This window comes from Rhinopithecus roxellana, chromosome 4, assembly GCF_007565055.1.
Source record: "Rhinopithecus roxellana isolate Shanxi Qingling chromosome 4, ASM756505v1, whole genome shotgun sequence".
Classification (NCBI taxonomy): Eukaryota; Metazoa; Chordata; class Mammalia; order Primates; family Cercopithecidae; genus Rhinopithecus; species Rhinopithecus roxellana.
The window spans coordinates 151,732,393-151,876,219 of NC_044552.1; the positions used below are offsets into that span (position 1 = coordinate 151,732,393).

The window sequence follows — 143,827 nt, forward strand, 5'->3', positions numbered from 1 at the left end:
TACTTTCCAATCTTAATTTCTTAGTGTCTGGAGTCCTGGGTATTGATTTCCAAGTTCTTTTAACTTAGAATAGCTCATATAAGCTGAAAAACAATTTATTCCCTTATTAAGCTTCTTTCTTCAGAAAAGTACCCAATTTACGGTCTGCATTTTAAGAATTATTAACAAATATCCTAATGAAAATTTGGGAAAAGGAGTGTGGATAGATTTAAACATAAAAATTATGGAGAATAGTTCTAACAGGGTTTGAATTATAGCAACAATGAATTGTGTAAGAAGTTAATCTTATTTTTAAATTTTCTAAATGGGACAATCAGAGACAACTTGGTTGTAGTGTGGAAACCAGTAGGGACCTTGGGAAGCTGCCAAACCCTTTCTAGCTCTGGGCTCACCTGTAAGAACTGCTGATTCCTATGGGAACACTTGGACAATCCAATACCTGAATGTTAACCATCAATTAACCCAGTAAACCTGCAAAATGGAAACGAAGATTTGTTTTCACGAGTTTCACATGGTTATTTGAAGTAAGGAAAATTTCAGCTATTTATAGTTCTGTCTTAACTTTTTCCTCTCTTCATTCTTTTCCTCTCATTTTTTGTAGCACTTCTGGGGCCCGGTAGCCAACTGGGGTCTTCCCATTGCTGCCATCAATGACATGAAAAAGTCTCCAGAGATTATCAGTGGGCGGATGACATTCGGTAAGAATGCAGATTTGGATAATTGGGAGAACTTTCAACATAGTAGAGCTCCTGCTTGCATTTCAAGATTGTAGCACCAGATGTTACAGTCACTATCAGAAAGTCACATACAGAATGTGATGGCATGGAAGAGTGTTACTTCTCCATGTGAGTAAGAAACAAGATTAATTAGAAATATTTATCTAGGAAGTAATAACATCTTATTTGCCTTTCAGATTTAGCACAACCAACTGAAGAATGTGTCATCTGAATCATTCTAATAGTCACTCTAATGATTTATATTGTGAACTTTTTTGGGGGAAAGTGTTATTAAACTTACTTGAAACCCTGATATTTGAACATAAAACTGTTGTGGAGGGAATAAATAATTCTTTCATATAATGAATGGATTATAAGCAACTCTAGGAGATAAAAAAGAAGTGGCTAGAATGAATTTCAGCCTACTCTTGCTCTGAAATATGTTCCTTAAATGTTTAAATAATTAACAAAAATGCATAGCAGTACAGTAAAATTTTTTATGAGCTTCCTATTCATACAGGCATTTAAGTAACAACTTTTATCTGTCAAAGGCTTTCGCAGAAGAGGTTCTTTTTTATCAAGGCAATGGAACTGTTCATCTCTGTGGTCCTATCAACTCTCTCAGTTTTCTAAGTTATTGATTATCTTTGCTCTGCTATTTTTGGCAGCCCTCTGTTGCTATTCTTTGACATTCATGAGATTTGCCTACAAGGTACAGCCTCGGAACTGGCTTCTGTTTGCATGCCACGCAACAAATGAAGTAGCCCAGCTCATCCAGGGAGGGCGGCTTATCAAATACGAGTAAGCAGATTTCAATTTAGCTACTTTCTTTTCAGGAATTTGAGGAATTGGGGTGAATGAAACTAAACTCTTGTCTGAGGGAGTACTTGGGGACTGGAGTGTGTATAGATGTGCTTTAGCAGTTGGGGAAACCACTTAATAAAACATGCAAGTTAACATGAAGTAGGATACAGGCTGAGCATCCCAAATCCAGAAATCTGAAATGCTCCAAAATATGAAACTTTTGGAGTGCCAACATGACACTCAAAGGAAGTGCTCATTGGAGCATTTCAGATTTTGGATTTTCAGTTTAGGGATGCTCAACTGGTATAATCCAGTTATTCCAAAATCTGAAAAAATCTGAAATATGTCTGGGCCTAAGCATTTCAGATGAGGGATACCCAGCCTACATTACTGTTTTTTAAGTTGCAAGTTGAAATAAATGTTATGTAAAAGTGTCTTTTTAAAGCCATCCAAAGCCCTTGTGATTGGCATTGAAATGTTGTTTCTCATTGAATTTTTGTTTCTTTCCAGGATGACTAAAAAGGCATCTGCATAACAATGGAAAATGAAGAACAAGGTCTTGAAGGGACAGCATTGCCAGCTGCTGCTGAGTCACAGATTTCATTATAAATAGCCTCACTAAGGAAAATACACTGAATGCTATTTTTACTAACCATTCTATTTTTATAGACATAGCTGAGAGTCTCTAAACCAACTCTCTGCTGCCTTACAAGTACTAAATATTTTACTTCTTTCCATAAAGAGTAGCTCAAAATATGCAATTAATAATTTCTGATGATGGTTTTTTCTGCAGTAATATGTATATTATCTATTAGAATTTACTTAACGAAAAACTGAAGAGAACAAAATGTGTAACTACCAGCACTTAAGTACTCCTAATTCTTGACATTGTCTTTAATGACCACAAGACAACCAACAGCTGGCCATGTACCTAAAATCCTGTCCCCACTGTTTAAAAATGTTATCTGTGTATCTCCATGCAGTGTGTATATTGAGATGCTGTAACTTAATGGCAATAAATGATTTAAATATTTGCTAAATGAGTATGATTAAATATCTCGCTGCATTCCGTAGGAAACTGCAGAATAGTGTATATGAAAAGACAATTATAGGTGAAAATGGAGCTCCTTGAAAACTATGGAGACGGCTGGAGGAAATGCAGAGCTGGAAGACCAGTGTTTTCTGGAAATCATCGACAGTCCAGCTACGCAGAATGCATTCTTTCTCTTATGGGCAAGTGTTATTAATAGAAATGCCCCTCAGTCACTGAGACTCAGGCCAGTCACGTGAGTGTTCTGGGCTTCTCTTTCTCCATCTGTAAAAAGTTGCACAGGCGATTCCTGTGGTGATCTAAGAATAATGCTGCTTTCCCGAGAAAGCTGTTGAGATTGCAGTCCCACAGGAATGGGCTGATCCTGTGAGGAATCAACTTTCAGGGGAGGGATGGAACCGCTGACTAGGAGCTGCTCCGGAGAGGTCTGACCAAATGACTGAAAATATTCTAAGAGCATAGTCCTGACTTCTTATTTCACATTATACAGTTAAGTTAGGGTTTTTTAAAAAATCCAACTTGAATCTGATTACAGTTTCCCATTCTCTATGTAGTGGCAGATGAGGGCAGCAGAGAAGCCCATGCTGAGCAAAGGGGAAGTCCGTGAGGTGCAGTCTCCCTCAAGGGTCCATATTCTGTCACCTCTTTTTCTTTTTTTGAGACAGGGTCTCGCTCTGTGGCCCAGGCTGGAGTGCAGTGGCGTGATCACAGCTCACTGCAACCTCCACCTCCTGGGTTCAAGTGATTCTTCTGCCTCAGCCTCCCAAGTAGCTGGGACTACAGGCACATGTCACCACACCCGACTAATTTTTGTATTTTTAGTAGAGGCAGGGTTTTGCCATGTTGGCCAGGATGGTCCCGAACTCCTCGCCTCAAGTGATCTGCCTGCCTCCCAAAGTGCCAGGATTACAGGCGTGAGTGAGCCACTGCACCCAGCTTCATATTCTGTCACTTTTCTTTTCTTTTTAAGGTGCTATACAGTTCACAAAGCATTGTCATATGTGTTCTATCTGGGCCTCTCACAGCACTGTGGAGCAAGCTGGGCATTTATAGATGAGCGGACAGGCTGTGAAGCTGTGAAACACCTGTATTTGGCAAGGCCAGGGCGCACACCTGTCTGGGGATGCTGCTCCTGCCACACTGCAGCTGGGACCACGGCAGGACAGACTCTGCAGGAACCCTGCCACACCACAGCTCCGTCAGGCTCAGCTTCCACAGTTAAGTACAGCTGAGTGTGGTGAAAAAAACTAGCATGAAGTGCTATAGATTGGTTAAATTAAGTTAAAACCACTTGTTCTACTTTATCATACAAGTAATAATACTTGTGAGACATCTTAACTCCACAGAGACACAGGGCATACAGTGCAGCAGCTGAAGCCCTCATAGGTCTCCTCCACCTTTGGCCTATCCCTGTGGAGTCAGCCCCTGTCAAGGATTTTTGGCTTGAGGTCTTTCTCTTCATCACCTTGGAAAAACTCCCAACCTGCTAGGCTTTATTGCTGGGTAAGAAGCAAGGGGATTTTCCCACCTCCATTTCAGAGATTGGCCAGCTCCCTGAAGGCATGGCCTTGTCGGTCAGCCAGGTGGAAGCTTGCAGAGCACCAGGGACCAGGAGCAGATACTGCAGGGGATTCGAGCAGGAACAGGCCCTGATAGAAACCAAGGCAACAGTTTGGTTCCGTGGACTTTCCTGGTACTCCCGAGGAGAGAATATGGAGAGACAGAGGCCAGTAAGGTCATTCCTGCTGGCCAAAACCTGCCTCCGAGCTGAGGGAATCCTGCAAGTGTGCAGATGCAGTCAAAGCAGGCACAGGTGCAGGAGTGGCGTGGAGTCTGCTCCCTCAGGGCCACAGCTTCTGACTGGGCCTGAGAGAAAGTGACGAGGGACTCACTGGGGAAAGGACTGAACAGCACTAGGCCCACTTAAGGGTCACTGGAAGCTTTTAACTGTCGTACTTCCTCTTTCCGCACAGAGCCCTGAGCGCTTGCAAAGATGAAGGTAAGAATGCAAAAGGCACCTGAGTAGAAGCAGTAGGAAAGGATGTGAGACTTTTTCTGCTGTCAGAATTTGATTCCTAATTTCACACAGCATTGAGACCAGTCATGATAAACTATATTCCAGAACAAGAGTTTTTGGGGTTTTTTGCATTGTTTTGTTTGAGATGGAATCTTGCTGTGTTGCCCAGGCTGGAGTGCAGTGGCACCATCTTGGCTTGCTGCAACCTCTACCTCCCAGGTTCAAGCAATTCTCCTGCCTCAGCCTCCTGAGTAGCTAGGATTACAGGTGCACACCACCATGCCCAGCTAATTTTTGTATTTTTATTTAGTAGAGACAGGTTTTCACCATGGTGTCCAGGCTTGTCTCGAAGTCCTGACCTTGTGATCTGCCCACCTTGGCCTCCCAAAGTGCTGGGCTTATAGGCATGAGCCACCGCACCCAGCCCAGAACAAGAGTTTTTAATGGTTCTTGGTTGCTTTAAGTTTACCATATCCAATGTCTTTTGTTAGCAAAAAGCGCACTCAGAACACCTCGGAATTCAGCTTATAAGCAATAGCCTTATCAAAAGGAGACCGACCTGTTCTTTAAATTGTTTTTCTCTGGACTTTAGAGGTGGAAGACTTCCCAGGCAAGGCTGATTCCTAGGCCCCGGGCAAGCTCTTGCTGCTCTTTCATCCTGGGAATTTCCAGAGCTTGCCTTCCAGAGACAGGTGAAATACATTGTCACATTTGGTAAATGTTTGGTTTGTACTATGAGAGCAATATGTATGATAATGTTTCATCTTAAAGACTGGAAATCCGATCTGGTCTCTTTAGTATAGTTTCAGAAATCATTGCTTTAGTATTTTGATGTGTATTAGTGGAGAACACTGCTGGCAATGCAAATGCATTAACCATTAGAGAGTCAGCATTTAAAGTAATCATAGGTGATAAGTAAAATGTGAAAACTCAAAGATTGGGCTGACCAGAACTTGGTTACTTTAAAAGCCTAGCAATATATATTCAGAATTTAAACTGCCATATAACATTCTTTCTCAGAATAACTCTCAAGAACTCAAAATGCTTTTCATTTAAATGACAAAATATAAGGAAAGGAGACTCAAATGAGTCCTGACTCACTTCCAAGATGAAGTTCATACTAGTTGTGAACAGTAAAGTGTCATGTTGGTTTCAGCTCCAGAGGCAGTGCTTTTCTTTGTTACAATAAATTCATGGGGCAGAGCTAACAATTGGGAAATTCTTCCCGCACGAGCAAACATTCTCCACCTAGACAGTGGGAATCCTGGCACCAGGCAGCGTGACTGCAGGCTGCATGCTCAGTGAGAGTGGCCCATGTGTGGGGGTGGTGGAGAAATCAACGGCCTCTTGTTTCATCATTATCCTCTGACTGCACTTGGCTTACTATGACATAGCTCAGTTTTGTCAGCTCTCTTCCCCCACTCCACGTAGCAATGGTGAATTTCTGCCATTCCGAACTCCAAGTTGGGTTCAGTTACTCTTTTGCGTTTTTACATTTTTGGACTGGATTTCTCTGATGTTTTCTTAGATTAATTTGTATGGAGAATTTACAAGCCTTAACAAGAAAGCACAAGTTGTTGCAACATCTGAGGATACTCTGAAATTGCATCAGATTACTGAGAAGACACTAGATGGGCTCAAAAATAATCATTTCTCCTCTAAGGTCTAGAAGAGAAGTGCACTCTAGACTGCATTTAGACAGCAAAGCCTGAGCTGGCTCTGCCTGCAGCCCTGGCAGGTCAGTGTCCCCTGGGAATGTGGAGAGGGCACAGGCTGCAGATGTCTGTGGAGAGGAGCCACCCACAGTGAGAAAATTGCCGTCCTCCTGATCTTCCCTCAGACAGCTGCTGAGAACTGACCTAAACTGGGCTGGTCACATAGGACTCCCAGGGTTTTGCTGTTATTTTGTTTTTGGTGGATATAACAGAAATCATAGAAAAGTTGGTGAGGATTAGCTACTCCCTGACAACTTTATTATGAAAGTCACAGGTCAAAATCTGCCTTCCCTATAGACATGCGTTTAGCAAATGTTCATTAGCTAGTACATTAGCAGGAAGCACGACACCTTGCTGTTCTCCTATGTTCCTGATGAATCACAGCTCTTCTTCCTTTCAGGCTCTCTGAATGAGTCACCTGTCTGAGGCAGATAGGACAGTATTTCAGCCAAGACATAATTCCCACCTAAACTAACAATCCCATGGGGTAGCTTAATGGTGGTTTCCTACATCTAGTTATTAGATCATCTTCCATAGAGTAGACTCCATTAACTAAGTCTGTTCACTTATACACAAACATGGGTCCTAATGAAAAGGCAGGATAAATATTCAGTTCTTTCCTTCTATACCCAATTTTAAATATAAAGAATTGATGTGATTCATCACATAAACAGAATGAAGAACAAAAACCATATGATCATCCAATAGATGAAGAAAAAGCATTTGATAAAATCCAGTATTCCTTCATGATAAAAATCCTCAACAAACTAGACATCAAAGAAACATACCTCAGAATAATAAAAGCCATATATGACAGACCCACAGCCAACATCATAGTAAATGAGGAAGAGCTGAAAGCATTTCCCCTAAAAACTGTAAACTTTAAATATGCCCACTCTTCCCATGCCTATTCAACATAGTACTGCAGGTCCTAATCAAAGCAGTCAGGAAAGAGAAAGAAAGAAATGGCACCCAAATTGGAAAAAAGGAAGTCAAATTATCTCTGTTTGCTGATGACATGATCTTATACCTAGAAATCTCTAGAGACTCCTCCAAAAGATTCCCAGATTTGATAAATGACTTTGGTAAAGTTGCAGGATACAAAATCAACATGAAAAGATCAGTAGCATTTCTATATACCTACAACATTTAAGCTGAGAACAAAATCAAGAATGCAATCCCATTTACAATAGCCACACACATATACAAAATACCTAGGAATCCATTGAATCAAGGAGGTGAAAGATCTCTATAAAGAGAACTACAAAACACTGATGAAAGAAATTATAGATGAAACAAACAAATGGATAAACATCCCATGCTTGTAGCTGGAAGATGAATATTGTTAAAATGACCATACTGCCCAAAGCAAGATATAGATTCAATGCAATTCCTACCAAATTACCAATGTCATTTTTCACAGAATTAGAAAAAAAAATCTTAGAATTCATATGGAACCAAAAGAGTCTGAATAGCCAAAGCAATCTTAAGGAAAGAGAACAAAGCTAGAGGCATCATACTACCTGACTTCAAACTATACTACAACGCTAGAGTAACCAAAACAGCACAGTATTGGCACAAAAATAGACACATAAATCAATGGAACAAAATAGAGCACCCAGAAATAAAGCATCATACCTACAGCCAGCTGATCTTCAACCAAGTCAGCAAAAATATACACCAGGGAAAGGACACCCTATTTAATAAATAGTGCTGGAAAACTTGGAGAGCCATATGCAGAAGAATGAAACCAGACCCAAAGCTCTCACCATATACAAAACTTAAGATGAGTTAAAGACTTAAATGTAAGACCAGAAACTATAAAAAATCCTAGAAGAAAACCTAGGAAAAACTCTTCTGGACATTGGTCTAGGCAAAGAAGTTATCAGTAAGACTTCAAAAGCAAATGCAACTAACCAAAAATAGACATATGGGACTTAAATAATGTAAGAAGCATCTGTACAGCAAAAGAAATAGGCAACAGAGTAAACAGACAATGGGAAAAGGATACGAACAGACATTTTTCAAAAGAAGATACACAAGTGGTCAAAAAACGTGAAAAAATGTTCAACATCACTGATGAGAGAAATGCAAAGTAAAACCACAATGAGATACCATCTCACACCAGTCAGAATAGCTATTATTAAAAAGTCAAAAAACAACAGATGTTGGCGAGAATGCAGAGAAAAGAGGACACGTATACACTGTTGGTAGGAATGTAAATTAGCACAACATTCATAAAAACACGATAGAGATTGCTCAAGGACTAAAAATAGAGAAACCATTCAATCCAGCAATCCCATTACTAGGTATCTACCCAAGGGAAAAGAAATCATTAAAAAGATACCTGCTCTCATATGTTTATCACAGCATTATTTGCAATAACAAAGTCATGGAATCAACCTAAGTGTCCATCAACAGTTGACTGGATTCAGAAAATATAGCATATGTGACCCATGGAATACTATGCAGCCATGAAAAAAAAGAATGCAATGTCTTTTGCAGCAACATGGATAGAGCTGGAGGCCACTGTCATAATTAAAATGACTCCAAAACAGAAAATCAAATACCACATGTTCTCACTTCTATGTGGGAGCTAAATAATGGGTACACATGAACATACTGACACTGGGAACTCCATTTATAAAATCTGATGACTTTATCCTGCCACCTTGTGAAGAAGGTGCCTGCTTCCCTTTTGCCTTCTGCCATGATTGTAAGTTTCTTGAGGCCTCTGCAGCTATGCAGAACTGAGTCAATTAAACCTCTTTCCTTTAAAAATTACCCAGTCTCAGGTAGTATCTTCATAGCAGTGTGAGAACTGACTAATACATTCACTGAAAGCCCAGACTTCACCACTACCCAAAATATCCAAGTCACAAAACTGCACTTGTACCTCCTGAATCTATAAAAATAAAAATTAAAAGTTAAAAAGTAAGGAATTGGTGTAATAGCTATTTCAGTAGTGATAAATTATTTTGAATGTTTTCTGTTTTAAGCGTGATAACAGACTTCTGAATTTTCATAGATTTAATGGGTTTATATCAACTATGATACTATTCTCTTTGGCTCAAAGGTCCTACCTTTGGCCACTGGGAGCCCCTTAATGGTGTCCTTTTGATACGATCCCATCAATCTGAAAGCTTTCATGTTTGCTAGTACAAGATTCTCTTGCTCACCCAGTCCTTTCCTTGCCCCCAACATGAAAGGAAGAGACATTTCTCCAAGGAGCTCTGGCTGCGTTTATGAGGAGTGGTGTTTGTAGCCGGAAGGTGGACTCTTGGCACCCTTATGCTGCTAGGGGGACATTGCTTTTTGGCCATTTCAGTGGTCAGTGCTAGAAAGGTGTCTTTTTTAAAATCACAAGTTCATATTGATATTTACACTTCAACTCTAGTATTGTATTTCTACTTAATTTTAACTTGATTTTAGAATTGAATCTCTTTTCTCTTATACTGAATAGCATTATTTCTAATCACATAAACATTGTCTACTTACTTGCTTTAACAATATAATTTCACAATAACAATACCATTATTAACACAAACAGTGAAACTACTGAATACAATTTCAAAATTTTCTTTACAGTTTTTCTTTAGAATCTGTCCTAAGCATGTGTGGTTTAAGTGATAATAGTTCTAAATTCACTTGAAATTACCTTTTGCTGTGTGTTATGTAAGCACCTATCCAATGTAGACTTTAATGCAATTGTTAGTTTTATTTTCAGTGTACAGTTTCTGCATTCTAGCAGCTGCTAGTTCTTAGAAGGCTAGTCCTCTTCGCTACAGGAGGTGGGAGATCAGTCTACCATGAACTTCAAGACCATCTACCATCAGAGCAATTGGGCCTAAATGCTTCCATTCTTCATCATTTAGTCTGTCTACACCAATGAGTTCTGGATAAATAAACCAATTTCTGCCTTTTCCTTTTTCACTTTTTTTTTTTTTTTTTTTTTCCGCGATAAGGTCTTGCTCTGTGGCCCAGGCTGGAGTGAAGTGGCACAAACACAGCTTACTGCAGCCTCAACCTCCTGGGCTCAAGAATGTTCCCATCTCAGCTTCCCAAGTCACTGGGACTACAGATGCATGCCATCATGCCCAGCTCATTTTAAAATTTTTTGGAGAGATGGGTGTCTCACTATGTTGCCCAAGTTGGTCTTGAACTCCTGCGCTAGCTAAAGTAATTCTTCCACCATGGCCTCCCACAGTATTGGGATTACAGATGTGAGCCACCATGCCCGGTCTGCCTTTTACTGTTAATTTCAAGTGCTATTAGAACCTAGATATTTTAACTTTTTAATCTTGTCCTGAAAGATCATCCTGTGAAACTTTTATTTTGTGCCCTTTTTGAGTGATAACTTTTCTCTTTAAAAATAATCATATCCAACCTATCTAAATAGCATGCTATGTATTTTCTCATTATGGCTTATATTGTATAAATTCAAATAACTCTCAGTTAACATTCTCTTGACTTTATTTGAATCAGTGTTTAATTTTCCTATAGAGGGGCTTTAAGGAGATAGATGATGTTTTAAGATTCCACATGATGAGCAGAAGTGACAAATATAAACACAGCTTTTTAGGGTTTTGTCTGAAACCTCTTCACTTGTAAGTCAAAATACAGACTTTGCTTTTTGTGTATGTTTTCTAGTACAACTAAATACGTTTCAAATAGCTCACCTACCTCAACCCTTTTAGTGATCACAGTTATTTAGTTAAAAAGACAAAACAAAAAAAGCCTAGGAGGTGTGCATGACTAAATTTGCTTAGTTTGTAACAGCAACACCTTCACTGAAACATGAGTTTTGCAAACTGGGTGAGGGTTAACACAGACCAGCTGGATGCAATGTGTGTGGCAGAGGGTGCCATTGCAGTGCCTATGATTCTGGCTGGGAGAGATGAAGTGAGGGCACAGGGCAGGCCACTTTACAGGGTAGGACACGGGCTCTAGTGGGCTGCCCCAGGCACATGGTGTTTCTTGCTTCCCATGTGTCTAATGCACTTCTCACTCCAAAGAGAACACACAGGCATCCAGATGTAATAAGGACTCATCAGCAGATCCAGTTTTTGAGCTTACCTTCATTTAAAGTCAGCCACATTTATGCTTTCTTCTAAAAGTACTTCTAATCAAGAATTATAATGCCATAATTTTTTACTATAAATTAGCATAAATTTCAAGTAAGTTGCTACTTAGAGCAAAAAGTGGCTCCTTAAAAACAATTAGGGCACATTAGCCAATTGGGGGATGGGGAATGAATCAGGCAGTTATTTTTTCTAGACAAACGCTATGAAATCTCTCTAGGTCAACAAGATCAACTCTCAGTTGAACAAAGCAAGCTTACAGTGTTTTAAAAATAGTCTGAAAAATGTGTGAACATATGAGGGAGAACTCTGCAACTTGTGTTTAAAATTTAAAAGGCTTCCTTTCTATTTAGAAGGGAGAATTAGACAAGCCCTCAGAGAGAGGTGTATATTTTCTGATGTTGGCCAGAGCTGCCTGAGACCAGCTACAACTGTACAGGTGCATCTCCCATCAGCCCCCTGCACACTGAAAACCTATGTTTGTCTCCTCCACTGGACGGTAGGCTCTTTGGGAGCTCCTTAGTGAATGTTTGTCATAATCATGGACCATAATAATTTAAATTACCTTTATATGTTACTTTAGGATATTCTGAACTTCCTGTTAATCAGCCTGTCTCCCAACACACTTCCCTTGCAGCTAGAAAGGAGGGCATTGGCCTGGACTTGGCCAATAGGACACATCCAAATAAGACTTCAGTTTGGAAGTGTCACAAGGAAGTTTCTGTGGAACATCCCCTTTGTCAGTCTACCTGCAGCTTCTGTGATGGAGAAGTGGTAGTTCTTTCCAGTGGCAGACGTCCAGGCATTAACGGGGGGACAGCAGCAGTGAGGGCAGGTTCCTCATAGTTCAGTCCCACAGCATGGGGGTGGGGTTGGTCCTAGAAGTCATTCCCACTCTGCAGCATGACTTTGGAAGCAACCTCCGATCCTTTAATGAATCTCTTTGCTGCTCAAACTGGTCAGAGTAGATTGTTACTTGCAGTTAAGAACTCTAACCAACCTCAGACAGGTAGCATGACTTATCAGTCTTCATGTCCTCAATTCCCAGAAGGAAATCAGTACTGGACATGGGCATGTGGAAAGGCACAGTGCACTACCCTCAAAAAGGCTGAGGGATGGTGTTCCTGCCTTTGTGGGCCCAGAGACTTTTGTCAGTGCCAAAGGCTCTGCACATATTGAAAATGTGCTGCCGGTGGAAAGTCCTAGTCCATTTGGGCTGCCATAACAAATGCTACAGATTGAATGGCTTTGGCAGCAAATGCCTACTTCTCATAGTTCTGGAGGCTGGGAAATCCAAGACTGCCAGCAGATCTGGGGTCTGGTGAGGACTGCTTCCTGGTTTGCAGAAGGCTGTCTTTTCATGGTGGAAGGGTTAAGGGAGCTCTCCGGGGCCTCTTTTATAAGGGCACTAATCCCATTCACATCGGCTCTACCCTCATGACTTCATCACCTCCCAGAAGCCCCACCTCCTAATACTATCACATTGGAGATTAGTTTTCAAAATATGAATTTTGGAAGACACAGCATTTAGTTCTTAATATGAAAGAATAGAATAGAATTGCATTTAACATTTGCAATAATAAATAAAAGTTTCACATGAACTGGAAAGGCTCATGTTGGCAGGATAAGTGCACTCTCTATGTTCAACATAAATAAAAGAGCCTGAGAGTGAAATTAGAGTAGGAATTATTGGAACAAAGATGGAAGGAAGGAGGGAAAGAAGGAAGGAAGAAGAGAAGAGGCAGAAAGAGAGGAAGAAGGGAAGGAAGGAAGAAAGGAGGATAGGGAGGGAGGGAAGAAAGTGTGGAAGAAGGAAGGAAGAAAAGAAAAATATGGAAGGAAGGGAAGGAGGAAGGAAGACGGGAAGAAGGAAGAAAGAAAGGAAGGGAAGGAGGAGAGGAAGGGAGGGAGGAAGGAAGAGAGGAAGAAGGAAATAAGGAAGGGAGAGAAGAAGAAGGGAAAGGGGAGAAAAGGAGGGTGGGAGGAAGGAAAAGAGGAGGAAGGAAGGAAGGAAAGAAAGGGAAGAAGAAAGGGAGGAGAGTAGAAAAGAGGGGAGAAGAGAGGAGAAGAGGAAAGGAGATAGAAACAGAGAAAGAGGGGGAAGAAAGAAGGAAAGAAAGAAAAGAAGGGGAGGGAGGGAGGGAAGGAGGAAGAAAGAGTGGAAGAATCAAGGAAGAAGGAAAAGATGGAAAAAAGGGAAGGATGAAGGAAGAGGGGAAAAGGAATAAAGGGAACAAAGAAGAGGAGGGGAGAAAGGGAGAGAAAGACAAAGGAAGGAAGAAAGGAAGGAAGGAAAGGAGGAGAGGGAGGGAGGAAGGAAGACAGAGGAAGGAAACGGGGAGGAAAGGCGGGAGGGAGAAAGGAAAAGAAGAGACAAGAAGGAAGGAAAGAAGGAGGGAGAGAAAGGATGAAATTTAAAGGTTCTATATGATTCCAAGGCACTTAGCACAAATGGCTCCATTCTGGTTTGGTCTGCTTTACTGGGGCCTAGTGAAGAGGGCTGTCCAAAACAGTGGCCTCTCATAACCTGTGTTTAACATTTATCAGTGCCTGTTTGTTACAAAGGATATTTTAAAGAATACAAATGCACAGCCAGATGAATGGATACATAGAGTGAGGTTTGGAAATTCCTGAGCAGAAAAGTTTGTCCTCATAGAGTTGGGTTGTGCTACTATCCTGGCACATTGATATGTTCTTGTTGATCAACCCATAAGCTCTCTGATTCAGCTTTTTTGTTTTTGTATGGAGGTTTCATTACCTAGACATGATTGAGTCAATCACTGGCCATTGTGATTGACTCAACCTACAGCCCTTCTCCCCTCCAAGGTTGAGGGTAGCTTAAAGCTGAAAGTTACAACCCTCTAATCACACAAGGGTTACCCTGGCAACCCCCTCTCATGCTGAGGCTATCCAGGAGCCCCCAGCCCACATTCATCTCACTGGCATACAAATAGATGCATCACTTTGGAGATTCTGTGGGGTTTTTGGAGCTACATGCCAGGAAAAAGGAGAAAGACCAAATATATGTTTCGTATTATAAATCACAGTATCACAGAAGGCCAAGTAGAGAAAAACAAAGAAGCCCATGCCTAGAAGTATTATAGCAACACCTAAAAATATCAAACACAAAGAATAAAATTCTAAAAGCTTCTAGAGATAAAGAACTAATCACTTATAAATAGGGTGACTGAACACCTATAAATAAGTGGACCACATGTCTTGACATACACTGGACAGTCCTGGGTTACACCCACTGACAAGCGCAATTATTACTAGTATCCCCTTCATGCTCCAGTGTCCTAGTTGAATGATAAGTTATATCATCATCCTGCCTACAAAGGAATAAGAGTCAGATTGATTGTGGACTCCTCAATAGCAAAATGATACAAGAGAAAAATGGTAGAATGTTTTTAAAATGTTAAAAGAAAAGAACTTTGAATACTAAAAGTTTTATCCAATCAAATTGTCATTAAATGTGAAAGTATAATAAAAATATTCTCATTCATGTATTTCCAAAATTTTGCCACATGTTGAAAACACTCTTAAAGGAAGGTTTAAATGAGAAAACAGCAAATCCAGCATATTTCTACAAAAGACATAAAAATTAAGGGTAACTGAATACCTAGGTAAAGTTTATTATAGGACCTGTCAAAAGAAGAAGTTTTTAGACAAATTAAACAGTTTAATTGAGCAAATGACGATTCATGAATCAGCAGCACTAAACCAGTAGCAGTTCAGAAAGCTCTGCTCCTCAGAGTGGGCAGGGAGAGTTTATAGGCAGAGAAGGAAAGTGAGGTGCAGAACGGGTGTGACTGGTTTCAGCTTTGTGTTTGCGGTATTTGGATGTGGACTGATCAGCAGGAAGCCTGTGACTGGCTGAAGGCCACTGCTCAGATTGGCTGACACTCAGCTGTTTGTTACCAAGAATACTCCTTAATTAAGCTTTCAATTTGTTTACCTACTAAACCAGTTTATACTTCCTTACTCAGGGATTTAAGCTATGGCAGCCTCAGGCCAAGTTTTAATTTAACAGATCAAAAAAGGAAAACGACTGTATTCATAACAGCCCAGAATTAAAATATCAACATGATGGGGGCTGAGGGAAGAGGGAGATTAAGGGACATAATCATGTGCAAAAATTCTTGACTTTAAAGCACTGTAGATGTTGCTAAGTTTATTACTATGGATAAATACACATAATTACAGGCTTCAAATTAACTGTAACCACTATGAGAACAGAAGTGTAATGTTTAACTTTTAAACTGGCAGAATACTCAAAATTACCAAAAAGAAAGAAGGAAAAGAGACTTTAAATAAACAAAACAAAAATTCAATGAAAGTAAGATATGAAATAAATAGCGAAAATACATCCTGTTTATGGTCATTGTGATAATTATAAATGATTTTTTAAAAACTCACAAAAACAAAAGATAAAGATTCTCAGATTGAATACTAAAAATTCAATGATATGATGTCCAGGAAGATTGAAAATAAAAGATGGAAAAAATAGCAAATAGAATTCAGCACCACATAATTTATCATGATCAAGTGAGATTTATTCCAGGAATGCAAAGTTGGTTCAATATTTGAAAATTCATTAATATCCTCTATGTATTTATAGATCCAGGGAGACATTACAGTTATCCCACAGATGCTGTAAAAGCCTTGAACAAAATTCAAAACCCATTCCTGATAAAAATTACTCAACTGAAATTGACAGGTGCTTTATTAATAAAATGAACTATGTCTTACTAGTATATATGGGCACACTTCGTTTTATTGCTTTTTGCTTTACTGTCTTTTACAGATACTGCTCTTTTTACAAGTTGAAAGTTTGTGGCAACTCTGCATTGAGCAAATCTATCAGTGCCATTCTTCCAACAGCATTTGTTCATGTTGTATCTCTGTCACATTTTGGTAATTCTCACAATATTTCAAAATTTTCCATTATTATTATATCAGTTATGGTGATCTATGATCAGTGATCTTTGATGTTACCACTGTAATTGTTTTGGAGTGCCAAGAACTGTGCTCATATAAGATAGCAAAGTTAATCAATATATGTTGTGTGTATTCTGACCGCTCCACTGACCAGGCATTCCCCTGTCTCTCTCCCTCTCCTCAAGCCTCTCCATAACTTAAGAAATAACAATATTGAAATTAGACTAATAACCCTGCATGGCCTCTCAGCAATCAACTGAAAGGAAGAGTCACACGTGTCTCACTTTAAATCAAAAGCTAGAAATTATTAAGCATATTGAGGAAGGCATGTCAAAAACTAGGCCTCTTCCACTGAATAATTAGCTACATTGTAAATGCAAAGGAAATTTTTCAGGAAATTAAAAGTAAGTGTCACTCCGGTGAACAAATGATCAAAAAATGAAAGTGAATTATTTTTGATATGGGGAAAGTTGTAGTAGTCTGGATAGAAGATTAAACCAGCCACAATCCTCCCATAAGCAAAAACCGAATCCATAGCAAAGCCCTAACTCTTAAATTCTATGAAGCCTGAGGGAGGTGAGGAGGCTGCAGAAGAATGGTTTGAAGCTCGTTGGTTCATGAGATTTAAGGAATGAAGCCATCTCCATAACATAAAAGTGCGAGGTGAAGTAGTAAGTGCTGATGTAGAAGCTGAAGCAAGTTATCCAGAAGATCTTATGAAGATAATTGATGAAGGTGGCTACACTAAATAACGGACTTTCAATGTAGACAAAACAGCCTTAAATCATAAGATGTCATCTAGGACTTCCATAGCTAGAGAGAAGTCAATGCCTAGCTTCAAGCTTCAAAGGACAGGCTGACTCTCTTGTTAGGGGCTAATGCAGCTGGTGACCTTAAGTTCACACCAATGTTCACTTACCATTCTGAAAATCCAAGGGCCCTTAAGAATTACACTAAATCTACTCTGCCTGTGCCTGCACTCCGTATAAGGAACATCAAAGCCTGGATGACAGCACATCTGTTTACAGCATGGTTTAATGGATATTTTAAGCCCATTGTTGAGACCCACTGCTCAGGAAAAAAGATCTCTTTCAAAATATTACTGCTCATCGACAAGGTACCTGGTCACCGAAGAGCTTGGATGGAGATGCACAAGATGAATGTTGTTTTCATGCTTGCTGACACAACACCCATTCTGCAGCTTATGGATCAAGGAGTCATTTAGACTTTCAAGTCATATTATTTAAGAAATACCTTTTATAAGCCTACAGTTGCCATAGACAGTGATTCCTCTGATGGATTGGGGCAAAGTAAATTGGAAACCTTCTGTAAAGGACTGAACATTTTAGATGTCATTAAAAACATTCATGATTCATGAGAGGAGGTCAAAATATCAACATTAACAGGAATTTGGAAGAAGGTGCTTCCAACCCTCATGGGCGACTTTGAGGGGTTCAAGGCTTCAGTGGAGGAAGTAACTGCAGATGTGGTAGAAACAGCAAGAGAAATAGAATTAAAAATGGAGCCTGAAAATGTGACTGAATTGCTGCAATCTCATGAGAAAACTTGAACAGATGAGGGGTTGTTTCTTATGAATGAACAAAGAAAGTGATTTCTTGAGACAGAATCTATTCCTGGTGAAGATGCTGTGAACATTGTTGAAATGACAACAAAGGATTTAGAACACTGCATGATGAACTTAGTTATAAAGAAGTGACAGGGTTTAAGAGGACTGACTTCAATTTTGAAATAAATTCTACTGTGGGTAAAATGCTATCAAACAGCATTACATGCTATACAGAAATATTTCATGAAAGGAAGAGCCAATCAATGCAGGAAACTTCACTGTTGTCTTATGTTAAGAAATTGCCACAGCCACCCCAACCTTCAGCAACCACCATCCTGATCAGTTAGCAGCCATCAACATCGAGGCAAGGCCCTCCGCTAGCAAAAATATTATGACTCACTGAAGGTTCAGATGATTGCTAGCATTTTTTAGTAATAAAGTATTTTTAAATTAAGGCATGACCATTTTTTTTTTCAGACATAATGCTATTGCACCCTTAATAGACTATAGTATAGTGTAAATATAACTTTTACATGTACTGGGAAACCAAAAAATTTATAATTGCAATTTTTGCTCTATTGTGGTGATCTGAAATTGAACGAAGGTCACTTTGGTGAAGTTCTCCTGGGCACTTTTCTACTAAAGGTTTGGCCAACTTTCTCAAAACATAATAAACAGACATCACTGCACTTTGGCCCTCCAGAAAGTCAACGAGCAAAATGTCTTGGCATCCCAAAACACTGTTGCCATGACCTTTGCTCTTGACTGGTCCACTTTCGCCTTAATGGGACCACTTCGGCCTCTTGGTAGCCATTGCTTTGATTGTGCTTGGTCTTCAGTATTGTACTGCTGAAGCCATGGTTTATCTCCTGTCACAATTCTTTGAAGAAATGCTTCAGGATCTTAATCCCACTTGTTTAAAATTTCCATAGAAACCTCTGCTCTTGTCTGCAGCTGATCTGGGCATGATGGTTTTGACACTCATCAAGTGGAAAGTTTGCTCAACTTGAACTTTCAGTCAGAATGGGGTAAGCTGAACCAGTTGAGATGTCTATGATGTTGGCTCTTGTTTGTGCTGCTGTCAGTCCTCTTCAGTTAGGGTATGAACAGAATGAATTTTTTCCTCATAAATTGATGTGGATGGTCTGCCCCTGCTTTGTATTCAAATTAATCTTGTCCCTTCTGAAATCAGGTTATATGCATTTTTTAACTGCTGATTCCTTTGGGGGCACTGTCCTTACAAGTGTCTTGTAAAGTATCAGTGATTTCACCATTCTTGCAGGCAAACATCAGCATAAATTTGATGTTTGTTCTTCATTTTTCTTTCCTTCTTGCTTTCAAGTCATGTTGCTCTGACAGGGACTCTGTTCAATTTGATGTCTTATCCTTAATGCCTCAAACTTGAACCCGTTCAGACATGTTATAAAAAGTTAGTATAGGTTTATTTTGGTGCAAAAACGTTTAAAATTCATGCATAGTTTTTTCATAATACATATTTCCCATAAACTTTTTGAAGATCTCTCATAAACATATATATTACGCATTATTTATTGCAATATTGTTTCTTATTGAAAAATATTAGAAACAATCTAATAGTCATTGAGAAAACTACAGAACAACGCAGTATTATGCTGCTGTGCCATAAAAGGGGCAAAATCTCTGAAAACTGATATGAACTGATTTCCAGGGTACACTGTTAAATGAAAAAAGCAAAATGAAAAGAATATACTATACTATCCTTCACGTAAGAAAGAAGGGAGATGTAGGAAAGTATGCATGTATCAGCTCTCTTGTGCAAAAGAAACAAAGGAAGTAGAAACCAGAAATTAATGAGATTATTTACCTACAGGGGATGGGTGGGAATGGGGTGGAAATAATGAGAGGAGAGAATGAGAAGAGACAAGGGGAAACTGGTATCTCTGGGTGTAGCTTTTGATATAGTTAGGCTGTTAGAACAATGCTTTTCCATACTCCCCCAACAAATTAATATTTAAAATAAACTGGGATGGGGGAGCCCAAAATAGAATTGTCATTCTGTGTTAATCACTCACTGTAGACACTTAGGAGGGAGGCTGTTGGCCTTCAACCAGAGATGACCTTCAGTGTTTATGCCAGTCCTGTGGGATGGGCTTCTCCCCATAGGATCAGCTCCTTCAGTTCAGGCACCACTTCTTTTCCATTCTCTCTCTCTCTCTCTCTCTCACACACACACACACACACACACACTCTTTGCATGAACCAATGGGCAAAGTGTTGTAATTTCAGAAGTTCACTAGAGATTATCTCATCTTTCCGTCTTCTTCTTTTTTAAAAATAAGGAACCAAAGATCCAAGGACTTTCTTGCAAGTGACTTTCTTGCCGTTTTATAGCTGTTTAGGAGCTGAGCAAATGGCAACAAATTAACAAACCCTTTATGACCAGAACCCTCCTCTTCTCCATGGACATGGAAGGGAGAGAGTTGAGGACATTCCCAAGCACCCTTTTGTGACATCAAGAGTCCCCTCTCACTACCCACATTTCCCATCTAGGCCTGTTCACGGAGGCAGAAGGTGGTTAAGGGGTAGATGTTCTTTCTTTGCATCGAGGCCATTTGTTAATCACTTGCAGAAGGATTGTTACAAACAAAAAATGGAAGCTTTATACTTTTTCCAGTCTATGCCCCTGCCTTACCTAGCCCAGACACTACATCTGAGGAGTTGAGATTTACAAACATTGGGGAAGTTTTTGTCCTAGAGTTTTCTGTACATTTTAGTAGATAAAGGGATGTTCCAATAAGGAGAAGGTATGTGTTTCGGAAAGTACTTTTCTATTCCTAACAACAAACGCCTCAGAATTTGAATTTTGTGATGTCACAAGGTGGCAAAATTTTGCCACAGATAGTCTCAGACCTCAGGCAAAAACACATGACGTTGACATCATAAATATATTGAGTCCAGCGGAGGCTGGGAGGAAGAGCAGAAGTTCGGAGTTCCCAGGCTCTCGCTGCAGTGTTCCCTGCTCCTGGGCGTCCGTAGGAGTCTTTTCTACCACAGCCCAATTACCATGTCCCTAAGTCACCTCAACCCACAGATGGGAAGAGCAGTCAGCCCTGCAGATATTTCAATGACATACGAGATTTGATTAAGTTTATTTTATTGCACAAAGTATTTAACCAGTTGCTAAAGCTGACAGATACAAGCCAACACATTTCTTCTCTCTTTTTTTTTTAAACGTCTATCCAGGAGCCTCCATCTGCATTGCTGCTTTTGTCCTTGGCCTTGCAGTGCTGTCTACAGCCCAATGCACAGATGCAGACGTCAAAAGGAGAAAGCACACAGCCTCTGGGGGACCACGCCCAGGGAGCGACTTTGTGCCGCAGGCTTTCTGGAAGGACATGTTCTCACTCAGGTTTCATCTGAGATGTGGTTAGGAAAACTCCAAGGAATGAGCTGAAACTCAGGTAAATCAAGACAAACATTTTACCTAGAATGGCGATTTGTAATAAAAATGTCGTAACTTGCTGTCTCAGAGGAAGATTCAACTGCTGAAATTCAACAAAATGATCACTGGAAGCTGTAATTTACGGCATTGCTTAGTGGTTAGGTGAGTGAATTCTGGTCTTGAAGAGCTGGGTTCAAATTTTGAACTTACCTTACTGTGTGATCAACCTCAGACAAGTTATTTAACCTCTTTGTAGTCGATCTGTAAAAGGCAAATGTGGTGGTGTGCGAAGTGCCTAGAATATCTTATGTGTATAATACACACTAGTTATTATAAAGTCATCATTTTTATAGTACTCATCTTTGTCTCTGTGATGTCTCCTTGCCAAATCATTGTATTTATTTATTTATTTATTTTTATTTTTGAGACGAAGTGTTGCTGTTGCCCAGGCTGGACTGCAGTGGCACAATCTCAACTCACTGCAATCTCCATCTCCCAGATTCTCGCGATTCTCCTGCCTCAGCCTCCCAAGTCGTTGGGATTACAGGCTCGGGCAGGCCTCTGCCTCCCTGACCAGGGCTCTCATCTCTGAATGTCTCCTTGCCTCCCACGTGTATGCTTCTCTGCAGGTCAGGTAAAGAGAAGGAGCTTGGAGGGTTGACGTCAGATGTGGAGACCATGGTCCGTTCCTGTCCTCCCCTTGGCAGGCCTGGAGGAAGGCAGAAGGGGAGAGATGCTCGGCACAGTGCATGGGAGAAACAGGCTTTGTCTCTCTCCACTTGGAGCCTCCTTTTATTCTGTGTTGGGAAAAAGCTGAGTGTTCGGAGGGAAACTGAGGCAGGACTTGCATAATGCCCTCTGGAATGTGTCTAGACTTGCTGGCTCCTTGCTTCTAGCCTTCCTGGGCTCCTATTCCCATTATCTCCAGTAGCAGAACATGTTCCATATAAATGCTAAACTGTCACAGCTGTAGATCATGAGATTAATACAGCGTGTCCTTCTGACCTCCACATTCTCACCACCAGTTTCTTAGTTGGATTACCAATAAATACCGTGGGCTCCTAGAGCTCGGGGTCTTTGCAACCTCCGCGATGGCGATGACCCTCTGGTGTCTCACCTTTCTCTCTCAAACTGTCTTTTTCTCAACCCTTTGACTCCGCTGGACTTTGTCACCCCCACGACCCGGTGTTGGATCTGATCACCCCAACATTCCTGGCCGCCCAATGTGGGGCGACAAAGACCCTGGTGAAGGTAACGCTAGAGGACGTGAAAGCGGAGGATACATCGTCAAAGGACACCCAAGGACATCTAAAAGAAGCTTGGCGGGAAAGCTGAGCACTCAGAAGAACCAGAGTAACATGGGACAAGGTGAAAGCAGACATTCTGCTTATACTAAATTTCTTAAAGCATTTATTTTGAAGACGGGGAGTGAAATTAGTACTCAAAATTTGTTATCACTCATCCTAGCCCATGGTTCCTGGACGAAAGGTCTATAGAGTTGGATGAATGGGAGAGAACTGGCAGATTTTTTAAAAAGCATATAAAGATAGAGCAAAAATTCCAGTTTGGTTTAGTCTATGTGGGTGCTAATAAAAGCCCTTGAGTAGTTTCAAACAGATGAAGATTCAGATGAAGAGGAGGACGAGTGTAAGAAACTTCAGATTCTGAATGTGAGGAACAGGAAACATAGGAAATTAAAGGGAAACTGAAGAAAGTATATTTTACCAGCCCATCGGCTCCACCTGCTGAACTAAGTGAAAGGTCACCTCCTCTTTCGCCTCTTAATAGGCAAGAAGATTAGCTACAAAACTTCTCCTGTAGTTGCAACATTAAAACCTGGAGCAATTGGTGGTGCAGTACAAAATTCTATTCAAAAGGCTAGAGCTGAGGGAGACCTTGAAGCAGGGCAACTTCCCCTAACTATAATCCAGCAGGGAGGACAGCAAACGCCCCTCTGCTGTTTCCAAAATCCATCTACAAAGGATAAAGATATACAAGTAGTTAAAAAGTGTACCCTATTCCTTTAAAAGCCAGGGTAAATTTAAAAACCTATAATTGATAATTGAAGGTCTTCTGACCCTATATTACTCCAATGCTACCTTTTTGTCAGTGTAAACAAGGGCGTAGCCCGAAAGCACAGAGACCAGTGACAACCACTAGCCTTCCTATCAAAAATCCTTAACCCAGTAACCCGCGGATGGCCCACATACATTCAATTAGCGGCAACTGCTTTGCTAGCAGAAGAAAGTAGAAAAATAACTTTTAGAGGAAACCTCATTGTAAGCACACCTCACCAGTTCAGCACTATACTAAGTAAAACAAAAAGCAAAAAGGTAGCTTACTAACTCAAAAATCTAAAAGTATAGGGCTATTCTGTAAGAAAAAGGTGATTTAACATTAACCACTAAAAATTCCCTTAACCAAGCAGGTTTCCTAACAAGGAATTTAAATCTTAATTACCATACAAAAGTCTGACCAGACGTAGGAGGAACTCCCTTCAGGACAGGACCACAGATGGTTCCTCCCGGGTGATTGAGGGAAAGGAAAAAAAAAAAAAAAAAGCCCATGAGGGGTATTCAGTAATTTATAGGGAAACTCTTGCAGAAGCAGAGTTAGGAAAACTGCCTAATAATTGGTCTGCTCAAACGTGGGAGCTCTTTGAACTCAGCCAAGCCTTAAAGTACTCACAGAATCAAAAAACTCTATTTCAATCCTGACTCAAAAGGTTACCTACACCCTCTCTGAAATGAATTTGCATAAGAACTTTTGTTTTTGGGAGTGCATCTTGATGGGGAGGGGCGGGGCGGGGTTGTTATGAAATACTCAGGAACCCAGCCCAGCTCTAGAACTCACCCCTGAGCGCAAAGGCAATGGTGGTCACGCTGGTAAAGAACCACTAGAATCCAGCTGCCCGGACCCCTTTCTTTGTGGTCAAGAAAGGTGGAAAAGGTGCAGGACTGCGACATTGGTAAGTGTAACGAATCCGATAGGCAGAGGTCCATGGGCGGTTACTCACCCTGAAAAGGAATAAGCATTAGGACCATAGAGGATGCTCCAGGACTAACGCTCATTGGAAAATTACTAGAGGTGCTGGCATCCCTTTTTTTTTTTTTTTTTTTTTTTTTTTTTGAGATGGGAAATGTTCCCCTCAAGGCAAAAACGCCCCTAAGATGTATTCTGGAGAATTCGGCCCAGAGTATATGTACCTTTTTCCTTCTCAGACTTGAAACAAATTAAAATAGACCTAGGTAAATCCTCAGATAACCATGATGGCTATATTGATGTTTCACGAGGGTTAGGGCAATCCTTTGATCTGACATGGAGAGATAAAACGTTACCGCTAGATCAGACACTAACCCCAAATGAGAGAAGTGCCGCCATAACTGCAGCCTGAGAGTTTGGCGATTTCTGGTATCTCAGGTCAATGACAGGATGACAACAGAGGAAAGAGAATGATTCCCCGTAGGCCAGCAGGGAGTTCCCAGTGTAGACCCTCACTGGGACACAGAATCAGAACATGGAGATTGGTGCCACAGACATTTGCTAACTTGTGTGCTAGAAGGACTAAAGAAAACCAGGAAGAAGCCTACGAATTATTCAGTGATGTCCACTGTAACACAGGGAAAGGAAGAAAATCCTACTGCCTTTCTGGAGAGACAAAGGGAGGCATTGAGGAAACATACCTCTCTGTCAGCTGACTCTACTGAAGGTCAACTAACCTTAAAGGATAGGTTTATCACTCAGTCAGCTGCAGACATTAGAAAAAACTTCCAAAGTCTGCCTTAGGCCTGGAGCAAAACTTAAAAACCCTATTGAACTTGGCAATCTTGGTATTTTTATACTAGAGATCAGGAGGAGCCGGTGGAACGGGACAAACAGGATTAAAAAAAAAAAGGGCCACCCCTTTAGTCATGGCCCTCAGGCAAGCGGACTTTGGATGCTCTGGAAAAGGGAAAGGCTGGGAAAATCAAATGCCTGATAGGGCTTGCTTCCAGTGCGGTCTACAAGGACACTGAAAAGACTGTCCGAATAGAAATTAGCTGCCCCCTCGTCCATGCCCCTATGTCAAGGGAATCACTGGAAGGCCCACTGCCCTGGGGGACAAAGGTCCTCTGAGTCAGAAGCCACTAACCAGATGACCCAGCAGCAGGACTGAGGGTGCCTAGGGCAAGCGCCAGCCCATGCCATCACCCTCACAGAGCCCCGGGTATGCTTGATCATTGAGGGCCAGGAGGTTAACTGTCTCCTGGACACTGGCACAGCCTTCTCAGTCTTACTCTCCTGTCCCGGACAACTGTCCTCCAGATCTGTCACTCTCCGAGGGGTCCTGGGACAGGCGTTCACTAGATACTTCTCCCAGCCACTGAGTTGTGACTGGGGAACTTGACTCTTCTCACATGCCTTTCTAATTATGCCTGAAAGCCCCACTCCTTTGTTAGGGAGAGACATCCTAGCAAAAGCAGGGGCCATTGCACACTAGAATTACAAGGAAAAGAGGTGAATACATATACAGCCACTAAGTATGCTTACCTAGTCCTCCATGCCCACGCAGCAATACGGAGAGAAAGAGAATTCCTAACTTCTGAGGGAACATGTATCAAACATCAGGAAGTCATTAGGCCCCCAAATTCTCCTTACCTCTGAATCTACTTCCTCCCATGCCTAAAATCCCTGCCTAAAGATAATTTTATGGGGAAGACGATTTGCTTGTGTCTCTCCAGCTGACAATCAGGTGCCTATGTGGGTGCCCACCAAACATCTGAAGATGTATCAGCCATAGCATCTAGTGGACCCCCCTCCCCTGTACAGCGCGAATTGAAGGTTTGAAAAGCCTCGATTTGCTTTCTCTATGCCTTCTGTTAATCAGAAAAGGCCTGTTTCTCATTATTGATGGCCTCCCAGCTACAGCCACAAAAGTTTTTGCTTCTGTTTCAGTAGATTTACTAACGTGGGGGTGGGGGGTGAGGTATGCTTGTGATTTTGCAGATGAACGAACCGTGTGGATGCCCTCAAGATGTGTACGGCCATGGAACGGGAGACTGGAGGGACTCATGGATCCCAACCATGGACCAGGTTTCCCCAGTACAAGCCATGAGCCAGTTGAATTTGAATGCGAAGATGGAACGAGGACCGACGGGAGTCACGATGCTTAACGGACCAATGCTTTCTGACTCAACTACTCTCTACCCTGAATACGAGAGACCCTAATAGTTAAGGCAGGAGTATCATCGCCCTTATTCAGCATGAAGAAGTTACGGAAGATGGACCTTCATCCTTCTGCTACCCCTAGGATTAAGGGTCCTCTTGTAAAAGGGAAAGGGGAGATATGTTGGAAGCGTTCAAACCAGAGTGACTCTAGTAATAATGACAGCTAGCAATAATGATACCTTCTCTTTTACAATAAAGAGAAGGGGGGGCATGTTGGGAAAAAGCAGAGTTTTGGGAGGGAAACCGAGGCAGAACTTGCATAAGGTCCTCTAGAATGTGTCTAGCCTTCCTAGGCTCCTAGGCCGCTATTCCCATTATCTCAAGTAGCAGAACATGTTCCATAAAAAGGTAACCCATCACAGCTCTAAATCAGGTGCTTAATGCAACATGTCCTTTTGCCCGCCACATTCTCACCACCTGTTTCTTTATTGGATTACCAATAAATACTGTGGGTCCTAGAGCTCGGCGTCTTCGCAGCCTCCACGGTAGTGATGGTCCTCATCGTCCCACATTTCTCTCTCAAACTTTTTCTCAGTCCTTTGAGTCCACCGGACTTTGTCACCCCCATGACCTAGTGTTGGGTCTGATCACCCCAACAATTGTGTGCCTGGGCTGCCTTGTGTTCAGGAGCGTCATTGGCTCTTGAAAAAACTGTGGCCAGGAAGCAGGAAAAGCTAGCAAGTAAGGTTTTTTGTTTGTTTTTTGAGACGGAGTCTCACTCTGTCGCCCAGGATGGAGTGCAATGGAGCAATCTCGGCTCACTGCAACCTCCACCTCCCGGGTTCTAAGCGATTCTGTCTCAGCTTCCCGCGTAGCTGGGACTACAGGCACCCACCACCACAACCATCTAATTTTTGTATTTTTGGTAGAGGTGGGATTTCACCATATTGGCCAGGCTGGTCTCAAACTCCTGACCTTGTGATCCACCCATCTTTGCCTCCCAAAGTGCTGGGATTACAGGAGTGAGCCACTGTGCCTGGCCTATACTTGAAAATCTTGAAAGCAGTTATGTCAGACGTGCTAACCAGAGCACCCCATCCTGAATAGCGGCTGGGTAAAATGAGGTTGAGACCTACTGAGCTGCATTCCCAGACAGTTAAGGCATTCTCAGACACAGGATAAGATAGGAGGTCAGCACAAGCTACAGCTCATCAAGACCTTGCTGATGGAACAGGTTGCAGTAAAGAAACCGGCCAAATTCCACCAAAACCAAGATAACAAGAGAGACCTCTGGTCGTTCTCACTGCTACACGCCCACTAGCGCCATGGCAGTTTACAAATGCCATGGCAACATCAAAAAGTTACCCTATAGGGTCTAAAAAGGGGAGGTATGAATAATCCGCCCCTTGTTTAGCATATCATCAAGAAATAACCATAAAAATAGGCAACCAGCAGCCCTGGTAATAGACAGCCCTGCTCTGCCTGTGGAGTAGCTATTTTGTTCCTCTTTTTTTTTTTTGAGACGGAGTCTCGCTCTGTCTCCCAGGTTGGAGTGCAGTGGCGTGATCTCGGCTCAATGCAAGCTCTGCCTCAGCCTCCCGATGTTCCTCTACTTTCTTAATAAACTTGCTTTCACTTGCCCTGAATATTTTCTTGTTTAAGATCCAAGAACCCTCTTTTGGGGTATGGATCCGGACCCCTTTCCTGTAACACAGATATACTCTATGACTTATTCAATAGAAACAGAGTTTTCTATAGATTTTACAATCTACTTTGACCTTTTAAAGTTAAGGACATAAGGATAAGACTTGACATTTTAGTATGAATACGCCACATAGAAATATCTTATGCCTAAAGGACAAGGATGCTGAGCATTAGACTGTTTTATCACAAGGTGCGACTTGCTTTCCTAAGGTTCCTGTGGTATTTGTTTTCATCTAATTGAGTTTAGATAAAATCTCTACTGAGGCAGTAGGATGGACAATAAACCTTTTTGAGGATCCACCTTTTAACTGAAAGATTTTAGGGAGGAAATAGAGTGGGCAAAGTAGTTAAACAAAATAATAGACATTCTCATTACCATCTTACCAAGCCCAGAAGCAAACAGAGCAAAACCTATCACTTAATGACTTCTAGAGCCCATATTAGGCAGCCCTGATTTTTAATCTCCTTTTTTTTTTTTTTTTTTTTTTTGAGACGGAGTCTCGCTCTGTCGCCCAGGCTGGAGTGCAGTGGCCGGATCTCAGCTCACTGCAAGCTCTGCCTCCCGGGTTTATGCCATTCTCCTGCCTCAGCCTCCCGAGTAGCTGGGACTACAGGCGCCCGCCACCTCGCCCGGCTTGTTTTTTGTATTTTTTAGTAGAGACGGGGTTTCACCATGTTAGCCAGGATGGTCTCGATCTCCTGACCTCGTGATCCGCCCGTCTCGGCCTCCCAAAGTGCTGGGATTACAGGCTTGAGCCACCGCACCCAGCCTAATCTCCTTTCTTAGCATGGTGGAAAATGAGAGAAAAAATGCCACTTCCCCCTCTGTTAGTGTTTGTTCATCCAGCACGAGCCGGAGAACAGTGAACGCTTGTTCAATGGTCTGTTTACGCAGAACTAGAAAAATGGGTTGCATTAGCTATTCCTTTAATAAGATTTCACTCTTTCAAACTCCTAGCTGACCAAGGAACTGAGTAAAGAAATAGCTCTCACAAGGCAAAGGAGCGAGGCAGCCTCCTGCTACTTCTCCTGAGACGGTCTGAAATACAGTTCCTCGCTTTAATCCTGAGGCAGGTGTTTGTGTCTCCGAATGAGGAGACCCAGCTGTGAGGGCTGGCGCCGCCCCCAGGGCTCCCTCGTGGGTGGCAGGGCGCTCATCGGAGCACTGCCACCTGCCCCCAGAAGCCCTCCGCTCCCGGATTCCAGGCGAGGGAAGGGGCATTCCGGGCCGCGGACCCGCCCAGCAGGGCCCCTCGCGGGGTCCGCAGGACGCCGGGTCTGCAGGGTTCAGTGGTCGTGCCCCGGTCAGGTCTACCTTCATGGCTGTGCGCCAGCTGTGGGCGGGAGGCCCATACCCACGCTGTGTCCCCGCGCGTTGCCACTCTGCACCTCGAGGACAGTGGGAAGCGACAGCCCCACCATCAGCGGCCACTACGCAGACTTCACGGACCACGTCCAGGCCAGAGAGAAACGCTGGTGAGCATGCACCCATTGCTACGGCGGCCGCCCTGGCAGCGCTGACGAGCCGGAAGTGTGCGGGACCGGACTTCCGGCTGCTCTGTGGGATTCGGGTTCCGGGTTTCCTGGTGGGCGTCAGGGGCCGGCAACAGAGTGGCGGGCGCTACGGCCCTGGAACGGGGCCATGGAGAAGCTGCGGCGGGTCCTGAGCGGCCAGGACGACGAGGAGCAGGGCCTAACCGCGCAGGTAGGAAACCCGCGCCCTCGTCCAGTCCCGGGGCTGCCCGCCGGCCCCGGCCGCAGTGAGGACCGGCCGAGCGGGTGGGGTGGGTGCGAGGCCGGGGGTCTGGGCCTCCTCTGCTCTGCCGGTTGATTTAAGAGGGCTCCGTCTGCTTCCTGGGGAGAATTTGAGAACCTTCCTGTTTCCATGGGGTCTACTTAAACCCCCTTTGAGACCCACCCTCCAACTCTTCAATCTGGTCTTCTAACTCTCAGGAACCCACCAACGCCTGCCTTCGCGGTCCCAAATAATCCATCGCTCCCACACCCTATTTGGTTTTCTGAGCCTAGTGCGGGGTTTGGCCTCCGGCTATGCAGCGTAAGTAGCTATGCAGGGCATTTATCCTGAGAGCTGCAGTGAGCCGAGACCCTAAAGCTTGTTGCATCTGTTTGTCTCTAGAGGTAAAGGAGGTACTATGTGTGTGGGGGAGGTTGGTCTTTTGGAAATAGGGAGACTGGAGGAAAAATAAACAGGACATTGATAAGTGAAATTATATTGAATTAAAAATTTTCTGTTAAGGCAGTGAGCCCTGGTAAGATAATTTTTTTTCCCTTTCTTAATAAAAGCCCTTGTGTCTGCGCCTTACCAGCGAGACTTGATAAGGGTTACTTTCTTCAGCAAGAAGGTTCAAAGTAGCAGTGGAGCAGGAACTGCGGTATAAGTGTTTTTGTTATTGCTTGAGATTATATTGCATGTTATTGTGCGCTGTCGCAGAAGTTGGACATTTAAAATTGTATTTCATAAGGATCTTCTGTTTGTCTCTTCCTGACTTCCTTGTCATTATACTTACTCAGCACTTCTTGTGGGCAGAGTTCTGGGCTAGAGTTTTGGGTTCAGAGAGTGTAAGACAAGTATCTGTTCTCATTGCGCTCTGTAACTCTACATTACCACAGCCACATGTGGCCAATTAATTTTTTTTTTTTTTTTTTTGAGATGGAGTTTTGCTTTGTCGCTCAGGCTGGAGTGCAGTGGTGCGATCTCGACTCACTGCAACCTCTGCCTCCCAGGTTCAAGCAATTCTCCTGCCTCAGCCTCCTGAGTAGCTGGGATTACAGGCACCTGCCGCCATACCCTGCTAATTATTTTGTATTTTTAGTAGAGATGGGGATTTCACCATGTTGGTCCGGCTAGTCTCGGACTCCTGACCTCAAGTGATCCGCCCACCTTGACCTCCCAAAGTGTTGGAATGACAGGCTTGAGCCACAGCGCCTGGAGCAATTAAATTTAAATTAATTAAAATTAAATAAAATTTAACATTCAGTTCCTTAGTCACAGCAACCACATTTCACGTGTTCAGTAGACACATGTGGTTAAAGGCTAGTGTATTGAACAGTGCAGATATAGAACATTTGCATTGCAGAAAATTCTATTGGACAGTGCTACTCTAAACTTTGGAGATGCGAAGGTAATATCACTTATCTTGAGCCCACTGTCTAGAGGGGAGAAAAGATATGTGGAGAAGTAATCAAAGACTAGAATGACTGGCTTGTATAGACAAGTGCTGCGAGTTCAGAGGAGGTGATCGTTCATTAACAAATATTCAAGTTCCTGCATATGTTTGACATTGTTCAAGATGCAGGTGTTAATAACAAGTGACCAGTGCAAATACCTCTTTCACATGGAACTTTAATTTTAATTGGAGGAAACAATGAATAAACAAGTAAGTGTATAATGTGTCAGACAACCACAGAAGTAGTCAGAGCAGATTGAGGAGGTTGGGGTTGCCATATTACTTAGATAAGGCCTTCCTGCCAGGGAATCATGTGTGCACAGCTCAGAAGAGCTGCTGGGATGTCTGAGCGTCCTGTGAATAAGAGCCTCCAAGGCAGAGGGCCCAGCAGATACAGAGTCCCGAGTGGAGTGTAGTCAGCATGTTCAGGGCCAGTAAGGAGGCCAGAGGGGCTCTAGCAGCGGGGCAGAGAAGGGGGACAATTGTAAGAGAGAAGGTGAGGCAGGAAGGGGGATTCTCAATTGTGGGGGTTCTCATAGGCCATAGAAAGGATTTTAGCTTTACTCTGAGGGTGATAGGAAGCCTTGGGGTTTTGAGCAGAGTGGTGGTGTGACCGACTTGGGTTTTAAAGGATCACTCTGGCTGCTCTGTGGAGAACAAACTGTAGAGGCAAGGTTAGAAGCCCAGAGACTGGGCTGGAAATAAGTACAGTTGTCCTGGCAAGAGATGACTGTGGCTCGAATCAGTGATACAAGTCGTTTAAAAAGCAAAAAAGCCTGTTTAAAAAACAAACAAGTGGTCAGATTCTGTAAATAGTCCGAGTGTGCAGCCAGCAGGCCTCACTGTTGACGGATTGGATGTGTGAGTGAGAGGAGGCAAGGATGCCTCATGCATGCGACCTAAGCGTCTGGAGAGGTGGAGTTGCCATTAAGTGAATGTGGGAGGAGCAGGTTCAGGGAGGAAAATTATTTCAGTGTGGATGTGAGGTCTGAGATCCAGGTAGCATCCAAGTGGAGATGTCAGGAAAGCAGTTGAACATAAGACTGTAGAGTTTGTGGGAGGAAATAGGAGAGAGATGAGATCGTCAAGTAGAAAACAGATGAGATCCAAGGTTGGACCTCTGGTTTTCTCTGGTGTGTAGAGGTTTAGAGGATGAGCAGCAGCCAGCAAAGACAGCTGAGAGGATTGGCGAGAGGAGGAGGAGGAGAACCCAGAGAGAAGGATGTCCCAGAAAGTGAGGGAAGAGAGTGCTTTAGGAAGGGGAGGGGACCCAGTATTGTTAATGGTTTCAGAAGTTAAGAGCAGGTTACCTGTGGAGGTTATCAGTTGTCATTCCATGAGAGCAGTCTTGGTGGCTGGATGGGGACAGAGGCCTGATTGAAGTCAGGGGAGAATAGGAAGAAGATGGAGACAGTATGGCTATCTCAGTGATTTTTCCTGTGGAGCAAAGAAGTGGATGGTAGTTGAAGGATGCAGTGAGGTTGGGGAACATGTCATTTTCCCAAGGAAAATGCTGGATGTTTCTGTGCATTGGGAATGGTCCAGGAAAGGGGAAAATTATGGTGCAGGCAAGAGGGGATTGTTGCTAGGGGGCTGTTGAGGAGTGACTTGGAAAGCAGGTGTCTCTAGGGAGGAGGAAGGGGCAGGAAGTGGCAGTGAGGAGGGAAGACACCTGGCTCACTGCCTGTCCAAGTGGTGCAGGATTCGTAGGGGAGAGCGCTGTCCCTAGAGACTAAATTTCAAACCTAGCAGGAAGGCGAGAGGATCCTCAGAGGAGAGAGTGAGGACATAGGGAGGTTTGCTGTTGGTTTTTGGAGATAGGTAGGAGATAAGATGGGATTAAAGGTGCACAGACCTGAATGGGGTGAGGGATGACCTGAGAGTGTTGCACTTCTTGTGCAGCAAGACGTAACCAGGATGGTGGGCACGTTGGAATTGGGTCTTGACAGGGATAGTTCTAGGCCAGTTGAGGAGTTGGGTGAGGCAGTGAAGGTCATAGGGGAGCATGCTGACATCCAGGCTGCGTTGCCCTCCTGTGGAGGTGCTTTGAGCCCAGGGGAGAGGCACGGTAGCCAGAGTTCTGGGACCCCTCCTTTGAGATGTCTGGGAAGAAGTCAAGGAGGGAGAGATGTTGAGCCAGATCTTAGAGAGTTGATCATATTCTTCCCTTGATCACATCCTTCAGTGACTTCCTGCAGCACCTGAATAAAATCCAGATCCCTCCCTTGGCCTCTCAGCCCTTCACTGCTTGTTGGCCCGCTTCCCCACCATCTCCCCAGTGCTTGCCTTGCCCATCCCTCTTTCTCCTCCTCGGTTGGAGCCATTTTCTTCTGCCTGGGAGACTTGACAGTTGCATTTCCTTTTTCTGGAATGCCCCTCCCTGGCTCTTTTCAGAGTTGGATTGGTCACTTCCTGATGTCTTTACTTGGTCACCTCTTTAGAGAGGCCTTTCTAACCCAGTTACTCTGCCCCTGTTTATGTCCTTAGTAAAACCTGCCTCATGAGTTTATTGCCCATTTCCCCCCATCTGAATGTAAGTGCGCTAGGTTCTGTCTTATTCCCTTCTGTGTATGTAGAACCTACCAAGTACCTGACATCTAATAGCTGTTCATAACTACTTGTTGAACAAACAGAGGAGTGAGTTGTTTGGATTTGGGTAACTACCAAGGAGAGGTGAGGGCGTTGGCATAAGGTACTTGTTGGGAGTTAGATGACAAGAATGGCAGGAACATTCTACAGAGTTCTCTTGTGGGAGCCCCTACTGACCCCTGCTGACAGTTTGCGAGATGTCTTAGTCCATTCAGCCTGCTTTAACAAAATACCTTAGACTTGGTGATTTGTAAGCAACAGAAATGTATTTCTTATTGGAGGCCGGAAGTCAGAGATCAAGGTGCGCTCATGGGTTCTTGGTGAGCCCTCCCTCTGCTTCCTGGTGTCACACTGTTGCCTCTGTTTACATCTTGACATGACAGAGAACAGGCAGCTTTAGTCTCTTTCTCATCTTATTAGGGCACGGATCCCATTCATGAGGACTCCACCCCCATGACCTGATCATCTCCTGAAGGGCCGTCTTCCACCGTCACCATGGGGCTGAGGATTTCAGCAAACACTCGGACCATAGCACACGGGTTGAGACAAGTCCATTTGCTTGTTGACTGAGTATTTCATATTTACAAATGGCATTAATTTATCATGTTTCACTTCAAACATCACCGCGTGGAGGATGATAATAAGAGAAAATTGCCTAATATACAATTTAAGCTCTCTCTGCCTCTCCCACTTAGAAGATTGTAAATATATCTACCTTATCTACTTCCCTCACTGTTCCCATGGTGGGTGTGGGTGAGGTGGGTAGTGGGAGAGTGTAGAGAAGCACAAGGAGGAAGCTGTCTTTCCAGGTGGAGGGAGCTCAGGTGGCAGAGGAGACCCCTAGCAGGAGCAGCTGGTGAGGCGGGAGGACAGTCAGGAGAGCCTGTGGGATGTGGGAGTTGAAGAGAACATTGCAAGCAGGAGGGAGTGCCAAAGTGTCCTGTGCTGTTGAATTGGAAAGGATACTGATGTCTCGAAAATGTCCCTTGGAATTAAGGACAGGGAAGTGACTTGTGTCTGCAGGGTTTCAGCCAGGTGAGGCATGTGAAGCTAGAATGGTCAAGGTGAACTTCCCAACCACTGCCAGGCGTGTGCCAGCTGGGGGTCCTGTCCACTCCCATGGCCTCAGATAAGGACTCCTCGGAAAGAAGGCACTGGGCTAGGAAGGGAACTACATGAAAAAGCTTGGGGGCCGAAGGGCCTGGGACCTTGACTGCACCTCCCCAGGGGCTGCACTGCTCCAAGTCTGCACTGTGCTCCGAGTCCGGTGTGCAGAGGGAGCTTTCCTCGGGAGGCCTGCCAGGTAGAGCCTGTGTAATTGCCTGTGGCCAGCCCCAGAATCACTCACAGTGCTGTGGTCTGAATGTCTGTCCTCCTGGAATTCCTATGTTGAGACTTAATCCCCAGTGTGATGGTATGAAGAGGAGGGGCCTTTGGGGTGTGATTAGGAATGGGTTTCATGCCCTAATAAAGAGACCCCAGGCCACATGCAGTGGCTCATGACTATAATCCCAGCACTTTGGAAGCCTGAGGCAGGAGGATTGCTTGGGCCAAGGAGTTCAAGACCAGTCTGGGCATCATGGCGAGACCCCGTCTCTACAAAAAATTTAAAAATTAGTTGAGCCTGATGGTGTGTGCCTGTGGTCCCAGCTACATGGGAGGCTGCGGTGGGAGCCTGGGAAATTGAGGAAACAAAGGACCCATTGCCCTTTCTGCTGTGTGAGGACTCAGAAGGTGTCATCTGGGAACCAGAGATGCCTCACCAGATGCTGAATCTGCTGGTGCCTTGATCATGGACTTCCAGTCTCTAGAACTGTGAGAAATAAGTGTCTGTTGTTTATAAGCTGCCCAGTCCACAGTGTTTTTTTTTTTTTTTTTTTTAAGAGAATTAAATAGTTTTATTAGCTACATACAATTATGGATGATATACAAGCTTCATTCCCATCTATAATGTTATCTGGTACCATTATTCAGTTTAGATGTATTGCATAGGATGTGCCAACAATCTTTTTTTTTTTTCTGAGACCGAGTCTCGCTCTGTTGCCCAGGCTGGAGTGCAGTGGTGTGATCTTGGCTCACTGCAAGCTCTGCCCGCCGGGTTCACGCCATTCTCCTGCCTCAGCCTCCCGAGTAGCTGGGACTACAGTCGCCCGCCACCGCACCGGGCTAATTTTTTTGTTTTTTTTTAGTAGAGACGGGGTTTCACCGTGTTAGCCAGGATGGTCTCGATCTCATGACCTCGTGATCTACATGCCTCGGCCTCCCAAAGTGCTGGGATTACAGGTGTGAGCCACCGCGCCCGGCCAACAATCATTTTTATAACTGATAATTCTGTGATTTTGCTTGGGTGATCCCCTTTAGTGGTGAGCTTCAGGTCACAGCAGTAACTGTGAGTTCAGCTACACCGAGCTTACTGAAGACAATGGCTTCCCCACCCAAGCAGACTGTGAATAATTTCCAAGTAGAACCTGGCATCACCCTGAAGGAATTCTGACTTCACACAAGATCTTGGGGCAGTTTACCAAGATGGCTTCAGAGGAGACTAACTTTACATAGCACGTTTTTAAAAAAGACACATTTATTCAGTGTTGTGATCAGACTGTTACATTTAGCAATCAACAGCATGAGTGCAAAAAAAAATTAAAAATTACATTAAAACCCTTTGTTGGAATGCTTGGTACTTTCCACAGAACAGAAACTAAAATAACCTGTTAATAAAATTAGTCACAAATACAGTCCTGGAGTTTTTTGCTCTACATGAGTATTGTCTAAAACGTATCTTCTTTGTAGCAGCTGGGCTCTGCCACCACTGTGCTTGGCTGACTGAGTTCACAAATCTCTTGTAACCTGTAGCTTCCGTGTCGCGTCTCTGGCTCTCCTCTCCTACTAAGCTTTGTTTCCTGGCAGTGATTAAAATCTTCTGCCAGTGCCATGGCTACTGCTGCTATTGGAACCACCATAGCCACCTTGGTTTTGTGAACCCATTTATGCCTGATGTTCCATTATTGGAACGCTAAGCATGTGGGAGATATTTATATTCTCCTGTTCAATGTCATCGCCAAGGTCTGATTTTTCAAATTCAGAAAAATGCAACCTCAGGCCTAAATGGGTTAAAATCTTCTGCCAGTGCATGGCTGCTGCTGCTACTGGAACCACTCTAGCCACCTTGGTTTTGTAAAGTATTGTAAAGTAAAGTTTGGCAAAGTATTGTTCTCCACCACCATAGGGGCCAGAGCTTCTGCCTCCAAAGTTTCCTCCCTTTATGGGTCCAAAATTTGAAGACTATAATTGCCAAATCATTGGAGCTTCTGCCACCTCCAGAAATGATTCCATCATTACGAAATCCATTACAGCCATCCCTGCTGTCACTGTATCCACCACCACCACTGTGGACAGCTGCCACCAAAGCCATGACCACTGAAGGTCGCTCCATGACTGAAGTTGTCATTCCCACCAAAACCACCTCCACAACCATCACCAAAGTTTCCAGAAGCCCTTCGACCTCTTTGGCTGGATGACGCACTAGCCGTCTCTCGCTTTCACAGGACTTCCCTAACTTCACAGTTGTGGCCAGACACAGTATGGTATTTCTGGGTGACAGTCTTGTCCACAGTCCTGGTTGTCAAAGGCTTCGCAGGCATAGCCCCTTTTCTTGGCACTCCCTCTGTCAGTCGTGATTTCAGTCACTTCAGTTTTTCCATACTGTTCAAGATCTCTTAGGCTATGTTCTTCAGTGTCTTCTTTAATGCCACCAACAAATATCTTTTTCACAGTTCGTGGGGCACCTGGTCTTTGAGAATCTTCTCTTGAGACAGCTCTTTGGTTCCACAGCTCTTCATCCACCTCGTGTGGCCTTGCATTCATGGCACATCCACCTCCTTCACAGTGGCATACAGGACAAAGCCAAAGCCCCCAGAGCGCTAGGTGCTTGGATCTCATGACCACACAATCCATGAGCGTTCCCCATTGCTCAGATTGGCTTCTCAAGTTCTCATCAGTTGTTTCAAAGCTCAGCCCTCCAATGACGAGCTTCCACAGCTGTTTGGGCTCTTTGGGAGACTGACCTAGACTGGAGTGCAGTGGTGTGATCTCGGCTCACTGCAACCTCTGACTCCCGGGCTCAGGTGATCCTCCCACCTCGGTCTCCCAAGTAGCTGGCACCACAGGTGTGTGCCCCCATACCTGGCTAATTTTTGTATTTTTTGTAGAGATGGGAGTCTTGCCATGTTGCCCAGGCTGTTCTTGAACTGGGTTCAAGCGATCCGCCTGCCTCAGCCTCCCAAAGTGCCAGGATTACAGGCATGAGCCACAGTGCCTGGCCTATGGTATTTTTGTTGTAGCAGCCAGCACATAGATTTTTAACCAGGAGCTAGATCCCTTACCCAGCACTTAGAACAGGCACATAGCGGCGCTCAATACTTAGAACAGGCACATAGCGGCACTCAGTAAGTATTGAGCCAGTTAGTGGATGGATGAATGAAGGTGTGAGTGTACAGAGGCTGGAAGGTGAAGTCAAGTAAGCTTTCTGTTTAAGATGGAAGGGGTTTCAGCTTATTTAAAAGTTGATGGACGCAGTTTCAGAGAGTGAGAACACTTTCACTAGAGGAAAAAGCCCAATAGCATAAATTCCCTGAGCAGGTCAGGGGTTGGCTGTAAAGCAGGGTGGACAGGTGGATCTCAGCTCTGTGGGAACCAGGAAAGGATGAGAGCATGGGTGTTCTTACTGGGTGGGTTTTGTGGTTTGGTAGCAGCAGGAAGGTGAGGGAGTTCTCACTGATGACTTTGGGTTTCTGTGTGTGAAGTAGGGGAAGTTGTCTGCTAAGAATGGAAGCGTGGGGCAGGAAGTGGAGGTTCGAAGTGGGTTAGAGTAAAATGCACGTTGAGATAAAGCAAGAAGCCTTAGATTGCCAGGTAGCAGTGTGCAGGCCGTGGGGTGCTGATGAGGACTGGCTCAGGACCCCCCTGCCCTGTGCCTGACTTCACCCAGCAGAGCTCAGCTCAGCACCTCCTGGAGCAGGAGGAGGGAAAGCTGCATTCCGGTGGGATTTTACCAGGTGGAGGCAGCGGAAAGGGAATTGGAATGTTCTGTCGAAGCCACTGAAAAGAAGGAAAAGGGCCGGATGAGGTGTTCAGGAGGCCAAGGAGTCAGCACAGTGGGAGCCAAGGAACCAACCTGCTGTGGTCGGAGAGCGGCAGCCGGAATTTTGGCGATGGTGTAATTTCGGGTAGAAAGACGGCCCTGGGCTGGGTCACGGACTGGAGGGGAAATGCCAGTGGAGATTAGGGAATGAGAAACAGAAAGGCCAGGCTGCCCATGTGGATGTGGAAACCGTGCCAGATGCTGCAAGGATCTGGGTCAGCCCCCTGATCAAGAGTCCTGAATGAGGAGGAGGAAGAGGGTGGCTCTCTAAAGTGTGGACCACAGCAGCCGGTGTGGGGAACAGGCGACTAGGGGAGCGGTCAGTTCTGTCTGGAATGGGCCTGAGGGTCTGGGGATGCCTGTTTATTTTTCTCACTTGTCTGTGCAAGTTTGTCTTTTTATACCCACTGGTATTTTGAAAAAGGAGTGGGAGGAATACTGGGTTCAGTGTCATCATTAGTGGAAAGCCACAAGTGTTTTCTGTGTTTAGATGGCAGAAGCCCACGGGCAAGGCTCAGGTCCTTCCAGCTGTGCTGTTTCCTGGCCCTCCATGGATTAGAGCTGTTCCTCCGCTTCTCCGTCACCTGAAGGGGGTGGGTTTCGGCTGTGCTGTGGGAGCCACTCATTCAGCCTTTGTGGTGTTGCTGCTAGGACTACATTTTCTTGTTATGTTTCTCACCTGCTTTTTAAAAAAATTAATGAAGTTCTAGTTGCCAGCAGTGCTGTGTTTACTGTGGCGGGAATAGGGAGAGCAGTCCCTGCTGAGGGGCCTGTATGCTCTTGGCTTCCCCTTTCTGTGGTAACAGGTAAGTAAAATGATTGACAGTGGTTTTGGAAGAGAAAGAGGTGGCAATTTTATTTCTTTTCTAAGACTAAGAGATTAACAAAGTTGCTGGTTTTGGTGGGATTGCTCCTGATTGTTGGTAAAATACAGCAGCACATAAATGCTTATGGTAAGCAGGCTGGGTGCTATGGCTCATGCCTGTAATCCCAGCACTTTGGGAGACTGAGGTGGGTGATCACATGAGGTCAGGAGTTTGAGACCAGCCTGGCCAATACAGTGAAACCCCGTCTCTACTAAAAATACAAAGAATTAGGCATGGTGGCGTGGACCTGTAGTCCCAGCTAATTGGGAGGCGGAGGTAGGAGAATCACTTGACTGTGGGAGGCCGAGGTTGCTTTGAGCTGAGATCGCGCCTGAGCAACAGGGTGAGACTCCGTCTCAAAAAAAATGCTTGTGATAAGCAGATGTGAGGGTTCCTTCTGTTTCCTAGTTGGAAGATGCACTGCCAGGTTTTCTTTCATGTTGAAGCATTTCGCAGTTTTCCCAGTTAGCAGTTAGGAACTCTGTATTTGTTTCTGTATCCTGGACAATTTGCAAGACTTGAGACAAATCATTTGCTTGTGGATTGAATATTCCATGTTTACAAATGGAAATAATTTGTCATGCTGTTTCGTTTTAAAGATCAGTACATGGAAGATGGCAATAAGAGGAAAAAATACCTACTTTTATACAAATAACCATGCTGTTTCATTGCTGAGAGAAGAACTGGCTATTGAAAACCAGCGTTGAACTTGTGAACAATGGGGTGATTTGAACTTGTAAAAGAAGGAAAAATGGATGCTTTTTCCTGTCACTAAATCCTCACATCATTGTGGACTCACCCTAACCTTTAGAAATCATTAGTTTATTCTTTCCATTTTTAATTGACAAATAAAAATTGTATACATTTATTGTGTACAGCGTGATGTTTTGACATGTATACTTTGTGGGATGGTTAAATCAAGCTAATGAACATATCTCTATTTTTTTTTTTTTTTAACAGATCATTACTATGTAGTTCAGTCTTTCCAGTTTATTCTGGCCTGCGTAGTTAAAATATACTTAGTGTGTATTCATATTCTTCCTGATCAGTAAGAATGAAATTTAGATGTTTTTATAGGCAAGTTCACTCTTTGTTTAAAATCAAGTGTTTAGTTTTGCTGTAAACAGATGACATTGCTGGAAACAAGAATGTCTGTGAATTAAAACAAAATGTAAAAAACATTTAAAATGTGTTAAAGAGTGATATATGTTTCATTACAGAATACTTAGTTATTTTTATCTGCTTTTCATGCTACATAAGGATTCACAGATTAATCTCTTGAGGTAAGGAATGTAACCAAAATGTATTTTGAGCTGTTGCATATGGAACTTCGTCTTATTTTTCATTATTCTTGAAAATATAAGCATGTAGTCTTATTTTTAAGTGGATGTGGTAGTATAAATTAGAAATTTAAATTTTGGAATATAAATCCTTACTGTGTGTGTCTAGTTTCTTGCACAACTGTTGTCGATATACTTTTTTTAGCCTTATTGGGAAAGTATGTTTTAATAGTATAATTAGTAATCTGAGTGTGTTTATTGCACCCACTGTTTCTGGGTTATCATACTGTAGGAAGTAGACACAGTAATTTCTACTCTTTTCCCCGCATAATTTGGCTAGAATTTGCATGCTGTGTAGGAATGCTGTTGCTCTAGAATAAATGATCATTTCAAAGTATGTTTTTACAGTGGTGGAGGAGGGGCCCAAAGCTTTCATGGCTTGGATTGAAAGAGCTTAGAATGGGCACCGTCTGGTGTGTGCTGTGGTGGTCTCTGCTGGGGCTGCTCAGGCTGCCTCCTGTAGGTGGCCAGCGTCCTCTACCCTCTATGGGGTGCAGTCACCCCACTCCACCCCCGGCCTGCAGCCAATGACCGGCCGAAGGGAGGTGGCGTCTAGAAGGCCAGCCTCTGCCTCATGGCAGGACTTGGCAGTGCAGTGCGTTTACTCTTTCCCAGCCTCAACAGTTTCAGTGTTTGGCCTGGCCTGTTTATCTGCCCGCTGTATTTTTTTAATCTTTGTATATTTTATAATATATCTCCCATGTCATTTTATCCATATCAGTGTATATTGGCTGTCCCTAACAGATAAGGACTTTTGCGAAACATATTATCAGACTTAGCAAAATTAATGGTTATTCCTCAGCATCATGTGCTACCCAGACCATGGTCATATTACTCATAACAACCGTGGAATCTTAGTATTCTTAAATGACACTGTGATATGCAAAATAAATTATTTAGACTGTGTGTTAAAACTTTGCTTAAATTTAGTTAAAAGAATCAGATTGGTAGTGAATTAAGACTATATTCTCAATTTTCCTATTTTTTATTAAGGTCCTGGATGCCTCATCCCTTAGTTTCAACACCAGATTGAAATGGTTTGCCATCTGCTTCGTATGTGGCATTTTCTTTTCCATTCTTGTGAGTTAAGGCTTTATATTGTTTAATAATTTTTATTTTGTGTTAGACTAATAATTCCATTTAGTACCAAAAACGAATGTCCTTTACTGAATCCCTGTTAGACTATTTTGGTGGAACGTATTTATTGAACTGAAATAAAGGGGTAGAGATCAATGAAAATACGTAGAAATTAATATTTTGGGGAGTTTTGTTGAAGTAATTTAAGAAAAATTTATCAGTGTGTTAAAAGATCTGGAAAATCAGTAATCTAGATGTTTATTACCTTTTCATACTTGACATTTAGCATGAATATTTAACTTAAATAGACTGAGATTTACTGATAAGCACAAAAAAAGTTTTGTTATGGCTCATTTATATATGCTAGTGCAAATAGGAAGATTCAAGTTAGTGTATAACATTGAAAAATAACTGTTTTTTCTGTGTAATCAGACTAGACTGTCTACAAGCAGATTTGTATTTAAACATTTGTATTTGCATAATATTGGTATTGTATTACTGCAGTAGCACATTTATATTTTAACCATTAAAATCATAAAATTATTTTTAAATAACTATAATATCTTAACTTAGGGAACTGGATTGCTGTGGCTTCCGGGCGGCATAAAGCTTTTTGCAGTGTTTTATACCCTCGGCAATCTTGCTGCGTTAGCCAGGTACGTTTGGCTTCTCAAAATATCTGGTTTGCTCTTGCTACCAAATTCACCTTTCTAATAAGCACTTTCCCAGTAGGATGTTTATGTAGCTCTGTGCATATTGTGAATTCAGCCACAGGATTTGCGTTTATTAAATAAATATGTATTGACTGCTGCTACATACCGTCTCCCATAACAGACGGTATTAGTGCTAGGAATAGCCAGCCTTTGTGGGGCACTTACTGTGCGGGACTGTTCTAAGTGTTTTATATGTATTACAACGAGCTTGTGAGGTAGGCAGTGTTATCATCCCCGTTTATAGCTGGAGATAATAGCACAGAGCAGGGGAGTCAGTGCTGCCCGTGGCAATGAACCTAAATTGTGGCTGAGGTGGGAATCCTGCAGACGGTGGGCTCCGGAGCCCAGGCTTGGAGCTGCTGCACTCTAGGCCTTGCTCTTGTGGAGCTTACATTTTAATGAAGATGTTCACATCATAAGCCAGAGAAAGATCGAATGGCATTGGTGCTGTGCAGAGAATTAAACTAGGGTGCGGCAGTAGTGACTGAGGGCTACTTTAGGTTGGGAGTATGAGAATCCCTCTTGGAGAACCTTTGACACATCCTTGGGTTGTTATGTGTCTTAGTCCCTTTTGTGCTGCAGTAACAGAATACTGTAGACTGGGTGACTTAGGAAGAATAGAAATTTTTCTCACAGTTGGAGGCCTGAAGTCCAAGGTTAAGGCACTGGCAGACTCAGTTTCCTGCTGATGGATGCATCCCCCAAGGAGAAGATCCCTGTGTCCTCCCAGGGCAGCCTCTCCTCCAAGTGCCTTTGATCCCTGTCAGAGGAGTTCTCACAGCCTAATCCGGTCTTCATATACCACACTGAGGACACCTACGTTTTGAAGAGGATGCCTTCACACCATAGCATGTTTATTGGAATAGTTGTGACGTTTCTTTATAAAGTTAAGGAAAAAATAAAACAGATTTAGCGAGAGATTTTTAACTAAATAAACCAACAGGGTTTCTTTTTTAAAACAGTTTATTTTTGCATAGCCAGATACATTAGTAGACCTGTACCTCAGTTAAACTTTATTTGTTTCAAATAGTACATGCTTTTTAATGGGACCTGTGAAGCAACTGAAGAAAATGTTTGAAACAACAAGATTGCTTGCAACAATTATTATGCTCGTAAGTAAATAGTGCATTTTTAAAACTTTTATGGAAGTATTTGCACTGTTATTTTATGAATAATTGCCTGTTCTTAGGTATGTATACTTGTTGTGCTGAATATAATAATTATATCTGGCCAGGCCTGGTGGCTCACGCCTGTAACCCCAGCACTTTAGGAGGCCGGATCACCTGAGGGCAGGAGGTCAAGACCAACCTGACCAATATGATGAAACCCCGTCTCTACTAAAAATACAAAAATTAGCCCGGCATGGTGGCATGTGCCTGTAATCCCAGCTACTTGTGAGGCTGAGATAGGAGAATTGCTTGAACGTGGGAGGCGGAGGTTGCAGTGAGCCAAGATCGTGCCATTGCACTCCAGTCTGGCCAACAAGAGTGAAGCTCCGTCTAAAAAAGAAAAAATAAAAATAAAAAATTATGTCCTGTGTGTTACAGCGTTCAGATGGTACAGTATTGTCTAAGACTACTGGCTGGGTAAAGCCCGCTTCTGTTGCGTATATGGAATGGTGTAGCTGTGTATTTAAATGAACCCTAGAGCTGAGTTTGCTTTCATTTTTAAGCCCTGCCGATGGTTTCATAACGGATTGTTAGTTTGTACCCTTTGGAGGGTGGGCGTAGACACCCTCCAGAACACCCTCCATAGACACCATACTTCTGTGTCCTTAGAATATTCTTAGGGAGATTCAGCGTCCTTTGTCATCTGACTTTTGTCCCTTTCCTGTGTGCTGACTTGACACATTCTAACAATATGGCTCCCGTAACAGTATCTTTAAATGTGCTTTCATTACGTTGTGGGTTCTCTCTACAACTCTCAGGTCATCGTTCTTGTTTTCTTGAGCCTGGGTGGTGGGTAGATTAGAGTTTACGCTTTGGCTGGAAAGGTTGTTTCCATTCTCACACAGGTGCCAGGTGTTCAGCTGTTCGTTTCGTGTATTGTGGGCAGGAGGGGGACCCAAATCTCTTCTCCATCCTGCCTCTGTCTCCTAACTCACCTGGTCTGTGTCTCTTGTGGATTTCTTTTGCCTTCAAGCATTTATGATATTTAAAGGATTTAAATATCACCATTATAACTATTAACATGAGCTTTCCAAACACAGCTAACCTATGTTAATTTACAAGGAAATGTTTGTTAACTCTAATCTGCCTGGCAGTCTTCTCCCATCCCCTCACTAGAGGAAAAACTCATTTTTAGCTTTATTTATTATGTCTTTATTCAGCTTAGTATTTTCTTACTTTTGTAATCTCCAGTTATTTTGAATTTCCTATAACAGCATATGTATCAACATATATATAAACATTTAACTTTAGCTTACGAAGAAATTATATTTCACTGTTAGAATATAAGTAGTTTATATTCCACGAAGATTTTAGTTAGATTAGTTTTATTTAAGAAATCCTGGCACTTATCCCTCAACCTTTTCAGTAACATACTGTACCTTACAAAAACACACATCAAATTGAGAGAATGTGGGAGCGTTTGAACATATAAGATGTTTCCCAAGGTGGAGCACTTTGATTGGTTTGATTTGCTGCCCACATAAGATCATGCCTAGTAATGGCGGTGAAGAGGCTCTGTCACGTAGAGCCTTGCACGTGCCAGCTTCTAGCTCAGGCCCATCATGGATGCACTCTACCTTATTCATTACAACAGCCCTTTAAAGCATGTGGGTAGGAACTCTCCTCATTTTAAAGAGAAGAAAACAGGTTTAGACAAGTCCACTGACTTCACCAAGGACCCTCAGATAGCAGGCGTCAGAGCTGGAATCTCTTTAGGTCTTTCCAACACCACACCGCCCACCTCTCACGTTCACTCCTGTGCCTACTTGCTTTCACAGGGATGAGGAATGATCATTTTTCAATTTACTTAACAGAGTAAATTATTAGTTGCTTCCAATTTGCCAAGGAATATTGCAGTCGTAGACTTTAAAGTAAAATAATACTTACAGAAAATGTAAGTAAAACTAGTCAGCTGTATTCTTACTTTTGTTCTATAGTATATTACCTATGCAAATGAATGCAGAATAGTTTATGCATTTCTATCAGGCTTTTGAAAGGGTCTCAAATTTATAATCTACTCTTTCTTCCCTTGTAGTTGTGTTTCATATTTACCCTGTGTGCTGCTCTTTGGGTAAGTTATGCCAGCCCTGCTGGCTTTCAGTTAACTCTGTGCCCCCTCCCCAGCTGAAGTGTCATCACACCGTTATGTTAAAATAGCTCATCTGGTTTTTAAAAACTCTCTAAAGATTAGGTATTCCTAAAATTTGAGATGTTAACGTCCAGCTAGTGGCTAAAAATACCATAGATTCTACTGTCCACAGCATAGAGGTAGTCAGTAAACCCACATGTACACACATGCTCACCCATCCAGCTAGTGGCTAAATGTGCCATAGATTCTGCTGTCTACAGCATAGAGGTCGTTAATAAACACACACGTGTGCCCGAGAGCTCACCTGCTTGTGGGCCCGGTTGGCTCCTCTGACAGTGCCCTGTGTGGTGAGAGGCCCTGGCTCAGGGGCTGTGCTCTCTCCCTCATGCTGCCGCAGGGGTGCCCTGTGACTCTGCAGTGGTGAGGCAAGTACGCTCCAAGTAGCAAGGTGTAAAACCAATGGAGAAGGCCAGAAAACGCAGATAGTAACAACAGAGAGACAGAGGAACTGAAATCCTCCTCCTACCCCGTGGAGAAGGTTAACAGCTCTTCACTAGCCTTTAAAGAAGTCATAATGTTACAATTCCGTTTACTTTTTGATCTTCCTGATTCTACATCATATTTTTCTATTGTACTCAACCTATTTTCCCAAAAGGGTTTGAAGCAGTTCTTGAACTATCAACAAGAAAAGTCCCATTTTAAAGAAGAAAGGGTAGTTTAGACATATTCTAACAGAAATATTCCAGATTTTTTTTATTTTGGTGATGTAAGGACAGAACTTTAGTTATATGAGATTGATTTACGTGTCATTTATTAATGATAAAAGAATATTCTTGCACATCTCTATAGAACATTGATTTTTGGTTTTGGAATTGTCTGTTTACTATAAACAGTAGACTGAAGATAAATAAGTAAAACACTGATGGACAAGGAATTCTCAAAATAGATCTTTTAAAACAACCATGGAAACTGATTATATTATTCCAGAAGATCACAATAAAATACAATTTTCCTTCAAAATGTCACTCAAGGAGCAAATAGGCATGAGTAAAATAAGTAAATTTCACATGGGGCATACAGATCTCAGTGGGATTTTAAATGTTGAATCTAGATAAGTTAACATTGACTTTAAAGACCTGACCACCTTTAAAAGTTTAATGTTTTCAGCCTATGCACGATTGTTTCAGTAACATTTATTTAAAGTCACATATTTTGCAATATTTAAATTAATGGATATAGTTTTATAAAGGAAATTATTTTGTGGATTCTAAAGTTTCAGACCAACTGTATCTTAAATTTATCACACTAAAATTTAGTAAAGAAAATAAATGAAGCCATCTTCATTTTTGAAAGAGAAGAATTAAGTTTGATTGAGAAAGCTGTTTTAAAACTTTGAAACTCATAATTCCTCTGTTTTTGCTACTGTTAGTGGCATAAGAAGGGACTGGCCGTGTTATTCTGCATATTGCAGTTCTTGTCAATGACCTGGTAAGTCTTTCCTCATCCTGGTAAAATGTTAAAATTGCCTGAGATGTGACAAGCATTTCGTCTGGTGTTTCGGAGCCAGACAGGCCCTGCAGGCTCAGAGGAGGGGAGGTCTGGGATGAGTCCTGTTGGAGTTGACAGCGTGGCTCAGTGGTACTGTTAGGGAGAAGTATGGGGTGCTGTACTCGTGTAGTTACGTAGTGATGTGTTCTGCTTTTTTCTAATGTGAGAAAGAAATAAGAAAAGTAGGTGATGCCATGTGAAAACATGAAAGTGAGACCAAATCACAGGGTGAGACCAAGGGAAGATGAGTTTCCCTGCATTATCCACTCTATTGCTGGATAAATACAAGGTGGAATTTATCTTAATGTTGACTCTGTGGCCCTGTGATATCTGGAGATGTCTTCTGAATTGGCAGTGATTAAATACTTCTTAAGTTACTGGTTGAGCAGCCCAAATCCAAAATGCTTCAGGATCCAAACTTCTTTCTTTTTTTTTTTGAGACAGTCTCACTCTGTCACCCAGGCTGGAGTACAGTGGCATTATCTTGGCCCACTGCAACCTCTGCCTCCTGGATTCAAGTGATTCTTGTGCCTCAGCCCCTCAGGTAGCTGGGATTACAAGTGTGAGGCACCATGCCCAGCCCAAAATCCAAAACTTCTTGAACGCTGACATGATGCTCAAATTTGGTTGATAACCAGTAAATGTAATGCAGATATTCCAAAAATCCAGAAAAATCCAGTATCCAACACATTTCTAGTCTCAAGCATTTCAGATCAGAGATGCTTCACCTGCACTGCCTTTCCCACTCCAGTTTTGTGAATATTCAGTCATGCTCTGGTTCCTACTCAGACTCTCCTCCTCTTAGCCTTTTTGTGTCTTGTACTCTAAGAATTCATCAGCATAGAGGCCATAAATATCCGGGCGGTTGATTAAACGTGCCCTACAACTCCTGTGCCCCTCCGTGTTAGTGAAGAGTGCTTTTCCTTTTCCTTTTCCCTTTCCTTTAGAGCAGCTCTTGCTTGCTTCCTAATTTTTGCTTCCTGGTTTTGCCATTTTACATTCCTCTTACTCGATGTTACCCAGTTTGGGATCACCTTTCTTTTGGCCCTCTTTTCACTGACAGGTGAAACATCAATGAATGTTAAATGCAATTCTCTGTATATCTCAACCATATAATGTTCCTTACTCTTTTTCATTGATTTAGTGAAGAAACCTAAATTTAAATCTCTTGGTTATTTTCTCTAGTATTTTGCCTTTTATTGCCTAATTTGTACCTAATAATTGATTTATCCCAAAGGAGACTATAAATATCAGTTTTGGTACAGTTTCTATTTTATTATAAGAAGCTCAAACTTCAGCATGCACCAGAATCACCTAGAGAGCTTGTTTAAAGGGCAGGTTGCTTGTTAAAGCAAGCTTGTGATTTAGGAGGTTTAGGGTAGGGCCTAATAATTTACATTTTTAACAAGTTCCCACATGATACTCTCACTGCTGGTCGGGGTCACACTTTGAGAACCACTGTACAGTCTCATGGTGCTGTGTTTATTATAAGGTTAGACATGGCCTTTTGGCATAAAGAAAAACCATGATTCAGATGAAGATTCAACATGCTTGAATATTTCTTGCAGGTATAGCCTGTCGTACATCCCATATGCAAGGTGAGCTTGTTTGAATTCTGTCTTGTTTCTGGTTCTTATCTTCACACAAATAAATGAATTTAAGTAATTTTTACATAAAAATACTATTTAAACACTTTTTTGGGTTGATCTTAATTTCCTGAAAGGAAATAAACTTTTTTTTTTTTTTTGAGATGGAGTCTCGCTCTGTCGCCAGGCTGGAGTGCAGTGGTGCGATTTCGGCTCACATTGAAATCTCTGCCTTTCAGGTTCAAGATTCGCACGCCTCAGCCTCCTAAGTAGCTGGGACTACAGGCGCGTACTACCATGCCTAGCTAATTTTTTTTTTGTATTTTAGTAGAGACGGGGTTTCACCATGTTGTCCAGGATGGTCTCAGTCTCCTGACTTTGTGATCCGACTGCCTTGGCCTCCCAAAGTTCTGGGATTACAACCGTGGGGCCACCGCACCCGGCAATAGACATATTTTCAATGAGATGAATAGAAGCTTGCCATGATAATGTCTGTGTGGAAACATTTTGGTGACATGGAGCAACTGTGTGGGGAGTATCCTCCCGCCCTGCTGCCTGGCATGCAGTAGGGAATGTGGATGAGATTCTGGACCCTTCCGTGGCTTCAGGAGTTCAGAAAATAGGACACAGAGACTCCAGGAAAACAAATTCTACTTAAAAAAAGGAAGTTATGGCTGAGTGCGGTGGCTTATGCCTATAATCCTAGCACTTTGGGAGGATCACTTGAGGTCAGGAGTTCAAGACCAGCCTGGCCAACATGGCAAAACCTCATTTCTACTAAAAAATACAGAATTAGCTGGGCATGGTGTGCGTGCCTGTAATCCCAGCTACTCAGGAGGCTGAGGTGGGAGAGTCACTTAAACCCAGGAGGCAGAGGTTGCAGTTAGCCAAGTTCGTGCCCTTGCACTCCAGCCAGGATGAGAGCCAGACTCCATCTCAATAAAAAAGGAAGTTACTGGGAAAATGAGGGCTTGCACATAAATGCTTATTTTTAGTCAGCAAAAACAGTTGTATGTCAAGAGGTAACTGGCATTTTAAAATATTTTTCCAGAGAAATGTATTTAGCCGTGGAGGAGAAAACAAAACGAGTTCCAATTTTCAATCTGATAGATTTAGAAAAAGATTCTGGTGAGGCACAGCTTTGCCTGTTTGTGAAATTCAAAGATATGTTTTATATTTAAAAACAGCAAAATTGTCTGATTAAGACGAACAATGAAGCAAATTGGTAGAAATTTTATTTTTATTCCGTTTCAAATGTATGATTCTTTCTGATAGATACTTATAAGGAGAAAAAGCAAAACAGAGTCAGCTACAGGTGAGAAAACTGCTTAACCAAGAGTGTGCAAGGGTAATTTACCATGCCTAGGAGCTTTAGGGCAAGGAGACCTCCAGTACTTCTTGGTGCCGAGGAAAGGACCTCTAGACATGATGCCCCGTACAAGAGGCTCTGAAGAGATGGCAGGACTTCGAGAAAATGACCAGCCTCTCCAGACACTTAGTAGGATCCTGCACTTGAGAGCAATAAGCAATGTACAGATTTTGCCTATAAGAATTTTATTAGTGGATGTTTTTAATGGCCTAGGTGAAAGCTTTTTTAATGAAAGTATCAAGTAATAACAGTTTTGGAAAAAAATATGAAAGGTCACACTTTAATCTTTTTTTAATTCTGAGGATTCAGTTATAAACATTACACTTTTAAAACTCAGTTCATTAGTCTTTTTTTTTTTTTTTTGAGATGGAGTCTCATTTTGTCACCCAGGCTGGAGTGCAATGGCGTGATCTCCGCTCACTGCAACCTCTGCCTCCCGGGTTCAAGAGATTCTCCTGGCTCAGCCTCCTGAGTAGCTGGGATTACAGGCACATGCAGCCATGCCCAGCTGATTTTTGTATTTTTTAGTAGAGATGGGGTTTCACCACATTGGCAGGCTGGTCTCGAACTCCTGACCTCAAGTGATCTACCTGCCTTACAGGCATGAGCCACCTTGCCTGGCCTAGTTGTTTTAAAACATTAAATCTTTGTGCCGGGTGTGGTGGCTCATGCCTGTAATCCCAGCATTTTGCGAGGCTGAGACGGGTGGATGGCTTGAGCCCAGGAGTTTGAGACCAGTCTGGGCATCAGAGCCAAGACCCTGTCTCTACCAAAAAAAAAAAAAAAAAAATTAGCACGGTGGTATGCCCTATACAGTCCCAGTTCCTTGGGAGGCTGAGGTAGGAGGATCTGTTCACACCACTGCACTTAGCCTGGAAGACAGAGCAAGAACCTATCTCAAGAAGAAAAAAGTTAGATCTTCTGTTAGGTTATTTTTGGTATTTAAACTTATTTCTTTGTATTGAGATCAGTGTATATGGCAGTAAAAATTTCTTAAGATAAATACCATGTCAAAAGTTAGCAAAATGTTTTCACGTCTCAGCTCTTAATCTTAAATGATACTGAACAAAGTTTTTGTTAATCAGAAAGTGTGCTGGAGCATCCCCTGAGTTCTGTTAAAAACGGTGATTTAGCAGGAACATTTTCTGCAGCTTTGCTCTTGAGGAATATTATATTCTGTTTTTTTCCCTCTTTTTTCTACCAGGGATGCAGTTATTAAATGCTGTTCTTCTCTCCTAAGTTGAAAATCAGAAACTCATGGAAAAGAGCACTCGAATGTTGGTACTCTGTGTTTGGTGAAGTTTGCTTTTCCCCATAAAATATTCCAGAAACAACTGAAGTGACAGTTGAAGACCGTTTTGTACTAAGTCTCATTTTGTATACTGGTAAAAACTACATGCTTGATTAAACCGTTAAATGCTTGTAACTTTAAATTCATTATGTGTCATTAATATGCTTTTCCAAAGGAGATTTTTAATCACTGCCAGTCGTCAATTATTTTTAGCCGATTTTGAAAGCTTTTCGAAACAGCTTTGAAATGTGAATATTTAAGGGTAGACCTGTGCTGCAAGATAATTCAGCTTTTTTGGCTTTTAAAAAATGTCTGCATTTTTAAGACTTTTTTTTTTTTTTTTTTACTTTAAATGTGAAACTTCTTATTTTAAGCTAAAAATTGCTTGCTATATGTAATAAAAATAATATATAAATCTTTACAATTTTGAAATAAACCCATCCTTGGAAAAACATTTTCTGAATCAAATTTATAATATTTTAAGTGACTCAATCCAATATTTAGGCACTATACAGTCTTTCTGTAGAAAAATGAGTAAGATACAGTCTCCCCTAAATAATACTGCTAAGTATAAATTGTGAGAGAGAATGGGACTGACAGCAGAGCCCATTCCAGGAAGTGCAGGGGGAGGAGGTGAGGTGGCATTGGCTGTGCAGGTGTCAGGAGAAGTCAGGCCACCGGACAGTAATGGCAGCAGGAAGCTACCTTCACCTCAGGCTGGAGGAGAAGCAGAGAGGGAGGAGAACTAGCCAGCGCCCTCCTCCTTCCCGCAGGTCTCCCACTGGCTGTCCTGGTCTCCTCAGTTGCCAGGGAGAGGCAGATAGGCGGGTGCCAGCATGATGTGGTGGTGCCAGCAGGAGGGAAGGCAGCCCTATGTCTGTCCAGGGTAGGGAGAGTTAATAAAGAGCGCACAGCAAGGTAATGGGAGCATCACTTTCTGCACAGTCAGCTTAGAGGAGAACTGGGGGGGGTGTCCTTGAGGGGCAGCAGGCAGATGGGCAGAAGGGAGCCTATGTGCCTCAGGTTGGTGGTGGCCGGACCTTGTAGTTGTTATTCCAGTCATTAGGTGTGGCTCAAGTCCAGGAGTAGCATTGTGGGGAGAGAGACGAAGCTGGCAGGGAGCCAGGATCAGGCCTTAGGAACCTGGAAGTCAGGCATATGCTTGGGAAAGAAGGTACAGGAAAAGAGTGAGTTCTGGTGAGTGGGCGGACACTGTGCTTGGTGCTCAAGGAAGATGCAACAGACGTCCTTGTCCTCAAAGACTTTACGATTACGGGGACAGACGTGTTCCCAGTTGTTACAGTGAGGTGTGGGGACTGGCTTCAGAGATGTCCACAGGGCCCGGCGGACGTGTGGAGGACAGCTCACCCAGCTGCAGGGAGGGTGATGAGCAGAGGGGCAGAAGAAGAGGGTGGTGTGGAGGGGCACAGCGTGGCCTGTGTGGAGCACCACGGAGGACGCAGGGCTCCAGAAAATGTGACGGAGCTGGAGTTTGAGAATAGCAGCAGCCTGAAGAAGAATCTTATTTTAGACAGTAGGTGACAATGGGAGTAAAGAAAAGACATGTCAGTCTGCAGAAGAGACTAGGAAGATCTGAAGTCATGTGCTGAGCTCTGGCTGGGGCCTGGTTAGTCCGTGGGCTGGCCCACAGCCCTGCGGCGTGGCCGAGTCTCCATGCCATACAGAGGCGCAGCTGCCGTGGTGACTCAGCCTGCGTGGCAGGGGCAGGTGTGGCCAGCTTGTGGGCTGTGGAGGCTGTGCCCCCTGTTGTGCTCTGCTGCCTCCCCAGAGTCATTTTTCTGCATCCGCGTTTGTCAGCCACAGAAATGTTCCTCTAGGAACATTTCCCCCCGGCATTGGGACTCTTCCTGAGAATTGTCTGTTGAGCTTCATTTCTGCCCAGGTAGACTTAAGCATGGAAACGGCTCTTTGCTTCCCATTTGCTCTGTATTGGTGGCAGATTTGATCTGATCAAAGTATGGGGTCTTCTAGGAGTCTGTGTGAGATAAGTCAGGGGTGAGCTTGACAAGTGTCACATCCGGGCAGCCTGAGAGCTTAGAGCAGGGACTGGTGGCACAGGCGGTAAGCTCGCGCCTAGCTCTAGAGGAATGAATCCCAGTCTTCCAGAACTGAGGGATAAACTGGAGGCCACACTTAGAGTAACCGTTTGGAGCAATGTGGGTTCAGAAACTACCTCTGATTGATGCAGGGGTCGGGGGGTGAGGGGTAGTTCTAGGACAGGATATGGAGTAGCTTTGGGTCCACCATGGGGTGTGAAGCGTGGCCTCAGGATAGAGAAGGGTGTCATTCAGTCTGCCCAGGTGGTAGAGAGAGACACCTGAGTTCAGACAAGGGTGTTGCCTTGCTCAGAGCTCTCAGGCTTCCTGGATGGATAGGATGGATGCCCTCGGTCTCAGTCCAGACACCGGCAGCAGGGCAGGCATGCCTTGGGCTCCAGAAGGCCTGGGTTGGTGCTGGAAAGGACTAAAATTGGTGAGCACAGGCTCTGTTGGGGTGATCAGACCCAACACCAGGTCATGGGGGTGACAAAGTCCGGTGGAGTCGAAGGACTGAGAAAAAGTTTGAGAGAGAAGGGTGGGACACCAGGGGGGCCATTGCCATCGGGGAGGTTGCGAAGGCCCGAGCTCTGGGAGCCCACAGTATTTACTGGTAATCCAACAAAGAAACAGGTAGTGAGAACGTGGATGTCAAAAGGGCAGGCACATGATCTACAGCTGTGACAGTTTAGCATTTATATGGAACACATTCTGCTACTTGAGATAATGGGAATAGGGGCCTAGGAAGGCTAGAAGCAAGGAGCCAGCAAGTCTGGACACATTCCAGAGGACATTATGCAAGCCCTGCCTCAGTTTCCCCCAACACTCAGCTTTTTCCCAACATGCCCCCCTTTTTTGTAAAAGAGAAGGTATCATTACTATCATTATTAATAGCTATCATTAGCAAGGTGATTGCAGGCTGTGCAGCCCTTAACTGCTGGTATGTGACCCAGCTTCTCCTAGCCCTTATTCAAACTGGAGTCACTCTGGTTTGAACGCTTCCAACATATCTCCCCTTTCCCTTTTACAAGAGGACCCTTAATCCTAGGGGTTGCAGAAGGATGAAGGTCCATCTTCCATAACTTCTTCATGCTGAATAAGGGCGATGATACTTCTGCCTAACTATTAGGGTCTCTCGTACTCAGGGTAGAGAGTAGTTGAGTCAGAAAGCATTGGTCCGTTAAGCATCGTGACTCCGGTCGGTCCTCTTTCCATCTTTGCATTCAGATTCAACTGGCTCATGGCTCGTACTGGGGAAACCCGGTCCATGGTTGGGATTCATGGGTCCCTCCAGTCTCCGGTTCCATGGTTGTACACATCTTGAGGGTATCCACACAGTTCGTTCATCTCCTGCAAAATCACAAGCATACCTCACCCCCACGTTAGTAAATCTACTGAAACAGAAGTAAAAACTTTTGTGGCTGTAGCCGGGAGGCCACCGATAATGAGAAACAGGCCTTTTCTGATTAACAGAAGGCATAGAGAAAGCAAATCGAGGCTTTTCAAACCTTCAATTCGCGCTGTATGGGGGGGGGGTCCACTAGATGCTATGGCTGATAAATCTTCAGATGTTTGGTGGGCACCCACATAGGCACCTGATTGTCAGCTGGAGAGACACAAGCAAATCGTCTTCCCCATAAAATTATCTTTAGGCAGGGATCGGAGAAAGTAGATTCAGAGGTAAGGAGAATTTGGGGGCCTAATGACTTCCTGATGTTTGATACGTGTTCCCTCGGAAGTGAGGAATTCCCTTTCTCTCCATATTGCTGCGTGGGCATGGAGGACTAGGTAAGCATACTTAGTGTCTGTATATATATTTACCTTTTTTCCTTCTAATTCTAGTGTGCAATGGCCCCTGCTTTTGCTAGGATGTCTCTCCCTAACAAAGGAGTGGGGCTTTCAGGCATAATTAGAAAGGCATGTGAGAAGAGTCAAGTTCCCCAGTCACAACTCAGTGGCTGGGAGAAGTATCTAGTGACCGCCTGTCCCAGGACCCCTCGGAGAGTGACAGATCTGGAGGACAGTTGTCCGGGACAGGAAAGTAAGACTGAGAAGGCTGTGCCAGTGTCCAGGAGACAGTTAACTTCCTGGCCTTCAATGGTCAAGCATACCCGGGGCTCTTGTGAGGGTGATGGCATGGGCTGGCACTTGCCCCAGGCACCCTCAGTCCTGCTGCTGGATCATCTGGTTAGTGGCTTCTGACTCAGAGGACCTTTGTCCCCCAGGGCAGTGGGCCTTCCAGTGATTCCCTTGACATAGGGGCATGGACGAGGGGGCGGCTAATTTCTATTCGGACAATCTTTTGAAAGTGTCCTTGTAGACCGCACTGGAAGCAAGCCCTATCAGGCATTTGATTTTCCCAGTCTTCCCCTCTTCCAGAACCTCCAAAATCCGCTTGCCTGAGGGCCATGACTAAAGCAGTGGGGTGGCCTTTTTGTTTTTAATCCTGTTTGTCCCATTCCACCTGCTCCTCCTGATCTCTAGTATTAAAAAAACCGAGGTTGCCAAGTTCAATAGGGTTTTTCCTAAGTTTTGCTCCGGGCCTAAGGCAGACTTTGGAAGTTTTTTCTAACATCTGCAGCTGACTGAGTGACAAACTTATCCTTTAAGATTAGTTGGCCTTCAGTAGAGTCAGGTGACAGAGAGGTATGTTTCCTCAGTGTCTCCCTTTGTCTCTCCAGAAAGGCAGTAGGATTTTCTTCCTTTCCCTGTGTTACAGTGGACATCACTGAATAATTCGTAGGCTTCTTCCTGGTTTTTCCTTTGTCCTTCTAGCATGCAAGTTAGCAAATGTCTGCAGCACCAATCTCCATGTTCTGATTCTGTGTCCCAGTGAGGGTCTACACTGGGAACTGCCTGCTGGCCTGTGGCGAATTGTTCTCTTTCCTCTGTTGTCATCCTTTAATTGACCTGACTGAGATACCAGAGATCGCCAAACTCTCAGGCTGCAGTTATGGCGGCACTTCTCTCATTTGGGGTTAGTGTCTGATCTAGCAGTAACGTTTTATCTCTCCATGTCAGATCAAAGGATTGTCCTAACCCTCGTGAAACATCAATATAGCCATCATGGTTATCTGAGGATTTACCTAGGTCTATTTTAATTTGTTTCAAGTCTGAGAAGGAAAAAGGTACATATACCCTGACTGGGCCGAATTCTCCAGAATACATCCTAGGGGCGTTTTTTTGTCTTGGGGGGAACATTTCCCATCTGAAAAAAAACAGGGATGCCAGCACCCCTGGTCATTTTTCGATGAGCATTAGTCCTAGAGCATCCTCTCTGGTCCTAATGCTTATTCCTTTCCAGGGTGCGTAACCGCCCTTGGACCTCTGCCTATCAGATTTGTTACGCTTACCAATGTCGCAGTCCTACTCCCCTTTTCCCACCTTTCTTGACTACAAAGAAAGGGGTCTGGGCTGCTGGATTCTAGTTGTTCTTTACCAGCGTGGCCACCATCGTCTTTGCGCTCAGGGGTGAGTTCTAGAGCTGGGCTGGGTTCCTGAGTATTTCATAACAACCCCGCCCCACCCCATCAAGATGCACTCCCATAAATAACAGTGCTTATGCAAATTCATTTCAGAGAGGGTGTAGGTAACCTTTTGAGTCAGGATTGAGATAGAGTTTTTTGATTCCGTGAGTACTTTAAAGCTTGGCTGAGTACAAAGAGCTCCCACGTTTGAGCAGACCAATTATTAGGCAGTTTTCCTAACTCTGCTTCTACAAGAGTTTCCTTATCAATTACTGAATACCCATCCTGGGCTTTTTTTTTTCCCCCTGCTCAATCACCCGGGAGGAACCATCTATGGTCCTGTCCTGAAGGGAGTTCCTCCTAGGTCTAGTTGGACCTTTGTATGGTAATTAAGATTTAAATTCCTTGTTAGGAAACCTGCTTGGTTAAGGGAATTTTTAGTGGTTAATGTTAAATCACCTTTTTCTTACACCTATACTTTTAGAATCACCTATACTTTTAGAATGTTGAGTTAGTAAGCTACTTTTTTGCTTATGTTTACTTAGGATAGTGCTGAATTGGTGAGGTGTGCTTACAATGAGGTTTCCTCTAAAAGTTATTTTTCTACTTTCTTCTAGCAAAGCAGTTGATGGAATGCATTTGGGCCATCCATGGGTTACTGGGTTAAGGATTTTTGATAGGAAGGCTGCTGGTTGTCAGCGGTCTCAGTGCAGCACTTCTCACAGTGCGTTCCCGGCACGCCTGGGGGCCCGGAGGCCTGTTAGGGTCTGTTTTCATAGTGATACTGAGCCAGCATCACTCTTTTCCCCTCTCCTGCTATCCCCAGTACACAGTGGCATTACTGAGGTCCCATGGTGCGTGATGACACAGGACAGAACACAGTGGATACGAGATCCCATGGCTTCTACTGAGCCCACCACTCATGTCTCATTTGATTGTTTTAGAAAATAGTTTTAAAAAATATATTAAAAATACGTTAACATAATGGGTTTATTGCTAACATGTATGTATTTAAAGCTATTTAAATTTTTAATAAGGTTAACATAATGGGTAAAATCCACAGAACAGAAGCTCTTTGGGGTTCTTGGCCATCTGGTCTGGAGACCAAAGAAATTGCGATCCCCTGTCCCTCGCATGGAGGGAAGAGTGTGCTCTGGCGCCCCCTGCCTAGACAGGCTGCTCTTGGCCACATGCTAGTTGTGTGGCTACTTGGGTAAGCCTTGGTTTGTCATCTGTAAAATGCAAGTATTGCTAGTACTGCTCTCATAGGGCTTTCATGAGCTTTCAGTGATATAACTAATCCAGATAAAGTGGATTATTTAGTGCGGAATAGACATTGCCTATTATCTTAATAATGGGGAAAAAGAAATACTTTAAAATTATTAGCATCCAACACATTTCCTAAGTGTTTTTTAATTCCCAAAGCCTTTCACAGTAACAGACCAGTGTTAGAAGAAATTTAGACATTTTTAAGTTATTCAAGTGTTCCAAGTAATAAAATTGGTTTTAAACTGGAATAAGATTTTCCTGTGTTAAAATTCGGGTTTAGTTTTAGTTCTAGATGTTTGACTGCTTACTGTTATATCATGTAAAAATGATTTGAATGAAAATATAGAAAGAAATAGACCATAGGGAATAATGAGAAACAATGTACTGAAATAGCTCCCATTTTGAAATTTTTCTGAATGTACATTTAAATATTATATGACTTAGTAAAAAAGAAGAAATTAAGTTAATGAGCAAAATGAAACTTTTTTTCAAATAATTGCTAATTTCCTGGTGGTGTGATGTGATTACTGGCTCTAATTTTATTCACTGGTAACGACGCAGGAATGCCCAGTTGAGCAGTCAGCAGCCAGCGTGCATTGTGTGGGAGCACAGAATCCTTGGGATCGTTTCTGTAGGGTCTGGGCAGTAGGGATGATCAGATCTGAGGCCCTTTACACGGCAGGGTCACTGAGCTGCAGCCTTGACAGTTCTTCAGTTCACACAGTTCAAATCTGTGGAACAGTTGCCTCTATAATTTTAGTTGGGCCTGAATGTAATCTTCCTGATGTTTTATTTTAGTGACTGAAATATTCTCTGTGCACATATTATTCACTGGGAATGTCTTAAAGGATTGTGGTAATGGAAATTCTTTACTCTGATACACACTTTACTCTGACAGAATAGTGGGGCAGGTGGATAATCACCATTCCCATATGTGGGCAATATCGTGTTATTGTTATATTTGAAATCTGAAAATCAAATTTAAAACATAAATGATGTAAAACATAAGTCAAAAATATGGACAGTTCTAAATACATATGACCGTTGAGCAATGTGGGGGTTAGGGGTGCCAGCCTCCCATAGGGTCAGAAATCCTTGTATAAATTTTGACTCTGCAAAGTGTAACTACTAATAGCCTACTGTTGACCGGAAGTCTTAACAATATCATAGTTCATTAACATATTTTCTATGTTATATGTATTATATATATATAATACAGTATTCTTACAGTAAAGTAAGCTGAAGAAAATGTTAAGACAATCATAAAGAAGAGAAAATATATTTACTATTCTTAAGCATAGAAGTGGATCATCATGAAGGTCTTCATCCTCATCACCATTACCTTGAGTAGGCTGAGGAGGAGGAAGGGGAGGGGTTGGTCTTGCTGTCTCAGGAGTGGCAGAGGCAGAGGAAAATCCTCCTGTAAGTGGACCCTCATGGTTCAAACCCGTGGGATTCAAGGGTCAACTGTATTTGGTTTTGCTTAGTTGACCTTTTAAATCAACCAACTTATTTGAGACAGTAAATTTAGATAAGATGTAATCATGCAAGATAAGATGTAATTATGCATTTTAGAGATCAGCTCTTGTTCAGGTGAACCCCAAAATATAGTTCTGAGACAGATTAGCTGATCTCAGTATTCTAGTACCCAAGCTTTACTATTTAATGTTATATATGAATAGTTATTATTATTGTGTTCTGGGCAAGCTATGAGAAATCCCTTGTAAACTGTAAGCTAAATTTTACTATTTTTATTTTTTTTGAGATGGAGTCTTGCTCTGTCGCCCAGGCTGGAGTGCAATGGCATAATCTCGGCTCACTGCAACCTCCATCTCCTGGGTTCGAATGATTCTCCTGCCTCAGCCTCCCGAGTAGCTGATATTACAAGCGCATGCCACCACTCCCAGCTAATTTTTGTGTTTTTAGTAGAGACAGAGTTTCACCATGTTGGTCAGGCTGGTCTCGAACTCATGACCTCAGGTGATTCACCTGCCTTGGCCTCCCAAAGTGCTGGGATTACAGGCGTGAGCTACTGCAACCAGCTACTATATTTCTTTAATCGCTTTTCAGTTATACCTGCTGTTCTGAAGTTAAACGTAGCCGTCTCTTTGGGGTGGCTTTCCTTGCTGGGAACTGCTGCCGGCTGCTTGCATCAACCGAAGGGTATTTGTAACGGATTCTTTAACAGCCACAGCGCCAGTGAGGGCCAGTGACAGAGGCTGCTTTCACACATTCTATTCCAGGCCCAAGCCAATCTTTCTAACTTCTAATTTACAAGGAGCTGAAGGTTTCAAGTAGCAGAAGTAGCTGGGCAGGGGACATGTGATGCTGTCATTTGGGTGCTTTTATCAGAGTCTGAAGAGGGGAGAGTCCGTCGGCAATGCTAACTCCTCCGTCACTCCTGGGGCAGCAGCCTGCCATGAGAACCCGAGCTCAGAACCCCTCATAGGGACATGCTTTCCTCTGGGGGTTCTGGGTAGACAGGGAAGAGGCACTGCCCCTCCTACCTGGCCTGGTGATGAGGTAGCGGACACTCAGAATGTACTTTTCTGCCTCTTAAGGGTCACACAAACTTACAGCTTTCCACGTCTCCAAGCTTCTGGGCTGGGATGAGTTGTCTGGGAGGACTTGGAGAATCCCAGTTCCTTGTCTGGTCAGACATGTGCATTAATCTGACAAACTATCACTTTTCTTGGCTTAGAAAGGCCCAAATCGCTACTAGTTTGTGGGTGAGGGGTCACTTAATCCAGTCATCCTGATCTACCAATACTTTTTCCCTCTCAGCTTTAGTGTAAAAGTTGCAATCTGGTCTTGGATTCGCACTCCTGGGGTGGAGTCTTATCTCCTCCGTCCCGTTAGAGCCGTGTGATGGCAGGTGCGTAGTTACCTCGCTTCTGTACGCCCAGTGTCCCAGCAGAATGGAGATAGCAGTGGAAGTTGGAAGCATTATGAGGCCACTATCCCACTCTCACCCCCAAACTGTCATTCATTCTGAAGTATCCTAAGAGTAAGGAGACAGGAAGGAAAGAACACCCCACCAGCCCACCAATTTTGCACATTGTCACCAGCACTGTCACCGCTTTTGAACTGCAGGGCTCCAAACTCAGAAGTCTGAGTGTCCAAGTGTTCGCTGATTTTTCTCCATAGCCTGCCTCTCCAGCTGTGTGACCCCCATAAATGATATTTGATACCTCCTCTCGCCCCACCCCCGTCCTCTCCTTCCTTACACTCCCTTCCAATCCTCCACTTTCCAGGCACAGAACTGTGGACCTCCTGCCGCCACTGACGTGCCTCTTCCCACAACCACCCAGAGATTCTAAAACCTGGAATAAAACACATTGTGGGGGAGCTTTCAGTATCTTAGGACCTCATCTGTCAAGCCGATTAACAGCCTGAGCCCATGGGCAGAGACAGGCTGGCAGGGATGGAGGGAAGGTGCCTGTGAACTGGGAGGTTTGTTTCAAAGCTGTATTGGGGTGGTTTGGGAGGTGCTGGTAGAGATGATGGAGCCCAAACCTGTCACCCCAACCCAAGCTCTGGTGAGAAGCGTTTCCCACCACCTACCAGGTTTCCTTGATTCTCCCCTGTATCCACAGTGCAGTTCTCTGAGGCCACCAACAGTCAACAGGGGGAGGCGTTGCTGCTGCCTGGGAGACTGAGGCAGCAGGGGGGAGGGCGATGCTATCCTGCTGTGACTGTTGGCACAGGGCACATTTGTGTTTACCCACATTTGAATGTGCTTTGGAGCTAACCTGGGGCCATAACCATCACACATGTGGTTTCCATCAGAAAAGCGTATCTGATGGAAAGTACTTTGTGGAGATATAAGCAGTTGATGATTATCCTGAAGTAATGCAGGGACTGCACACATGAAACGTTGACTTTTTGATCCATCACTTTGCAATTGTTCAATTATTTATTAAACAAACATTTGAATATCGTAGGATGTCTTCATGTGTCTACAACCAGAATGTAAATTGACAGTGAAGATTTATCTCATTAATTCTGAATCTCTGCTACAGTGATAAATATATTGCTTTGCTCACAGGAATCATTAAAGGGACTTAATATCTAATACTTGCTATGTAATCAGCACTATATAGCTGAAACTGAACTATTTTGCCTGTTCATAGATACTTAGATAGAATTAAATTCAAATAGAATTTGAAAGTGACTCCTCAAGGGGTGGCCATGAACACTAAGATTCATTGAAGGTTTTTTCTCCCCTCTCAGCTCCAGCCCGCTTTTCTCTGTGAAGTGGGATGTGTGGGGCAGCAGAGCTGTATTTACGCGCGGTGCCTTTCCCGCTGTCTCGAAGGCACCGGGAAGGCTACAAGGGATTTTCTCTCAAATGTGCAGGGCCTCCACCTATGACTCCGGAAGGCTGCCGGCTCCCCCAGGGGGCTGCTCCTGGCTTTCGATGGACTAACTTAACCTCGGGCCACCGGAGCGCCAGCTGGGGGAGCCCCGGGATGCCTGGCGCGCGCTCCGCCCTCCGCTGTCCTGGCACTTTGCTCCCATTCAACAGTCGGTGGTGACACCAGCTGGGCACAGCCCGGGGCATGGCAGGGCCGCGTCCTTAGCGAGCGCGCTGGGCTCCTCCTCCTGCTGGCCCGGCCCGCGTCTCAGCCGTGGGGACCCGGGGGCGCCGCGACTCGCCCACAGTCGGACGGCGGGAGGCGGTTTCCGCAGGGTCCAGTCCCGGAAGCACCGAGTTAGAGGGGAGCCCCTGGCCCCAGGAGGAGGGGAGGGTGGGAGCTCCTCTCTTGGAGTCCCCGGGTTTGGTCGCCGGGATGTGAGCAAGCCGAAGAGGCCGCGGCTGGTCGCAGGTGGGTGTGGTGGGGCCGCCCGAACTGCAGGGACCCGCTCCGCGCACAGTGGCTGAGAGCCCGCCTCTTCTTCTAGGGGCTGAGGATCCGGCCTCTCGGCAGCACCATGCCCTTCCCTCCGGTGCCGCCGCAGACCGCCCAAGCCGCGCGCCACTTACCCCGGAGGCCCTGCGCCGCGGGGGACAAGAAGAGGCCCCCACAGCGGCCCGAGGGGCCCCTCTCCAGCTCCTGGCCCTCCGCCACCCTCAAGAGGCCGCCGGCCCGGCGCGGCCCCGGCCGGGACAGGACGCAGCTGCCGGCCCCTCTGGGCGTCTCCCCCCAGGCCTCGCCCTGCCGCGCGCTGGCCCCAGCCACGTGCGCCCCGCCCCGGCTGGCCGGCTCCGGCCACAGCCCGGCGAGGACCACCTACGCGGCGACCTCGGCAGGGACGGGGACCACCGCCGCAGGGACCTCCTCGGGGACTGGGGCCGGTCTCGACACCGCTGCGCTCTTCTCCCTGAACCTCACCCCCGAGGCCGTCCTGGTCATCCAGAGGCGTCATCTGGAGAAGCAGCTGCTGGCGCGGCCTCGCAGGCCCTTCCCCTCACCCTCGGCCGAACCCAGGCGCCTACTCACTCCCTGTCCCCGGGCCAGGGCCGCGGGCCTGCGGAGGGGCGGCCCCGCCAGCGACCCCGACGCGTCCCCAGCCGCTGGCCTGGGCCGCCGCGACCCTCCGCCCCGCGCCCAGCTGCTGTCCGGCGGCCTGCAGGTTCCCCAGCTCAGCCCGCGGTCCGGGGCCCTGCGCCCGATGCTCAAGGTGTCGCTGCTCAACGAGCGGCACAGGTACGACGACGTGGAGTACGAGGAGGAGCCGGAGGCGGTGGACGAGGGCCTGGTGCGCAAGTGCACGGAGTGGCTGCGCGGCGTGGAGTCGGCGGCCGCCGCGCGGGGCCGGGCCGGGGCCCTGGACTCACGGCGGCACCTGAGCACACTGTGAGCCCAGCGGTCCTGCGGGGACAGGCCAGACCTGACCCCACATCACCTGCACGCACCACTCCGCCTGGGGACCCTCGGGGGAGACCGCAGGCTCCTCTGGCCGCCAGCGCCCACTTCCAGGACACCCGTGAGCAAGCTGGCCCGCGTGGGGTGCAGCCAGACTCGCCCGACGGCCACCCCCCTCCTGCCCTCACCAGCAGGCAGCCCCGGCCTTTCTCGTTCATACTGGTGGTATCTACCCCGGAAGCTCGCCTATGCCCCACTCTGGCCTCCTTTTGGCGTCCCCGAGTGTCCATGCAGTTCGTGGGGAATTAAGCAACTGAGAAAATGCCTCTCGACGCCCCCAGCCCCAGGGTTCGTCTCGGTCCCAGAGACCCTCTGCCTGGAGGTGGGCCTTCCCCAGGGCGACATCTGCACCCCCTGCGGTGTCACCCTCAGCCGTTGCCGGGCACCCTGGACAGTGCGGTGGGCGATGGCCCAGGGTAGGTGGCCGCGACGGTGGCCTCCTGCAGAGCTGGGACCCGGTGCTACATTGGTGATTTTGTTTTCTCCCAAGTCGGAAAAATGTTGAGGGTATTAGAAATCCCTGAAACTCAGTTAACCGAATTTCCAGTCGCCAAAGCGGAAGGGTAGGCATCGCCAGGCGCTGGTGAACCCTGGTCAGTGAGCGCTTCCGTGGAAACCGCTTGGCTGATTACATGTTTTCTGTGTATTATTTGAATAGAGAGTAAAGCTCCTCTGCTGTTTCCTAACCATACCCTTTCCCCCGCTCACTGGAGGCTGATTTCTACATATTTCTTCCATGTATCTGAGAATATCTAACTCGAAGGATGAGAAGGAAATAAAATGTTATAATCAGATAAGGCTGGTTATAGAAGAGTAATGTATTACCTCAAGTTTTGACTTACTTTGTAAAAGCCAATAACTGGTTTAATGTTTATCTTGACAGACTTTAAATGTATCAAGTCCTAATTGTATTTTAAATTGAAGCCTTACGTTTTTAAAAACAGACTTTGTATTTTTCTCGTGGAGGTCTTTGCTCTAATCTCTCTCTCTCTCTCTCTCTCTCTCTCTCTCTCTCTCTCTCTCCCTCTCTCCCCCTCCCTCCCTCCCTCCCTCCCTCCCTCTCTCTCTCTCCGCCTCCTCTCTCTCTCTCTTTCTCATTCTAGGCACACATTTAGTTAGATGTGAAGCATTTAATTCATTGGGAGCTAGGTCAGCTGCCAGATAAGTTGCAAAAACAAAAACAAAAACAACCTACCCATTGAATAACTTCTTTGAATTTGGAGATAAGTTTTCTTTTACTTGAAATGAATATATTAATACTAGAGGGGCAAAACTAGCAATGCTTGCTGAAGTGACGGTGCTGCTGTTGTTCCACCCGCACCCAGATGGTCTCTGAGTGCTCCATCCTGGGCAGGGCACACAGTCTGGAGCTGAGAGGGTGGGGCAAGAGTGCATTGACTCCAAGCCGAAGGCAAGAGTGGCTCAACTTGGTCTCATCTTGCACTTAGTGCAAATACCAATAACTAAAATGCCTAGACTTCTGCCCTTGGTCACAGTAACAACAACGTTTTGAAGACTTTTCCCTGGTGGCATCCTAGAGGGACTGACTTTCTGCAGCCTCTGTCTTCCAAGCTGAGCTTCTGCTGCAGTGTGCCTGTCACTGCACCTGTGTGTCTCCCTGATGTCCCTGTCAGCTGCTTCATTTTGATTTCCTTTCTTTTCCTGCTCTTTCTCCAGTCTCCATCCCAGCATCTCCTGTTCTTAACTGGCCACAATACAACACTAAGCACACTTTTCGTAATTTGCATTTATTAAATAGAGTTTGTAGGCCTTGTTCTCTACTTTAAAAGCAGATGAGTGGAATATTTATGTTTCTCTAGTCAATGAGCCTCAATAAAAAAAAAAAACAGAAAAAAGGTTTGACATGTGACACATGATATCTTTTCATTGCTGTTAAGGACATTTTGAGAAAGTTTTCTAAGTTGCTATGCTTCAATTTCTTAATGCTTAAATAAAAGAGAAATTCAGTGACTTGTGCTTCTTTTTGAGGAGGACACTGAAAACTGGTCAGGAAGAGACAACTGAGGGATTTACAATTCACATGACATGGTTTTCAATGTGGCGCTCAACCTAAGGTTCTGGAATTTCCAAGAGTTGACAAAGGTTTGATGGTTTTTTTTTTTTTTTTTTTTTTTTTTTGAGACGGAGTCTCGCTCTGTCGCCCAGGCTGGAGTACAGTGGCCGGATCTCAGCTCACTGCAAGCTCCGCCTCCCGGGTTTACGCCATTCTCCTGCCTCAGCCTCCCGAGTAGCTGGGACTACAGGCGCCCGCCACCTCGCCCGGCTAGTTTTTTATATTTTTTAGTAGAGACGGGGTTTCACTGTGTTAGCCAGGATGGTCTCGATCTCCTGACCTCGTGATCCACCCATCTCGGCCTCCCAAAGTGCTGGGATTACAGGCTTGAGCCACCGCGCCCGGCCGGTTTGATGGTTTTAATCACTACTAGAATTTTTAAGCATCACTACCAGGATTTTTAAGATAGTCAAATACTGTAAGGTTATTTGGCAATGACACTGGACCTTTTATGGGGTCACAAATCTCCATGAAAGCTATATTCCAGAAGGACTCCTAAAACCATGGACCACATAGCAACAAAACATTGCATATAATTTGCATATATTTTAGGAAGCTCATGGGTCCCAGGTTAGGGACTCCTCCTATATACACTCACTAAAATATTTTTTTCTTTTGCCTAAAGTAATTTCAAACTGGTAGGTCATACCAATCGGAAATTGAAGGGTTAATTTGAATAATGGCTAGGCTATTAGATTACTATTAGGTTATTGTCAAATTCTCCCGTCACTGTACTGGCTCATAGCAGGGACTGAGGGGGACTTCCACCCCAGGAGAGAAAATTGGGTGCCACTATGTAAGTAAAAGTGTTGCCAGTTGTAAAGGCTGGGCATGTATGTGACTTAATTCCATCTGTTTAGAGAATAGCTGGCACTTTAAGATAGGTTTTTATGTTGATCTGCCTTATTTCTAGAAAAGTGGATGCCAAGTTTTCAGAACCATTAATTTTGAGGTTTCCCTAGAAATTATGCAATTCAGATTAGGGTGGGTGATCTGTGGGATCTTTGCTTTTCAGCATGGTAATTTCAACCAACCATTGTATATCATTCAAAGAAAGTCGAAAAATAACCGTCTCTCTAGTAAGCAAGGACACTTTTGCATCCACAGAAATGCACATGCAGGCCTTTGTGACCTGAGGGAAACCTGGATTGATGTGGTTCCCCAGCATGGCCTCTGTCCAGATGCTGTCTGGGTAAGGACACAGCTGCTCCCACAGCCTGTAGTGGTGGCCCCATGGCCCGGCTTGGAGACGGAGCACCCCTCAGCATTGTGCGGGAGAACTGCACCATGGTTCAAGGTGGATTTTGGTGCCCTGGAGGCTGGAGCTCCCACACTGATGCTGTCATTTATCCATGTCTTTCATTAAACTTCCATGTCTGTTTCATCTTCTGTCTGTGGGGATAGTTGAACATAGGTGACCCTGGTGAGGATTATGAGGCAATATGCAAAGCGTTCCCCCAGCTCAAGGTTAACTGTAATTTTTACTATTTCAAAAAAGTCTTTACTCAAAAAACATCCTTCTCTGGCACTCATGTGCACATTGGAAACCCTACCTGGTTACAGCATTCTGAGATTTTTATCTTTAACCATTTAATGCACACCTACACTTTTATTTCCCTGAGGAATTAAAATATTACAATGTCTATTGTGTTTTGCTTTCTTATCTCACACTTAATTATTATGTTACGAGCACAAAATTTAGCTCTGAGCTTCCTGGTAGCAGAGACAAAGTTTAAAGTAATGAGTCATATAATCTCAATATCTAATAACAAGAAACACTTTTTGGAGAGAATTGTTATGTGTGTATTTGAATTATATACAACATAATGGATAATATCCTTAAATGCAGCTTCTCGAAGATGTCTAAATGTTCTTGTTGTTTTTTTATTTTTTGAGATGGAGTCTCACTCTGTCGCCCAGGCTGGAGTGCAGTGGTGCGATCCCAGCTCACTGCAAGCTCCGCCTCCCGGGTTTACACCATTCTCCTGCCTCAGCCCACACAGGCGCCTGCCACCGGGTCCGGCTAATTTTTTTGTATTTTTAGTAGAGACAGGGTTTCACCGTGTTAGCCAGGATGGTCTCGATCTCCTGACCTCGTGATCCACCCACCTCGGCCTCCCAAAGTGCTGGGATTACAGGTGTGAGCCACTGCGCCCGGCTGAAGATGCCTAAATGTTCTTTACATCAGCTCTTGATGATTAAAGAGCTCTTGATGAAAGCCAGTGGGGTCATCATTAGCGACATCCTTCCTGGAACTGGCCCATCCCACCTTATGGAGGTGGCATAGATGGAAACCTGCAAAATACAGTAGGGAATCTTCAGGAAGCGTTTTAGATCGGCTCAAATATTTAGCAATTACTGCCCTAGAACCTCAGACAATTCTACATCAGTCCTTAAATGTTTGGTCTCATGACCACTTTCTAATCTCAAAAATTATTGAGGGGAAAAAAAGTATTGAGGGAAGCCAAAGAACCTTCTTCAGTGCGAGTTTATCAATCAGGACTTCCTGTATCAGAACTTAAAGCAGAGACCCCAGAACAGTCAAACTGCTGGTTTCATCCATATCATGTCAGCTCCTAATGCCTGCTGTAAGAACTGGCTTAGCTGCATCTGAAATGGACGGGAAGTGTTTTAAGAAACATATTTTCCAGACCTCAGACCTAAGGATACTAATTCAGTAGATCTGGGAAAGGGCTGATGTGCCCCCAGGTTGGGAGCCATTGCTATATGGCAAGACATACAAGACCAGGCTCAGGAAATACTTCAGGCAGATTTTATTGAAGGTGGATTTAACCAACTATGTCCTCTCAGAATAGACACTGCAATGCTACCCTGTCAATATCAGAGTCTCCTTTTCAAGGTAGTTATGTCTCCCTTCCTGGCCATGTGTTTTCACGGCAGGGAGGGTAGGATGCAATGACCAAAAATAACTAAAGTGACCCCATGTCATCAGCCTAGGCACCGTCCACCTCATAGAATTGGGAGTGCTGGCCACTCCACTTCTGGGGGGCCTTGCCCCAGATCTCATTCATCCCAAGTCCTCTCCCTTGATGACTGATGTCCTAGGTCTTCCCTCATCTACCTCTGTCAGCATAATTATGAGTGCCTCCCAGATACAAGCTTCCACAACACACACACGCCACTCCTGATGCCATCGTGTCACCAGAGTGGGAGGGCAGACTCTGAGAACTGCAGATGCATGGCCATGTCCTGAAAAGCCAACCCCAGACAGTGCACAGAGCTCAACACCTGATTTTATGAGGAAATTATAACAAGTATCTATTGAATATTTCACTTTGAGCAGCTTAGTATGCCAGCAGGCCCAGAACAGTTCAGTTACTCATTCAAAAATATTTACCCTGCCTCTACAGGATGAAGGGTATCTGAGATACAAAACTAACTGGAACTGTTCCCTACATAATCGAATGGGTCGGCCTGTTCAAAGGTGTATCCAGGTCTGCCAAGAGCAATGACTTTGGTTTGAGGACAGTCAATATTGAGTGGTTCTTTTTTTTTTTTTTTGAGACAGAGTCTCACTCTGTCCCCGGGGCTGGAGTGCAGTGGCGCGATCTCTACTCACTGCAAGCCCCGCCTCCCGGGTTCATGCCATTCTCCTGCCTCAGCCTCCCGAGTAGCTGGGACTACAGGCGCCTGCCACCATGCCCAGCTAATTTTTGTATTTTTAGTAGAGATGGGGTTTCACCGTGTTCGCCAGGATGGTCTCGATCTCCTGACCTCGTGATCCGCCCATCTTGACCTCCCAAAGTGCCGGGATTACAGGCTTGAGCCACCATGCCCAGCCTGTTGAGTGGTTCTTTAGGACAGCCATTGATCTGTATTTGTTTACTTGGGCCAACTTAACAGAATACCAACACTGGGTGGCTTAAAAAACAGATATTTATTTTCTTATAGTTCTAAGGCTGGATGTTCAAGATCAAGATGCCGGCAAGGCTGGTCCCTGGTGAGGCCTCTTTCCTGGCTTGCAGACAGCCGCCTCCGGCACTGTGTCCTCACAGAGTCTTGGTATTGCTTCCTTTTCCTACAGGGACACCAGTTCTGTTGGATCACAGTCCACACGTATGTGCCCGTTCAACCTTTACCTCCTTAAAGGCACTCTCTGCAAATACAGTCGCAGTGCATTTAGAGCTTTGATATATTAATATTAATTTGGAGGTGCTGGGGACAAGATTCAACGCAGAACGTGGTCTACGGTTTCAGTTGCTTTTTAAGGCCACTTATGGAATATGATAGCAAGAGAAGATCCTCAGCTTCTTCCCACCTCTTAGGTGCACACACAGCACACACACACAAATACATGCATGTACACAAACATACATGTGCACAAACACACTCATGCACACATACGCAAGCATGCACACAAACACATAACTTTTGGAAGCATAAAAATAGAAGAGTTTTTATTGAAATTTGAAAAATTAATTAGTTCAACCTTTTTATTTCTATCTCCAAGTATGTGGCGATGAAAGAATTTGCCCAACTAGTCAGAAAAGTTCAAGCCAGGTCTAAAGTCTGTAACCTAAAATTGCAAAGATTTTATTTGCTCTCTACGATCTCTTATTTTTGCCTTTGTATCTGCTCTGAAATTTTGTTTGTTTTTGAGACAGAGTCCCACTCTGTCACCCGGGCTGGAGTGCAATGGCGCGATCTTGGCTCACTGCAACCTCCGCCTCATGAATTCAAGAGATTCTCCTGCGTCAGCCCCCCAAGTAGCTGGGATTACAAGTGCCCACAACCACGTCTGGCTAATTTTTGTATTTTTAGTAGAAATGGGGTTTCACCATGTTGGCCAGGCTGGTCTTGAACTCCTGACCTCAGGTAATCCACCCGCCTCAGCCTCCTAAAGTGCGGGGATTATAGGCGTGAGCCACCTCGTCCAGCCTGCTCGAAATTTTTGGCCGAATCTGCGGTGCCAGGCAGAAAATCTAAGGCACAGTCCCTTAATGAACCTGTGCAGGGCGCAGGCCCGGCCGGGCCGTTCTCCGCTGCCTGCTGGCCCACAGCCCTGCAGCTCCAGCCGTCTGTCTACATTCTTGCATGATGCACGTGTACAGAGAAACACTCTGTCTTGCTTTCTCTTCTTAACAAATTTTCTTTTCTTTTTCCCACCTTCTCTCTTTTTCCTTCTTCTGATCACTTCTTGGCAATTTTCTTTTGCTCCTAATTTTCTCTTCTTTTTGCTAAAGCCATGACCATATGCTGTCTCTAGCTGACTCAGCAGTTATCTTCCTTTTCCTTCTAGGTGGAGGCCACCGAATTAAGAGGACACAGACTGTACATTTCCATATCACTAAGAGAGAAAATCTCAAACGTTCTCATCACAAAAATGTCAAACTTCTGAGGTGATGGATAGATTAATCAGCTTGTATTATGCATCATATTCAAAATTCATAACATCTGCATAAGTCCTGGAGGTGGCTTCTCACATATCCTCCAACAGGTAGAGTGTCAAGATGCTGGTGCTGACTGCTTTGCACACATGGGCAAGCTTGAGCCTCACAGCAACCTTCTTTCTCTTTATAGGTGTAGAAAATGAATCTCTGGCTGGGCACGTTGGCTCACACCTGTAATCCCAGCACTTTGGGAAGCCAAGGCGGGCAGATCGCCTGAGGTCAGGAGTTTGAGACCAGCCTGGCCAACATGGTGAAACCCCGTCTCTACTAAAAATACAAAAATTATCCGGGCATAGTGGCAGGCACCTGTAATCCCAGCTACTTGGGAGGCTGAGTCAGGAGAATCACTTGAACCCCAGAGGTGGAGGTTGCAGTGAGCCGAGATAGCGTCACTGCACTCCAGCCTGGGTGACAAGAGTAAGACTTCATCTCAACAAAAAAGAAAAGAAAAGAAAAGAAAATGAGTCTCTGAGGGTAAAGCAACTGGCACATTCACCTCACACCTATTTACTTTAGTTTTACAGCTGAGCTCATGCCCAGGTTCACCTGAGTTCAAGTTCTTAACCAGTATGCAAAGGGCCTGTCCCAGTGCTGTGGGGCCAAGTGGGAGACCAGGTAGGACTTACACCAGTGCCACATCCAGGAGCCTCCCAGGAAGTGGATTTAGAACCCTTGAGGGTTCCATGGACCATAGATTTAAAACCTCTGGTGAATAATGACCACGGCAGAAATCAGCAAAGTAGGACTATAGGGAAGATAAACAAGGTCCAAAGTTGGTTCTTTGAAAAAAAATTAGATTAAGCAACCCTTAGCAAGTTTGATCAAGGAAAAAAAAATTATCAAGACCAGGAATGAAAGAAGAGATATAACTACAGACCCTACAGATGTGAAAAGGATCCACAGACACACCATGAGCAGAAAGAGGCCCAGGCTGCAGCCCCTCCACCTCACTGCCCACAGCATCATGCAGAGGGAGAACTCAACCTCATTTCCCACCGTTATTTTAGAAAGATTTTTTCTGTGGTCAATACCTTCTTTGCCATAATTAAAAACAGCCAATATACACATGACTGAGGCTGAAATTCTGTGATTTATGATGTTCTTTGTAGGAGTGGAGGCAAGGAGGATTTTGCTTTTATTTCCTTCATCAAAATAACAGATACACAGAACTCCCCCAGCACACATCATCTCAAATGTTTTGGAAAACATCTTTCCCTTTTGCAAACAAGAGCCTAATTTGCATGGCCACAGCATTCATGGAGAGGGGGATGCCCGGTCCCTGGAGCGTGAGAGCCCCAGTCCCCCACCAACACCCACTGCCCTCTCTGAGCAAGCACTGGACTTTAGCTCACCTCTCTGCCCCTGTAGATCTATGCCAGAGATCGGCTCCCCACAGCCTTTCCCACCTTCTAGTAACATCGATAAGAAGACTCACCTTAATTTTCGAGGTCTCACATTCATCACTGACTGGACGCAACTGCTTGGTCAATCTTGCAGATATAGGTGGGGAAACTCTTTGGGAGGGGTCCCCCATCACTCAGGTAGGAGTGGCAACAACTAACTCACAGCCAGTTTAAGGCAGACATGGCTCCCTTCTGGGCAGTGCCTGCCTCAGGGCCTGGGGTCAGCGGAGAGAGCTGGGCTGGGCGTGCTGCTCTCTGTACCTCACTCCACAGGGATGTGCTTCTGTTGAAGCAGGGAGGGAAACATCCCTGCAAATGTACTTTGGACAACCTCCCGACATGTACTTGCCACTGTAACTTCACGGTCGAGAGGCCACATTCGAGTTAAGACTGTCCGGGGATTAGAGAAAGCGGCCTGTTTCCTTACTATATCTCACAATGGAGGGGTCGGCGTGGGGTTCCTGAGTTAGTATCATAAAAGTAGGAAATCTTTACTCCAGGAAGTTGTTTAAAAAACACTTATATGAGCCAGGCACAGTGGCTCATGCCTGTAATCCCAGCACTTTGGGAGGCTGAGGCAGGCTGATCACCTGAGGTTGGGAGTTTGAGACCAGCCTGGCCAATATGGTAAAACCCTGTCCTACTAAAAATACAAAATTAACCAGGCAGGATGGCAGTGCACGCCTGTAATTCCAGCTACTCAGGATGCTGAGGCAGGAGAATCGCTTGAACACAGGAGGCAGAGGTTGCAGTGACTCGAGATCGTGCCATTGCACTCCAACCTGGGCAACAAGAGCAAAACTCCATCTCAAAACAAGCAAAGAAACAAATAAAAAACAAACAAAAACACTTATACGAAACCAGCTATCTGGGAAAACGAGAAGGAGGACAGGCGCTGAGGGGCACCAGACGGCTCCGACGGGGACCATGCGTCCCCTGTGCTGGCTCCGGCCCCAGGTCCACCCCTATCTTGGGGAGGGACCGCCATGGGGCCGCTTCATCTCTGTGCCCACTTTATCTCTGTGCCTGCTTCCCCGGACAGAGCACAGCAGGTGCCGAGGCCTGTGCCTGGCACTCAGTAAGATGGTCTTGGCCATCCTCTGTCACTGTCACATCTCATCCCTTGGTGCAGTCCTGCAAGGGTGAGCGTGGCTTGACTGCAGCCCAGCACTGTGGAGACAATGGAGCCACAGAGTTCCGAGACACTCACTGCCCATTGTGGCTCTCCTCATCTGCAGTGTCGTCATGCTGCAGAAAAAGAGCACAGGCAGCACACAGGAGACAGAGACTTCAAACAAAGGGCCTCGTTCATCCACTTAAAGGACAACGAGCGCCCGCTTCTGTGTCATCCCAGGGTCTGCGGAGAGACATCGAGAGGAGTGGAAGTGTCAATTAAAGAAAACTGAAGAATAAATGAGCTCACATAGTTTCATATTTGTTACAAATCATGATGCTCTCAGGCCAACTGGATTCAGGGGTCAGCCAGGGCTATAGTCAAAACCGCACTAAAGAGATGACTTTATCTCCCTACTCTCAACAGCAGGCATATATTTTGTGGAGATAAAAAGTTATGGGCACCTTTTCTAGGGATACCTATCTGGGCTTGCAGCCCAGCAACTTCCAGAAGAAACTCACACGTCCACAAGAAAATATTTAACAGAATTTTAGAAAAATGCGTTCTCAATATTTTCAATGTAGCACCTCGTGCCAACAGCACGGGAGAATATTGTCATCACACCAATGATATTTTGCTGTGTGTAGTTTTTAGGTTATACTTACCTTTGTTTGAAAATAGATCTGGTGGGGCCGGGCGCGGTGGCTCAAGCCTGTAATCCCAGCACTTTGGGAGGCCGAGACGGGCGGATCACGAGGTCAGGAGATCGAGACCATCTTGGCAAACACGGTGAAACCCCGTCTCTACTAAAAAAATACGAAAAACCAGCCGGGCGAGGTGGCGGGCGCTTGTGGTCCCAGCTACTCGGGAGGCTGAGGCAGGAGAATGGCGTAAACCCGGGAGGCGGAGCTTGCAGTGAGCTGAGATCCGGCCACTGCACTCCAGCCTGGGCGGCAGAGCGAGACTCCGTCTCAAAAAAAAAAAAAAAAAAGAAAAGAAAAAAAGAAAAGAAAAAAGAAAATGGATCTGGTTAGGATGATGAATGAGGAGCTGGGAAATGAAGGGACAGAGCGAGTTCTAATTACGCGAAGATCTCTGACTAAGAAATGGTCCTGTGCTTTCTGAACCCAGGGGAGCCTGTTTCCAGTGGTACTGGAGGCCTGGGAATACGCTGGCAGGAATCGCCTGATGTCTCGATTTTCTGTAGCCTCTCCAGGCACTGAACCCCATGTGTCCGTACTTAGTGATGTTGGCTGAAGATTTTACTTTTGCTGTAAAACACAGTCAGTACCATTAGGGTGAGCGTGGCAAGGCAACTGGAGATGGCTCATTTGCTCCATCGTAAGCTACTGGGATTTTTTAACGAGGAGAATGGAGGGCATGAAGTGTTTGAAGAGGTGGGAGAGGGGTGGGCAGGGTACCCAGAACGAGGGAAGACTTGGGCATGGAAGGAACAGGGTCAGCTGACACCCACTGGTGTCACCTCTGCCCTGCCAGCCCTGGAGGAAGAGGAAGGAGAGAACTGGTGAGCGGGAGGGAAGAGAAGGAAACCCACTTACCCTGGGCTTTGCAAAGTGCCAGAGGGCCCCCTGCTCACTGCCCTCTCTCTCAAGCCAGCCCCTCCTCCAGGGCCAAGCAAATTCTCCAAAGCTCAAAATGGTTCTGATCTTTCTCTATGAGAAACTCCTTCAGGGTCAGTTTTTAATGAAACAGACTCCAATCAGTACCATTTGTCTTTTTGGGACCACATTCATGGGATGCATAAACAGAAGCATCCTGTGTGGTTTGGTGGGGCTGTGCTGGGCTTGCTGGCATGAACATCCCTGGGTACTTAGATTGCTTCATGTTGATTGGGTTGATCAAAACATCCTGAGTCACTCTTTCATTCTACAGACCAGTGTTTCAGATTCTTAACTGTTCTGCAATGCATGGATTTCTTTAACTGTAATAGCACCAATAACATCCCCAGATGGGATTGCAGAGACTGAAAGACTTGTTCCTTCAGCTGAGACTAAAGAGCCTGCTATTGTTTCCAGAGCATTGCTAGCCTACTCTGGTATGTACAGCTTGTTAGTGTTGTTGATTTGTTCAGGAAATTGAGAGAGAAAAAATTTCAAGTACTTGGTATTGTGGACAAATTATAAATCCCCCTCTCAGGACACTTGGCAGCTGGGTAATGCACCAGGGATGGTAGACTGGTGCACATCTAGGTGGCTTTCATGTAGCTTAAAGGGGATTCATCCTGCAGACTGGTTCTTTAATATGGTTAGACTACGAACTATACATTTCCAACAGGCTATGTTGACATGGCATGTGTTTGTTTACCAGTAGTGTTGGAAGGACCCAGAGCTGTCTCACATTTAGTTGACTTTATGCTGTTCCTGCCACCCCAATACACACATACACACACACACACACACACACACACACACACACACACACACACACTTCTGCTACTGCAGACCTGACAGAAGGGCATGGAAAATTCCACCTTGTGCAACTGACCTTCTTCAGGCATCACAGAAAAGAACAATTTTCACTTAAAGCTTTCTCTGATTTTTTAAATTATAAAATTTTACATACTTATTGTGCCCAAGGATAGAAATATATAAAGACAAAGTTAAAAGTCCCAATGCTCCAAAGTTCTCCTTACTGTAAGAATTAAAGAAAGAGGAAAGAAACACGAAAAGTGGCTTGACAGTCAAAGACAGGTTTATTTTAGAGAATAAACCTGAGAGGGGCTTCTGGCCAAGTGAGGTCAGAGGCACTTTCTCTTACAGACTACGGGTTTTTAAGGATTCAGGGAGGGAAAGTTTATTAGAGGCTTGGACTGCTTCTGTGTCTTTTTGTTGTGCTTATCCGGGAGGGAGAGTTGTGTGTCTGTTCCCATATGTCTTTCTGTGGCTGCAGGCATACACCTCCCCCCACCCCACCCCGGAGTTCTGCTTTTAGCTTCCCTATCTTAGTGCACCTGAAGAGAAAAGAATGTTCTTATTAAGGCCCACTGTTTTACTGGGGCCCACTCTGTGAGGGTGAAGTTTGGGAGTTACCCAAGAGACTTTCCCCCACCTGCCTCTGTGCCTGAGCTGTCTTATCTGTATTTTACTGTCTGCTCTTTCCGACTGCTTGTTGTTAGAAGAGAAGTGGTTTCCTTGAAATGCATGAGGCTAGAAAGGGAGTTAGAACTTAAAGTGGCGGTGTTTGTCCAAGATGACGGTGCTCCAGCTCTGTCATTTACTAAGATGGCCAAGTCAGCGTAAAGTGGATTCTTCTGAAATTTTTCTTTCAGCCTTTGATTTACTATTTTCCTCAATTGTTATGATTCTGTTCTATGCATTTGCAATTTAAAAAATCTGAGGACTAATACAATTATGTTTTTAAAAAAACTTTTAGTTTTGGCTGGACACAAAGACTCATGCCTATAATCCCAGCACTTTGGGAGGCCAAGCTGGGAGGACTGCTTGAATCCAGGAGTTTGAGACCAGCCTATGCAATGTAGCAAATCCCTATCTGTACAAAAAAAACTTAATTAGCTGGGTGTGCTGTACACCTGCAGTCCCAGCTACTTGGGGTGCTGAGGTGGGAGGATTGCTTGAATTCAGGAAGTTGAGGCTGTAGTGAGCCTGATCACACCACTGCACTCCAGCCCAGGAGACAGAATAAGACCCTGTCTCAAATACATACACACACACACACACACACACACACACACACACATATGTATGTATGTGTATATATATGATATTAGAAAAAAGACTTGCCTATTTGGACACAAAAAGACTTTAGTAGTGCCTCAAAGGGGTCTGCCTGCCTGTCACCGGCACAGTGGCTCAGGCAATTGTGGCTGTTGGCTGTCAAGCTCCCACCCTGGGAAGACTTGTCCGCTGTTCCTGAGGACAGACTGTCAGGACAGCAGGCTGTCAGAGCAACCAGTTGGGGTTTGGTTTTCCCAGCAATTGCAGGCGTGTGTCTTCTTCCGTTTCCTCTTGCAGTGAGGAAGACTCCACCTCCCACATTGCCCCTGCCGGCCCCGCTGCACCAGGAAACACCGTTGGGTCAGGGATACCTGAGCTACACATTCACAGTAGCCGCTGAGTCTGAATTTCTTAGAAACATTCTGGTTCACTAAGATTCTTCTCCCACGTCAATTTTAATTTCATTTTGGAAAAAAACAGTCATCTCACAGATTTAGCAGTGTGGGGTGGGTGTCTTCCCCTTTTTGTCTTCTCCTCGCTTCCTCTACCAGTTGTAAGGACTTCTTGGGTGTCCTCTGCTGGTGGCCTCTTTTCAGCTCATCTGAAATAAATAAGGGCACAATAAATCCAAAGTGAGAAAAGTCATCGCCCTGATTCAGAATTGATGCTTCTTGGTCAAATAATGTCTTAAAAATAACAAAAGCCACAACAAAAAATGAACCTCTGGCAAGGTCCATACCTGTGCTGCTCTCCAGCCCCAATCTGCCATGAAGAGGAACGCACAAGAAGAAACCATTAGATAAATATAAACGCCTCTCACACAGCTTCTGCAAGGCTCCTCAGATGCCTCACGAAACCCATTGTATTTCTACATCAAATAATTTGACTGACTGTAGGATATTATTCATTTGGTTTTTCTATTCTCAAAAAATTTAATATCCTACAAAAACTTATAATCAAGTACAAATTTCATTTTACAATTTGCAATAAATGAAAATACTAGATCACTGATGTCCTTTAAAAAAGATTTCATGGCCGGCATAGTGGCTCCTGCCTGTAATCCTGGCACTTTGGGAGGCCAAAGTGGGTGGAGTGGATCACTTGATTTCAGGAGTTCGAGATCAGCCTGGCCAACCTGATGAAACCATGTCTCTACTAAAAAGACAAAACTTATCCAGGTGTGGTGACCCACGCCTGTAGTCCCAGCTACACTGGAGGCTGAGGCAGGAGAATTGCTTGGACACAGGAGGAGGAGGTTGCAGTGAGCCAAGATTGCACCACTGCACTCCCGCCTGGGCAACAGAACAAGACTCCATCTAAAAAACAAAACAAAACAAAACAAAAAACTCATGACTATCCAATAGTGAAACTGAAAAAATAAAAGACCACTTAGGAGAAAGTGAAATGGGCAAACTACCTGTGATCATTGTAATCTCAGCAGACATGATTAATTTTCAATTGCCTTCCCTTGTATGGGTTTCTTTAAGCTAACAAAGAAATAAGATTTAAACAAAAGTACTTCATGCATTATGTGCTTGGAATTAGAGATCAATTCAGATTTGAACATGGATGTGGTTCAGAATGTAATTGGTGTGTAACTCTCAGAATGAGACAGCTTGGCTTAGCTCTTTGCTAAATGTTTCATTGCTTTGAGAGAGTAGAGGAATCACTTATTGACTGTTTTCCTTCAATTTTGATTTGAAATCCTTGTTTGGCCCTTTTTGCTCTTGTGAACTCGTTGACTCACACATTTACCTATATTTAACTCATGCTTTAAAATGCTGCCGGTCTTGGAAATTGCAAAGAAAAGGTGGTAGTGGAGTGGGACTGTCGAGGCCAGGGCTCCCCTGCCCACGGACAAGGCCGGGGCCCACGAGGCAGCTGTGCCCTCCTCTTTCAGCTGGTGTCCTCTCCAGCTACTTCTGCAGCAGCTGATGCTATCCGTGTTTGTGCTTTTGTTTTAGAGAATTAACTGCCTCTGTGCCTGGCCCTTGGCTTCTGCCTGTGGAAGGCATTGCTGGACGTTAAAGCTCAAATATCACCTCTTGGTGGGAACCATTCCTTGCCCAGAGGAACCACTCTTTCTTTTTTTAACTTTTATTTTAGGTTCAGGGGTACCTGTGCACGTTTGTTATATAGGTAAACTCAGGTTCCAAGGGTTTGTTATACAGATTATTTCATCATCCATGCATTAAGTTCAGTACCCAATAGTTATCTGTTCTGCTTCTCTCCATCCTCCCACCCTCTCCCTTCAAGTAGACCCCAGGGGTCTATTGTTCCTTCTTTGTGGTCATGAGTTATCTTTATCTCCCACTTATAAGTGAGAACATGCAGTATTTGGTTTTCTGTTCCTGTGTAATTTTGCTAAGGATAATACCCTCCAGCTTCATCCATGTTCCCACAAAAGACATAATCTCATTCTTTTTAAGGGCTGCCTAGTATTCCATGGTGTATATGTACCACATTGTCTTTATCCAGTCTGTCATTGATGGGCATCTAGGTTGATATGGAATCAACCTACACACCCTAACTTTCTAACTCTCCTCTGATGCTGACCATGCTCTGCCCTGAGCATGGCTAGTTTTGTGCTCACCTCTTTTCTCCTCCTAGAGTGCATCCTCCCAGCAGCCGGAACTGAGGAGCTGTCATTTACCTTCATGCTCCAGGTGCACTTGCTCGCACATTGTAAATGTGCACAAATATCTCTTGCACCAATGAGCAAGTGACAATGCATTTTACTAAATGAACAACTCATCTCATTTAGTTAATTGATCAGAAATGATCAATACAGCTCCCGTAAAAGGGAACTTACTTTCTAGGCACATGGAGAAATCTAAAAGCAGGGGGAATGACTAAGTAAAGGCTTCAGTTGAATCAGAAGTGGAACTGGCATACTGGTGACCACCTCAGTTTTCTCCACACTCATTCAAACTGTCCCTCTTCTTGGTTAGAGTTTTAAACAGATGGGATTCTCCATTCCTGTTAGATTTTAGTGCTCCAGTTTATACTAGAAAAGCTTGCCTTGTTTACTCTTCTATTACCTTTTATATCCATCTTTACCTAAAGTAGATACACACCCAAGTACATTTATAATCTGATGATGTCTCAACATAGCAGCCAGAAAGCTGGTAACACAAACATCAATTCTCCAGGCGCACCAGTAGCAACCAGAAATGGGTAAACAAATGGATGTCCTTTTGCTAATAGGGTGTCCATGAAAGCTAGAGGCCATGGGTGCTGGGAAGGATGAGGGGATTTTTAAACATTATTTTTTCAGTATCAGATTCTGCTGGTAATTAACACATATTTCATGACTGCCAGTAGGATTCACCTGCAGCTTTGTTTGTGACTTGACAGCTCCTATAGTTTGCAGAATGTGACGACACTGGGCAGTTTTTTGGTTTGTGAAAGTGACGATTTGGGGGTAATTTGGGCAGGAACTGTACATGAACACATTTAAGGCTTAGTCCAGTTATCAATGTTTTTAAAAAATGTTTTAAAAAATTAATGTTTTAAAAAAATTAATGTTTCTAACCTTGGTTTTACTGTCCATAAAAGCATTTAAATAGATAAATTAAGAAAGCAAAATCTATCTTTATGATTCTTTGGTTTCTAGTGAAGGGGATCAGGAAATGCCACCTCAAAATATGCTACTTTGGTATAAGGATTATCGTAACTATTGAGTTGAAGGCACTTGAGTTCCTGAAATCCCTTACCTGCCTAAAAGAGGAGCCTACCAAAATAACTCAGTTATTATAAATCCCCTCCCAGGAGCAACTGTCATCTTTTTTCAGAGAAGTTGGCATCCCACCCAGAAAGACATTGTCACAAGACTGTCATACCTTCTGTCTGTTCTCCTGAGGGCCTATTTATCTTTCCAAAAAGTATTGTGCTTTCGGGCTGGGTGTGGTGTCTTATGCCTGTAAGCCCAGCACTTTGGGAGGCCAAAGTGGGTGGATCATCTGAGGTTGGGAGTTCCAGACCAGCCTGACCAAAATGGAGAAACCCCATTTCTACTTTAAAAAAAAAAAAAAGTAATATGCTTTCCATAATTACCCTTTCTCCCTATTCCTTTTCCATCCTCTGAGTGCTCCCATGAGTACACATGACTTAGCAAACATTTGTATGATATTTCTCTTGTTAATCTGTCTGTTGTCAGTTTAATTCACACACCCCCATCACTGAACCTAAGAGGGTAGAGAAAATTTTTTTCTTATTTATGCTCACAATAGAAGCCAGCTCTGCTTCAATGTGATTAAAGAAGAAAGTGATTAGAAGGCTATGGGCTCAAAAAGGAGTGGGAGGAAAAACTGAAGAACCAAGGTAGGCCAGGGATCCAGTCCACAGGAGCTAATGTAGATTCTCTCAGGGCTGTGGATGCATCTGCGGCTGTGCTCCACCCGTAGGCCACTTTCTTCAGGCTGCAGATTTCACAGAAAGGGCAGCTGTGGTGTGAGTCTTCCTAGGACCTTATGGTGTGTTTGGAGGTGGTACTCCAAAGGGAGATGAAGATTCTTGGCCAGAGAAGAGTGGGGTGAATGCTGCCTGCCAGCACAGCTCGACACACCTGCAGTACCCACTGTGTGCTGGGTACCCTATGTGCACTCCACCATATGGCAACCATAGTCTTCTGTGGACCACGTATCTGATACGTGCCGGGTGCTATTCGGAGAGCTCAGATGCAGCACTAAACAAAACGTCCTCACGGGCTTACATTCTAGTGGTGGAGACAGTGAATAATAAATAACAAGGGGAATTGTGTAGTGAATGAGAAGGTGATATGCACGATGGAGAAAGAAGAGTAGAGCAAGCTAGTAGGTGAAGGGAGATGGGTGGTGGAGGCAGCCTGCAGTGTTGGGCACTCCTGGAAGCCATTATAGAATAGGTGAATCTGAGCAAAGACTTTAAGAAGGCGAAGGGCTGGCCCATCAGATTCTAGGGACAGTGGTCCAGGATCAGCTGCGTGGCAGGACTGAGCCACAGGGAAGTTTGAGTGGCTAATGAGGAGTGAGCCCAGAGGGGAGCCCTGCATGAGACATAGGGGGGTTGGGGTAGATTACACAGAGTCTTGTAGGACCCTATGCTGATGGGGTGGGCATTTTCAAGGAGAAAACTGAAGTCCAAGGATTACTTGCCCAAGTCCACATGGCTATCAAGTGACAGAGCGAATATTTACACCTAAGGAGTTCCACGCTGTAGCACCCAGCACACTCATGTTTGATAAATGGAACTACACCATGGGGCCATCTCTTATCTCTGCAAAAGCCCCTCCAATAAGGGGAGGAACATAGCCAATGCAGCCACGCATTTGCCAGAGAGGTTGCTATACTTTACCAGTAGTGGCTTAATGGACATTTGAAACATATTTAAAAGGGTAATTAAATACAGAACACACACACATATATATGTATATATATATATGTGTGTGTATATATATGTGTGTGTATATATATGTGTGTGTGTGTTTATATGTGTGTGTGTGTGTGTATTCTGAGACACGGTCTCACTCTGTCACCTAGTCTGGAGTGCAGTGGCATGATCTCAGCTCACTGCAACCTCCACTTCCTGGGTTCAAGCAATTTTGCCTCAGCCTCCCGAGTAGCTGGGATTGTAGGTGTGCACCACCACGCCCAGCTAATTTTTGTATTTTTAGTAGAGATGGGGTTTTACCATGTTGCTCAGGCTGGTCTCAAACTCCTGACCTGAGGTGATCCACCTGCCTCAGCCTCCCAAAGTGCTGGGATTACAGGCATGAGCCACCATGCCCGGTCTGTATTTCTTCTTTGATAAATTGTTTATGGCTGTTTTAAAACATTTTCTGCTGAGCATATGAGAGGTGACAATAATGACTAATAATTGTAAAGTATTTCGTATCTGCTAGTTGCTCCAAACACTGTGCAGAAATTGACTCCTTTAATTGCCTGACACACTTATGAGACAGGCACTATTTTGCAGATGAGAGCGTGGAGGGCTGGAAAGGTTCATGGACTTGGCCACCATCAGAGATCAGGAGGTCTGGGAACCAGGGCTCAAACCTCTAGCCTAACTCTTGCCAATACATAGTCTCTCGCAGGCTGGCGGGACAGGAGAAGGGAACCTGTTGAGTCATCAGTAAAGAAATTCCCTTCAAAACGGTTTCATCTTCTTCCTGTTAGGTCAGCACTTCGTCCTGGCTGCAGCCTCTGATCGCAGAGTGAGTGAGGTCTGCTTTGTTACAGTAGGATGAACAAATGAAGAGAAACAGGAAGTAACCTCAGTTGTTTCTCCCTGTTATGGCCAGGTGGCAAGTAGGTCTTTGTGGAGCTAGTGAATACAAAAGCACAGAAAGGCCATCCCCCACCAGCGGCCCCTTCCACCTCGCAATGAGGAAGAAGGAATGCCTGCTTCCCAGGGGCCTTGCTCCTGTTGGCAGCAGTTTCTGTCGCTTGGGTGGTAAAGCGTCCCCACATATGTGCAGGACCAGCTTTCTAGACTCCTGTGCAGGAAAGATCGAAGAATTCGAGCCACAGAGAGATAATTGTTATAGTTGTCCAATTTTCATCAAAAAGATACAAGAAAAAATAAAATTTATTTCATTCTTAAATATGCTTCAAGATAATGTTGAGTTTAAAATGATCAAAAAAGTATTATAATTTTATAAAGCATTATGATTTTAATGTAACTGAAATAGATGCATAGCTCACTCATCTTTCCAATTTTCAAAAAGAACATGACCAGGCTGGGCTCTGTGGTTCATGCCTGTAATCCCAGCACTTTGTGAGGCTGAGGCAGGTGGATCACGAGGTCAGGAGTTCGAGATCATCCTGGCCAATATGGTGAAACCCCATCTCTACTAAAAATACAAAACTTAGCCAGGTGTTGTGGTGCGCATCTGTAACCCCAGCTACTCAGGAGGCTGAGGCATGAGAACTGCTTGAACCTGGGAGGTGGAGGTGGAGGTGGAGGTTGCAGTGAGCTGAAATTGCACCACTGCACTCTAGCCTGGGTGACGGAGCGAGACTCTCTCTCAAAAAAAAAAAAAAAAAAAAAAAAAAAAGGAAAGAACATGACCCTATCATTCCTTTTTTTCCCCCCCAACAATATAACTGCTTAATGAGGAGAATCTGTGCTAAAGTACTGTGAAGCCCCTCTGGATGAATAACAGAGCAGCCCCTTATTGAAGCCATGTGCCCACAAGGAAACTGAAGCTCAAGTTAAGCGCTGGGTTAAGTTCAGATGGTTGGTGAAAGGAGCAGACAAGGCTCAGAGCAGTCCTGGTCTCCCTCTAAACCCCCCTCTCCATAAGAACCTGTGCCCCCACGTGAACAGGGACTCAGTCACAGTTTCCCCTTATCTCAAGTGTGCTCAGGCCACCCTGCTCACCCTCCTGGTGCCAGGATTCTGACCTCTGAAAGAGGCTTAAAGGATGGAACGATGTCATCAATTGAATAATAAACAGAAAATCGCTTCTATTTCCACAGTTATTTAACCTAACTAGGCATTATTAGGCTATATTTTTAAGTATAATTTTAAGTATCACACATTGTGCATGTGTTTTTTTTTAATGCACATAGGATGTTCCTGAGTGTCTCCTAATTTTCAGGCAATGGAAGTACAATGGAGACAAAATTGAGAATCCAACACCTCAAGGAGCAAATCTAAAAAGAGCAAGATAATTCTACTGCAAGGAATAATATTAAGTTCCAACACGAACCACAGAGCTTTTGGCTAGAATGGTGAAGGAGAAAAATAAACCAAGAACTGAGACCTCGGACGCTGGGCACCTGGCAGGCAGAACACGGGGAGGCTGAACACACGAAGGCTGAGCTCGGGGAGGCCAAGTGCACAGAGGCTGAGCACATGGAGGCTGAGCGCAGGGAGGCTGAGTGCAGTGTGGAGAAGGAGGCAGAGTGCAGTAAGTCTGAGCTTGGGGAGGCTGAGAGCAGAGAGGCTGAGAACACGGAGGCTGAGCTCGGGAAGCCTGGGTGAGGGGAGTCTGAGTGCATGGAGGCTGAGTGCCGGGAGGCTGAGCACATGGAGGTCAAGTGCGGGGGGGCGCTGAGCGCCGGGAGGGCACGCGTCAGTCGCCAGGCCGCGGCTGGTGTTGTGACCACCGGCTGGAGGCTCGGAGCCCACGGTGAGTCCCCAGCCTGGACGTGGGGGGACTGTGGGGTCCGCACAAACGGGGACTCCGGGTCAAGAGGCAGCTGCACCGCACGCTGGGATAGGTGATAGAGCGCGGGTGGGCGCCACGGGGCCCCCGGGAGCGGGACGCAGCCCGGGAGAGTCAAAGTGGGAGCTGGGGTGAGAGGTCCTAGGGTGGGTGAGGACCGAGACAGACTCAGGCAGTGGAGAGGGCAGGGCGGGCAAAGGGGACGGAGATGGAGCCCGGACTCTCGGACCAGTTTCTCCCTCCCGGCGAGGCCACCTGGGCACCACCTGCGCTGGCCTAGAAAGAGCCCCTGGCACGCTGCTTTGTGATCTCTCTGGGGAATTTAAAGGGAATTAAAAGCATGGAAAGTGTAACAGCACTGGCCAAAAGCAAACACATTTTTTGGCAGGTTGGATATTTGTTTGTTTCTGTTTTGAAAAAAAAAAAAAAATCTAGCGATATTGGGTAGGGTGGCATACCACTCCGATTGTTATGAAAACAAGTCAAGAAAAAATGAAAATTGTTAAAATGAAAATTCTTAAGTACTCTTAAAGATGATGTGAAGTTTCTTGAGTCAGTAAAATGACTTTTAAATTGCAATACCACTAAACATTTTTTTTCTCCCTTCCAGTTGAGTGAACAGCTATTCTGTGTTGGAAATGAATAACCTGTTCTCAATTCTGGCTGCCCCTGGGTAGCTAACAAACAAACCAACCAACAAAAAGCCAACGCCTGGTGAATCAGAGCCTCTGAGGTGGCCTGGGTGCAGGTCAGAAGCTCCCAGGTGATGTCCAGGTGTGGCCAGGGTCGGAAGCACAGACAAACACTTAACTTCCTATAGCCCCTCCCTACCCCCATGGAGCTTCATTACAAGTTACTTTAAATTATCGTCCATGCCAACAATCTAAAATCCATGCCTGTTTTGTTTACTTGCTCATCATCATTTATAGAGGACAGACCTCAGAAACATAGGCTCCAGGAAAACTCCACATTCCCGGTGTAACGTGGAGGCCGGAGTTCCTGAGAAGTGTCACTGCCCAGTAGGTGAATGGAGGAGGCTGCTTTCTGGCTTTCAGTGGTGTTGACGCTTCTCTAAGACACTGCTTCATATCCAACAGAATGGAGCCAGGTAGGCCAGGCTTCACAGCTGAAGTTCCCAGCTTCAACTTCTTTTCTGACTTTACTTTGGAAAATGTTCTTTAGCTTAGGTGAGGTCATCACCTAATTCATCTCCACTTTGCTCACACAGCTAGTGTGTCAGTACAGAGGCAGACAGTGTATTTTCTGCCAGTGAGCTTGTGATTCCACACCTGGTGATGTCATGCCCTCTGAGAAGGCGAATGCCATCTTGCCCTTCTGTGGGACATTTCGGGTTTCCCTGGTTTTTGGATCTAATGTATTCTCTCTGTTTTCCTTCTTACCAGTAGCAGTTACACAATAAATATTTATTGAGTTCTTTCTAGTGCCAAGCATGCTAAGTAATAGAACCTGTGCCAATTTGACTGTTGGCTACAAAAAGCAGTAAGTAATTTCTAAACAACTTAAGTAAAAAAAGAGAATGCTAATAATTAATTGGAAAACCATTAACTTGCTCACAAAGTCAACAGGGAGCCTAGGAGGCTGCTTGGAGAAGTGAGTTGGAGCTAGGGGAGACGAGCTGTGGGCTGAGTCACACACAGGAACAGCCACTTAAAATGCCACCCCCGTTTCTGTGCCACAGGACCTGCTGCCCAGGTGCACACCAGGGGTGTGGGATTCCTGACTGGTCGCAGCCACCACAGTTTTGAGTCACTCCCTCAGGTATCAGATTCCAAGCAATGGTTTCTGATGAGCAGGTGTGGGTTCCCTGCCCAGGAGAAAGCTGCAAAAGACTGGGCCCACTCTGGTCCACCCTGGGAGTGTGGTTCCTGCCTCTTTCTGTGTATGGGAGGCAGGGGAGAGGTAGTAGTTGACACCTGAAGGAAACAGGGAGGAGCCCAAACAGGCAAGGTTCTACCAGGCAGCCCAAGGGAGGTCGATGTTTCCTAGTAACAAAGGTGGGTGGGGAGGCGTGGCATGTAGAGTGCAGAGCTGCACCCTGTTGGGCCTTGTGGAGTGTCTTGGGAAATCAACCTGGGAGGTCAGGCAGGGCTTTGCATTTGCACAGAGGAGATGGAGCCTCATCCTCCTGGCCAGGGCATCTCAGACCCCATACCACTGACATTTAAGCAGGTCTTCCCTGGTGGGTGGGTGTTCTGTTCTGTGCACTGCGGGATGTTGGCCTCTACCCACTGGATTCCAGTAGCAAGCCCTCCCACCCCCACTCCTAAGGACCAAAAATAAAGAATATCTTCAGAGTTTCTCGAAGCCTCTCTTCCCAACTTCCCTTCCCCACCCATGTACCACAGTCACCTGGGGTTTTATTTGAGTGGATTCTCGAGCCTGCTTTGAACGACTGAAGTGGGAACTCCAGGATATGAGATTGTCTTTTCCTTTTGGATGGTTCTTACACCCTGGGGTTTGACTGCCATGGGAGTGGAGCACATTAGAAGATGGGCAGGTGGGGTGGCGATGGCCAATCAGATTTGTAGAAAGATCCTGCAGGCAAGGGGGGTGTACAGGGAATAGGAGGAATTTAGGTAAGGCTGGGCTAGAGATGATGCAGGCTGAAATGAAGGATGGTGGTGGAGAGGGAGGGGAGGGGTGGACTTTGATGGGATTTGTAGGGTGGGTTTCTTAGGACTTAGTGACAGATGGAGGGAGAGCCTCAGGGAGAAGGGTCAGTGACTCCAGGACTTCTGATCTGGGTGGACAAGGAATATAGCAGGGAGATGAGGCTTGGGGATAGCAATGAGCTCAGATTTGGAAATACTGGGTTTCAGGTGCTGATGGAACCTCCAGGTGGGTGTGAGTTTACAGTAGGGAGGGAGAGGTCAGAGCTGGAGATATGGATGTAGGAGTCATCAGCATCCTGGGGGCAACGAACGCAGAAGGAGTTGAGACCCCCAAGGAAGAGTGTAGAATAAGAACCACAGAGGGCGAAAGGAAGCCCTGAAAAGTCAGCTTTTAAGAAGGAGGCAGCCAGGTGCAGTGACTCACGCCTGAAATCCCAGCACTTTGGGAGGCCGAGGAGGGTGGATCATCTGAGGTCATGAGTTCGAGACCAGCCTGGCCAACATGGTGAAACCCTGTCTCTACTAGAAAAACAAAAATTAGCTGGGCATGGTGGCACGTGCCTGTAATCCCAGCTACTTCGGAGGCTGAGGCAGGAGAATCACTTGACTCCAGGAGGCAGAGTTTGCAGTGAGCCGATATTGACCCACTGCCCTCCAACCCGGACGACAAAGCGAGACTCTGTCTCAAGAAAGAGGGATACCCCATGGTGAGCAGCGGCCTGGCCACCCTTGGCAGGGCCCGTTCGGATCTGAGCAGTTTCCGCAGGGCTGCGGTCGCATCTTGCTGTGCTTTTGATTTTCACTGTCCTGATGACTGACACTGCTGAGTGTCGTCTTCACTTGCTCTCCTCAGATCTTTGGTAAAATGCCTCTTCTCATCTTTTGCCCATTTTGCAACATTGGTTGTTTTCTGATTACTATCTGCATTCTAGGTTTCAAGGGTACCATGAACTCACTGAAAATGGATTTGATTTTTGATAAAAAGAACATACGGTGGATTTGGACAACACAGGACTCTCCAGACATGGCCTCAGGATGTGGTTTTCTTAAACAATTTCCTTTCCTGATGGTATTTTAAGAATCTCAGTTTCCTTTCTTTGATGACTGAAAGATCAAAATGCAAATCCTTGGTGCAAAGATGAAGCAGGTGGCCGGGTGTGGTGGCTCACGCCTGTAATCCCAGCACTCTGGGAGGCCGAGGCGGGTGGATCATGAGGTCAGGAGTTTGAGACCAGCCTGACCAACATGGTGAAACCCCATCTCTACTAAAAATACAAAAAAAAAAAAAAAAAAATTAGCTGGGCGTGGTGGCACACACCTGTAATCCCAGCTGCTCAGGAGGCTGAGGCAGGAGAATTGCTTGAATTCAGGAGGCGGAGGTTGCAGTGAGCCAAGATTGCACCACAGCACTCTAGCATGGGCGACAGAGCAAGACTGTGTCTCAAAAAAAAAAAAAAAAAAAAAGATGAAGCAGGCTCTGAGTGGAGAGACGGAGTCTTCATCAGGAGCTGGGCCCCGCCATGCCCGTGTCTCCAGGGCTGCTGGCAGGCTGGCTTTTGTGGCTTTTTTGTCCTCCTGCAGTAGAAGGAACCACAGAGGTGCCCTTGGGGTGAGCAGTGTGCTTATTTTATTTTATTTTATTTTATTTTATTTTATTTTATTTTATTTTATCTCCTTCCATCATCACTGAGGTGTGGGAGGCCCGGTCCCGAATCTGCGGCCCATTCTGCAAGGTACAGGCTGTCTCAGAGAGAACATGACTGTCCTTCCCCTCCTGGTCCTCGAAACAAAACCCTCATGTCACAGGAAAAGAGGCAGTGCTGAGCTTTGCCTGCTGATGAGCACAGGTCGGTAAGCCAGGTGGGTCCGCCAGTGTCTGCCCTGGGCAGGGGGCTTCCGTTCTGCTCCCACCCTCCCGGTGGGGTGAAATTCTGGGCTTGGAGCATTACCCAGGCCCCTGCAGAGCAGTGGTTTCCATCACGGAGGGAGGAAGAATAGGATCCTATCGTGTGGAGATGGCCAAGCACCTCAGGCTGCCATGGCAACACAGTGGGCAGGCCCTGCTCCTGGGGCTCTGGTCTCAGGACAGGCAGCCGCGACCCACATTCTGTGCTGGCCTTTCCTGTGTGGGTGCCGCAAGGGCTCTTCTGAGTAGTGATGGTCAGGACCACCTCATCCCACTCCAGGAGAAGGCGTAGGCTGTGACCTCTGCCCCTTGGCCTAAGGTGGCATGGTCTCCAAGCGTCCACCTGGCACGTGCAGATCGAAATCTCCCTCCTAGTCTCCTCCCTTACTCCTCACTGTATTTCCAAAGGTGGGTGCTCAGACCACACGAACTATGGAGGCAACCCCGGTGCTTCCTGAGCCCCCCAGGGCCTGACTGCCGCTTCCTCTATCCTCATCTGCTTCCCTGGGACAAAGGTTTGCTTTTCCTTTTCCTTCCTAAAATACAGTGGTTTCCAGACATTGGCTGTCTGACCTCCAGTAAGAAATACACATAATTGTGATCAAGTGTATATGTATGTGAGTGCATCTGAAACAAAAAATTTAAGGAAACTCTACTCACTCTATGTGAAATTCAATTTCTTCTATTCTAGTCCATATTGTATAGAATCTATTACATTATTATCTCTTCTATTCCTTTAAAAAATTGCCGGCCGTACTCACTAAATTGATTACATGAACCACTAATGGTTTCAGACTTGAGCTTTGGAAAACACTGCTCTGATGAATGTGCCTGGAGTGGAGGGACTTCAGATTCCCACCATGTTCACCTTTATCCCTCCCCAGGTTCAGGGCTAAGCAGGAAGGAGAGTTGGCTTTACTGAAGGAGCACAGCCTCGTCATTTCCTAAACACGTAAGTTCCAAATCCGTACCTCTCCCGTTACATATACCCTCAGAGGATAAGCCCAGATATGACGAGAGATACGATTTCTCTTTCCTATTTCAAATATGCAGAAGGTATTTGGATGGTCCTATGGCTTCCTTTTGTAATCTACTGACATTTTGGATTGTTTCATCAAGGAGCAAAAGGTGAACATTTTGCAAAGGCTACCCATATCTAGAAATAAAGTAACTCTGGGGAGGTGAGGTCTGAGCTGGTGAGGCCTCCTCTGGCCCTGGGAGCATGGACTGAGCCACAGAGGTAGGAATTATGATGCAAGAATGAGCCTGCTAGCCCGGGAGGGGTGCCTTGGCAGCTCAGGGATTGGACTACAAGTACAGATAAACAGACAGCACTATTTACAAAGCTTACCTCTAAAACAAAAACATGAAAGGCTTGAAAGATTAGCAAGAAAATGTTGAATTTGGAAGTGACAAGCAAAATTGATAATAACACCATCTTCTTTTGGGAACACGGGGCTTTCCTTCGCGTGTGAGGGGGCGGCTGCGGTTGTCCTTACATACATTGCAGAGGTGGAGGAGACGCAGGTGACTGCTAAATCCGTCCACCAGTGCCGAGTTCCTTGCCATCCACTCCACCACCAGGAAATTAAAACAGCAGCTGCCTAAAATGGAGCTAGGAAGAAATTCCAGTTAACAAGTCATCAGCTTTTATTTTAGAACACAAAGAGCTGCAGTGAAAGCCCGCTTATGCTAATCCTCTAGGAAAAGAGATTAGGGCCTCAGAAGAGCGAATTGCTTAGGAACAAATGACGCAGCCCACACTTGTCCCTCATATTCCTCTGGTCCTCATTCTTTCCTCCCCTCCCACCCCGCCTTCTCCTTGACGCAGACAGCTGCCACTTTCCTCCTTAAATTTCTAGCGTAGCTTGTACCGAGCCCAAGCCAGGAGGGTCTACAAGTTGTCATGCAGCCATGGGTAAGACAAAGGGCCCTTAGCTGCACAGTTCCTCCTGGTGAGAGCATGTGTCCCAGGTGCAGTGAGTGGAGCAAGAAATTCGTTTTGCAAATGTTTCCAAAAGTGGAAGATTGACTTTCATTGTTTCAGAGAAATCCCTTTCAAAGCCGTAGTGGTTTCTCGGGCACACTCTCACCAGGCATACAACTGGGTCTTGGAGCTCTGGCCTTGCACTGCCATGGAAACCTCCAGGGAATTTAAAGATGGTGGCATTCCATTAACTCAGAACCTGCAGCCAGTGCTAAAAAGGAGAGAAAGTCACGATGTGACGTGAAGGCTGAAGTCCTCTCAGGGCGCAGCTTCTAAGAGTCTTCAGCGATTAAAAAGATAACCATATGATTTCAGAAACTCAGTTCCTAAGCCTAAAATGTACAAATACACATTCACGTGGATAAATATGTTTCCTTCAGAAAGGTTAGCTACAGAAGCCAGAGAATATTTAGTATTCAATCACAGGAAAATAGCATAATACTCATAATGTTCCTAATAGGTGTGTCTTTACTAATATTACTTTATTCCAACAAATACAACTGGAATTAAAAATCGAGTATTAGTTAATAGTGCACAAAACAGAAGTACTGAAAAGTTGAGAAGTCATTGTGTCAGCTTGTTCAGCAGTTACATAAAATTGCTATCATCCAAGTAGCCTTGTCTCTGAGGGGTTTGCTGAGCACCAGGGGCAGCACCCCTCCTACCCAGCTGTGTGTAGCTCCTGGTACCTGGATGCTTCCCGCACCATGGTCAGCTACTGCTGCGCTGGGAGCCAAGGGGCGGACACAGTCCCGGGGGGCAGACAGTTCTGGAGCACAGAGTGAGAGCCTCATCCAGAGAGAAGGGACCATGGACCCCTGGGAAGAAAACCAAGACCACAAACAGGAGGGACCATGAGCTCTCACTGGGTCTGAACTTATCGGGGCAGAGATGGGCTGGAGATGGGTGGTGGTGGGGTTGGGGCGTGGATTGAAGATGGGGGGATGGGGCTGCAAGCCATGAAGTGAGAGGGAATGGTTTTCTTTTTCTCTGGGGTTCTGTAAAGAGCAGAGCCTGCCCTCACGGGATGTGAGACAGCAATAGCCAGACCACCCCTGTGGACCAGGCTGCTGAACGTGCTCCTGCCTCCCTTTGTATCAGCAAGCGCCCTGCTGAAAGTCCCGCCTATGCCCACGCTGCTCTTGGTCACCATTTAGGGAATGGTCAGGACACAGGCCCGCCTCACACATCCTCAGAGAGGTGAGGCTCAAGGAGCTTACCTGAGGCTGTGTGGTGCAGACTGACCTCTCCAGAGAGGTTTCCCCCAGCACGAAACTGTAGCATGTCCAGGTTCACAGAGACGTTGGGCCGGGTAAGGAGCACACCTTGTGCCCTGGTGGTGCTGCCTGTGTGGGAGCTGCTCATCCTACTGGGGCAGAACTGTATGTGAGCTTTTTGGACATTTCCTAACCAGTTGATTTCACATGGAAGCTTCAACTCCCCACAGAAATGGACAAACACTGTAAGTGAGCCGCCACCTCCCACAGGACAGTGCTGGCAACTGCTGTGGGCAGCCTCATGTGAACAAGTCTGCAAAAGGGGCTCTGTCATCCCCTGGGACTGGTCCTACAGCAGCAGAAGCGTGAAGCAGTCGGGGAATCGGCATCTTCATGAGATCCCGCTAATGCCATAAAAACACCCCTCAAGATGTTGACCACCAGGCTCACTCAGCCCGGAGACCACAGCCAAGATGCAGCACATGTTTAGATTAGAGCCTCGGCAGTTGTCTCATGCTGGACTGCCTATAAAATACCTTCAGGTGTTGCTTGTCCAAGGTGTGATTTTTCTCCTGACATGTGCTTTGGTAGCTTATTCCCTGAATGCACCACCGCTGAATGCATTATCTCTTCCTGAGTAACCTTGTTCCTAAAGACTTAGGCTTTAAGTAAAATACAGCTAACTCCCCTTGGGTGGTGTCTTCAACCCTTTGTGCTGCTATTATAGAATAAATACCACAGGCTGGGCAATTTATAAATAAAATAAATTTATTTCTCATAGCTCTGAAGACTGGGAGGTCCAATATTCAGGTGCCAGCATCTTGTAAGGACCTTTGTGCTGCGTCATCCCATGGTGGAAAGCGGAAGGGCAAGAGAGCATGGAAGAGAGAGAGAGAGGGGAAGAGGGAGAGCCCAGCCCAATCCCCAGAGAACCCCTCCTGTGATAACAGCCTTCATCCATTCACTGAGCAGAGCCCTCATGACCCAGTCACCTCTTAAAGACCACAGTCCCCACACTGTTGCACTGGGGATGAAGCATCCAGCATTTGAACTTTGGGGTACACATTCAAATCATAGCAGATGGAATGACCAGTATGAGTATGAGCCAGAGAGGAATGCTGTCTGGGTATTTTACATTCCATGGGGGAAATAAACATTTTGTGTGACACAAGACTATAACCAAGATACTAATGAATCGATGTGATTTAGGATCAGTCCAGAGAAAAGGAGAAACATACTTTTTAAACGAGGCGATAAGATGCCTGTGTGCACAGTTTTCCTGTAACACATCTTGGCCATCAGGAACCTGTGAGTCAGGCACAGGTACAGTGCACAGACCGGAGCGAGGCCTGTGAAGACAGAGCTCTGGAGGGGGGCTGCTCAGGGCTCTGCTCATTCTCTGGGCACCATGGTCTCTATGCAGTTGCCTGTTATGGTCTCATAGCCTCAAAGGATTCAGTTTTGCCTTAACTCAGGACGCTAACGTGACAATACAAAGCCTGGAAGTGATGAAGACCACACTGTGGCCTGCGACCTATGAGTAGTTTTCCTTCTCAGTTAATGTGAATCTAAATATTCAAAGATATAACAATATACTAATGTATTGGTGTGCATTGGGGAGCTTCTCTTTAAGCTCGTTTCATGAAGAAATACAGAGGTTCTCAGGAAATAGGTTTGAAAGAATGAACGTAACATAAGGGCCCTTCTTTCTAAGAAATGGGTGAACTCCCTTTGAGAGATGATTGAGCGCAGGTCTCTTTATGTCTGACCCCACTTGGACCCTCCTCTTTCTTCAGCTCCATGGATCCTTGGGTTTTCGGCAGATGTAACTCTTCAAGCGTCTCTTCCTTGCCTTAGCATGCTGAAGGCTGCCGGTAGACAGTGCTGTCTTTTCGTCTGCTGTGGGCTGAGAGCTCACGGTTCTGGTGGACTCCTCAGTTCCCTCTTCGTCAGCCCCATTCTAGGGTGTAGCTTCCTCCAGGGTGCTGCAGTGTTTCCATGATCTGCATTCCCCCACTGGCCTCCAGGTTGGGCTCCCAGGCTCCATGCCGTTTCTCTCTGATCCCCCAGGTGCAGAGGCAGGAGGGACCTAGCACCACCCGGCTGAGTGGACAAAGACTGAGAACAGGTGTTCCAGTGTGCAGAGGCCCTTCAGCTCCATGTTCCTTGGTGGATTGTCAGCTCCATCCTCACCCTTCACCATCCGCCCCAGCCCCAACCTCCGGCTGCCGGTGCGGCCGGTCTTCACGCTTGCTCTCCTGTAGACCCCACAACACCATTCAGCGCAGCTGGGCAAATGTGCCCAAGGAGATGGTCCAAACAAAATAATGCAGGAGCTAGGAATTCTGGATTTGAACAGCAAATAGCAGACCTCTCCAGAAAGGCTGGGGCTGAGGGGCTGCTGCCATTGGGACCTCAGGGGTTTGGTGGGACTTTGAGCTCTTGGGCCCCATGGACATCGCCTTTGCAGGACAGCTCAGGAAGGCAGTTGCTGTTATCCCGCAAAGACCTGCAGTCTCAGAGGACACCATCTCTGGAAATGACTTCTCTGCTGGCTAGGTGCTCGGTCCTTACACAAAATCCCTTCTCACCCCTAGTAGTGTGGAGATGAGGCTGGAAGTAGTCGTAGGGAGAATAACAAGGTTTGCTTAGCATTGTACATTTCACAGCTCCTTTTTACATGATTACATTTGATCCTCAGCACAGCCTTGTGAGACATGGTTTTCCCCACGTTCCCACAAAGACATGGAAGCTCAGACAGGTTGTGCTCCCCTGCCCCCGCCCTGGTGTTCTGAAGCTCTTCCATTTTTGTTACTGTGGAAAAGTCCAAGACTGGTTAGAAAGATGTTCATTGAGAACTCAGATACTCTGAATAATTGCTTCAAGAGCATAGAGTCAAGTTGACATAAAAATATTTCAACTATATATTGTTTTATCAGTTTAACACAATTTTATTTAAGATGTTCAAAGTGCATTTCTTGAAGATGCCTTGAACTTGAAGCTATTGCCTCTCATTTTTTCACCCTTATTGGGGTTAAAATGCTCACATTAGAGTGACCATGGTTTTCATCAGCTTATCTGTTACTCCTTCCTCCTCTGACCAGTGTCACGCACGTTCAATTCAACAAACACTGACTGACTGCCTCTGGTATGCCAGGCAGCGGTCCGGGCAGCAGGGATGCAAGCAGAGAACACGACAGCAAAGCAGCCCTGGCCAGCGGAACTTGGGTCTGGTGGAGGGAGACAGCCAGGAAGCCAGCTGGCTAAGTTAGTTATTTCTAAAGCTATATTTGGAATTGCATAGAAGTAAATCATGTATATAAACAGTTTGTTAGAATGTAATCAGTAGTATGGAGAAGAATAAAGCAGTGCAGGGAGAGGAAGATGGGGGTGGGGTGAAGGCTGCAATTTTAATAAGGTGCCCAGCAAAGCTCTCACCGAGAGGGGCTGTCTGAGCACAGCTAGAAGGTATGAAGGTGCTGACCATGAAGGGAGCTATGAAAGAACTTTACAGACCATGAGCCGGGCCTTCTGGGCATGAAATTGAACTTCAGGGAATGGGAAACAAGGCTAGAGAGAGTGGAGTTTAGTGGCAGCAGATCATAGAGGACTGGTGGCCTTGGGAAGATGTGAGGGAATTTCTAATGGAACTATGTCTCAGGAGGCTGAATGGGAAGTGCAAGAGCTGGCCGGGTGCAGTGGCTCACACCTGTAATTCCAGTACTTTGGGAGGCCCAGGTGGGCATATCACTTGAGGTCAGGAGTTTGAGACCAGCCTGGCCAATGGGTGAACCCTCATCTCTACTAAAAAAAAAAAAAAAAAAAAAAAAAAAATTATCTGAGCATGATAGCACGCACCTGTAATCCCAGCTACTCCGGAATCTGAGGCAGGAGAATCGCTTGAACCTGGGAGGCAGAGGTTGCTGTGAGCTGAGATCGCACCACTGCACTCCAGCCTGGGTGACAGAACGAGATTCCATCTCAAAAAAAAAAGAAAAAAAAAGGAATCATTGCACTCCAGGGTGACAAAGCGAGATTCTGTCTCAGAAAGAAAGGGAGTACGAGAGCTGTGTTGAGGACTGGGGGTTCAGACAGAATATGAATTCATTTTATCTTCACCCCAGAGTTCTGGAAGTCGTTAAGGGGAGCAGCTTGGGGGCCGTGGTCAGAGTGAGCTCTCTAGGCTCTTCTGGAAGAGCACTGTCTCAGAAGCACCTGGTGCCAGTTAGGCACCCGTGATTTGGCAGCTTGGTAATGGAAGAGGATGGTCAAAGGAGCAATTACTCCTGACCAGGAGATCTAGTTATGTGGGAGGAGAGCACACAGGCACAGGTGCACACACGCACATGCACAAACACATGCCTGCACAAACGTAAGCCTGTGCACACATGCATGCACATACAAACATATACACACATGCACAAATGTGTACACGCAAAAATGTACAAACACACCTGTACACACAAAATGCAGAGTCACACATGCACAAATGTGAACACGCAAAAAACGCACAAACACACATGCATATATGCACACACACACATGCACAAATGTGCAAACACAAAAAGTACAAACACATCTGTACACACAAAATGTATATATGCTCACATGCACAAATGTGTACACACACAAAAACATGTACAAACACACGTGCACACATAAAATGCACACACACATGCACAAATGTGCATATGCACAAATGCACACAAGCACACATACACACAAGCATGCTCACATACACGAGTGCATGCATGCACAGACATGCACAAACATACATGCGGATGCCTGACCATGTGCATCCGCATGTACACCAAACATACACAAAAGCACACATGCACAGTTACACAAGTTCAATGATGCAAATATGGCTGAAGTATAAAATCATTATGTCATATTCAGTAATGGGCCACATGACTAGTGATTATGTTCCTGATGTTTGTGAAAAATACAAGTATTGGAAGATGAGGCAGAAAAAGAAGCTGTTAAGTTAACCATTGTTGATATCAAAGAATACCTTGACCACAAGATACCACTTCACATTCACGAGAAAGCCTATAATAAAAAAGATGGTCAATTACAAGTGTTGGCTACGATGTGGATAAATTGGAGCCCTTATATGTTGCTGGTGGGAACGTGAAGTAGTGTAAGAGCTTTGGGAAACAATTTGGTAGTTTCCTAAGAAGTTAAACATAGAGTCATCACATGACCCAGAAATTCCCCTTCTATGTGGAATCAGTTACCCAAGAAAACTGAAAATATATGTTCACAAAAACTTTATATATGATTTTCATAGCAGCATTATTCATAACAGTCAAAGGGTGAAAGCAGTCCAAATGTCTGCCAATTGACGAGTGGATAACCAAAATGTGGTCTGTCCACACAATGGAACATTATTCAGCCATAAAAAGGAATGAAATACATACATATGTGCACAACATGATGAAATTTGAAAATGTTATTCCAAGTGAAAGACACCGGATGCAGAAGACCACACATTGTAGGACTATTTATGTGAAGCGTCTGGAAGAGGAAAATCTATTATGTTCATCTACCAGAGCTGCCATAACCAAGTGCCACAGACAGTGGGTTAAGTAACAAATTTATGATCTCACAGTTGTGAAGGTTGGAAGTCTGAGATCAAGGTGTTGGCAGAGTTGACACCTGGTGAGGCCTTCCTCTTTGGCTTGCAGATGGCCGCCTTCTCACTGTGTCCTCACATGGTCAACCCTCTGTGCCCGGGTCTCTCGATGTTCTGGTGCCTTCTTCTTATAAAGACAACAGTTAGTTTGGATCAGGGCCCACCCATACAACCTTATTTTAACTTAATCACTTCTTTGAAGTCCCCGTCTCCTACTGCAGTCACATTCTGAGGTATGGGGAGCTAGGGCTTCAACATATGAATTTTGGGGGACACAGTTTCAACCCATAACATCTATGGAGCTAGAAAGGAGATTAGTCGTTGCCAGGGGCTAACAACAGGGAAATGGGGAGTGACTGCTAATGGGTACTGGGTTGTGTACAGGGACAGTGAAAATGTTCTAAAATTGATTGCGAAGACAGCTGCATAACCTTGGAAAAATACTAAAAACCACTGAATTGTATAAAGAGTGGTTTTTATGGTATATGAATTATGTATCTCAATTTAAAAATAAGAATATTTGCTAACCTCAAGAAGAAATTAATATAGGTGCCAGTGGGAGAAAGACAAGGCAAAATAAAGACAAAATCATGCAGAAAATGTTTTTCCTGTGATGTCTCTCTACATTCCATAACTCCCAGCTAGGACTCCTTTGGCTGGGTTTCCAAGTGCCTTTGACAAACCACCAGCGCAGGGCTTCTTTCCCCCAACCGCCACCCCCTAACCTCGTTGCCAGGCTACAGAAATCCAGGGCACTGCTTGAGAAGGGAAAGCCAAGGACAGAACAGAGCCCTGGGGAGGAGCTCATGGTGGCCAAGCTGAAGGAGGCAGGGAATTCCTGTCACCCAGAGCCCTAGCAGAGGCTGCCGCTGTGTCGAGCCCGTCACTTGGTTGAGTTTCACGGTGTTGCTGTGTTTGGAAAGACAATTTCCTTTTCAGCAGCATTGGTATAGGCTTTGGACGATCTCTCCTGGTGCTTCATTTCTCTCTTTCTCATGAAAGCCTTTCTCTTCTCGGTAAGTAATTGTTCCTATTCTGTGTCCTTCGTGAGCATGGGAAAGAGTGGCCAGTTTGTGGCACTTTTTTTTGTGATGCAGCCCAGAGGCCTCGATGTCTGTAGCACTGCGCTTTGGGATCTTACAATCAGCTTGTCCATGCTCTTGTCTAGGAGTAGGTATGGGCACACAGACACACGGAGCTCCATGACCTCACCCCTAGCCACTGTCATAGGGAACCACAATTTATTAAATGCATGGGAAAACACAGTATTTAAAAAATCTTTCCAGCTGGGCATGGTGGCTCACGCCTGTAATCCCAGCACTTTGGGAGGCTGAGGTGGGTGGATCACCTGAGGTCAGGAGTTTGAGACCAGTCTGGCCAACATGGTGAAACCCCGTGTCTACTAAAAATACAAAAATTAGGGCGCAGTGGTGCACACCTGTAGTCCAGCTACTCGGGAGGCTGAGGCAGGAGAATCGCTTGAATGTGGGAGGTGGAGGCTGCAGTGAGCCGAGATCACACTACTGCACTCCAGCCTGGGCAACAGAGAGCGACTGTCTTGGGGGGAAAATAAAATATTTCTCTGTAAAAATATCCTGATCGAAAATATGATACGTGTGTGTGTGTGTGTGTGTGTGTGTGTGTGTGTGTCTTAGGCTGTCACAAATCTTGAAAGCTCATACAAAAAGGCATATGGAAAGAAGCCCAGCGAGAAGAGTTTTCCTGCTGATGAACACAGGAAAGGCACTGCAGCAGATCCTGCTGCAACAGGTAGCAACTATTCGTGTTACTGCTAACAAGCTGAATTTCAGGAGTCTTTAGTGTTTCTGTATTTTATGTCCTCGGTTCGTCTGACAACAGAGCCATTATTAGTGGCAGGAAATATCACTATACATTTATACTGAAAGTCTGTAGTTCTGGCAAAATTTTGAGAATTGCCGGGCGCGGTGGCTCAAGCCTGTAATCCCAGCACTTTGGGAGGCCGAGACGGGCGGATCACGAGGTCAGGAGATCGAGACCATCCTGGCTAACACGGTGAAACCCCGTCTCTACTAAAAATACAAAAAACTAGCTGGGCGAGGTGGCGGGCGCCTGTAGTCCCAGCTACTCGGGAGGCTGAGGCAGGAGAATGGCGGGAACCCGGGAGGCGGAGCTTGCAGTGAGCTGAGATCCGGCCACTGCACTCCAGCCTGGGTGACAGAGCAAGACTCCGTCTCAAAAAAAAAAAAAAAAAAAAAAAAAAAAAAAAAAGTGAGAATTGGCAACTTTGTGAACATGAAGTTGCAAATTCTAATAACGCTTTTTAGAAGTCAGTTTTCTTTCACATGAATGCATGTGAAAAATTCACGCAGCTTTTGGTCGTCCAAGGTCCCAGGGATAGAGCATGAGCCTTGAAACCTGCACCAGCAGCCCAGGCGAGGCGGCTCCTTGTGCCAGGGCGCCCTCTAGAGCCGGAGAGAGGAAGCGGCGCGGGCGGCGGGTGGGGCCTCTGCGCCCAAAAAGCCCTTACCCCCAAAACATATGCTGGTCCGCAGATGCCTGCCCTGGGTAACCAGCACGAATGAACAGAGACACCCCAGGCTGTGTGAATCCTTGGGGATCCCCTAGATTCATCCCTTGAGTTTTAAAACCGAGAAACTTGATATCCAGAGAAGAAAGACCCTTTTGAGGCAAGGATTCCGTGGGAGGAAGACCCTCTCCCCAACCCCTTAATACCCACCCTCCCCAGCCAGCAGGACCCTTGGGGAGGAAAACCGTCTCCCCCACCCCTCATACCTCCCCCCAGATCCCCCAACCCCTCTAGGGAAGGAAGACCCTCTTCCCCCACTCCCTCACGAGCACCCTCCCACCCCAGACAACAGGACACTGAAGAAGGAAGACCCTCTCCTCCCCTAAATCCCTCCTCAGCCACCAGGACCCTGGAGGAGGAAGAGCGTCTTTCCCACCGCTCACGACCACCCCTTACTCCCCAGCCCCAGCCAGCAGGACAGACGAGGTGCAGGCAGGCTCATGGGTTCGGTGGAGGGAGTTTGGGGTCATCCCAAAGCTTTTTCCATTTCTGGGGTCAGAACCAGCCAATTCTGTGAGAACACTGGAGACATGAGCAGCCCCTGCTGAGCAAGTGGCAGCAGCCTGGCCAGGGAGGCGTGGGAGTCACCAGTGAAGGGCCCGGTGGGGCCAGGGGCTGTGACCACATGTGGAGGGCCAGGGCCTGGGTGCGGGGCCTGGGTCGGGGGCTTCCCTTCTTGGGGCTGAGGTTTGCTCATCTGTGAGTCAGGCTTCGGTACCCACGCCTTGGGGTGGCCTTGAGGTTAAGGGGGTCTGTTTGTGTGAAACACTCAGGGCTGGGCCTGCCCTCAGCACACTCAATAGGTGACAGAGACCATGACCGTGATGTTGGACCCGTCAGCCGCCCTTGCAGGTGAGCACATGGCACACCCAGGGGGAGCTGGTGATGACATGGCCTGGTCCTCACCTGAAGCAGCTGAACCTCTGAGACCCTGGGCAGTGCTGTTCACGCTTCCCTTATTTTCCATACCTCACTGCCACCTGAAGCCCCAAATATACAACGCAGGTAAACCATTTCCCCTTAATTGTGTTCACAGATTAAAAGATGCTAATGGGAGATCCACAAATTTCTAAGAAAGATAAAAAACCAATACGTCAATATTGTAAACCATGTTGGCCCCTGACACAGCTCAACACCACACACTTGTTCCTCTGCCCCCCAAACATACAAACATGTACACACACACAAGCGGACACATAAGTACACACAGACATTTGGGATCATGCGCAAAGACACACAGATACACACACGTACACAGACACACATGAGCATACACAAAATCACACGCACACATGAGCACACACAGACACACATTACACACATGTGCACACAGAGACACAGGAGCATGTGCAGACACACAGATACACACACATACACAGACACACATGAGCATACACAAAATCACACGCACAAATGAGCACACACAGACATACATTACACACATGTGCACACACAGACACACAGGAGCATGTGCAAAGACACAAGCACATGAGTGCACACAGACACACACACGTGAATAAGAAGACAGCAAAAACATGACCAGACATGAGAAAAGATTCAGTAGTATAGAATAGGGGAATCCATCTGAAATTTCAGAATAAATATACCATATATAACAAATTTACTTTTTAAGACAGCAGAAAAAAGAAGACCTAATCCATAGTCTCAAACAGGTGTGAGAGATTACTTCATCTAACACAGGAGAGCGTGCTGACATAGGTGAATATTGACTTTGGATTAAAAACGCGATTTCATTTTTAAAAGCAATAGAAATAAAATGACAGCCACATTTGCCCTTCAATCTAGCAACCCTATCTGCTAGAAATCTATCTACAACGCATACCGGCTTAAGCACAGAGTGACCTGGACACAGTATTGTTAATTACAGCATTATTTCTGATAACACAAGATCAGAACCACCTAAATGTCCACTAGTAATGGGCAGGACTATGAAGCCACAAGAAGAGGAAGATCTCTGTGGACTGATGCATCAAGATCTGCAGGATATCATATCTGGGAGGGAAAAATCAAGGGGCAGAATGGAAGAAATAGATTGCTGCGTCTTGTGTCATATATGTGGGGAAATAAGAATATGTGTATATATATTAGCAAAAAGAAGCATAAACCCGAGGCCAGGCGCAGGGGCTCACACCTGTATTCCCAGCACTTTGGAAGGTCAAGGTGGGAGGATCCCTTGAGTCTGGGAAGTTGAGGCTGCAGTGACCATAATTGTACCACTGCACTCCAGCCTGGGCCACAAAGCAAGACCCTGCCTCTCTCTCTCTCTCTCTCTATATATATATATATACACACACAACACACACACACACACATATACACACACACATATATAAATATATATACCTACATATATATAAATATATATATACACACACATATATATAATTTTTATTTTTATTTTTTAAAGATAAACCAGAAACTAACAAAGATGGTTACATACAGGGAACCCTAGGGGGTAAAAGGATGGTATGAAAGTGACAGTTCAATCATTAACCCTCTAATCCTCTTTGATTTTTGTGCCGTTCAATTAAATCATACAGAAAAAAAAGCAGTTTATACAATTGAAAACTGTAATGCGTGAACCTAATTGTATATCCAATTGGTAACATAACCACATACAGAAAACAACCGTTTCTTGGTCTTTAAAACATAGTGTTTTTATTTACTTTATTTACATGCTTAGTGAAATATAGTGTAAGTACAAAAGAAATTTTAAAATCTTAAAACTGAATTTAGCAAATTGTTGTTAGTAATAATATAGAATTATTATTTTGAAATTATTTTATGTATAAGATAAAATAAGTAATTTTGAATGCTCTTATAAACCAAGGTTTTTAGTGTGAGAAAAAATTAGAAGTACAAAATAAAAGTCCATGCAAAATTTTACAATGTTATTTTTGCACTGAAAATATTAATATGAACTCATGCTTTATTTGTAAGATATATTTTCTAACTTGAAATATATCCACTGAAAGAGCCTAGAAGCTCTGACACCCAGTAGCACTGAGCACCGATTCTCACACTCAGATTTGATCACTAATGGTATTCTCACTAAAAGGAATAAGAACTCTACAGCGGATTGAGTTTTTGTTGTTGTTGTTTTCTTTTGTTTTTTTTTTTGTTTTTTTTTGAAACAGAGTCTTGCTCTGTCCCCCAGGTTGGAGTGCAATGGTGCGATCTCAGTTCACTGTAACCTCTGCCTCCCAGGTCCAAGCGGTTCTCTTGCCTCAGTCTCCCAGGTAGCTGGGATTACAGGTGCCCGCCACTACACCTGGCTCATTTTTTTGTATTTTTAGTAGAGACAGAATTTTCACCATGTTGGCCTGAGGTGATCCGTCCACCTCGGCCTCCCAAAGTGCTGGGATTACAGGCGAGAACCACCGTGCCTGGCCCAGATTGCGTTTTGGCCAAAGTTCTTTCCCCCTCCCTGCACCCATCTCCCTTGCCATCTTCTGTGCAGACCCTCTCACTGAAGGTGACGCGGCTTTCTTAGTATTTGGCTCTGTGGAGTCTTCGCAGACACACTTGCGTGTGGCAGATGCACCTGACAGCTGTAACGGAAGCGTGCCCTGAGACCTGCCCTGTGGTCTAAAAAGAGTGTGTGTTCAGAGTCCCCAGCTAAGGAATCCAGGAGTGGCCAACGTGGAGATCCATTCTTCATCCTTGAAAGAATCTGAACCCCTGACCCAGCCCTTGGAGCACAGGCTGTATAGGGGATCCAAGCCCTTTGTTTTGGGTTAGGTGGAGGCTGCTAGCTGGAGGGTGTGAAGGGAAAATGCTGTGTAAACAGCATCTCTTTACAAACAGTAGTGGGTCCAGCGACCAGCACTGCATGTGTCTCCCATGCTGGCCCCAGGTCTCCTCTGGGCCTCTTGGACATGGTGCTATCCCTGTTAGGGTCCACAGGAGCTCAGCACAGTGTTGGTGGGGCTAGGCAGGAGGTGGGAGGAAGCCCCGTGCCTGCTGAGCCCATGGGATGCACAGAAGTGGGGTGGAGATCTGTGGGGGAAACCTAGGTGGGCCCTCCACACCAATGGGGGGCCGGTAGCTGCTATCCTTGATGGATGGGGCCCACATCTGAGTAGGGAGATGCCCCTAAAATGCCAAAGGGTCTGGAAGAGTGGCTGCAGGGTGTGGATCCGACTAAGTGAAAGTCAGCCCCCCAGCCATGGCCCCTGAGGTCAGTGGCCACTGAGGTCAGCGCAGCGCAGGCGGGTTCCTCAGCTACAGGGCCGCTGTGACTAGAAAGACAGGTGAGACTTGCTGGGGCTGAGACCCTGGAGACCTTAGTGCTCTGCCTGCTGGCACAGGACGACAAAACAGAGACCCTGGCTTGTTGCATGCCCATTGGAGAAGTCACTGGCCACCGCATCAACTGGTCAGGGCTATTATGACTAAATCGCCCTGAGACCCTAAGCTCTGGGATTCCATGGAGGGCTCTAGCATGGAGGAGAGTGAAGACTGGGATGGGCCCACAGGTGTTCCTGTCCTCTCTGTGCCACCAGTAGGCACCACCAAGATAAAGGCAGACCAACTGCACCTGCAGGGAGCAGCCCCCAAGATTTGCTCCTGCCTGCAAGATGGCAGCTTGGGCCAACAGTGCTGTAGAACGGAAGGAGCTGAGAAATGGGTTCAGACAGAAGGGGAGAGAGTCGGTCATGGAGTGGCTTCTCTGTCTATGGGACACACACTGGAGAGCATTGTCCTCTGCTGGGTTGAGATGAGTGAAATGGCATCTATCACAGGCCACTTTGCCCAGAGGCAGCACCTCTGTGGCACCAGTAATAAGGAGCAGGCCACCCTGCGCCTCAGCTGGGTGGTTGGGGGCTGCAAGGCAGCCTGGCCACATAAAGGGGATATCCCATGTCTCCTTTTTGATGGCAGAGTATGGAGAATTTCAGGACAGTCCCTGGGAATTAGGGACGGAGCCGCCTATCTGTGCTGAACCTTGCTGGGGTCCCAGTGACGAGCTTCTCACTGCCCGCACGAAAGACGCCATCCTGAAGTGTGTACTTAACCAATGGATGGTGCGCTGGTGTCTGTCCTGAGCACTAGCCTGACCCAGCGTCTCGGGGGGGTCCAAGTGGCCGCTGACTTAGGGGAAATGGAGAAACTGTGTGGGTGAGGGGTGCAGGCTGCTGACAGAAAAGACAAGTGACCTGAAGGGAAGGAGATGGCCAAGGAACTTGTCCAGGCAACCCACTGACAAACGTAGCGTGACCTGGTAGCGTCAGGGACACCTACCATGAAAACAGATAAATGGCCTAGTGCTGTTCCAGTCAGACTGTGGCAGAAGCTCAGGCCAGGACGATGCTTCACTAGCGAGCCTTGGGTTCAGCCCACACCCTTCCTGCAGAGGTACGGTCGGCACCAACCCCTCTAGACAAGGATGAAGGCCAAGGCCATGGAATCCCAATAAAAGCAATACAGTTCTTCCTCAGAACTGTATCCAGCATCCTCCTGCTTCTCATCCCTGTCCCCGAAGCCCCTGGTCCAGGCCACGGCCCCTCCCACCTGGACAAGTCTGGGTCCCCATCACCACTCTGTGCCCACCTGGTGCACACCTGTCTCCTCTCAGCACAGCTCAGTCTGGGCGGTCCCTCCTTCATCTTCTTATCCTCCCTGCTCACCCCTCCGACCTCCCTACTGCTTTCTGAGGATGGAGTCAGGGTCCAGGGCAGGGCCTCTGCCCTCGAGGGCCCCTTTGTGGGGAGCATTCTTCTGTCAGAGGCTCTGTCAGAGGCATTTGAACCAGAGAGACTCCATCTTGAGTAGGGGCTTGGTAAAATAAGGCTGAGACCTGCTGCATTCCCAGTAAGTTAGACATTCTAAGTCACGGGATGAGATAAGAGGTCAGCACAAGACACAGGTCATAAAGACCTTGCCGATAAAACAGTTTGCAGTAGAGGAGCAGCCAAATCCCACCAAAACCAAGATGGCGCTAAGAGTGACCTCTGGTCGTACTCAGTGCTGCACTCCCACCAGCGCCATGACAGTTTATGGTCTAAAAAGGGGAAGCATGAATAATCCACTCCTTGTTTAGCATATCATCAAGAAATAACCGTAAAAATGAGCAACAAGCAGCCCTCTGGGTTGCTCTGCCTATGGAGTAGCCAGTTTTTTATTCTTTCCTTTTTAATAAACTTGCTTTCACTTTACTGTCTGAGCTCGCCCTGGATTTTTTCTTGTGTGAGATCCTCTCTTGGGGTCTGGATTGGGACCACTTTCTGGTAAGAGCATCCTCCCTCCCCACCACCTCACCTTGGCTCACCTGCCACCAGCCCCCATCCCCTTCTCAGCTGCCCCACGCTGCCCACTCCTGGACCCTTCTCCCACCTTCCTGGCTTTGTCATCGCACAGGTCACCTCCTTCCAGACCACGGCACTTAAATCCTAGGCCTCTTCACTGTTTCTCCCACCTAAGCTCCAGGGCCAAGGAGTCCACTGTTCACCCACGTTTCCTAAGAGCCCAGAACAGCGCCTGCACTCAGGAGGCGTTTAATACATGTTTTTGAATGAGTGAACGATGGATGAATAAATAAAAAGCAACTCGGGTTTCTCTAAGTGTGTCCACAGCTAACTGCATGGTATAATCTGTGTTTGAATGCCTTTCTGTACAAAAAAAGACAAGAAACCAGCACTCGGGCTTGAAAAGATAGATTTCCTTCACCTCCAAGACTTTGCCCACCCTTACCTCATGACAGGTTTCAGCCCTGTACAGCTTAATAAGCCTTTGGAAACAAGCTTCCTGTTGGTGTCCAGTGAGCACAACTTCTTTATCCAATGTGTGGTAAAAGCTCCAGTTTGCTGTCCCCCTTTTTAGGAACAAGCAAAGTTTTGGAGCATCTGAGGATCAAAACCGATGCTTTACAGCAGCGGGTCTCAAGGTGTGGTCCTGGACCAGTGTCACCTGGAGACTTGTGAGAAATGCACATCCCTGGCCCCACAGAGCTGTGGCCTCAGGTGGGGTGGGGCCTCAAAAACTGTTGTCACAAGCCCCCCAGGTGATGGATGCCCACTCGAGTTGAAGAACCAGAGCTCCTGGGGGAGAGGAGGAGGGGGCTAAATAAACACAGTCACCTGAAGACTTGGAAGGAGATGTTTACACCTTTCCGAAAACTCATTGATGTGGAGATAATTCCGTAAATGACTCGCTCTGGACCCATCTGGAAGTCCAGCCCGGACTCCATTCCCAGGCACAGGGACGTCCCACCTCCCCCGGTACTGTCCCCTCCATAGGCACCTTGATGGGATTAAAAAATACACCAAAAACCTTTCTGTTGACAATACTTAGTGTCAAATACCTCTGTCCTCACGGGAGGCGTATTTGCATTCGATTAATATGTGCATAAAATGTTGTCCTTGTCTGAGCCCAAATACACAAATTGGAAAATCAAAGCGGGCCCCTTCACACCTTTTGCTGGCTTCATCCTGAACATTTATTTGTTTTAAAACAACTTCCTCAGCGAATTTCCTTTCGAAAAGAGGCTCCTCTCCATTTTAAAGGGAAATTACCCCTCCTTCTCCTTCTCCTCAACCAATTTCTGACAGTGACCCCTTAATGAGAGCCAGCGAGGTTGCAACTGGCATTTTTCCCGTCCTGCGTTTTAAAGCCATAGGTGAGGCTTTTAGGAAATAGTTTCAGGGAGATTCGGATGGCTTCAAAGAAGTGGCATTTTGTATGGAATTTATACTAATGCCCAACTAATGCTTTTGTTGTGTGTGTAGGGCAAATAATTATTTAAATGCAGTAGACTTTGAATCATGTTCCTATGAGGAAATTATAAAACGATCTCTAATAAGATACTTAAAGGCATTAAAGAATACATGTTCTACTCCAAATAGCATTTCATCATAAAAGTAGGATTTTAACTAGTACCTACTAAGAGTAAAAATAGGAAAAACATCAACTTCTAATGAAAAAATTTGAAGTGTTTAATAATGTCCAGCAAATATTGGTAGTACCTAATTTTTGATGCCTCCAAGGCACCAAAATTGTTTTTATGGTTTTTTGACAAAGCTTTTCTGTCTCTGAGACGGATTAATTGAACATCTTAAAAGCTATCATTTACTTAGTGACTTCATTTTTCTCGTGACCAAAGATATGGAAATTGCAAAATTTGACCAATTTTATTAAACAGACTTTAGAAATCATTTCATCCAACCCTGTGTCTTCCCAACAAGGGAAAGGGGAGATGTTTACGAGAATGTGCCCTGTGCCCAGCCGCCATGGTGAGTGGGCACCATTCCAGTCCCTAATGCCCTTCCACCCTTTTCTGTCTGTCTGAATGAGATGTTTCAGAAATAATTTTTTGTAACACTTTTAACACCTTGGAATCATTAAAGGAATCTGTTTCTTGCTAATTATAAATAAATGGAGTCAAAGTCTAAGGCACATTTACTATATTTTCAGTGTTTACCATAATTTGGGGTGTTGCTCCCTACTTTATGCTAGTCTAAGGCTCAACCTGCATTCAATTCTAAGTCCATCATGCAGACTTTCAAGTCTATGTTACTTGGACTATGGAAGGGAGATCTGAATTTCAGTATCCTAAATGTTAGACTTCCTCTGGCTCTTCACCCACTCAGGCGTCAGTTTCCTCTTTTTAGGAGCTGTGTGTCCTGAGTTCAGAGCAGAGAGACCTGGAGGGGCCCACCTGACAGTCTCACTTGCTAGAGGTTCTCTTACATTAACCTTCTTGTGGCATGACATCAGCGTGATGGATTTTCATGTCATTTTCCTAGGCCCAAAAGCTAAGGAATTTAGTCAGTGATGGGCAGAGAAAGGATCTGCCTTCAAATACATTGTTGAAACTGACTTTTGAGGAATTAGGCAGATTTTACATAGTTATGTTGACAATAAATACAATTAGAATGAATTTTCAACTTAGAAAATGACTCACCTGGCTGGGCGCCGTGGCTCACGCCTGTAATCCCAGCACTTTGGGAGGCCGAGGTGGGTGGATTACCTGAGGTTAGGAGTTTGAGACCAGCCTGTCCAACAGAGCGAAACCCTGTCTCTACTAAAAATATAAAATTAGCCAGGCATGGTGGCACATGCCTGTGATCCCAGCTACTTGGGAGGTTGAGGCAGGAGAATTGCTTGAACCTGGGAGGCAGAGGTTGTAGTGAGCCGAGACCATGCCACTGCACTCCAGCCTGGGTGAAAAGAGCAAAAAACTCCATTTCCAAAAAAAAAAAAAAGAAAATGGTTCACCTTGTGTTTAAACACCTTATTTATTGCTAGAGGAATGTAAGGAGGAGTAGAAGATAATGGATTTGAAGGCCCTTATAAGGAAACAGGAAGAGAGAGGAATTTTTCCATGAGGAAAGAATTTTCATTTTACAGTTAGAAGAATTAACACCTAGACAAATGAAGGGACTGACTCAGGACAAGGCTCCTGGGGGTTCAGAGGTACTTGGGAGTTACTTCCAAGCCATATAAACAACACCAAGCTTTGGGTTTATTTTATTATTTACTTCATTATACTTATGACAGGACTATAATTTAGGCTTTTAGTAAATGTATGCTGTTTTGAATTAGTTGAACTTTAAAAATGGATTACTTTCTCAATAGTATAGTTTATTAATCGTTCTCTCAGTTTCCATTTTAACCAGAGACTTACAATGTAATTAAATTTTTAAAGGATATGGTTGTGTTTTATTGCACCTTGAATTGCTAAATTTAAATTTGTTTTCACTTTTGCATGCTTTTGATTTTTTCTTCATTTAAAGGATCTAGACCCAGATTTACCCAAATTAGTAGGCATTAATGTCAAGTGGACTGTTGAAATAGCAGAGTAAAAAACGTGTAATTCAGAGGATTCACATGCAGAGTAGAACCACCCAATCTCCCTGTCCTCCTCAAGCCACTTACACGTAGGCTCTGTTACCGCAGGTTTCAAAACCAGGCTTACAGATGTGTTTCAGGGGTGACAATATTTTGGAGGAAAAATTCAAAGCCCATTCTTTTTCCTGTTCAAGGAGCTATGAACATGTAAGCCACTGATTTTTCTCATCCAGGGAACATTGATGATGACATTTGTTGAGTCGTAAATCTCTAGGTTAAAACAAAGGACGAGACCAGTGCAGAGCAAAATACTTAAAGCACTGACCACAGGCCTAGTCAGGGAGGCACCAGCTCATCTCTCTCAGGACTGCCAAGGGCGGGTTTATCGGGCTCTACCGTCCTTCCACATGAAACTTGGCATGACCAGTACTTTGAAGTCTGAATGAAAGAAAACAGATCCAGCCAAGCAGGTCTATATAATCATGCCTTTCCCCACCTCTGTCCACCAGGAAAGAGGAGCCTGATTTAGGATCCCCTGTTTTAAGCCTGAAGAGAGCAGATTCCAATCTTCCCATTTTAAAAATCACAAACTTGGCCGGGCGCGGTGGCTCAAGCCTGTAATCCCAGCACTTTGGGAGGCCGAGACGGGCGGATCACGAAGTCAGGAGATCGAGACCCTCCTGGCTAACACTGTGAAACCCCGTCTCTACTTAAAAATACAAAAACCTAGCCGGGCGACGAGGCGGGCGCCTGTAGTCCCAGCTACTCGGGAGGCTGAGGCAGGAGAATGGCGTAAACCCGGGAGGCGGAGCTTGCAGTGAGCTGAGATCCGGCCACTGCGCTCCAGCCTGGGTGGCAGAGCAAGACAGAAACTCCGTCTCAAAAAAAAAAAAAAAAAAAAAAAAAAAAAATCACAAACTTGCCTTTGCTGCAGAATTAGAGCTCTACAGATTTGCTCTCTCAGAGTTGACAACTACCAAGATAAAATAGTTAACTTAAAGGATTTTAATATAATAAATGTTAATTATTTAGTAGGAACCAAGATACAAGTGAAAGTGCTAGCATTTGGCAGACTTCGATAGATTTGAAAATCCTATCCTTTATTGTTTTTAGCAAATATTTTCCAGGTGGGCATTGTTCTGTTAATGACCTTACTTGAAGACATTTATATCAGATAGATAATTAATAAAAGTATATACATAGCAGCAATGCTAAAGTGATTATAACTAAATAATTATTTCTGGCACCAGAAATAATTCAACTTTTTAAAAAAATAATAGCAAATTCTATTTCTTTTGCTACTTTGCATACATTAGGTGCACAGTAAATAATGGTTTGTTGTGGGCTGTGCTTTAAAAACACCAAAATAACTAATTATTTGATTAAAGTGGTGCTTTGTCTCAGGAAACCTAGTACACAATTTCCTGAGTCCTTGAACTCAGTGGAGAAGACCATAGCTTGTACAATTACATTGTTTCCTAAACAGGGTGACCAGAGTCCAATCAAGACAATCTATCTCAGTTTGTAAGCATCATTTTTTTTTTTTTTTTGAGACGGAGTCTCGCCCTGCCACCCAGGCTGGAGTACAATGGCCAGATCTCAGCTCACTGCAAGCTCCGCCTCCTGGGTTTGCGCCATTCTCCTGCCTCAGCCTCCTCGCCTGCCCCGCCACCTTGCCTGGCTAGTTTTTGTATTTTTAGTAGAGACGGGGTTTCATGGTGTTAGCCAGGATGGTCGCGATCTCCTGACCTCATGATCCACCCGTCTCAGCCTCCCAAAGTGCTGGGATTACAGGCTTGAGCCACCGCGCCCGGCTTCATCATTGTTTTTTAATACTCTCAGTAGAGTGTGTTTTGTAGTTAACAGTGACATTCAATCTCCATTGGTTATTTTGCACAAATGAATGCATGTGTGGTATGCATATGTATGTGTACATGTGCATGTGTGTGTATTTATCTTTTAAAATTATACCAAAAAGAAAGAACAAGGTCAGCTGTCTTCATTCCATCATGAATGCATTACTGAAGCATTTACAGTATCTCTCCTGTATAGAAGTGAACTATTTAGTAACTTCAGCTATTCAAGACTTCATAGATAACAAGAAACAAGCAAAATGACCTTAAGAATCAAAATAAATGTCACAGAGCCCATGGACTAAATAATCATAATTGTTGAAATACTGATAAAAATATAATAGCAAGGGCCGGGCACGGTGGCTCAAGCCTGTAATCCCAGCACTTTGGGAGGCCGAGACGGGCGGATCTCGAGGTCAGGAGATCGAGACCATCCTGGCTAACACGGTGAAACCCCGTCTCTACTAAAAAATACAAAAAACTAGCCGGGCGAGGTGGCAGGTGCCTGTAGTCCCAGCTACTCGGGAGGCTGAGGCAGGAGAATGGCGTGAACCCAGGAGGCGGAGCTTGTAGTGAGCTGAGATCCGGCCACTGCACTCCAGCCTGGGTGACAGAGCGAGACTCCGTCTCAAAAAAAAAAAAAAAAAAAAAAAAAAAAATATATATATATATATATAATAGCAAGCACTTATATAGGATTTACTGTGGGCAGCCTGCCTCCAAATGCTCTATACGGATCAGCTAATTTAGTCTTCACAAAAACCACGTAAGCTAGGCATTACTACTATCAACTCCATTTTGCAGTTGACGAAAATTGAGGTATAAAGAAGTTAAGTAACCTCTTACAGTCCTGTAGCTTGTCAAGTGGCAGAGCTGGCATTTGAATCTGGCAGGTGGCTGCAGATTTTCAGCTCCAGGACACTTTTCTTTGGCCTTTTAGCCTCTCAAATGGCCTTTGTGTCACAGTACTTCTATATGCTCATGCATTTTCCTTGTAGGCGGGATAAACATTCATCTAAACTTTATGGGCCATTTTTTATTTTCTTTACAGTTGACCAACCAAATATCTGATTTTTAAAAGTGCTCTTGTTTATAAATGATGGTCATTATAGTCAAAGATTTTTCTTAAAAATCTCTAGTCTTCTCTCCATTTCTAACAAGGATGGATATCTGTTTTCCTTGCACATGGAAGATCAGAAGTAGTGACTGAAACCTGGGAGTGAGGCAGTGAAACAGTCAGCAGCAAGAGTCTCAGGTAAGCACAATGAGAGAGGGAGAAGGCCGAGGCCTGCCAGTGCAGGGCTGGAGATTGTCACCACTATCAAACAGAGATGGGTTGCCAGTGGTCACTGGGATGTTGCAGAGTCTTCAAGAGCAGGTTTCCCTGGGGTGGAAATCTAGCAAGGCCCTGGGCAAGCTTGCCAGGGGCCTCCTCTGCATCCCCTCAGAGGCCTCTGAGATAAGGAGGCATGAGGGAACTCAGGACTTCTGAGAACACTTGTGAGAAGGACTCTGGTAGCAGGACTCTGATGCTCCCAGGAACACCCTAAAGATGTGCCCTTGACTTGAAGAACGGAGCCATCAGCAGTGGGAAAGAGCACTTTTGATGTCTGATGGTATTAAAATACATTCCACCTTTGCTTCTTGGAGCTTAAAGCAAATTCTTGTAGAGGACGGTAACTGAAAGAGCTGCCCCTTAGTCTGGACATGGGGCCCTATCATGGAGGAATCTTCCCCAAGCCCTCCCACTTCCATCCCAGGAAGACAGAAGAGCTGGGGTGTGATCCAGCAGGAAGAATGGGGGCGCTGCTCCCCTTCTGCCTGAACCTGAGTGGGCAGGCTTGCTGTGGCTGCAGGGATGACAGCTGCACCTCCTGCGCAAAGCAGGATCATGGCCCCAGCTGTCCAGGTGTGGCCATGACCAGGCCACCAGAGAGACAGAGGCTGGAGAAATGCAGAGGTGGCAGCAACACACACAAGCAGGTGGGCAGGCATCGGGGCTGTCAGGAAGAGAATATAGGATGCTTGTGGCACTAGAAGTGGGTCCCTGGAGCAGCCCGGCAGTTCCCGGATTGGTTCTGCAGACCTGAAGCTCTCCCAGGTCCTCGATGCTCTCCTCAGAGGGTTGACCACTTACTCTGTCAAATGAGGTAATGAAGGGGCATTGGCGACAGGTTTAGAATGTATTGCACCAAAAGCCGGGCGCGGTGGCTCATGCCTGTAATCCTAGCACTTTGGGAGGCTGAGGCAAGCGGATCACAAGGTCAGGAGTTCGAGATCAGCCTGGCCAATATGGTGAAACCCCATTTCTAGTAAAAATATAAAAATTAGCTGGGTGTGGTGGCGCACACCTGTAATCCCAGCTATTCAGGAGGCTGAGGCAGAAGAATCACTTGAACCCAGGAGGCAGAGGTTGCAGTGAACTGAGATGATGCCACTGCACTCCAGCCTGGGCGACAGAGTGAGACTCCATCTCAAAAAAAAAAAAAAAAAAAAAAAGAATGTATTATACAACAATAATTATCTCTATGGAAATGTTACCCTCAGAGCATGGGAATCAAGTACAGAAAGAAATCCAAAGTTCTAAAAATGTAAGATATCATAAGCCTGGAATAGTGAAACGTGGGAGAGGAAGTGCTGAAGAATCAGGGCCTGATCTCACATTTACACTCTGCACACACTACACCCTAATCACGAGCAAGGCCAATCGCGAACAGCAGCGGTTTTTTAATGAAAAAATTCGTTCACCTCAACAGTGGAGATGTTCATTTTTGCTTATTGGAGATAATATAATCAGAGACATCATAGTTAAGCTTAACAAAATAACATTATTAAAAACGTTTATACACAAAGAAAAGGAACTTTGTTTTATAAGAGACAATGAAATCTGAAAATAATAAATGTAAAGAGATGATACAGGTTTACACCCAAAATGCATAGCGATTAATACAAATGTATATAGGCATGAACATATAACCCACACTTTGCTAAACAAGTACTCAAAGGATACTAACGCTTTACATATCAGCAGTAACCACGTTTATTTATAGATTATGTAAAGCTTCATAACCTCTTCGTGAGGTAAAGGGCAGGTGTGCCATCCTCTTTCCAGGCACTGGATACCGAGAAACGAGCTTGGTGCAGGCACCCTGGAAAGCAGCCTGGCTGTCATCATGGAAGCAGGGCAATTGTCCCCATACTTTGGCTTCTTAAGGCACTTTGGAAACTATAATACAGGGGCATGGTGAAAATATTTGTACTAACACTATTTTTTTTTTTTTTTTTTTGAGACGGAGTCTCACTCTGTCGCCCAGGCTGGAGTGCACTGGCGGGATCGCGGCTCACTGCAAGCTCCGCCTCCCGGGTTGACGCCATTCTCCTGCTTCAGCCTCCCGAATAGCTGGGACTACAGGCGCCTACCACCAAGCCTGGCTAATTTTTTTTTGTATTTTTAGTAGAGATGGGGTTGCACCGTGTTAGCCAGGATGGTCTTGATCTCCTGACGTCATGATCCGCCCGCCTCAGCCTCCCAAAGTGCTGGGATTACAGGCGTGAGCCACTGCGCCTGGCAGTACTAACGTTATTGGTAACAGCCAAGTTAGCAATAACTCAAATATGCAACCATTGAGAAATGCATGTATCACGTTGCATTATGCTTATCTTTTCATAGATTGTATGTCTCCTGGCTAGATGCAAGTTTGGGGGTAGGAACCTTATCTCAATTATTTTTATGTCCTTGGCCTTTGACAGAATCTGGCACATAAACACTCAATCAATGTTTACCAAGAGGAAATTAGCTGAATTGAAGTAGATAATTGGGTGTAACAATGTTACCATAATTATGTAAATTACTATGTGCTACATGGAAATATATACACAATATAATTAAAAAATCAAAACACCAAACAAAATGTGTGCAGCAATTCCAGCTAGGTAAACTATATAAATGTCTATCATGAGAGAAACTATCATTTGTAATAATGATAAGACAAGTTTGGTTGGAATCACAGTGAGACCTTGTTCTAGTTTCTTAACAAGTCTCAGTTTGTTCACCTGTGTAATTAAATATCTACTTTGTGAGGTTGTGGTGACTATATGTTGAATTAAACCCACATAGAGTATAGAAAAGAGTTTGGCTTATAATGTGTAAAGCAGAAATTGTTGAGTTAAGTAATAATGAAATAGATGTTCTAAAGAAAATAGAACCCAGCACAGAGCCTGGCCCTTGGTAGGTGCTCAAGAAATAGAAATCACTTTTGTTATTTTTAGAAATAGAGGGGGATGTAGTGATGTTCAGAGTTAATGAGTTAGTCTAAAAGTGTATTTGTGTAAAATCGACTATAATAATACATGGTAAAAACAAGTCAGAGAAGCAGGGAAGCAGGATACACTTTTGAAACTATCAAATGAAAACAATGTTTTAAAATGTATTTTTAAATCGCATTACCCACATGGCTTAGTCCCGTTTGTGCTGCTATAATAGAACGCCAGAGACTGAGTAACTTACAAAGGCCAGGTATTTCTCACAGTTCCGGGGCCTGATAAAGGCCCTGGCAGCTCAGGCCTAGCCTCACTGCTTCCAAGATGACACCTTAGATGCCACATCCTCCAGAGAGGAGGAACGCTGTGTCCTCGCATGGCAGAAGAGCTGAAGAGAGAGAGAGAGCAAGAGAGAACACCCACTCCCACTGGCCCTTTATATAGCGGCATTGAACCACCATGAGGGCAGAGCACTCCTAACCTAAACACCTCCCATGAGGACCCACCTCCCAGCACTGTTGCACCGGGGACTAAGTTTCTAATTCATGAATTCTGAGGGGCACATTTAGACCAGATGCCAGGCAACCTGACCATCCAGCCTGTCTCACTGCCCTAAACTTAAGGATTGCTGAAGTTTTACTTTTAGATTTCTAGAGTAGAAAGGAATCTTATAAATTGCTGCTTATTTCATTTATACCTATTGCTTGAAGAAATTTGATGTGGCTTATAGTAAACACACACACACACACACATACAATCGCACCTTTTTTTTTTTTTAAGAAAAGCAAATATAATTGAATATAATTGATATTCTGTTTAGGACAGAATATCAAATCATAGCTCATTCAGCAAATGTTTGCATCCTTAGCGTGAACAATCTTCATTTATATTAGGACACAAACGTCACAATAGCCAGAGTGCATTCAGCACTTGCTATGGGGCAGTCACTGTTGGAAGCACTTTGCAGGGATCAGTTCAACTGGCCCACACCCCCCTGTGGGATGGGTTCTACTGTTGTCATTTCCAGTGTACAGGTGAGAAAAAGGAAGCACAAGAAGCTCGTGTGACTTCTGCAGACACCCAGCTGGGAGGCAGCAGGGCTGCGAGCTGAGCCCTATGGTCTGGTTAGAGGCCAAGTTCTGAAACATCACAAGTTCTAAAATGCTGTGGGGGCTTTCTTAGAAAGTTCAGCCGAGTTAGGGACAGAGACACATGAACAAGCATATTATCTAAAATGAGCTAGGTGCTAAAGTGGCAATCTATCAGTAACCTTTTGGTGGAAATGAAGATGCTGCTGCAAAGACACTGGACTGATGGGAGGCAGGTGCTTTGCTCTCTGGGACTCTTAAGTTGATAAAGAACAAAGATTCAGGTCAGGTGTGGTGGCCCACGCTTGTAATCCCAGCACTTTGGGAGGCCGAGGCAGGTGGATCACCTGAGGTCAGGAGTTCGAGACCAGTCTGGCCAACATGGAGAAATCCTGTCTCTACTAAAAATGTAAAAATTAGCTGAGGCCGGGCGCGGTGGCTCAAACCTGTAATCCCAGCACTTTGGGAGGCCGAGACGGGTGGATCACGAGGTCAGGAGATCGAGACCATCCTGGCTAACACGGTGAAACCCCGTCTCTACTAAAAAAATACAAAAAACTAGCCGGGCGACGTGGCGGCGCCTGTAGTCCCAGCTACCCGGGAGGCTGAGACAGGAGAATGGCGTGAACCCGGGAGGCGGAGCTTGCAGTGAGCTGAGATCCGGCCATAGCACTCCAGCCTGGGTGACAGAGCGAGACTCCGTCTCAAAAAAAAAAAAAAAAAAAAAAAAAAAAAAAAAAAAAAAAAATTAGCTGAGCGTGGTGGTGGGTACCTGTAGTCTTAGTTACTAGGGAGGCTGAGGCAGGAGAATCGCTTGAACCTGGGAGGCAGAGGTTGCAGTGAGCCGAGATCACACCACTAGATTCCAGCCTGGACAACAGAGCGTGACTCTGTCTCAGTTTTTAAAAAAAGTTAAAAAGTTTCAAAAGCTTGGAGGAAGAAACAGCCACTTTAGTTTCTTGTCTTAGTCACCTGGGGCTGCCGCGACATGTGACCACAAACTGGGCGGAGGACAACCACAGAAGTTTATGTCTTACAATTTGGGTCCAGATGTCCAGAATCAAGGTGTCAGCCTCTCCAGATAGCAAGAGATGGTGTGGTCAAGACAGTGTAAGCCCAGGAGCCCAGGTGGCTGGGCTGTGTCTGCACAGCCTTTGGATAAGGCCTCAGAAGGATCATAGCCTCAGTGTTCTGCCCCACCAAGGGTGCCTTAGAGAGGTCAGGGCTGAGCCTCATGGATCCAACCAGGGAGCCCCTGAGGAGCCGAAGGGTGTTGACTCCGGGTCACTTCAGCAGGACCCAAAGATAGAAAAGGGCTTGCCTCAAAAACATTGGTAAGTGGGGCCTTGGGCTCATGGAGTGGACCCAGGTGAAATCCACGAGAGACAAAGATTTTGAGGAAATGACTTCCACAGAAACACTGCCAGCCTGGGTGGGAAGGAACAGAGAGAGCACAGGGTGAAAGCAGGCTGCCAGAATCCCCGGATTTTGCTGGCTGGTAGTAGGCTACAAAGCTTCTCAGCTACGAACATGGGCAACCTTTCCTTCCAAACAAGTGCAGTGCAGATGCGGGAACCAAGAGCCCAGACGGGGAATCCAGAAGCCAGGAGAATTCTCCCCAGCCCTGGAAACCTGACTGAGAACCCCCAACCTTTACTTTTCTGGATTTGGAATTGCTATGAAGTCAAGATGCCTTTTATCTGCCATTTCCTCCCCTTGGAAACTGAAATGTCTATAGCTGCATCTGGTGCCTGCTCCCCACGGGGCAGGTCACTAATTTCTTTAGTTTAATGGGCCCATCCATGGAGAGGAATTGTGTCCCAGAACCTGAACCCAATGATTCCATCACGACCCTCTGCTGACCTTTGACCTGATTTAGATGATGACATTTCAGGCTTTGAGCTGATGTCATGAAGCTCTGAAAATTTTAGGTACCTGGAGCAGGTGAATGACTTTTGCACATGGGAGGGAGGCAGGGGGGCGTGTGACAGACTCCCAGGTGCCTCCAGGTGTAATTGCCTTTTGTGTAGTCACCTCCCCTGAGTCACAGAGAAGGACTGGTGACTGACTTCTAACCAGTGGCTACAGCAAAGGTGATGGGAAGTCACTCTGGGGATGACTCACATCACACAGGACTGTCTTGCGGGGAGACTTGTCTCCCTCGCCGGCTCTGAAGAAACCAGCAGCTACCACAGATCCTACAACTGAAAGGAGCTGAGTGTTACCAACCACATGCCAGCAGGGGCATGCACATTCCCCCAATCAGACTCCACATGAGAACCTGTCTGGGCCACAACCTGGCGGCAGCCTTGTGAGACCCCAGCAGGAGAGCCGGCAAGTCCAACGCTGGACTCCTGACTCACGGATTCCTTGATATAATAGGTGTGTGTTGTGTTACATTGCTGCAGTGGGGGCAATTTCTACACAGCAATAGATAACTAATGCATGCAATTTATTCCTTTAAAAGAAGTAAGGCCGGGCGCGGTGGCTCAAGCCTGTAATCCCAGCACTTTGGGAGGCCGAGACGGGCGGATCATGAGGTCAGGAGATCGAAACCATCCTGGCTAACACGGTGAAACCCCGTCTCTACTAAAAATACAAAAACTAGCTGGGCGAGGTGGCGGGCGCCTGTAGTCCCAGCTACTCGGGAGGCTGAGGCAGGAGAATGGCGTGAACCCGGGAGGCGGAGCTTGCAGTGAGCTGAGATCCGGCCACTGCACTCCAGTCTGGGCGACAGAGCGAGACTCCGCCTCAAAAAAAATAAAAAAAATAAAATAAAAAAAAAAAAGAAGTAAAGAGTGTGATGCCAATTAAGTAAAGATTTTAGTGGCCACACAATTGTTGGTTTGCATCATTATTTTTATTCATTTGAGCATATCTGTATTAGTCCATTTCCATACTGCTATAAGGAACTGCCTGAAACTGAATAATTTATAAAGGAAAGGGGTTTAATTGACTCACAGTACAGCATAGCTAGGGAGGCCTCAGGAAACTTACAATCATGGTGGAAGGGGAAGCAAGGCACCTTCTTCACAAGATGGCAGGAAGGAGAGGTACCCAGCAAAGGGGGAAGAAAGAGCCCCTTATAAAACCATCAGGTCTCATGAGAACTCACTCATTATCACGAGAACAGCATGCAGGAAACTCTCTCCATGATTCACTTACCTCCACCTGGTCTCTCCCTTGATATGTGAAGATTATGGGGATTATAATTTAAGATGAGATTTGGGTGGGGACATAAAGCCTAACCATATCATTATCTTTGTTGTTGTAGAGATGGTGTCTTGCTTATGTTGCCCAGGCTGGTCTCAAATTTGGGGGCTCAAGTGATCCCCCTGTGTTGGCCTCCTGAACTGTTAGGATTACAAGTGTGAGCCACCACACCCAGCCTGAGCATATCTTTAGAACATTTACAGCCCAGTTCACTAATAAAGAGATAAATGATAGGCTTTAAAACAATTTTTCATGTAGTAGTAATTTTTCCATGTATTTTAGTCCTCAAGTTTTAGTTGTTACAATTTAGTAGATGAAACTTAACATAAAGGCTCACGACTATAGTTCCAGCTACTCAGGAGGCTGAGGTGGGAGGACAGTTTAAGTCCAGGAGCCCAGGAGCCTAGGAGCCCAGGTGTTCATGGCTGCAGTGAGCTCTGATTGTGACACTACACTCTAGCCTGGATGACAGAGAGAGACCCTGTCTATAAAAAAAAAAACTGTTTTAATTAAAAAAATAAGAAACATTGGTGGGATGTAAAAGTATTATTTATTATGCTTTCATTTTTTACTGTTTGCCAGACAGCTCTAGGCACTTTGCAGACTTTACCTTATCCTCTGAGCAATCCTGGGAGAAAGGTGTTATTACCAAGTCTAATCTACAGTTGAAACAACTGAGGCTTGGAGAATGTAAGTAACTTGCCCAAAGGATAGAGCTTGATTTGAGACCAAGTTAGATTCACCCAAAGCCGATGTCGTTTCCATACATTATGCTATTTATTTACTAAGTTTTTAAGCTTTAGAGGGAAAGATCATATCCCCTCAGTTTTATTCATTTATTTACTTTCAGCAACACGTTTTTAAAATGAAGGTCTTTACATCTTTTTAAATTATCATAATTATGTTGAACACGTGAGATAATATAAAGGCAAACATTTTCTTTTGTTCTTTCAGCTAATATTTTAGAGTTTATTAGTTAAATATACAAATACAAAACAAATCACTTTTATATTGCTAGTTGTTTGCTTCTCTCCCTTCCTTTTTTTTTTTGAGACAGGGTCTCACTCTGTTGCTCAGGCGAGAGTTCAGTGGCACAATCATAGCTCACACAGCCTCCACCTCCTGGACTCAAAAGATCTTCCCCCTCTGGGACCACAGGCACATGCCACCACATCTGAATAATTTCTTAAATTAAAAAAAACTTTTTCTTGTAGAGATTGAGTGTCACAAGGTTGCCAAGGCTGGTCTGGAACTCCTAGGCTCAAGTGATCCTCCCGCCTGGGCCTCCCAAAGTGTTGGGATTACAGGTATGAGCCAGCCAGCTACATTATTTCTTACTGTTTCTACAAATATTTGCGTCAAAAAGAACCTTGCATTCTATATTTATACTAGATAAGAATGAGCTTCAATTAATGTTTACTGAGCAATTGCATTAATTCAACTTATTAAAGTTAAATTCAACTTTAATAAGTTAAATTCAATTCAAAAAGTTAAAACTTTAATAAGTTAAGTTCAACTTTAATAAGCTAATAAGGGGATAAGTTAGATGTGAAGACTGGTTCAAATAAGAGTGGGAGGTATGAACATTTACTCAGTGGATGGTCAGAGAAACACTGAAATGAATTTGTTCATAGATACAAAAGAAGTTAGTGTCCTACAAGACGATAAGCCATAACCTTTAGGATTATCTTTTCTCATGGATGGAAATCTGCATCTCTAATGGATTAATGTTCGACATGTAATTTCCCATAAGTCTTTAATCTTTAATCAACAGTAAGCGATGAGTCCTACCAAATATATTCACCTATATAGAAAATCCACAGGCGCCTGCTAAACGATGCCTCTATCTGACATCAACAAGAATTGCCATCTATCTTTTTAACTTTTTTCAACTTTTGGATAATTTGTCATAGTCTAAGAAATATCTCTAAAATAATTTTATATTTATAGATTTCTTTTTGAGTTCATATGGGAAGTATATTGATGTGAAAGAAAGTCAAAATATGAAGACTGAATCTGGTATACAGAAGATCTTGTACGCAGATACTATCATTTGTAACAGTTAAGAGTTAAAATTGCCCACAAGATTGAAATTTTCATTGTCTTCCAGTGGTTCTTGACTTTGACTTACCTCTCAGTGAACTGTGAGCCCTGCAGGAATATTCAAGTGTAAAGTCATGGGTCCTGGGGAGAAGAGAGAAGTGGAGAAGAACCGAACTTCTTTTAAGGTTGAGGGTCTGGTGCTGCACATTCTGGAAAGTCAATGCAAGCAGTTCTTACTCCAGAAAATGCAGAAACCTCCCAGGGTTTCAACATGTTGGTTTAGAACTAAAAACATTGGCTTAAAACCAAAAATGTTTGTTTAGAACTAAGCATAATGGCCACTATATTGAATGCATGTGTTTTTCAGATTCCAGTTTAATTAAAATCAGTGAGACAGAGTGGTTTCATCATTGAACCTTAATCAAGTTATTCTGACTCAATGTTCAGCGCACAACACGTGAAATATACCAATGAAGACATATTTGAATTAATTTTCACTGGGAAAGACAAACTGATAGAAACATAAAGGCACAAAAAGCCAAACACACACATACATACACACACGCACACCCCAGAAGATAGTCACCTTAATGGGAAAATATCCATGCTTCACTACAATTCCCTTTAGCGTTAAAGTGATCTGTAGTCCTCTCTTCTTGAATTTTATCCTTGTACCTATGATGATATATTTATGATTAAATATATTCTCTTTCTACAAAGGGAACTTATCACTTATAAGTAAATCATAAAGAAACAATTCTCAGGTCTCAGGTAATGCTTAGCAAATACTCGTTTGCACCATCAGCTAGTGTAGACGTTCTAAGTTTTACTTTTAAAGCACTTTGCCACTTGCTTCCTAAAATGTTTAAGATAAACACGCATAAAAGGCACAGTCCTGTTGGAAGTTCCTTTACATGGTTCCCTAAGTTCCGGAGCGCATGTCTGTGTGTGGTCTGCTGGGAAACCCCGGGAGGAAGGAGCTTGTGGGGTTCCCGAGGCCCTGGGGACCCGGACAGGACTAGGCCTCTCTGGGTAGGCGGGGCTGGCTGGGTGGCGTCGCTGCCCGGAGCGCGCGGGGCCTCGTGGGCGCCCGGGGGGACGCACTTGTCCCAGGCGGCTGCGGTGGGAGTCCGAATCCACACCCCGGAGAAAGAACTGTCGTTTGCGGAATTAAAACGAGCTGTCAGGTGTCTTCAGAAGTTTAGACGCGAAAAAGCAAAGAGTTAATCCTTGCTGGACAAACCACTGCTGCTTCCAGAAAAACCCCAGCTGCTTCCAGAGAAACCACCTTAGAACGGTTTAAAATGGGAGGGGGCGCTTTCGTAGGAAGCGGATTCAGAAAAATAAATACAACTCAATAGATTACAATGAAATAAAATTGGAGGGCGCCAAAGGAACATTTGGTTATTCAAAAGGGTTGTTTTTTAATGAGAAACGACTTCAAAGGCGCCTTGGAAAGTGGGTGGGACGCGCACATCTCAGCCGTCACGAGGCAGGTGGGACCCCCGGGTGGAGACCCCGGAGGGCGTTTGCCTGGGAGCTACCCCCGTCCCCAGCCGGGAGAGAGCAGAGGGCGAGACCACGGGTCCCGGCGTCTGCTCCCCTCACCGGAGCTTTCTCCATGGGGCGGCGGCCGCCGAGCTCCTGGCGATACAACAGGGCGCAGGGAAAGGCGCGGCTGCTCGGTGTCCGCGCGGGCGTGGCAGCCCCGCTGCGCGCTCATTAGCGCCCACTCCGCCCAGTGGCTTCCCGCGGCTGCGTGTTTACTTGTCATTTTCTGGCGGCTTTGTTTCCCACCCAGCTTCTGAGCCTGGGCTGGCCTCTTTCTTGCTCTGTTTTTTTCATTCCTCTTCTTTTTCTTTTCTTTTCTTTTTTTTTTTCGAGACAGGTTCTAACTCTGTCGCCCGGGGCTGGAGCGCAGTGGCGCAATCCTAGCTCATTGCAGCCTCGACCTTCCGAGCTCAAGCGATCCTCCTGCTTCAGCCTCCCCAGTAGCTGGGACTACAGATGTGAGCCACTGTGCCAGCCTAATAAAAAAAAAATTTTGTTGTTGTTGTTTTTTGTAGAGACCGGGTTTCACCGTGTTGCTCGGGCTGGTCTCGAACTCCTGGCCTCAAGCGACTCCTCCGCCTCGGCCTCCCAAAGCGCTGGGATTCCAGGCCTGAGCCACGGCGACCGGCTCTCTCTCCTTGCTGTTAGGCCGTTCCGGGTCTGGCCGAGCTTCCCCGTGCGGAGCCCCCAGCCCGTTCGCCGCACTTGGGTCTGCCTGGTGGGACAGGCGGCCGTGGCCCAGACACCCCCGGATAGTCACTGTAGCCGCCCCTGTGGTCTAGGGGTCACACTGCCGTCAGGACGACCCCAGAACTGGGAGCTCGGGTCCCCCAGCCTTTGCTCCGGGAGGCCCCTTGCCCAAGGGGCGGCGGGAGCAATACCTGCCCTCTCAGCCTCTCAGGACTTTGTAAATTCTACCTCCCAACACCGTGCCCCCGAGCCCGCTGCACCTCCCAGGGGTCCGCTCGGGTTGACGCTGAAGCTCAGGAAAACCTCCGTTTAATTTTATTTTGTTTTGGGAAGAGCCCTGCGAAGGGCCCTGGGGTGCTGAAGGCTCTTCCTGCAGAGGGAGGTGGCACGGACCCACCTCGGAGGCGCCGCCTCCCTGGGTCACAGCGCTGAGGACCTGCTGTAGAAATTAGACTGAAAAAAAGTCTGATTTCTGCTGATGACGTTACATTTTCATCATCCAAAAGATGTCCCTCAGTCTTTATAGAATCCTGTGCATCCCTGATTCTATTCTCCCCCAAAGGAAAATGGAGAGTGGGACCCTCACCTCATAAACCCTCGGGTAAATGAGAGAGCGCCTCTGGGCTCACTGTTCTGAGGAAGCACTTCAGCTGTCAGGTAGCCTTGTCAGTCACGTGCGCTCCATTGCCTAGGAGATGAAATGATATTGAAAAGCGTTCATGTCTGTTTTCCACGAAACTGGCAAATACATGGTTTATTATCATAAGCAGCATATTCCCATATGACAATTGGTTCGTATAGTGTAAGAATGTTCTAGAGTCTCCATGCCAAAGGAAGGTAAAATTAGAAATTGAATTTTCAGGGAAAGGTATGTTTATCTACTTCCTCTCAATGTCCTCAAATACTTTTCTTCCCCCTCTGCAAAGCCCCCCTTCTCTCTTCTATCATCCTCTCTCCCACCAAGAATTCTCCTTGTATGAACTCCCAGGTATGACTACTTAGCTTAAAAAGAAGAAAACCAGTCTGTCTGACTTAATTGTTCCCTTTAATTTTTAAAATATATATGAACCCTTAGAGATTTTCAAAGATGTGATGTTACTTTTTTGGTGTCAATTACTGTTGAAAATAAAAGTTTCCTGACTGGCGCGCGCACACACACACACACACACACACACACACACACACACACTCGTTCTCTTTGGAAATAAGAGTATAGGGTTGCAAAATGAATTGACCAAATGTGGAATCTTGAAAAATATGAGTGACTATGAAGATTTATGGAAGCTGATTCAAAAGGAAGCTTGTAGAACAGAAATCAAAGAAAAGCTCCAAAATACAAAATTTAGAAGTCTGTTTATTTCCCTTTTTTTTTTATTGTGGGTTTTTATAAATGTTTTAACTGTTTAGCAATTAGTTCTGGGAAGTGATTTTTTTTTTTTTTTTTTGAGACAGAGTCTCGCTCTGTCACCCAGGCTGGAGTGCAGTGGCCGGATCTCAGCTCACTGCAAGCTCCGCCTCCCGGGTTCACGCCATTCTCCTGTCTCAGCCTCCCGAGTAGCTGGGACTATAGGCGCCCGCCTCGTCGCCCGGCTAGTTTTTTGTATTTTTTTTTTTTTTTTTTTTTTAGTAGAGACGGGGTTTCACCGTATTAGCCAGGATGGTCTCGATCTCCTGACCTCATGATCCGCCCTTCTCGGCCTCCCAAAGTGCTGGGATTACAGGCTTGAGCCACCGCGCCCGGCCGGGAAGTGATATTATCTGTCTTCCATGTGGGTTAAGATTATAGAACAGCTTTTTTATAAAGATTGTAAAACTGTGTTGATTTTTAATATTCTGGTTTTTAATAAAGTAAGCACTGAAAAGTAGTGCTTCTATGTTAGATATTTTCCTTTAGTGTCCCCAAATCAGTGATAAATATAATCATTAAGAATTACAGTTCAGAGTGAGAAAAAACTATACATTTTTTTTTTTCCTCAGCAAGTTACGAGCTTGGCCTGTCTCTCTCACCAAAGTGAATACATTCATTTCAATAAATGTTGAATATTTACCTTTTGCTAAGAACTGTACACAAATACATATCATATATGGCTAAAAAAAAAACCAAAACCAAAAACAAAAAACACAAAAACCAGTATTCTCCAAAAGTCTTCTAGTATTTGAGAACGTGAGATTTTAAAGTAAGGCTGCAAGGAATTTTGGAAGTTAAACTCACTCTATGAAGTCACGTAACAACCGATAAACTCACACAGTGGTTTCATCTCAACAGAATCATTTACTTTTAGGGGAGCATAGTTTTAAAATTGTTAGTAAATTGTTAAATTATTTTTAAAGTATGAGATACCTGTAGTTTGACAGTCAATGAAAACTCAGACCAACACCATTTAATAGAATGAATGAATCGTTCTCTCACTGACTGGCTTTTTAGAAAAACTGATATTTCAAGTGACTCACATAGGAATTTTGTGGAGTTTGATAAATAAATGCTCCCCTTTCTGAGGTTTGTAGTATTCTATGATAAAATCAGCTTAGATTCATGTATGAATGTTTATTAAATGTTGACTCTGGCCAGACACAAAGCTAAGCCATGTCGGTGCAGAGGTGAACACAAAGGGCTGATTTCACACCTTTTTCTCTTTGCAAAATGCTGAGGCAGAGTGCTTGTGGGTAGCACAATCTTTACTCCTTATGCATTCATGTTAATTTCCTGAACAAATATTCTGGGCTCTCTTCTCGAAGATCCACTGCTCTTACTTAAGTTCTGGCCTTTCCAGGCCATATTATCTTTCATTCTACTCCACATATTGATAAAGTGCTGCTGTCATAAAATTCCTAAATAAATTTTGTTCAAACTTGCAAATTTCTTAAATAACTTATGACATGAACTGCTAACTTCTTGAGAAGATGTAAATATTTAAACATTGTTACTAGGGGCTGGGCGAGGTGACTCAAACCTGTAATCCCAGCACTTTGGGAGGCCGAGGACGGTAGATCACCTGAGGTCAGTAGTTTGAGACCAGCCTGGCCAACATGGTGAAACCTCATCTCTATTAAAAATACAAAAAATTAGCCGGGCATGGTGACGGGTGCCTGTAATCCCAGTTACTTGGAGGCTGAGGCAGGAGAATTGCTTGAACCCGGGAGGCGGAGGTTGCAGTGAGCCGAGACTGCACCATTGCACTCCAGTCTGGGCAACAAGAGCGAGACTCCGTTTCCAAAAAACCAAAAAGCCAACCAAAAAACCCCAAAAACATTGTCAGTAGAATGACTTCATGCATTTCCAGTGGGAGCTGCCTATTTATGTGTGTGATCAGGACTGAGATCCGCGAGCGCTCCCAGGCTGTGAACCTTTTTGAATGGACACAGAAAGTTGAGATCTCGGAACAAAGGTTTTAAATTAAAAACGGAAGGCAGTGAACACAAAACTTTTCTCATTATTGAAGTCCTGTATCAGTGAAGGTAAAAAAGAAAATTCTGTTGGGAGTTTAGAAGTGTATTTGTCTTTAACATATGGCTCTCAGCCATTAGGAATTGTTTTATGTTTTATAGAAGGCCCGTGTGAAGAAGGCGTCCTGATTGCAACTGGACATCTCAATGGTCATTTGGTAATTAAAGGTCTGCCATAGTTACGGGACTAGACTTAGGAAGGAATCTTAGCATGGAGAGAGAGCAACCTGTCCATAAATATTCACAAAAGGACAATGGTACTATTTTCTAGAAAATACTGGACTTTGATCTAAATAGGTGTCTATAAATATTATTTACTCTAATTATGGAATATTTAAATTGTATATAAAAACGTGTCTTTATGTCTTTATCAACATAAAAAGTTAATTTTGTCTAGAATTCTAAGAATGAATAACATATCAATAAAATTTTTTACATGATGATAAATTTAAAAAGTTTTCCAGATATATATATATCTTTACATATATGCATATGAAAATGTTATTGAATATTGAAATATTAAAATAAATCTTGCATAGTTGAAAGGACTATACATTTCTAGTTTTATGCCAAAGGAAGAATTTATTGTTTAAATATTAAAGCTTTATCCTTAATATTAAGCATTATATCTCATTGTGAATTTCTATTCTTTTTTATTTACAGGCTAATGAAAATTTATAATATCAAATGCAAAGTTCTACTACCACATGAGCAAATTGACCTTCTTGATGATGCTAAAATATCTCTTTACAATGTCTAATCCTGGACCCTGGCTTTTGGCTCCTCCTAGGAGAAGGGAGACCAGGCTTGTGGTACACACTGATAAGGACAGTGGGCTCCCCCAGGAAAAGCAGATGAGATTCTCATATGGATGACAAATTTGTTATCTAACATTATATTTTCATTTCTCTTAGGGAATATTTTTTGTATATCTACTATGTTTCCATCTTTTTCATTACTTAGCATTAAAATAAGCATTCAGTAAAGTGATTGGTGTAACCGGCATTTAAAAATTCTAATTGCGGCGGGGCGCGGTGGCTCACGCCTGTAATCCCAGCACTTTGGGAGGCCCAGGCGGGTGGATCACAAGGTCAGGAGATCGAGACCATCCTGGCTAACATGATGAAACCCCATCTCTACTAAAAATACAAAAAATCAGCTGGGCGTGGTGGTGGGCGCCTGTAGTCCCAGCTACTCAGGAGGCTGAGGCAGGAGAATGGCGTGAACCGGGGAGGCGGAGGTTGCAGCGAGCCGAGATCGCGCCACTGCACTCCAGCCTGGGTGACAGAGGGAGACTCCGTCTCAAAAAAAAAAAAAAAAAAAAAAAAAAAAAAAAAAAAATTCTAATTGCATGCAAAGTAATATTTTGCATCATCCGTATAGTTTCATTTTAAAGATGTACACAAAGACAGGTATGATCCCTACCTTAGAAGAGAATGTGGTCCGAGCGCGGTGGCTCACGCCTGTAATCCCAGCACTTCAGGAAGCCGAGGTGGGCAGATCACGAGGTCAGGAGATAGAGACCTTCCTGGCTAACACGGTAAAACCCCATCTTTACTTAAAAAATACAAAAAATTAGCCGGGTGTGGTGGCAGATACCTGTAGTCCCAGCTACTCGGGAGGCTGAGGCAGACGAATAGCGTGAACCTGGGAGGCGGAGCTTGCAGTGAGTGGAGATGGCGCCACTGCACTCCAACCTGGGCAACAGAGTAAGATTCCGTCAAAAACAAACAAACAAACAGAAAAAGAGAATGTGGTGTGTCTGGTGAGGTAATGCACACCATAAAAATGACTCAAGAAGAATAACAAAATTTCCAGTGAAAGTAGTAGTTTGGACAGAAAGAAAATAAATTACTCTTGTTCTTTATTATATAATATTAGGGTGTAAATGATTTGGGAGGGCTTCCTACACAAAGTAGGTTTCAGTATCATCTCAAAGGGCTTGCTTTAGAGAAAGGGGAGGGCTTCTCTCCTGGAGAAGTATGTAGCCCGTCTCTCTTCTCCGGAGCTGGTGTTGGTTGTTGACCTCTGCAAGTTGCTCAGCTTTACTGCAGGATGTAGGGATGGTGACTTCTGATGCAATGTGGGCTTTCCATCTTTCTTCCTTTTGCTCTTCTGCACAGGTCCATTTCTTTCAAAGCTAAGTTGTTCCAAAGCAAAGGAATCATCTATGCCAAGCTAGAGGGCCACAGTTTGGAAATTAAAGACAGGAGGACCTAGGATGTGATGTAGAATATTATAAATTTATTTCAGTACCTGTACTTTGCCAGTTAGATTTCAAATTAAGACCATTTTCTTTGCCATGCTTCCTAGTATTGGATTGTATTTGCATCCTCATCCACAATGGCAGTGATCGGGGGGAAACAGCCCTGCAGTAAGAACTTCTGGGTGTCACTTCTGCCTTGACACCTTAATAGGTGACTTGAGCAGGTCCTCAACCACGCCAAGCCTTTCTTCATCTAGAAAGTCATGAAGATAATACGTATTTGAGGAGGTTGTTATGAGAGGAAAGACTCAGATAGGTTTACCTGGTACAAATTCATTTTAAAGGTAAAAATGAAGCATGTGTTCTTTTGTCATATTTTAATATATGGTTCTGGGCTGGGTGCGGTGGCTCACGCCTGTAATCCCAGAACTTTGGGAGGCTGAGGCGAACAGATCACGAGGTCAGGAGATCGAGACCATCCTGGCTAATATGATGAAACCCCGTCTCTACTAAAAATACAAAAGATTAGCCGGGCGTGGTGGTGGGCGCCTGTAGTCCCAGCTACTCGGGAGGCTGAGGTAGGAGAATGGCGTGAACCCGGGAGGCGGAGGTTGCAGTGAGCCGAGATTGCACCACTGCACTCCAGCCTGGGTGACAGAGGGAGACTCTGTCTCAAAAAAAAAAAAAAAAAAATATATATATATATATATATATGTATATATATATATATGGTTCTATCAAATATATAGACATATGTGTGTGTGTGTGTGTATATATATATATATATATATATTTTTTTTTTTTTTTCTGAACGGTTTGCTATGTTGTGTCCTGAACTTTTTTTTTTTTTTTTTCCTTTCCAACTTTTATTTTAGGTTCAGGGAGTACATGTGCAGGTTTGTTACATGGGTAAATTGCAGGTCTTGGGGGCTTGGTGTACAGATTATTTTGTCACCTAGGTAATGAGCATAGTACCCTGAACAACTTCTTCACTAGAACATTGGTTTGGGACCTTGAGTAACCAACACGGCTTGGAGGGTGCAGGCTGTTTCCATTGCTGTGCAGGCTCTCGCCTCTCTCCGCAGGCTTGGCGCATCTCACCAGCTCGGCCCTCCGGAATGGGCTGCGGAGGCTGGGCCTCCACACTTGGGTGGAAGGAGCACATCATTCTCAATTTGCTAGACTGGCCAGTATTTGGGGGGCCAGTCCGTCCGATGGTTGAACATGGCTGAAAGTTTCATTTACAAACGTGCAGGGTTCTCTAGAGAGAAGACAAAATGCTGTCGTGACTGTAGACGCAGAAGTTCCAGTTAACACTGTTGAATCAAAATAAATCTTACATATTAAGCTAGGAAAGGTGGTTTCCTCCAGTAGTGTTAGAAATACGAAGCTTTTGAAAGAAATCAATGTCTTTATTATCTCCGTAAAAAGCAAAGACTTTAAAGCATTTTTGGTGGTGTTTTTGGTTACCCCTCTGTATTCAAAGAACTGAAATCAGTTTATTTGTCCATAGGTATGTACATAGCTATGTAAGTATTTAGTGCTAGCAAGAATGGGATAGATTTTGGTGGACAACTTACAGGATTTCATGAAGGTTTCAAAACAAGGATGAAAAATGTAGTCCTTTTTAAGAAAGAAAGCTCGGCTGGATGGTAAAGTTCTAGAAGCTGTCGCATAGTAAAGACTAAAGCAGGTGTATCTGAGCCTGGAAGGAAAGGTCTAACGGGAAGTGTAAGTGGCCTGAAATACCTGGGGTTTGCATGTGGATTTTATACTTATTTCATGTTTTATTGACTATTCTGCTGTGGACTGCACTGTGTCCTTCTCATCCCCCAAATTCCTGCGTCAAAGCCCTAATTTTCAGTGTGATAGTATTTGGAGGTCACCTTTGGGCAGTGACAAGGTTCAGTGAGATCATGAGGGAGGCCCTACAGGGGAGTGATGTTCTCTGCTATCTGCCAGCCAGGAGGAGGCCCTTGCCGGAACTCAACCATGCTGGTGCCTGATCTTGGACTTCCAGCTTCCAGAGCTGTGAGAAAATTCATTTATGTTGTTTAAGGCACCCAGCATGTGAAATTGTGTTACGGCAGCCTGAGCTAAGGCAATAAATATTCCAATAAATATATTTCATATTTATTCTAGGTAGCATCAGAGACCAGAAATAAGGCCAATGGGAACAATTTACAAAGAAGTTAAAGTTCAGTTCGATACCAGGGATTTTTTTTTCTTTTTTTACTTTTTTTGAGACAGAATCTCACTCTGTCGCCCAGGTTGGAGTGCAATGGCACAATCTTGGCTGACTGCAACCTGCCCCTTCTGGGTTCCAGCATTCTCCAACCTCAGCCTCCCTCATAGTTGGGATTACAGGTGTGTGCCACCATGCCTGGCTGATTTTTGCATTTCTAGTAGAGTCGAAGTTTCACCATGTTGGCCAGGCTGGTCTCGAACTTCTGACCTCAAGTGATCCACCTGCCCCAGCTTCCCAAAGTGCTGCAATTAGTCGTGAGCCACCGTGCCCAGCACATGGGAGATCTTTTTTTTTTTTTGAGACGGAGTCTCGCTCTGTCGCCCAGGCTGGAGTGCAGTGGCCAGATCTCAGCTCACTGCAAGCTCTGCCTCCCGGGTTCACGCCATTCTCCTGCCTTAGCCTCCCGAGTAGCTGGGACTACAGGTGCCCGCCAACTCGCCCGGCTAGTTTTTTGTATTTTTTTTTAGTAGAGACGGGGTTTCACTGTGTTAGCCAGGATGGTCTTGATCTCCTGACCTTGTGATCCGCCCGTCTCGGCCTCCCAAAGTGCTAGAATTACAGGCTTGAGCCACTGCGCCCGGCCGAGATTTTTTTTTTTTAAAAAGGACTCAAGGTGTATCCTGGGTCCAGGCTGAGCCCTGGTAGCTTGGACGTGTGTAATCCTAAACGGGAGCCTCCCTCCTCTCCCTCCACAAAATGATTTTGGTCTTGTGATGAAGGCTCACCTAGGTGGGCTATAATGTTTCTTCCAATTCAAAATGTGTAATAATCTAAATAGAGAGAAAAAGCAGCTAGAAAAATAAACCCACATGATGTGAGAAACAAGCACACTATATAGAAAACCCCTATTCAGAAGACGACTTGAATGTTATCCGAGTCCCTAAACCAGAAGCCGCTATGTCAGTGTAAGTGCTTGTTAATGTGTAATGCTACAGTTTTCAGTGTTACAGTTTTTGTGGGATGTTCACATGATTTTATATTTTAAAAGCCTACAGCCAAATTTAAATAAGACTTATTTTACGGGGATCAATCTGTAATAGTGCTATGAAAAAAACCTTTAGGGAATAAACGAAAAAGACAAAGTGTCCTACATAAAACAGTGTAATAAGGAGGAAAGTAGTTCTTACCTCGTGTCAAAGCAACGAGCTAGGGGCTAGGACAAGGAGCTAGGACCATAATCTCTAGGTCCTGTGTGACACACTGAGCCCGGCTGAGGGCAGATGACTAAAATAATAACACTAAGTATTTATCGTGTGGTTTCAAGAATTGCTCATGGATTATCTCAATTCTCACACAAAGCCTGTGAAATACCTACCATTTTTTTGGAAACTCATTTCACAGATGAAATGGAAACAGGACTATCCAGTAACACTCTGGCCCAGGAGAATCCAGTTAGCCGTGTGGACCCTGTCTCCAAACCTAGCTTGTCTCCAGAACGCTCAGACCTGCCTATGTGCTGCACCACCCACACAGGGAAGAACGCAAAATCACACAGGGGCACGGAGAAACCCTTCTTTGTGACCAGTGACTGTGAGCCCACCCGTTCCAGTATCAATACTTATTAATAACAATGAAGATAAAGTGACTTTCAAGTCTGAAAGACCCTTCTGATCATTGCTTTTTGCTACATTCTAAATATTTTCACCAAAAACCTTTCTGTAGAAGGACCTCAGGTGAATTTGGAAATTGGTTTCACACTCCAGGAGAGTTGGTGCAGCTCACAGCAAACTGTGAGGAAGCCCCGGGCTTTCATGTGAGCCGGCCTCGGGGCAGGCTGGGGGACTCCTGTAGGTGGTTTTCCTGCACCAAGCAAACAGATCTTTGGTCCAATCTTGTTAGTCCAGAGCTGACTGAAGGAGGAGATTGTTCACAAAAAGGTGAGAAAAAAATAAAACTGAAATGAGGCAAGACTTTAACTTGAAGAGGAAAAGTGCCACTGGAAATTAAATCTAAAATGAATGTAAGGCAATTGCTTTAACAGTTTGTCAACAGGCAGGACAATGAAGCATAGACAGCCCTGCTTTGGAGAAATGACAGTGGAGAAAATGAAAGAAAAATAGAAAGTAAGAGCGAAACGGGGCCAGCCCCTCTTAGGTTCACGCACCTATCTGCGGACCCAGTGCATATAGTTTTATACTTTTTGCCGGTACAGTTTCATGGTTTCTGTCTAAAACCATGCAACAGCACAAGGCTGTGGCTTCTGTCACTGATGCGACTGAAGTTAATGTGACTTCAGCTGCTGTCGTGAGGTGCTGGATGAAATTTAACCAATAAGCCTTGGATCTGCGGAATTACCTGAACTTCAAAAATTCCTGGAGAGAATGCTCTTGAGATGCGGAAGCCAGATTTCGTGGACTGTGAGCAACTTGGCCGGGGCAGCGTGGGTCCCACTGCAGTGGCCACGTTTCACCCTCCAGAAACTCATGCATTTCAGGTGCACTGCCAGTGGAGAACACGAGATTTGGTTGGGCACAAAAAAACCAAACACCTGTCCACTGTGGAAATGGTTCCTTCAAAATCAAACTTTGGGCTCTTTGTTGAACTATATCGGAAGGCACTTTCGATCGTTCTCTAAATACTTAGGATTATCTTATTGATACTTCTGTATGCCCAAATAAGGTGTAGGCATAGATCTGCCTTTCAGAGACAGAAGGGTCCTGCTCTTACCTGTTTGGGAACTGCTCTGAAAGTCTGAGAGGAGATTGCTGGTATTTTTGCTGTAAAGTGAAGCTTTGCGCTTTCTGCGAGGTGGGGGCAGTTGCCGTCATAGCAGCTCCTCTGCGTCTTGGTCTCCACTCACCTGTCTTCGTGGAGAGCATGTGGCCTCACACACAGAGAGATGACACATGGATAATTGTGTTCACAGATGTGCTAGTATGAGAAAATTTGAGGTTTCTTAAGTGTTTTGGGCCAGATTATTCACCATAATCAGGGACAATAATCTATCGGACCTGTGTAACACACTGATCCAGGACCAGCAGAAGCCCCTGAAACTTGCTAGAAGCGCACATTTCCAGGCCCACCCCAGACCTACTGAACCAGAAACTCCGGGGCTGGGGCCCAGCAGTCTGCTTTTTAACAAGCTCTCAGGGTTATTCTGACGCAGCCTGAAGTTGGAGCACCGTTGCCCTACAGGCACTAGTCCAGCTCAGGAGGTTAAATACCAGGATTTCATTAATCACCAGGAGTTCCCCCTTTGGATCTGCTAATAATAGGCTGCCTGACTTTAAATAATTCACACGAGGGCTTGTTTCTAAAAGCAATCCTTCTTCATGTTGCACAGCAGCCTGGGTGGCCCCTCCTAGACCCTCTGGTTACCCTCCCCCTTGCTGTGTCCTCGATGACGTGGATGGCAGAGCACCCAGTCAGCTGCGGCGGGCGGGTGGGGGGGACTGGCTTTGAGATGCTTGTTCACCAGTGGAAAATGATTTGACCTGTCCAGGAGGCACCGAGTGACCAATGGCCACTGAAAAATTCATCTGAAATTAAGCTGCTCTACCTGCACTAGGGCTGACCCTGGCTACCTCAGTACCAAATCTAAGCCTGTGGGCTATGGGGTGAAACTGCTCAGGAGCATCTCTTATGGACCCCGGGTGGGGAGGATGAGGGAGGAGACTCATCTTTACAGGTGTGTGCATCACCCGCTCAGCTCTTCTGTGTGATACAGGCCCCTGGGTTCCTGATAGGTCTTTTCAGTCTTAAATTCCTTTATTAGTAACAACAGTGGCTGATGTTTGGAGGACACTTGGACTCCTTGTGGAGGACTTCTGTGGCCTTCTCTGCAGATGTTGTGCTCTACTCGCAATCAGCTGAGACCCATCTTCTCACTCTTTGCAGCGTGTGCTTGAGAATTGGCACCGGACAGGCGCGGTATGAACACTGCTGCAGGAGAGCGAAGGACAGTGAGGAGAGGAGAAAGAGAAAGGAGGGCAGGAGGGGAGGAAGAAGGATTGGAAAGGAAAATAAAGTACTTTAAAAATTTTTTTCTTTTTTTTGAGACGGAATCTCACTGTTGCCCAGGCTGGAGTGCAGTGGCACAGTCTCGGCTCACTGCAACCTCTGCCTCTTGGCTCAAGCCATTCTCCTGCCTCAGCCTCCTGAGTAGCTGGGATTACAAGTGCCTGCCACCACACCCAGCTAATTTTTGTAATTTTAGTAGAGACGGGGTTTCGGCATTAACGTTAGCCAGGCTGGTCTCGAACTCCAGACCTCAAGTGATCCACCCCCCTCAGCCTCCTAAAGTGCTGGGATTACAGGCACAAGCCATGGCACCCAGCTAAAAATCATTTTATAAATCATAGAAGAGAAGAAGTGTCTTAAAAGGGAGGTTGTGAGAGGCTCAGAGACCTCTCAGGGTGGTTTTGGGATGAACACAGCATGCTGGATAATTTTACAGACTTGCTCATGTGATAGCCAGGGTTTGACTGCAGTTTTCCAGCTTTTCATACAGACAAACTCTTTTCAGATATCAAGTGAGCAGAGCATTGCTGGGCACATAGGAGGCGCTCAATAAAGATTCCTTGAATGAAAGAAGGATTCGGGGTGAATGACCGATGCTCCCCCAGAGAGGCAGCTGGAGTTCCCTGGAAGTGTGCACTGTGGTTCTGGGGCCCCAGAGTTTGACCAAGAGATACGAGGAGGGGGCAACAGGGACTTGCTGGGAAAAGTCTCTCTTCTTCTGACAGCTCCCTCTGACATGAGCAACCCTGGCCACCTGCCTGAGCCGGAGCAGGAGCCATCCCAGTAGGAGAGCCCAGGACAGTCAGAAGTGGGTCTGGGATTTGGCAGCTGTTTACAGATTGAAGTTCCCAACACACCCACCTAATGCTCCCTCCCTTCTCGTGCTAAGGCTTCTCTGTGGGCAGAAGGAACAAGCCCACAGAACTTGTCTCTTGAGCATGGGAGGAAGAAACTGAACCCACTGCCCATTTTGTAAAAGGAAATTGAGACCAGCATTCATTTCCAAGAGACCGCTAGATGACTCTGGAAGCATCGAGAAGAGTGGCCTTTCCTTTCCGCCATGGGGAACCTCCTTCCTGCCTGCCCTAGGATCTCAGGCCCTGTGCATGGGGTTGTAAGGAATTCCTAATTACCTGTGAGCTCTCAGGTGACAGGTGACACCTCACAGCTCCCAAGAGAACAAGTCTCCTGCTGATTCTGAGTGCTGTGCACCTGCTGACAGTCGGGTCTGAGCCACATTTGTGCCGCTTCTTTCGAGGAAGTCAAGTTGAGCCGTCAAGTTGTAAGGCTGGCTTTGTCCCTGGCTCATCTTTTTTTTGTTAGGCCATTTGTCAGCAACTCATGTGGGCCCTCCTTGCAGAGATACGCAGGGAAAGCCATTGATTGGCTCTGCACATTTCTTTCTGGACATGAACCACACTGCCATACCTGCCTGCACCTCTCTCCCACTCTCCTCCCACTTCTCACCACATCTATGCCTACCGAGGCCCAGGCCAGGCTCGCCTCTTGTGGGATTCATTGTCTCCGCTGCCCCTTCTCCCCAACGCACACCAAGTAATCTTGTCCTAGGACAAGGGCTGGGGCAATTGCAGGCTTCAGTTGTCTCCTGCTGTGTAACAGCAGGCCCGGAAGCCTGGTGGCGACAGACAACAGCGCTGTGTATTGAAGGGGAGGCTGGGGCTCAAGGGGAGGGTCTTTTCTCCCAGGGCTCAATCATGGGGCACCCTCTGCTGTGAGCTGGGTGGACTCGACTATGTCAAGACAGCTTCAGAGGGCCTCTGGCCGCTTCCCTCCCTCCCCGCTTTCACCTTCCTCCCCTTCTCTTTCTCTCTCCCTCTCTCCATCTCCCCACTGTGTCTCTCTCTTTCAGTCTGTGCATCTCTCTCCCTTTCCTCTGTCTTTCTCCATCTCTCCCTGTCTCTGATCGTCCCTCTGTCTGTCCCTCCCCATCCCTCTCTGACTTTCTTCAGTAACAAGGTCCTTAATTTGGAGGGAGGAGTCCTTCATCTTTCCTATGGAAGGGATATCTACGAATGTTTTCAGTAAGGATGGAAGGGAAAAACAAGCTATGGTAACACCAGGTCTAGGATGCTAGGAGTAAGAATTTCTGCCTGCTTTCAAAATGTCCCTCCCATGGTAGGAATGTGAGAATGCTCTCCAATGTCCGGCCCCTATGACCCACAGCCCAGCAACCCACGAATCGGCCCAGCCCTCACATGCACCGTGTCCACTTCCTCCAGCGTCACCGCTATAAAGAAAGTGGTTCAACAGCTCCGGCTGGAGGCTGGGCTCAACCACATGAAAGTTTTCCAGGCAGCTGCAGACTTCAAACAATTCTGTCTGCAGAATGCTCAACATGACCCTCTGCTGACTGGAGCATCTCCAAATACAAATCCCTTCAGACCCCAGAAATTCTGTTCCTTTTTGTAGTAAAATGAAAGGTTTCCCAAACCACTTCTTATGATCCAGTGAATATTCGAAAGAGAGCTAAATTTGAAGCCTGTACAAAAGCTGACCCCTGTAATACGTGCCATAATTCACAAACTTCTCTTTTGGTCAGTCCTTAACACCTACCTCTCTGAATTTCCATGAAATTCTATTTCACAAAGGTAATTGTTTTATATACACTGGCAGCAGCATACAATACAACTTAGTCTAAATAAAAAGAAATGGAAAGAAGATTCTTTTGGAAGATTCTTTTATCTGGCCATTCGTCACTTCTTTTTATTTTTCACATCTTTAAAATTTCCATTTTTATTTATTTTTCACAGTTTTGAAGCCTTTAGAGTTTAGCAGTAAAGTTTTGTCATTCAACTCAGTTACACCACACATTTGTTTTTGGTGGATAGTTAATGCTGAAATCTTCATTTTCCTTAAATGTAAGTGGAAATAATATGTTATTAATCTATTGGGAATCAGAACCTTTTGAACTTCAAAAATGAAAAGGCAAAACAATTACAGTTATATTAAATATAGACTAATTTGACTTTTCCTAGTTTTGAATGAAACTGAAATTGCACATATTAGTTCAACTTTTCCAGTACGTTTCTAATCTATTGACAGCCTGTCCCTTCCTATTTTGACAAGCCAGCTGTTCTGAAAGCATACCCAGATACTCAGAAGCAATAAATAATATGGTTTTTGTTTACTTAGTGCTGTTTTACAAATATTGTCAATCACTAATATCCATGTATAAGGAAATTTTCAAGAACCTAAGATAACTTTTCTCTAAAATTGGTACAAAATAACAGCACCTTTTGGGTATCTACTATTTGTAGGCATTTGTTATATGCTGAGACTCTATATTTATTCGATTGGCAAAAAATTGTATCAATTACCAAATATATATGTAAAAATACATTTTTAATTCCAGACATGTCGAAATACATAATAGTATCTCCAAATAGGAGGTGTTTTATTTTTGTGAATTGCAGTGAGGTGTATCCCAGCCAGGATCGGGAAGCTCGTCTGTCCTCAGAATGGAGCATTTGATCTTGTTTACAGGTGCAGGGGTCCTGTCCAGAACCAATCTTCTGTCTGCCTCAAACAAGAAGAACCTTTGCAGCCACCTCTCAGGGGCAGGGACATAGACTCTGCACTGTGGCTTTGAGTTCCTAAGGGTATTTATCAACTCGATGATTCATCTGGGACTGAATGTGGTGAAAAATAGCTTCTTCTCCTAAGACGTTAATTGTACATTTGTGTACAATCAACTTACACCACTTACATTAGCCTCTGTGATACTGAGTTTGTGTATGGGAATGTCTTTTCTCTATGAAGATGAAACCACTTGTGTATTATTGATGTCTTTCCTTTTAGGAGGGGATATTGTTCTATATGTGAGAGTGTGTGTCTCTAAAATCCAGGTGCTTACTTCTAAACTTATTCACACATCACCCATCCACCCATCCTCCCATCCATCCATCCATCCATCCATTAAAAAACACTCATTTGTGTTTTTTTTTACAACAGACACCTAAAGAGATTCTGTGAGAGAGAAACAGATAAGGCAGCTTCTCAAGTGACTAAATGTTGGTAATTTTTAAGCGTCTATTGTATGAAAACTTGATTTGAATTTCAGAAGGAGCAGCGGATCAGTTTTTAAATGTGATAACGTGTGGGCATTTGATTTCACTGTTTTTCAACAAAACATTCCAATATGAGAAAGTATCTAAAGGGATCAGAAATAAGAGCTAATGAGAACATTTCCATTAAAATACGTTCTCTCTGTTTATTTCCTCTCTGGTTGCAATTCTCTGTTTCTATTTTCCTTCATTTCACTGTAGGCGTCCTTCAACCTACAGTACTGACACTCCTCACTAAATGTATGAGAAAGGTTAGAACTATTTCTGCGAAGATGTCCTGCAAGGTAAACAATGCAGCACTCTGTCTGGGGCTCCTACAATTGGATCTTTAAAGAAATTTGTGTAGCCACAAGGTCCCTGACGGTTTAGGTAAACTCCCAGGAAGAGAGAGGAGAGAGGCGGCCCTCTTCACGTTTTCCTTGTGATTTCAGCAGGCGGATCATCAGTTGTTTATAGCTTCCTCTCTTTCTCATTCTATTTTAAAAAGGTGGAAAGGATCTGACTGGTGTAAAAGATAGACAGAGGTGAGGTTTTCATGAAAAATAGGATTCCCTGGGGAGAGGACGTAACATCATCCCTTCCAGTATGCAGTGACCATACTTCAAGCAAGTTTCTTCTGTCGCAGGAGCTTAAGGGCGTAGATTCCTGGGTGCTCAGGCCATAAACAGCCTTCAAGGCACTTACAAAATCTGCATTTTGTGGGTGTTGGCAAAATGCACTCTTCTGCAGCTTTCTCATCCGCCATCTGTTCTTTGTGTCTGAGCTTCCCTTTGAACATTTGCCT

The 143,827-nt window shown here is 45.0% G+C and overlaps 4 protein-coding genes and 1 pseudogene across 5 annotated transcripts in view; 4 read left to right on the forward strand and 1 right to left on the reverse strand.

The window, feature by feature from the left end:
* MPC1 (mitochondrial pyruvate carrier 1) overlaps window positions 1–2,560 on the forward strand; it is a 19,640-nt gene extending 17,080 nt beyond the window's left edge. For both annotated transcript variants that reach the window (XM_010371683.2, XM_010371684.2), the window contains 3 exons: window positions 602–698; window positions 1,385–1,517; window positions 2,031–2,560. In XM_010371683.2, the coding sequence (XP_010369985.1) occupies window positions 602–698; window positions 1,385–1,517; window positions 2,031–2,055 (255 nt within the window). In that variant the 3' untranslated portion in view covers window positions 2,056–2,560. The remainder of the gene's footprint in view (window positions 1–601; window positions 699–1,384; window positions 1,518–2,030) is intronic.
* Window positions 2,561–20,964: 18,404 nt separating this feature from the next.
* LOC115896923 lies at window positions 20,965–29,679 on the reverse strand. Its single transcript, XM_030928916.1, has 2 exons — window positions 29,159–29,679; window positions 20,965–22,022 (listed from the first exon to the last, which is right to left on the reverse strand). Exons 1-2 carry the CDS (start codon window positions 29,655–29,657, stop codon window positions 21,790–21,792), a joined length of 732 nt encoding a protein of 243 aa, XP_030784776.1. The 5' UTR covers window positions 29,658–29,679; the 3' UTR covers window positions 20,965–21,789.
* Window positions 29,680–29,688: 9 nt separating this feature from the next.
* On the forward strand, window positions 29,689–52,582 carry SFT2D1 (SFT2 domain containing 1). The gene is made up of 8 exons (XM_010371682.2): window positions 29,689–29,870; window positions 42,282–42,368; window positions 42,939–43,021; window positions 44,109–44,190; window positions 46,283–46,318; window positions 47,766–47,824; window positions 49,453–49,482; window positions 52,044–52,582. The coding sequence occupies exons 1-8, from the start codon at window positions 29,808–29,810 to the stop codon at window positions 52,081–52,083; spliced, it is 480 nt and encodes a 159-aa protein (XP_010369984.1). The 5' UTR covers window positions 29,689–29,807; the 3' UTR covers window positions 52,084–52,582.
* Window positions 52,583–63,587: 11,005 nt separating this feature from the next.
* PRR18 (proline rich 18) lies at window positions 63,588–65,733 on the forward strand. The gene has a single exon (XM_030929334.1). The coding sequence runs from the start codon at window positions 63,859–63,861 to the stop codon at window positions 64,726–64,728; it is 870 nt and encodes a 289-aa protein (XP_030785194.1). The 5' UTR covers window positions 63,588–63,858; the 3' UTR covers window positions 64,729–65,733.
* Window positions 65,734–141,118: 75,385 nt separating this feature from the next.
* LOC115897043 lies at window positions 141,119–141,388 on the forward strand (annotated as a pseudogene).
* Window positions 141,389–143,827: the final 2,439 nt, after the last annotated feature.

Coding starts and splice junctions, on each gene's coding strand:
- LOC115896923 (XM_030928916.1), bottom strand. CDS start 29,657: ATGGGTGCATGCTCACCAGCGTTTCTCTCTGGCCTGGACGTGGTCCGT. Junction 22,023..29,158: donor CTGCCTCGCTCCTTTGCCTT/GTGAGAGCTATT, acceptor GCCTTCCTCCAG/GCCTGCCAAGGGGAGGACAG.
- SFT2D1 (XM_010371682.2), top strand. CDS start 29,808: ATGGAGAAGCTGCGGCGGGTCCTGAGCGGCCAGGACGACGAGGAGCAG. Junction 44,191..46,282: donor TTGCAACAATTATTATGCTC/GTAAGTAAATAG, acceptor CTTCCCTTGTAG/TTGTGTTTCATATTTACCCT. Junction 46,319..47,765: donor CCCTGTGTGCTGCTCTTTGG/GTAAGTTATGCC, acceptor TGCTACTGTTAG/TGGCATAAGAAGGGACTGGC.
- PRR18 (XM_030929334.1), top strand. CDS start 63,859: ATGCCCTTCCCTCCGGTGCCGCCGCAGACCGCCCAAGCCGCGCGCCAC.